At 40.9% G+C, this 119474-nt stretch overlaps 1 protein-coding gene across 1 annotated transcript; it reads right to left on the bottom strand.

The window, feature by feature from the left end:
• Nucleotides 1-23646: 23646 nt before the first annotated feature.
• On the bottom strand, nucleotides 23647-109143 carry PAH (phenylalanine hydroxylase). Its single transcript, XM_073620315.1, has 13 exons — nucleotides 108886-109143; nucleotides 100427-100531; nucleotides 75270-75453; nucleotides 52823-52911; nucleotides 43406-43473; nucleotides 38348-38544; nucleotides 32548-32683; nucleotides 30502-30571; nucleotides 30337-30393; nucleotides 29400-29495; nucleotides 26685-26818; nucleotides 26285-26400; nucleotides 23647-23704 (listed from the first exon to the last, which is right to left on the bottom strand). Exons 1-13 carry the CDS (start codon nucleotides 109126-109128, stop codon nucleotides 23661-23663), a joined length of 1539 nt encoding a protein of 512 aa, XP_073476416.1. The 5' UTR covers nucleotides 109129-109143; the 3' UTR covers nucleotides 23647-23660.
• Between the last annotated feature and the right edge of the window lie 10331 nt (nucleotides 109144-119474).

The raw sequence follows: 119474 nt of genomic DNA, 5'->3' as shown, positions 1-119474 counted from the left end.
CATATTTTGGGGATGCTTTTCTTCAGCAGGGACAGGGAAGCTAGTCAGAGTTAATAGGAAAATGGATGGAGCCGAAATACAGAGCAATCTTACAAGAAAACCTGTTAAAGTCTGCAAAAGCTGGGGTAGAGGTTCACCTTCCAGCAGGACAAAAGCTGGGGGTGAGGTTCACCTTCCAGCAGGACAACGACCCTAAACATACAGCCAGAGCTACAATGGAATGGTTTAGATCAAAGCATATTCGTGTGTTAGAATGAAACAGTCAAAGTCCAGAACTAAATCCAATTGAGAATCTGTGGCAAGACTTGAAAATTGCTGTTCACGGACGCTCTCCATCCAATCTGACAGAGCTTGAGCTATCCTGCAAAGAAGAATGGGAAAAAGTGTCACTCTCTAGATGTGCAAAGCTGGTAGAGACACCCCCAAAAAAACTTGCAGCTCTAATTGCAGCAAAAGGTGGTTCTACAAAGTATTGACTCAGGGGGGCTGAATACAAATGCAAGCCACACTTTTCACATATTTATTTGTAACCAATTTTGAAAACCATTTATCATTTTCCTTCCACTTCAAAATTATGTGCCACTTTGTGTTGGTCGATCACATAAAATACATTTACGTTTTTAGTTGAAACATGACAAAATGTGGAAAATTTCAAAGGGTATTAAAACTTTTTCAAGGCACTGTATACCTAAAAATGGAAAAGGAGATTTATCTTATTGGGTATTTTGAATGTGCCACTGTATATATACTGAGCAAAATTATAAACGCAACACTTTTGTGTTTGCCCCTATTTATTATGAGCTGAACTCAAAGATCTATGACTTTTTTTGTACACAAAAGGCCTATTTCTCTCAAATATTGTTCACAAATCTGTCTAAATCTGTGTTAGTGAGCACTTCTCCTTTGCCAAGATAATCCATCCACCTCACAGGTGTGGCATATCAAGATGCTGATTAGACAGCATGATTATTACACAGGTGTGCCTTAGGCTGGCCACAATAAAAAGCACTCTAAAATGTGCAGTTGACTGCAGATATGTCCACCAGAACTGTTGCCCTTGAATTGAATTTTCATTTCTCTACCATAAGCTGTCACGAAAGGTTTTTCAGAGAATTTGGCAGTACATCCAACCGGCCTCACAACCGCAGACCACGTGTAACCACACCAGCCCAGGACCTCCACATCCAGTATCTACACCTCCAAGATCATCTGAGACCAGCCACCTGGACAGCTGCTGCAATAATTGGTTTGCATAACCAAAGAATTTCTGCACAAACTATCAGAAACCGTCTCAGGGAAGCTCATCTGCATGCTTGTCATCCTCATCGGGGTCTCGACCTGACTCCAGTTCATCATCGTAACCGACTTGAGTGGGCAAATGCTCACATTCGATGGCGTCTGGCACTTTGGAGAGGTGTTCTCTTCACAGATGAATCCCAGTTTTCATTGTACAGGGCAGATTGCAGACAGCGTGCAAGGTGTCGTGTGGGTGAGTGGTTTGCTGATGTCAAAGTTGTGTATCGAGTGGCCCATGGTAGCAGTGGGGTTATGGTATGGGCAGGCGTATGCTATGGACAACGAACACAGGTGCATTTTACTGATGGCATTTTGAATGCACAGAGATACTGTGATGAGATCCTGAGGCCCATTGTTGTGCCATTCATCCACAACCATCACCTCATGTTGCAGCATGATAATGCATGACCCCATGTTGCAAGGATCTGTACACAATTCCTGGAAGCTGAAAACATCCCAGTTATTGCATGGCCAGCATACTCACCAGGAATGTCACCCATTGAGCATGTTTGGGATGCTCTGGATTGGCGTATACGACAGCGTGTTCCAGTTCCTGCCAGTATCCTGCAACTTTGCACAGCCATTGAAGAGGAATGGACCAACATTCCACAGGCCACAATCAACAACCTGATCAACTCTATGTGAAGGAGATGTGCTGCACTGCGTGAGGCAAATGATGGTCACACCAGATACTGACTGGTTTTCAGACCCCCTCCAACCCCCCCAATACAGTAAAACTGCACATTTTAGAGTGGTCAGCCTAAGGCACACCTGAGCAATAATCATGCTGTCTAATCAGCATTTTGATATGCCACGCCTATGAGGTGGATGGATTATCTTGGCAAAGGAGAAGTGCTCACTCACACAGATTTAGACAGATTTGTGAACAATACACGAGAGAAATAGGCCTTTTGTGTACATAGAAAAAGTTGTAGATCTTTGAGTTCAGCTTATGATAAATAGGGGCAAACACAAAAGTGTTGCGTTTATAATTTTGCTCAGTATATATATATATATATATATATATATATATATATATACAGTGGGGACGGAAAGTATTCAGACCCCCTTAAATTTTTCACTCTTTGTAATATTGCAGCCATTTGCTAAAATCATTTAAGCTCATTTTTTTTTCTCATTAATGTACACACAGCACCCCATGTTGACAGAAAAACACAGAATTGTTGACATTTTTGCAGATTTATTAAAAAAGAAAGGGTGAAATATCACATGGTCCTAAGTATTCAGACCCTTTGCTGTGACACTCATATATTTAACTCACGTGCTGTCCATTTCTTCTGATCATCCTTGAGATGGTTCTACACCTTCATTTGAGTCCAGCTGTGTTTGATTATACTGATTGGACTTGATTAGGAAAGCCACACGCCTGTCTATATAAGACCTTACAGCTCACAGTGCATGTCAGAGCAAATGAGAATCATGAGGTCAAAGGAACTGCCTGAAGAGCTCAGAGACAGAATTGTGGCAAGGCACAGATCTGGGCAAGGTTACAAAAACATTTCTGCTGCACTTAAGGTTCCTAAGAGCACAGTGGCCTCCATAATCCTTAAATGGAAGATGTTTGGGACGACCAGAACCCTTCCTAGACCTTATATAAAACACATGCAGCGCTAAAAAATGTGCTTATACATCTTAAACGTGTATATGTGACAGGGTGCTGAAATACAAAACTTATGCCAAATGAGAAAAAAGTATGGTGAAATTAGACACATAAAGAAAAAAGTCCATAAAGGTGTAGTGAGTCTTATATAAGTCCACAGGAACTGGGGGTTCGTGGGCATATGTGGTGTCACACCTACGCATGAGGTAGGAACTGGAGCAAGCTCTGTGTATATGGGGAGATACTTTACACCCAAATCTTCCAAGGATCCAAATCAACACAGCAAACAATAGAAATAAGTACCCTTACCAGAGAGGATGGACACAGTCACCGTACGGTGGAGTGTCATACGGGCTTGAGGGATCCTCCGATCCTGGGGGTGTCTGCTTGAAGGGGTCCTGGCAGGAAGTCTCATCCGGGGCAACAATCGCTGTTCGGTGGCGTGTGGGTCCACAGCCAATCAAGATATCTCCCTCAGATGGAATATCAGTATATGAAAAGAGACTGAGGCTCAGCGAGGTCCCATAGGTGGAAGGAGGGAAGAACAAAAAAATCTGAATGGCACACTACAATGGATAAAATGTGATCACAGAAAGGAATAAAATAAAATCGCGTGGTATCAGGGCATCTCTAGGCTTTAGCAACCCGACATGTTTCGGACCATCGTCCTTCTACTGAGGCATTGGCCAAACTGAGCTATCAGGGAAGAAAAGCCTTGGTGAAAGAGGTAAAGAAGGACCCAAAGATCACTGTGGCTGAGCTCTAGAGATGCAGTCGGGAAATGGGAGAAAGTTGTAGAAAATCAACCATCACTGCAGCCCTCCTCCAGTCGGGGCTTTATGGCAGAGTGGCCCAACGGAAGCCTCTCCTCATTGCAAGACACATGAAACCCCTAATGGAGTTTGCTAAAAAAAACCTGAAGGACTCCAAGATGGTGAGAAATAAGATTCTTTGGTCTGATGAGAAAAAGATAGAACTTTTTGGCCTTAATTCTAAGCGGTATGTGTGGAGAAAACCAGGCACTGCTCATCACCTGTCCAATATAGTCCCAACAGTGAAGCATGGTGGTGGCAACATCATGCTGTGGGGGTGTTTTTCATATCCTGGATGAAAACCTTCTCCAGAGTGCTCAGGACCTCAGATTGGGCCGAAGGTTTACTTTCCAACAAGACAATGACCCTAAAAACACAGATAAAATAACATAGGAGTGGCTTCACAACAACTCAGTGACTGTTCTTGAATGGCCCAGCCAGAGCCCTGACTTAAACCCAATTGAGCATCTCTGGAGAGACCTAAAAATGGCTGTCCACCAACATTTACCATCCAACCTGACAGAACTGGAGAGGATCTGCAAGGAGGAATGGCAGAGGATCCCCAAATCCAGGTGTGAAAAACTTGTTGCATCTTTACCAAAAAGACTCATGGCTGTATTAGATCATAAGGGTGTTTCTACTAAATACTGAGCAAAGGGTCTGAATACTTAGGACCATGTAATATTTCAGTTTTTCTTTTTTAATAAATCTGCAAAAATGTCAATTCCGTGTTTTTCTGTCAATATTGGGTGCTGTGTGTACATTAATGAGGAAAAAAAATGAACTTAAATGATTTTAGCAAATGGCTGCAATATAACAAAGAGTGAAAAATTTAAGGGGGTTTGAATTTAAGGGGATCTGAATACTTTCCGTCCCCAGTGACCCCCGCCAGGCCACATCCCAACGCGTTTCATTCTGCAAGGAGTGAAATGCTTCGGGGCATGGCCTGGCGGGGGCTCAGGCTGAGATTGCCACTTGTCTACACACAACAGGTCTTGTTCTGATGTGCGGCTCCTGGGATCTTCTGCTCTTATCTGTCATATATTATATACTGCTCAGATGAAAAAGTTTGCTACACTAATCCCATCACACCTTCACTTCCTGGTATCTGAAATACTAAATACGTATGAAACAAAAATGATCTTAAAATATATGTATACCCTGACAATGAGTATCTTTTATTTCCTCGGTTTCTGTCTGTTAAATAAACCATGGAAAGCATTTTGTTATACCTGTTTGACAAGTGCCAAAAAAAAAAAATCTGTCAGAAATCTATTGAGCTGATAATTTACTGTGCTATCTGCCTTTTCTGCACTGTTATCATATAGTATTGTTCAAAGGTCTCACTGTCGACTACAGAACACCTCCTACTAGAGCTGCATGATTAATTGTTAAAGAATCAAGATCGCAAATAAAACCCCCTCACAATCTTAAAACAGCATTTCCCCCGATTCAGTGTAGAGAGTTCTCTGCTCACTGCTGACAGCTGTCAAAAAAAACAAAACAAAAAAACAAGCAGCCTGCCAAGTTTATCACAACATAAGATAAGGAGAAACATTGTAATGTTTAGTTGTTTTGTTGCTTACAAGTTAAAATCTGTATTTTTTGTTAGAAAATTACTTAGAACCCCCAAACATATTTTTTTTTTAGTAGAGACCCTAGAGAATAAAATGCTGGTCATTGCAATATTTTATGTCACACTGTATTTGTGCAGTAGTCTTTCATACACAATTTTTTTTGGAAAAAATACACTTTAATGAATTAAAAAAAAAAAAACTAAACAATAAAGTTAGCCCAATTTTTTATAATGTGAAAGATGTTACGCCGTGAGAATCATGATCTTTATTCCACGCAAAAAAAAATTGTGATTCTCATTTTAGCCAGAATCGTGCAGCTCTACCTTCTACTAAACAAACTATAACAAGAAGGAGGCACAAAGTCCCAGGGTATTACCTTTATTATTTTTTAATTTAGTAGAAAGATTTTCCCAATCGGAAAAGGGCTGCATTTGCAAAGCATACCTGTTATCAAAGTGGATGGGAAGGAATATGATGATTCCCCTGCACTGACACAAATCTCGGTCTAAGCATTACCTCAGTGCTGTGGTGTCAACAGCTTGGATTCAACTGTTCATTTGATACTGAACACCTCCTCCTATTCTATAGATATGAGGAGAGGGGGCATTCTGTAGTTGTGGGGTAACAATGTTGTTTCTCTACTACAGCACAGTGAGTTAGCATTATTACCCCATGACAAAAAGTATGTTACTGGCATTATTACCAATAATAAAGAGAAAAAATGCTGAAGAGAAAGCTAATGTAGCCACCATGTATCAGGACTGCACTATAAAGTAAGATTTATGTTTTCTATCCCACTGTGTATTTCTTTGGGAAAACTAGGCTCATTTCCAAATTGTATATGCAGATAACAAACTGCAGCTTGTTGGTCTTCTTTTTGTTTGGAGGAAATTAATTGCCATCACACCTCCAAAAACAGTTGCAATAATAAATATTTAAATCCTTTTTTAAAATATTGTTAAAATAAAGGTGTGTGGCAGTATTAGCCACCTAGGCTAAAACAATATTTTAATATTTTGTTAAAATGTTAGAATTTGCATTTTTGACTAAAAAATTGCTTAAAACCCCAAACAATGATATATTTTCTGAAAGCAGGGCCATGTAGAGACCCTGCAGAGTAACTATTTATATTTTCGGAAACAATTACACAAAAAAAAAAAATTAGCGTACATAAAAACAACAGAAATCTCAGTCTTTGTAAAAAATAATAAATTAGGTTGTAGCAAGTAAATAGATACCAAATACGTCAAGCATCAAAACTGGGTGCCCTCACAAAATGGCTAAAAATGACAGTGCCAGAAATGGTCAGTAAGCGATGCAGTAAGCGATACACATTCAGTAAAAAAAGTGTCAAAATGGTAAAAATGACAGTTTGGGACAAGTCCTTTATTAAAAAGTGAAAAAAAAGTGTCCCACGATGTAACTCCATCTTTGATCACAGAGTCTGACGACCTAAAAAAAACAAAAACGGAAAAAACTCTGCCTCAATGGGAGGCTCCCACTGACTGCAGGCTTTTTCCAATGACACCTGTTTTATAACTGAGGGCGAGGCCACCCGTTGACCTAAACAGGTGACCCTACCCCCTTCTGACGTCATGTGACATCATGTCACGTTTTTTCTGGTTCTTTTTTTTCTCGGGTTATCGGACGCTGTGATCGAAGATGGAGTTACATTGTGGGACACTTTTTTTTTTTTAATAAAGGACTTGTCCCAAACTGTCTCCTGTCATTTTTACCATTTTGTCACTTTTTTGGTGAATGTGTAGGGGTACAATGTACCCGATACCCATTCACATAGGGGGCAGGATCTGGGGGTCCCCTTGTTAAAGGGGGCTTTCAGATTCCGATAAGCCCCCCACCCGAAGACCCCACAACCATTGTGGGGATGAGGCCCTTGTCCCCATCAACATGGGGACAAGGTGCTTTGGAGGGACCCCAAAGTATCCTCCCCATGTTGAGGGCATGTGGCCTGGTACGGTTCAGGGGGGGCGCTCTTTCGTCCCCCCTTTTCCTGCGGCCTGCCAGGTTGCATGCTCAGATAAGGGTCTGGTATAGATTTTGGAGGGGGCCCTACGCCATTTTTTAAAAAAAAATTTGGCTTGGCGTCTCCCTTAAAATACACCCTACGACATTCTTTTTTAATTTTGGCGCAGGGTTCCCCTTAATATCAATACCAGACCCTTCAGGTCTGGTAATGGACTGGGGGGTGGAACCCGTGCCATTTTTTTCAATGACTTTTATCTATATTGCCGGGATCCGACAATACATTACAGCTGCGAGCAGTTTTAAATGACGTTTTATCCTTTAGAAATGTCATTTTGCTGTGGTACTCTTCTAAACACGGGTAAGAAATGCTACTTTACAGCCATACTAAGAACGATATTTAAAGGTATATTTCATTTTTATTGCTTCACTTTAAGCATTATTAAAATTACTGCTCCCGAAAAAACATCAGTTTTTCAAACTTTTTTTTTGCATTGATACATGTCCCTTGGGGCAGGACCCGGGTCCCCAAACACTTTTTATGACAATAACTTGCATATAAGCCTTTAAAATTAGCACTTTTGATTTTCCATGTTCGCCATTGAAAAAGATAACCAATCCATTGTAATTCTCACGACCAGTTAGTATTCCAGACTCCGAATCATTTACTTTTATAAGAAGACTCCCTAAACTAACAGATATATTTATTATCAGTTGAAAAATATTTAAAAAATATAAATAAACTGGTAAATCCAATGGGTGTTATGAAATAACTCCCCCTGGTGGACAATAATTATATTACCATTAAAAAACTGGCCACCACATGCCATCTAGTGGGGAAATAATATATTACAAACCAATGTATATATATATATATCTATCTATATATATAGATATATATCTATATATCTATATCTATAGATATATATATCTATATATCTATAGATATAGATATATATAGATATATATATATATATATAGATATATATATGTAGCAAACAGATACTCTCCATATTGCAGCAGTTCAGGAATAGCACGACAGCCAGATGAGTGGTATGTATATATCAGGAATAAAACTCCTCATGGTGTAGTATCATTAAAGCATTTAATGTTAAAACGACAGAATTACACTTACAAGACAGAAGATAAGATCGTGCTCATGAAAATAGCAGGGACGCTATCCGCGCTCCACCTGCATTCCAAACAGGGGCGGAAGTGACGTGGCACATATCACGGGATCCTACGCGTTTCGCCAGCAGCCTCTGACATCATCAGGGATCATATAATATGTCACCTCCTCCTTATATACACTACCGTTAAAAAGCATAACCAATCCGTTGTAATCCTCATGACCGGTTAGTATTCTGGACTCAGAGTCATTTACATTTCTAAGAAGACTCCCTAAACTAACAGATATCTTTATTATTAGTTGAAAAGTATTTAAATATAAATAAAATGGTAATTCCAATGGGTGTTATGAAATAACGCCCCCTGGTGGACAATAATTATATTACCATTAAAAAACTGGCCACTACATGCCATCTACTGGGGAAATAATATATTACAAACCAATGTATATATACAGTTGCAATAAAAAGTATGTGAACCCTTTTGGAATGATATGGATTTCTGCACAAATTGGTCATAAAATGTGATCTGATCTTCATCTATGTCACAACAATAGACAATCACAGTCTGCTTAAATTAATAACGCACAAAGAATTAAATGTTACCATGTTTTTATTGAACACACTATGTAAACATTCACAGTGCAGGTGGAAAAAGTATGTGAACCCTTGGATTTAATAACTGGTTGAACCTCCTTTGGCAGCAATAACTTCAACCAAACGTTTCCTGTAGTTGCAGATCAGACGTACACAACAGTCAGGAGTAATTCTTGACCATTCCTCTTTACAGAACTGTTTCAGTTCAGCAATATTCTTGGGATGTCTGGTGTGAATCGCTTTCTTGAGGTCATGCCACAGCATCTCAATCGGGTTGAGGTCAGCACTCTGACTGGGCCACTCCAGAAGGCGTATTTTCTTCTGTTTAAGCCATTCCGTTGTTGAGTTACTTCTATGCTTTGGGTCATTGTCCTGTTGCAACACCCATCTTCTGTTGAGCTTAAACTGGTGGACAGATGGCCTTAAGTTCTCCTACAAAATGTCTTGATAAACTTGGGAATTCATTTTTCCTTCGATGATAGCAATCCCTCCAGGCCCTGATGCAGCAAAGTAGCCCTAAACCACGATGCCCCCACCACCATACTTCACAGTTGGGATGAGGTTTTGATGTTGGGGTGCTGTGCCTCTTTTTCTCCACACATAGTGTTGTGTGTTTCTTCCAAACAACTCAACTTTGGTTTCATCTGTCCCCAGAATATTTTGCCAGTGCTGCTGTGGAACATCCAGGTGCTCTTGTGCAAACTGTAAACGTGCAGCAATGTTTTTTTGGACAGCAGTGGCTTCCTCTGTGGTATCCTCCCATGAAATCCATTCTTGTTTAGTGTTTTACGTATCGTAGATTCGCTAACAGGGATGTTAGCATATGCCAGAGACCTTTGTAAGTCTTTAGCTGACACTCTAGGATTCTTCTTCACCTCATTGAGCAGTCTGCGCTGTGCTCTTGCAGTCATCTTTACAGGACGCCCACTCTTAGGGAGAGTAGCAGCAGTGCTAAACTTTCTCCATTTATAGACAATTTGTCTTACCATGGACTGATAAACAGCAAGGCTTTTGGAGATACTTTTATAACCCTTTCCAGCTTTATGCAAGTCAACAATTCTTAATCGTAGGTCTTCTGAGAGCTCTTTTGTGCGAGGTATCATTTACATCAGGCAATGCTTCTTGATAAAAGCAAACCCAGAACTGGTGTGTGTTTTTTATAGGGCAGGGCAGCTGTAACCAACACCTCCAATCTCATCTCATTGATTGGACTCCAGTTGGCTGACACCTCACTCCAATTAGCTCTTGGAGATCTCGTTAGTCTAGGGGTTCACATTCTTTTTCCACCTGCACTGTGAATGTTTACATGGTGTGTTCAATAAAAACATGGTAACAATTAATTCTTTGTGTATTATTAGTTTAAGCAGACTATGATTGTCTATTGTGACTTAGATGAAGATCAGATCACATTTTATGACCAATTTGTGCGGAAATCCACATCATTCCAAAAGGGTTCACATACTTTTTATTGCAACTGTACATATATGTTTGTAAAAAGTGTATAAACATAATATTAATAAAGAGTTAATCTATACTAACAATAATGCCACTAATTACAAAACCACTAAAATAATAGGATAAAAAAGGATTGTAACACCATCACAATCTACATTCAATAATTCGAAATAAAACAATTTAAATCAATATCAATATTCATATCTAAAGGATTAAGAGTATTCAATGTATATATCCACTCAGTTTCGTTCTTGGAGATCTTTTGTTTCATATTGCTTCCTCTTCAATGGGGCTCAACCCTATCAATGCTACAAAAAGAGGCCAAACTAGTATCCCTATTATAGTAAATTCTAAAATGGATTGACAAGCTGTGCTTTGGGAACCCCTTTTCTATATTATTGAAGTGTTCATTAATTCTAATCCCTAGTTTTCTCTTAGTGCACCCCATGTACTGGAGCCCACATGGACAGGAAGTAAGGTATGTAACAAAGCTAGAGTCACAGGAAATTAATTTGTCAATTTTATATTCTTTCCCAGTACTGTGGGACTTAAAGGTTGCTACCTTCCTAGTACTAGTATTAGTAGTCCAGCAGGCCTTACAGCTTTTGCAATGGTAAAAACCCATCATGTCTAAGAAGGTGCAAAACTTCTTTGGTGAATTAAAGATATTTGGAGAAATCTTATTCCTTAAACTTGGGGCTCTCCAATAAATAAATGTTGGATATTTAGAAAGGAAACCAGCCAGCGTTTTATCTCTCAATAAAATTGGCCAGTGTTTTTTGATGATATGTTCTATCGTTTTATAATCAATGTTAAAATCAGTCAAAAAAGCCACATTGTCCTTAAATCTGTTAGGCCTCTTGGGTTTATCGACCAACAAACTGTGACGATCAATATTACCAACTTGTGCTTGAAGGGGAAGTAAAACATTATCATTAGCTGTCCTTTTGGGTAGCTCCCAGCCATTTAGGGTGGTGACAGCTGGCCGTGTGGATATAGCCATTTCAATCTGTCTCCTTAAAAAAGGTCTTGGTGACAATACTTCCCTCATGTTTGATGAGAACCAAGTCCAAAAAACTAAGTTGGTATATATCAAAGTTGCCCGTAAAACGCAATCCATAGGGGTTGACATTCAAACTATCCAGAAAACTGGAAAGTTTTTCTCTAGTGCCATCCCAAAGAATGGCGATGTCATCAGTATAGCGTTTGTATAAAGTAAACTCTGGCAACTGGTCAGTGAAAACGGTGGTCTTTTCCCACTGACTCAAAAGGAGGTTGGCTACACTGGGTGCATACGTTGCCCCCATAGCCACTCCTTTTATCTGATTATAATAAGAACCCTTATGCAAAAAATAATTATTAGACATCGCTAAATCCAAAATGTCAACCAAAAATTTATTTTTGTGCTGTTTTTAAGGTAGTATGAGCATCAAGTGCTCTCTTAGTAGAAGAAATGACATCCATGTGCTTCAAGCTTGTTTATAAAGATTTAACGTCGGTTGTCACTAAAATTGTGTCATCACCAATGGGAATATTATCCAACAGATTCATCAAATGTTTACTATCCCTCAAATAAGGGGGGCTTTTTTGAACAATGGGTTGTAGAAAACAGTCCAGATATTCCCCTACTCCGGAAAATATGGAGTCTATCCCACACAGTATAGGTCTTCCTGGGGGACATTGTCTGTTTTTGTATATTTTAGGGAGCTGGTATATAACCCGCAATCTGGGGGCTTCAGGGGCAAGGCACCTGGCTTCCTTCTTGTATTTCAGTATTTCCCTATACCTAGCTTTGTGGACAAGTCTGGTTAGTTTGGCCTTAATTTTTCCAATGGGATTACCACTTAATTTCCTATAGGTCTGCGTGTCTCCCACCAGCCAATTAAGTCCTAAATTATTATCCTCTTTCTTTAAAACCACAATACCACCCCCCTTATCTGCCATATGGTATGACTATGTTTTTCTTTTTCTCTAGGGCTTCCAAGCCTTTCTGGATGTTGCCCTTTCTACGTCTGGTTTTTGTTTTTGCTAATCTTATATCTTGTTCTACCATGGACTTAAAAACCTCTAGGAACTGATTCAAAGACTTTTTGGGATTAAAAGTTGAGCAATTTTTTTAAACAACTATTAATAAATTAATTGGAATTGTCAATGTTGTTATCTATTGGGGGCTTTTCAGAAAAATGTTTTTTTATATTGAGATTCCTAACAGTATCAATAAAGGCATTGAAACAGTCTAAACCTTTGTCGGGGGCATATTTTAAAACCCTAAGTTCATTGGTAGTGAATACCTCATCACTTATTTGAAATATATCCTGGCCTAATGATCTCTCTTTTTTTTATTTTTTCGCCCTCCCCTACATCCTCTGGGGCATCTCTTGGTGTCCCATTCAGTTGCCAACTTGGGGCTTCCCATTGTTGCCAATCCGGGGGGCCTTGATGGTACCATGGTGGAGGGGGGCCACCAAACTCGTGTCCCCAAGCCTAGTTCTACTGGTGACCCCCTCTCCCACCCCTCGAGCCCGAAGGTCTTCGATTGGGAATCCAACCCCCCTCCTGGGGGAAAACCCAAACTTAAAGGTTAGTCCAGCAGGCCTTACATCTTTTGCAATGGTAAAAACCCATCATGTCTAAGAAGGTGCATACCTTCATTGGTGGATTAAGGATATTGTTGGATATTTAGAAAGGAAACCAGCCAGTGGTTTATCTCTCAAATTGGCCAATTGGGACAGAAAGTAAGGTGAAATCATATGAACAGGGGCACAGACAGCAAAACAAATGTTACAGGGGTGATAACCCTTCCCTATGCTATCCAAAAATCTTAAAAATAGATTTTTTGGCTGGAGCTACACTTAAAAAATGGACCTGTTCCGACTTACAAACAGATTCAACTTAAGAACAAACCTACAGTCCCTATCTTGTTTGTAACCCGGGGACTGCCTGTATATATATATATATATATACATATATATATATATACAGTGGGGATGGAAAGTATTCAGACCCCCTTAAATGTTAAATCATTTAAGTTCATTTTTTTTCCTCATTAATGTACACACAGCACCCCATATTAACAGAAAAACACAGAATTGCTGACATTTTTGCAGATTTATTGAAAAAGAAAAACTGAAATATCACATGGTCCTAAGTATTCAGACCCTTTGCTGTGACACTCATATATTTAACTCAGGTGCTGTCCATTTCTTCTGATCATCCTTGAGATGGTTCTACACCTTCATTTGAGTCCAGCTGTGTTTGATTATAATGATTGGACTTGATTAGGAAAGCCACACACCTGTCCATATAAGACCTTACAGCTCACAGTGCATGTCAGAGCAAATGAGAATCATGAGGTCAAAGGAACTGCCTGAAGAGCTCAGAGACAGAATTGTGGCAAAGCACAGACCTATAAAAAAAATTCTGCTGCACTTAAGGTTCCTAAGAGCACAGTGGCCTCCACAATCCTTAAATGGAACATGTTTGGGACAACCAGAACCCTTCCTAGAGCTGGCTGTCCAGCCAAACTGAGCTATCGGGGGAGAAGAGCCTTGGTGAGAGAGGTAAAGAAGAACCCAAAGATCACTGTGGCTGAGCTCCAGAGATGTAGTCAGGAGAGGGGAGAAAGTTGTAGAAAGTCAACCATCACTGCAGCCCTCCACCATTTGGGGCTTTATGGCAGAGTGGCCTGACGGAAGCCTCTCCTCAGTGCAAGACACATGAAAGCCCACATGGAGTTTGCTAAAAAACACCTGAAGAACTCCTAGATGGTGAGAAATAAGATTCTCTGGTCTGATGAGACCAAAATAGAACTTTTTGGCCGTAATTCTAAGTGGTATGTGTGGAGGAAACCAGGCACTGGTGGTGGCAGCATCATGCTGTGGGGATGTTTTTCAGCTGCAGGGACAGGACGACTGGTTGCAATCAAGGGAAAAATGAATGCGGCCAAGTACAGGGATATCCTGGATGAAAACCTTCTCCAGAGTGCTCAGGACCTCAGACTGGGCCAAAGGTTTACCTTTCAACAAGACAATGAACCTAAGCACACAGCTAAAATAATGAAGGAGTGGCTTCACAACAACTCGGTGACTGTTCTTGAATGGCCCAGCCAGAGCCCTGACTTAAACCCAATTGAGCATCTCTGGAGAGACCTAAAAATGGCTGTCCACCAACGTTTACCATCCAACCTGACAGAACTGGAGAGAATCTGCAAGGAGGAATGGAAGAGGATCCCCAAATCCAGGTGTGAAAAATTTGTTGCATCTTTCCCATAAAGACTCATGGCTGTATTAGATCAAAAAGGGTGCTTCTACTAAATACTGAGCAAAGGGTCTGAATACTTAGGACCATGTGATATTTCAGTTTTTCTTTTTTTATAAATCTGCAAAAATGTCAACAATTCTGTGTTTTTCTGTCAATATGGGGTGCTGTGTGTATATTAATGAGGAAAAAAATGAACTTAAATGATTTTATCAAATGGCTGCAATATAACAAAGAGTGAAAAATTTAAGGGGGTCTGAATACTTTCCGTCCCCACTGTATATATAAGAAATTACACTTTGCTACAATGTAAAGTAGTAAGTGTACAGCTTGTATAACAGTGTAAATTTGCTGTCCCTTCAAATTAACTCAACATACAGCCAATAATGTCTAAACCGCTGGCAACAAAAGTGAGTACACCCCTAAGTGAAAATGTCCAAATTGGGCCCAAAGTGTCAATATTTTGTGTTCCCACCATTATTATCCAGCACTGTCTTAACCCTTTTGGGCATGGAGTTTACCAGAGCTTCACAGGTTGCCACTGGAGTCCTTTTCCACTCCTCCATGATGACATTACGGAGTTGGTGGATGTTGGAGAGCTTGTGCTCCTCCACCTTCTGTTTGAGGGTCCCCCCAGATGCTCAATTGGGTTTAGGTCTGGAGACATGCTTAGGTAGTCCATCACCTTTACCCTCAGCTTCTTTAGGAAGGCAGTGGTCACGGACAGAAAAGCAGGGGGGGGGCAGAACAGTGGGGCAGATGTAAAAGGAGGTGCATTGGTGGGGCAGATGAGCAGGGAGAACAGAGGTGGGGAAGAAGAGCAGGGGGAACAAAGGTTGGGCAGAAGAGCAGGGGGTACAGAGGTGAGACAGATGTGCAGGAGGTAGATTGGTGGGGCAGATGAGAAAGTGGGTTACAGTGGTGGGGCAGATGAGCAGATGGGTTCAGTGTTAGGACAGATGAGAAGGTGATTCAGTAGTGAGACATGGTGATACATCGGTGTGCAGGGAGGTACAGTGGTGGGGCAGATGAGAAAAGGGGTACATTGATGGGGCAGATGAACAGCAGGGTTACAGTGGTGGGACAGAAGAGCAAGGGGGTACAGTGGTGGGGCAGATGTGCAGGAGATATAGTAGTGGGAGGGATCAGAAGGGGGTTCAGTGGTGGGACAGATGAGCATGGGGGGTTCAGTGGTTGGGCAGAAGAGCAGGGGGTACAGAGGTGGGGCAGATGTACAGGCTGGTACAGTGGCGGGGCAGAGGAGAAAGGAGGACCATTGGTGGGACAGATAAGCAGGGGGAACAGAGGTGGTACAGATGTGCAGGAGGTACAGTGGTGGGGCAGATGAGAAAGGGGGTTACAGTGGTGGGGCAGATGAGAAGATGGTTCAGTGGTGAGACAGAAGAGCATGGGGGTATGGCGGTGGGGCAGATGTGCAGGGAGATACAGTGGTGGGGCAGATGAGAAAGGGGGAAAATTGGTGGGGCAGATGAGCAGGGGGTTACAGTGATGGGAAAGAAGAGCAGGGTGGTACAGTGGTGGGGCAGATGAGCATGGGGTTACCGTGGTGGGACAGATGAGCAGGGGGTACAGAGGTGGGGCAGATGTGCAGGGGGTTACAGTGGTGGGACAGATGAGCAGGGGGGACAATGATCTGAGGCGTGAAGGTGCATGAATTGGGGCTGATCTGAAGTGTGGAGTTGCAGGAATTGGGGCTGATCTGAGGCACGAGTGCGGGATGTTAATTTTTCACTACTACTCAAGTAGTTCACAGCATTTACTTTATAAAAAATCCTTGCGAATTGTGTGAAGTTAACATTATTTTGTTATAAAATCGGCATGCTCAATTTCTTTGAAAATATTTTTCGGCACACTGTGCTCAAAAGGTTGCCTACCCCTGCCATAGACTGTATATAAATAGCCTATGGACATGAGCTTTGTATCATTTTTCAGCCAGTGACTGGCTTTCAAGAAAAGTGAACCAGGTGGCAGTAGGGCCATCTGAATACTTTTACTACATTGTAAATGTCCTGCTTTCCATCACTGCTACCTGTCATTGAATCTAGGTTTTTCCATTCCTCTGGGGAACCCAGAGCCACGGTAAATGCTTTCCGAGAGAGGGAGGAGCTCTGGGAACATCCATTCAAAATTCTCTTCTGGGTCTTATGAACCCGGAAACAACATGCATTTTGTCAGTTCCAAGTTTAAAGATAATTTCCAAGCTGCTGTGGCCGGGGACACAGCTAATCAAGCATGATCTGTGCTTGATTAGCTGCAGGACAGAGGTACCATTAGGGGTCTAATAGCCCCATGATGTCTCCATGGTGAGAACCTGTCACCTGCTCAATGCTATTACACAGGGGGCTTGTTAAAGAGATACTCAACCCTCCTCCCATGTTTGTTTCCCCTCTTACCTGTAGTGCTGTATCCTCTTAAAGAAAATACTCACCTGTATAGCAAATCCAGCATTGTCCCGCTGCAAACCGGCAAGTGGGTGACATATACTAGGTCCTTTATAGAAATCTGAGTAAGGTTTGAGACTTTTCATGTACTTCCTTGGGTCAATAACCACTGAGCCAACATGTTATATAAAATCATTTGTACATAACTTTATTTAGAGCATTCTACAATTCTTAAAAGGAAGGGGTTTGTTCCATAAACACAAGTTAACAAACTGCTTGTCCAGGGTGATGTAATCCTGGATTCAAGATCCCATTTTGTTTATCTTTTAGCCAACGCATTTCACAGGCTGACACGGTTCGTCAGGGCCTCAGATCCTGTCAAATACTGTAACAACATGTACAAGATATGAAAATCAATGTTTCATGTAGCAAAATCACAAATTCATTTCTTTACACACAGCATCATCTTTTGTTATCAGAAAAAATGTAGATATGTTTTCTAAATTCTTTGCAACATTCCACATAGTGGGGCAAATTATATTTTCATTATATGTATCATTATAAAAAGGTATATACTTTTTATAATGATAAAACCCCTTGCTTTTAAGAATTGTAGAATGTTCTAAATAAAGTTATGTACAAATGATTTCATATGATTGTAAGCTCTAACGGGCAGGGCCCTCTGATCCCTCCTGTATTGAATTGTATTGTAACTGTACTGTCTTCCCCGATGTTGTAGAGCGCTGCGCAAACTGTTGGCGCTATATAAATCCTGTATAATAATAATAAAAATATAATGTGTTGGCTCAGTGACTATTAACACAAGGAAGTACATGAAAAGTCCCAACTCTTACTCGGATTTCTATAATTGTCTCTCAAGGGATGGTACTTCCTTAGGGTGCGTACTGATTCACACTCTACCCCCTCACACAAGACATTATATACCAGGTCCTGTGCGGCCATCTTTATCCTTTTCCACTGGCTGTGTCTTCTGGGTGCAGGCAGCCAGATACCAATGGCACACCAGGCCCACCCCTAGGCCATGCTGTGTGCCTGATCATGCAGCCTCCTGATGATGCAGTATTCCAGGTGGCTATAGGATAGGGTACATGTGATTCTGTCCGCGGTCAGAATGGTGGCAGGGGGCTGGGACCAAAGAAAAAAAAATAAACACAGAAAAAACTCCCTGCAATTCTGCCTTGGGAGGTGAGGATGTTTAAATGTAACTAACTCCCTTTATGGAGTTAAGTTCCACTGTAACCCTCTTGTGATAAAGTTAAAAGTTAAAAGAAAAATAAAAAAATGTAAAAGCAACCCCACCCCTCTCACATGCAAATGCAAATGCACGTAGGGCATGCATATGTATGTAAACAGCAACCACACAACACATATGATAAATCACTGCTAGTGTCAGAGTGAGGGCAAAAATCCTAGGGCTATCAACTTTAAATTGATAACCTCTAAAGGCTTTAAAAGGTGCAATTTTAAGGCTTGACATGTTTGGTTTTGGTCTCTACCTACTCGACACAACCCCATCTTCTATATTTTATTAAAAAAAAAAGGGTACTATATTGCGTTTATGTGCACTAAATTTAATTTTAATATATTTTTTTTCTGAAACTATGGATATGATAAACATTCGTGCAAATATCATACAATATAAAAATTTTGCAACTGCCACCATCTAATTCTACATGGCCCTGCTTTAAGAAAAAAGATAATTGTTTGGGGGTTTTAAGCAATTTTGTGTGAAAATTTTGCCCTGAAATAGTTAGTTAATCTAGGCACACAGCTGGTGATGATGACAGGAACATTAAAGATTAAAAGAACTGTGAGCTGAAACTCACATTGCCTGACTGACTGACTTCATACAATTACCCCATAGAATTCTTATAGTGTATTGGTAATTTACATAGTAGGTTCATGTGAATGGATATTACACAATTTGAGTAGCAGAAAAAAAGTATGCCAACATAAATAATGTATTTCTATATTACTGTCGCCTACAAACTAAGTTTGAGCTAAAGCAAATAGACCTGCTTATACTTGTAGTGCCAGTCTAAGCAAAAAAGGAAGGTATATATTGTCCCACTGGTGCTCAGGAATGGTGTGCCAATATAAGATATCACCATCCAGTAGTGTGTAGTATGCTTAGAAAAATGACCGCTCCCCCAGTCCAGTCTATGTTGCTAAAATGTGTAAGATGGTCTCATTCTTACATCACTTCACAAGCCACTCCTCCTGACATATTTCACTCCAACCACCAGGGCTTAGTCATAGAGGTCCTCTAAGACTAAGCCCTTGTGGACTGAGGCCATCTCATACATGTTAGCAGACTGAACTGGGAGGTGGGATTTTTCAGATTTTTCAAAGCAAAGACTCCTGTTACTATGGGCAACTGCTTATATGTTTGCTCTATTTATTTATCAACTCTTTTGTTTTTTGTTTTTTTTCGGGTTTTTTTTTTTTTTTTTTTTTTTTACCTCTTAACAGAAGGAACAGAAGTTAACAAATACAGCAACCAATGAGAATGTTTTTTACGGCTTTGACTCCAATAAAACAAAATCTGATAAGTCTAGGTTACTATACAATACTTTTAGCAATGCTTAATTAAACTGATTTCAAAATTCACTCCAGAATACAGATGTAACCATCTATATTATTTATATTTTTATATCATTTTCATGCCTTCAGTAGGTGAGGCTTTATGTACTTCAGTAGGAGAATGTACATTGTCCTGCTTAAAAATTCAGTTTGTTGAATTGCAAATTGCTAACCTGTAAGGTCATGTTTATTGCTAACTGAAGTATAAGAGTATGGCACCAATAAAAATATAAAATATTACACATTTCTCTGATTTTTTTAATCATTCTTTAATAATATCTGTTACATACATAATTAAAAAACATTTTACATAAATGTAACTTATTGCTAAATTCCATAGTTATACATTGAAGCACTTTGAGAATGTTACCAAGATATATGTATGAATAGGATATTCACATAGAATTTATATATAGGTTTTAACCTGAGATGAAAGAAAATAGCTTAAGTGTGGCATAAGTCATTAAAGATGCATTCAAGAACTGTAGTTCAAATTTAAAACTGACACATATCATGTCACTTCCATAATGCTTTGGTTTCTGAACTTACAACACTATTTTGTGTAAGTTTTAAAGTTGCATATGATTATAGAGGCATAGGGGATTATTCCCTGAAGGCAAATAGCCTTTTCACCTAGCAAGGGATGTTGAACATTGCAAGGGAGTTGTGCTCAGAATTTAGTGAATGTACAGTAGTTAAATTTCACTATGCATAGAATCACATGCAGTGAAAATTAAAAAAATAGCTTGCACATAATTGAATGATGAAAGTCAATAGAGCTTCTCCTCATTGATTAAACTCTAGGCAAAATTCCTTTACAAAGTCCAACTTCCTTTGCAAAGTGAAAAGGCTATTTACCTTAGTAAATCGAACCACACATTATATTTGCTCCATAATCTTGATAAACATCCAGAGAAGATGGTTGTCAGTTGTTTGAAAAGAATTTGGGGTGTTTTGCTAAAGGAATAATGTTTACAGAGGTCTGTGTTCATTTTGAATGCCTAAGTGAACTTAAACCGTATAAAGTATGGGGAAGGCAGCTGGAAATGTTTTACAGATTCGAACAGTATGACAGTTCTGTTTTAATGACTGTACCCTGTAACCCTTCATTCACAAGGCATTCAATACTTAAACATCCCCCCCCTTTCTCTGATAGGTAGCTTCGTGTTATACTGGCTCATCTTTGCTAATTCAGCACAGGAGATTCCTCCTGATGGTGCTAGATTTGTAGTCCAGGCCATTCTGTAGTTGATGTTTGACAAGTCAACAATGCCTGCTACATTCAAGCTCCTTTACACTGAATGTCCAAACAGTTTTATTAAAAAAAATAAATTGTGTACTTTGCCCATGTAAGGTGAAGCAACAAGAACTAAAGTATTAAACTGCTACCCTGCCCAGCCACATGTTTTGACCTTCCTCTCGCTCCTGGCCACCAGGAAATGTTCAGACACCCAGCATTGTCACATGGGTCTAGGTAACATAATCAGCATTGTGTCTTAATGTGTAATTTACATGGTTTTCTCCCTTTGCTCCCGGATGAAGATCTGAGTCAAGGGAGACATATTTGCAACACCTATGATTATGATACATATGATACATATTGATCTCTAGATTGAACACAACAAAATGTCTTGGTGATTTTCAAATATATGAAATATGTTTGTGTTATGTTTTATTATCTTCTGTATATTGATACCAAAATTGAGGTCATTAGGTACCTAAGAGGGTCAATCTGGAGACCTATCATGAGTAAAGGGAGGAAAAATATCTTTGACCAACTTAAAGCGTAACTCCACTTTTGTTGTGAAAAAAACATTCCCCTCTGGGTGATCAATGTACATTGCAAGGATTATAACAAACTTTGTTACAGATTCCTACCTTTTGTTATTCAGAAGGAATCCCTGTGTGTTTCTCTGTGCCTCTGTTCTGAGTAGGTCTAATGGGAGTGGTTTCAAAATTAACTGTCAGGTATAGAGCTACAGGGCTCTAATGAGGAAATCGGCTGGGTGCTGGGCCTGCATCCCTTTAGACGGGTTCCTATTGAAAGTATCTCTCAAAAAATGACATTTTTGTTGCAAGGGATGCCTGAAATCTGACTTGTATCTTAGGCAGACTTCTGAGAAAATTGGTGAATCAATCACACAAGCAGGAAATGATGTTACTGGGGAGTGTTCAGTACATACTCTGTGTACAGAAAACTCCAGGTAGCTATATTGCAATGTATTCTCAGAAAATTACATTGGCTGTAGATTAAAAAGGAGAGGTAATTTTTAATAACATTCAATTACAAAATGATTAGTGTCACAATCATATGCACTATATTATTTTTTCTTTATTTGCTATTTTTTTCCCCATGAAAGTTGAGTTACCCTTTAAATGATTGCCTTTTTAGTTGCCCTGGTGTAATAGGCGTGTGTGTGTGTGTGTGGTCAAACATGTATGGCTGTCTCATAGACATTTCAAATTTGATGTAATTCAGGTTACATACATTACCTATATTAAGCACCCCTTATAATTGAGTAATAAATTCTGAGGTTAATTAATGTTTATGTGTCACTTAGATGGGTCATAAGATGTCTTATTGAAGGATTTAAAGTTACTTCTGTTTTTGAATAATGCAGAATACACTATAGTAAAATTACTTATGATAGCATAGATCATTGTGTATAAATAGGCATACTAAATATATATTCAGCATATGTAATATGTTTAAGGAACATACACTATTTAAAATACTTAACTGAGAATCCTAACTGAGAAAAGTATTCAATTATACTGTGATAATATAAGGAGTTGAAATGTACAGCAATGTTCATATACATTGGGGAATTTTCTTCTGAGTCCCTTGGTTTCTTCCACAGTCCATGGTTGAGGTGATTGTAGCTGTATTGTAACTGTCCTCCCAACAAACACAATTGAGCACTGTCCATGGTACTTTGTTTTATTTGTACATCAAAATTTTCATGATAAGCTTTCAGGGTGTACCCCTTCTTCATTTCCCAACTTCAAAAATACTCAGGAAAGGAAAACTGTTGAACTAAGAATAATAATTCTATATTACACAAAGGATAATGGACTAAATGTGGACCTCAGTTTTCTAAATCACTATTTAACAGTTTTATGTGCACTCTCACCTGTGACTCCCCCCCCCCACCCAGTCCATAGCCCTCTCCTTTCCTTATCTCTCCAACAATCTAAGTTTTTTCCTCAGAGATTGTTTACCATTCTGCTAAAACTGCATGTATTAGTACTGCTTGGACCTTAAAGAAGGGGGTACACCCCGAAAGTTTGTTCTGAAAATGTGGATGTTTGTGCAAACATACTAAAAAAGTATCACAAATAGTACTCAATTGTTTTAGCTACAGTCTAAGAACAGAATAGAATCAGAGCTTGTGTAATGCTCACCTACTATATGTGCATGTTGATTTGCACAAGGTTAAGGGAAGCTTTCATATAGCTGCATTCCCTGTGTAAGCACTGATGATTTATAGCAATCAAAGTCAAGCCTACCTCTAATGATTATTATTTTTGGGACTGGGGTATGATATGGCCCTCCCTATGTATTGTTTAAGATGTCAAGAAGGTTTATAGAGTAAATATTCATAGTAAGTATTCATAGAGGTAAAACGTCTCACAATCTAATATACATATATATTCTGCAGGATATTTATTGGATGGTGTTGAACCCAAATAAAAAGGCACATTGCATTATATTGTTTATGACATTATACAATGTGGTGTAATATTCAGAAGGACATTGGTAAACTCTACTTCGATTCCTATATAGTATCAGTAAATGTTCTGACTTACTGCTTTAACTCTAAATTCTTTCTAAACTGAACTCCATGAACTAATCATATTTGAACACCTCAAACTTGGTAACAATTTTCATCCGTAATGGGATCACTGCTGTGCTTTTATTAATATTTTTACTCCAGCTTCCTGAGAGCGCTGCACAGGATACCAATTTCACCTGCAGGAAAGAAATAGTTATGAAGTTAAAAATCCTGTTTTTTCACATGCTGGTCCCTGCATACAGAAATTTTATAGGAATTTTATATATCCAGCATAATTTCCCATCAGTTTCATGTGCTCAGGGGGCCGCAGGTACCACATATAGCCTGCCATTTCAACGAACGCATGCTCATTGTATTTCCCAAATAAGGAAGTTTCCTGTTAAGAAGCACTTGCACAGGTAGATAAATATAACACAGAAAGAGGGATTTCTGTTGATTATCCCAAACACATCTCCAAAAAAGGAAAATGTCAGGGCCGCCATTGTGTCTGGTCAGAGATCGTGCATCTGGAAATTTCTCAAACTGCAGACCGGAAATACACCACCGGAAACCGGTGGTCCACCATTTGCTCTCCAGCCTAAACCGCAAAATGGAAACATCAACAAGCACAAAGGAAGGGGGTGTTCAGAGGCAATGGGGACATGTCCAGTACATACTTGTAGGTGTGTGTTATTACATGTTATTTTTTCTTTCCTAGCGGACAGCCCGTTTCTCTTTTTTGTTGTACTCCCTTGTGGAGTTTGTGTGCATATTGGACTGAGACAAATAATATATTGATCAGTTTTTCTGTTTATGTGTACTACATACTGTATAACTTTAACTTTGTTCATTTTTGTAGATGTATTGATGTTGTGTCAAGCAATGCTCAGTCCTGAAGAAGTCCACGAAACGCATTGACTTATGGTTGAATATGGACATAATGTTGTTATGAGAAACTTTCAGCCATTTTTTTTTGGAACAAGTGAATTTTAAAAGATTATTTGCAATAAAGCAGTGTTATGCTTTTTATACACATGTAAGTGAGATGTGCTTACTTGAGATGTGTCTGGGGTAATCAACAGAAATCCCTCTGTCCATGTTATGCACAGGAAAAGCACTGGGAAATTATTCTAGGCATATAAAATGCCTATAAAATCTCTGTGTGCGTGAATCCCTAAACCTAAGGATTTAGACATGTAATGTAGGTTTAAAAAAAGGCAAAAAAGATAATATCACACCTTTAACAGTTAAAACAGAACTAAACCCAACAAGGCATGTTGTGAATGATAACTGTCACAGATGCTTGTGCCCTCAACTGAGCTGTCAAACCATCAAATGGATGTTGTTGTAACTGATCACATTTAAAGAACCATACAATCTGCAGATCAAACAGAGGCTAAGATTCAGCTTGCTTGGCTTGTAAAGGATAGGAGGGTTTAATTACACTTTAAGGTCTGCTTCTTATCATTAATTATTACAATTGTTCAATAAGATGATGATGGAAAGGGAATTTGGATATGGTTATTTAGGCCTTATAGGCCTTCCAGGACCAAGAGTCAAGTTGCAACTGGATCTCCTATTATCTCTGTTGCTAAGCCACTGGGGGGCCAGTCCTTCTTAGAAGGGACATGGAGTTCACACAGTTTTTTTTCCGCTCCTGGTATTTATTAACTATTACTGTCCCACAACATTTACCGTACTTCCTATTTCTATTCTATATGAACATTTTAGCCCCCGGTCACACCTCTACGACTTCAGGTACGACATGCGATTTACAATTTGTACTTGAAGTAGCGCCTAATGTGTTTTTATGGCAGTGTCTTAATAGATATGATTTCAAGTAGTACGATTTGAGAAGTAATTCATGTATTTCTTTTTCAGGACATTACAATTTCACTATAGACTATAATGCAAATCGTGCTGCAAATCGTACCGGTGTCTATAGCTGGTCTACAGCACTACTTGAGCCTGAAAGAAGTTTAATATTAACTCTTTGCTACTTAAACATTTGTTCATAACATCACTGTTCCTCCCTGTGACATGGATAGCCCCTCTCACTGAAGTAGCATTGAAGTCATACCAAATCTTTACAAATCTCACATAAGTAGTGCTGAAGTAGTGGTTAAAGTCAGGCTTTAAATCGCACTACTTTAAATTGTACCTGGTGTGACCGCAGGCCTTTTTTAAATTTTATTCTGTATAGTAGGAAAGAGTTACAACTTCTGTTAGGATTTATTGCTGTCTGTGTCCACACTAAGGAGAATTACCCTCTATATTTTTGCTGGTGACCATTGCCACTGGGGCTAAAAGTGAGGGAACATCCAAAATCTGGATTTGCTACTGGATCAGGAATAGAGAAAAATTATCCAGTTTAGAGAACTGTTTGGGTTTGTGTTCAGTAGAACACAAACCTCCTCCTTTCTGTAATAACATATAACTACAAGCTGCTGAAATTATATTACTGTTATTTAAACTTTATGAAACAGTGATCAACTTAGAGTATTGTACAAAGTTCAGTAAAACATAAAACCTATCCCAGGATCAGCAATCATCCTTTACTGTTCTGACTACACTAAACAGAAAAAAGCAGAATAATAATAAAAATATTGATAACTTTTTTTACAGAATCAAAAAATAATGATAATTATTGAGTACCACATGTAGCCAGTGGTCTATTAATGTGCTAAATAAGTACATATAATACAAAGCAGTACTGGGACATTTCTATATAATATACACAAATATAACAAATAGCACAGGTATTATTAATAACTTACTGTTAATGCAGTCAGCCAGATTCTTCAGCTGTTGTACATTATCCAGTACCTCAATACTTTGTGTATATGAATTGTAGCGAACCGAGAAAGGACGAGGTATTGTGGCAGCAAATTTCCTGTCAAAATGATATAACATTGCAAGTTCATTCAAATGAATACACTTTATTTGCTGTTTATAAATCACTCATGAAAAATACAATAGGAATGTATACTCTTTTTAGGATGACATTTATCCTTCAATTTTCAGTCTTAAAAAGTCTCAGCAGGCAAAAAGCCTTATCAAAATTGGTTGGAAATATGACATCCTGAAAACTGTGTACATTCTGATAAATGATGAAACCGCTGAGATTGAAAGGGTCAAAGTAAAAGCTGGTGCCTACATAAACACAAGAGTTCTCACCTCACTTTCTCTTTGGCATCTTCAAAACTTTCAGCAACAAAATAAACTGGTTGGAACTCTGTTATTGGGTATTTCTGTTTAGATGTCTTCACTGGTTCAAAGGGTTTCACTTCTGGCTTATCTGTTAAACAGTACTGCAAAAAGAAAAAGACAACATAAAAGGGTAAATGCACAGGTGGGAATGTATAAAGTAATAAAAGTGTTTCTATGATCTAAATGTTTTTTTCTTTGTTTTGGATAATGTGGGGAAGGGTTAGAACCCTTACCAGGTTCTACTTTTATTGGAGACTCTGTTGGCAAGAATTTCCCTTACTCATACCTCCCAACATTTTGAGATGGGAATGAGGGACACCTACAAACAAACGTATGTAGGCATAGGACACGCCCCCTGCCACACACCCTTAAAGGAGAATTAACCAAAAAAAGGTAAATTAAATCCACAAGTGCTTTTTTTTACCACTACTATTTCTTTATATTGGCTTTTAAAATGTACAAATGCAGCAATTTAGAAACTGGATGAAAGGTTTAGCACTGGGAAACACTTTTTTAAAGTTAAAAAGTACATTTTATATACAACTATATAGATCAAACCAAAATGAGTGACAAATGAGGAGGAAAGAGGGACAATGCTCCAAATTAGGGACAGTCCCTCGAATTCAGGGACAGTTGGGAGCTATGCTTACTCCCTGCTTCGAGGATAAAGTTTTACTATACAGGAAGTGAGGAAAATCTGAAACAGGAAAACAAACAACAATAAAAATTGCAAAAGCATTCTAGCTATCCACTACTAATAAAGCAGACATTGCATTATGGGCGGTGGGTGATCAAAAGGCACAACATCCCTGCCCAATTTAAACCAAAAATAAATATGTATATGAGACCATTTAGGTGCCAAAATAAAACAAAAACCAATTCAAAAAGTACTGTATTATTAAAAATACTTTTTATGTACAATACATGAGTTATGAAAATCCTAGGATGGACCTCAGGATTAAGCCTCTACCTATGGTACATACATCACTGAATAACCCAGAAAAATGTGCACTTTTATTATTATGACATATACATATATATGGATTACATTACTGAGCAAAGATGGGCATTTTAAGGCAATTCACAGTCAGCTTCATCAGGAAGACAGGTGATATAATATGTATTTAGGCCAGGTGCACAATGAATGCAGCAAACCTATAACCAAAGCCCCCCTAAGTCTGGTATCCTAAAGATGTCACAAATGACTAGATCAACAACCTATCCCTGGAGTTGGTCATACATGATCAGTATGTCAAACCTAGTAATTCCTATTCAAGTATACTGTATACAGCAATTAACTCAAGACAGGCTTTCTAGATGTTCCCAGTGCTCCCCCCCAAGCTGTAACTTTCCTTAAATCCTCACCCAGTATGTGTCTCCACCATGCACTTTCACCAACGTCCACTACTTAACTTCAAGGAACATTTTTACTTCTGCCTGTGTTGCTTTTGGAGAAGAAATGTTGTCCCTGGGAGGAAGTGAGGGGAACTCTCTGACTGAGCCTTGGACAGCAGTAAAGCCCCAACAGGAGTTCTACTCCTTATCCAGGCTATCCAAAACTAACACAAATGCTCTGGCTTTTTAGATATGCTTTACTACAAGACAAATCTATTTTGGGACAGAAACTTAAATGCAATTTAGTTGTGGTTTCCATGCACTTCATGATAAAGTCATATTAAAAAGGGTTGTAACACAAGGACAGTACATTCTAAAGCAGGGATATGCAATTAGCAGACCTCCAGCTGTTGCAGAACTACAAGTCCCATGAGGCATAGCAAGACTCTTTCAGCCAAAGCATGATACCCAGAGGCAGAGGCATGATGGGAATTGAAGTTTTGCAACAGCTGGAGGACCGCTAATTGCATATCCCTGTTCTAAAAAGTATATATTCCCAATGGTAAACTAGATATGATTATCGCTCTGTCCTAATTTCACAACTAGTATTACTGCATGTAAGTAAATTAAACTTAGAAAAGCGTCTGTCTTTGCAGAAGACATACTGGTGAGGTACATCTTTATTCTGGAAGGCTTGAGTGAATTTTCTTTTATATTTGTGGGTAATCACATACCTTTCTGTTAGTCAAAACTTGGCTCTGGATTGATTAAACATTTTTAGGCCATTCATCTGTGATGGTGGTAGTGGATTTATTCTTCCTACCAAGTAGACCTACCGTCATGTGCAGCCCCCCGCCACCCCCCACATCCCATTACCCTAGCAGACTTGCTAGTCTTAATATCACACTAACAATATCAGATGTCAATGCCACACAAGACATATTGAGGTTGAAGAGAGGTTAAAAGAGACCCCTGTGCATAAGTAAACCAAGAACTGACAACTACAGCACAAACCTCTGATTGAGTTTTATTGAATAAAACAGCACTAAGAGTCAAGTAGATCCAGTAAATGCTGTAACCCATGCCAACAAATCTGCTTTCAGTTTACTGAAGTTAGATCATTGATGGATGAACTCTGACTGGCTGCTTCTTGGATTACAGAATAAGTCAAATGTGAATTGTTTTTCACATTTAACATTTCGCAGTGGTGTTACAATGCAAAAAACTGACCCTTAATATACATCCTGTTCTAATTCCTGGAGCGCAGACATTGCAACTAGTTAATGACCCTTACACTTTCTGCACTTTGATTGTAAATATATTAGAATGAGTATAGAAAAATCAAACCTGTAATTCTCCAAATGATGAAAGCAGGCCAGCTCCATAAGCCTTTACTTTATCTTCCTGTTTGCAAAGGCCAAATTCAGCAGTGAACCAGTACACCTTGTGGGGGAAAAATATAACCATCATTATTAGTACACGGTAAAGAAAGTAGATCCTAAATTTACTTACTTTGAAAGTAAATCTCATCTCTACGTTAGTGAAAAAACATTACTTGTGATTCTTAGGCCAGAGTCAGTATTTAACAGATGATATATAGACCATGAACATATTTTTGGGGGTCATTTAAAAAAAAAAAAAAAGGAAAAAAATTACACATTTATAAAGTGATGTGCCTCACAAATTATGTAGAATCAATTAAAAAATGAATGAGAAAAAAAATACAGACAAAGAGAATGCTGTGACATACCCAGGCAGCACCCTGCAGTTTGCTTTTTATGAATGGACCACACACTGCGGGACTATGTAGAACATTATAAATGAGCCTCATGTGTCATTTGGCTTCCCTAGCAACAATATAAAGGGGCCGTTTGACTCTCTTATGTTCATTTTAGAGGCGATTTCTCTAGTGGTACAGAATACTGTTTGGTTTCAAAGCAATTGTCCAGATGTATTTGCTAAAAGCTATTGCTGTCTACATAAGTTCTGCTACCTGCCTCTGTTCCCCATAGCAGTCACATGCTCTGCTACCGCTGTAGTTATGCCACTGATATAGATAATAAACATTGTACAGCCCAGTGTCTGGTAGAGAATTGTCAAGATGTGTGTTTTGAGTAAGGCTGATATAATGTTATTATATTCTATTTGTTCTGAAAGGATTCCAAATGTATATAGTTGAACAAATTGTTGTGATCCTTGTATAAAGGATGTCGTGGATGAGGACAAGAAACACCAAAAAATGATCTACTGTAATATTTTACACAGTATGACTTGTTATACTTACGGTAGCCAGCATCTCAATATATTCATCTGGAGCACCGAGTGATGCCAATCCAATCTCCTAATGAGATAGAGTAGTGAAAATTTTATTTTATTATTTGGACCCAGCCATAATACATAATACACAATATATAATACAAGTCTCTAAATGTGAGTGCAGAATACCTACTTGAGAAAATTGGGCAAAGCTTGGGTCAGCAAATAAAGGAGCATGCCCCAGAAGTTCATGACAAATATCACTGTAAACAGGGGAAAATAAATAAAAAATAAAAGTTGAGCAGCAGTTGGTTGAAAAAAGCTGCCATATTTAAATAAAATAAATCAAATATGTGGTTATTTTGTATTTTTCAATTGTTGTTCAGTGACATATTTTTTCTACAATTTAAATGGTTAAAAAAATAAATTGCAAAAGTCTTTTCCCTTTAACGTACACTATATTACCAAAAGTATTGTGACGCCTGCCTTTACATGCACATGAACTTTAATGGCATTCCATTCTTATCCAATAGGGTTCAGTATTGAGTTGGCCCACCCGTTGCAGCTATAACAGCTTCAGCTCTTCTGGGAAGGCTGTCCAAAAGATTCAGACGTGTGTCTATATGTTTGACCCTTCTTCCAGAAGCGCATTTGTGTAGTCAGGAACTGATGTTGCACGAGAAAGCCTGGCTCGCAGTCTCTAATTCATCCCAAAGGTGTTCTATCAGGTTGAGGCTATGACTCTGTGCAGGCCAGTCAAGTTCCTCCACCCCAAACTCACTCATCCATGTCTTTATGGACCTTGCTTTGTGCACTGGTCCAAATCATTTGGTGGAGGGGGGATTATGGTGTGGGTTTGTTTTTCAGGGGTTGGGCTTCACCCCTTAATTCCAGTGAAGGGAACTCCTAAAACTTCAGCATACCAAGACATTTTGAACAATTTCATGTTCTCAACTTTGTGGGAGCAGTTTGGGGATGGCCTCTTCCTGTTCCAACATGACTGCGTACCAGTGCACAAAGCAAGATCCATAAAGACATGGATGAGCTAGATTGGGGTGGAGGAACTTGACTGGCCTGCACAGAGTCATGACCTCAACCCTGGCCAAAACCCGATAGAACACCTTTGGGATTATTTAGAGTGGAGACTGCGAGCCAGGCATTTTCGTCTACATTAGTGACTGACCTCACAAATGCGCTTCTGGAAGAATGGTCAAACATTCCCATAGACACACTCCTAAACCTTGTGGACAGCCTTCCCAGAAGAGTTGAAGATGTTATAGCTGCAAAGGGCGGCCAGGGTTGTCGGGAAGAGGCCCTTGTCCTCATCATCATGGGGACAAGGTGCTTTGGGGTGGGGGGGCCCGCAGCGTGCCCCCCTCCCCCAGGGCACGAACCTCCCATGTTGAGGGCATGCGACCTAGTACGGTTCAGGAGGGGGGGGGCGCTCGCTCGTCCCCACCCCCGTTCCTGACCGGTCGGGCTGCGTGCTCGCATAAGGGTCTGGTATGCATTTGGGGGGGCCCCCACGCCGTTTTTTCAGCGTAGGGGGTTCCCCTCAAGGTCCATACCAGACCTAAGGGCCTGGTATGCTCTTGGAGAGGGAACCCATGCCGGTTTTTTATTTAAAATTTGGCGCAGAGTTCCCCCTCAAGATCATCTGAGCACAAGTCACGTGCCGAAGTCGGATCATGCGAGACTTTGATCCGACTTCAGTGATAGTCAATAGGCTGAAGTAGGATCAAAGTCGGACCAAAGTAGTACAGGGAGCATTTCTAAAGTCGGAACGACTTGTGTCGGACCAGTTAGGACGGCTCCCATAGGGAAACATTGGATTTCACACGTCATGCGACATGAGCTCCCAATGTCGGAGCGTTTGTCGGACCAGTGTGAACCCAGCCTTAGTCAGCATCTTGATATGCCACACCTGTGAGGTGGATGGATAATCCCGGCATAGGAGAAGTGCTCACTATCCCAGATTTAGACAGATTTGTGAACAATATTTGAGAGAAATATGCCTTTTGTGTACATAGAAAAAGTCATAGATCTTTGAGTTCAGCTCATGATAAATAGGGGCAAACACAAAAGTGTTGCGTTTATAATTTTGCTCAGTGTATTTACGTCTCATTTGACAAGCATCTGAGACCTCAGTAAAGAAAGCATTATTATACCTGTATAGATAACTACTATATATTTACATTTCATATTTATAGTACTTGTAAAATTAACAAAATGTACTCACGGTTCAGGAGTATACATGGGTTTTGACCAATGGCGGATATACTGGGTTGAGTGAAAAACTCTAAATGCTAGTCCTGCCAAAAAGTCACGAGAGGACAGCAAACCAGCAACAGGGCGTAAACGAAATCCAGTACAATCTTCACAAAAAAATAAAAAAGTAAAATATACAAAATGTTCATATTAAGCCTGCATCAGCAATCCACAAAAATCTAGTGCAGTCTTTTTCTATCAGGCTAGCCCCCTTCGTTTTAGCATACTGTTCAGTCAGGTCACATCGAAACCTTGGGATTTTCTTCTGTAAAATATGGTGCTACCAATGTTTTAATGTATTACTCGTTATTACTCACCCAGCTACCGAATCTAGCATTGTCCTGCTGACAGCCTTCTGTCAACAGACACCGCTGGGTCTCGCACTGCTATCTTACTTGTTACATCGTGAGGCCCGCTGGCTCTTCCAGGTTCAGCTGGCAGGGCCTTGCAACGATGTGCCACTAGGCCCGCCCCCCCCCTCCTACTTCTGAATGAATGACTAAAGGCCCCCTAGGATATGTGACCTGCATATTCTAGGAGGCACCATGCACGTCTCAAGGCAAATGACGTACCTTGATGGGAGGGGTGCTGCTTGTTAAAAAAAAACAAAAAACAAAAACACTGGCCAATTCTTGTACAGGAGGGGAGGAGGGGTGGACATGGGGGTAGTTGCTATAAAGGGTGAAGGTTCGCTTTAAATAAAGTTGTTTTAAAATCATTGATATATTTTTTTTTTTTTACAATATAGCTTTTCCATAAATAAAAAAAAACACATCTAGGTAAGATATTTAAAAGTAAGTTTCACACTAACACAGCCTAAATCTAAAATTTGCAAATGTGTAATTTATTAAGATTACAGAGTTAATCATAGAACAGTAGATATGATAAGGGGGATAACTACATAATATAGTAGCTCAAAGCAAGAATAAGTTTACTCAGGAACAATTGTTTTTACTGTCAGTAAAACAACTGTCAGTACTGGTACATATGGAAAATTTCTCAGATTTATGAGATTAGGTATAGGCTTAATGATTATGATAAAGTCATGGTTAAAAGACATGGTTTTAGATTAAGGATATAATTTTAAATGGTCTACAGTCAGGTCCATAAATATTGGGACGTCAACACAATTCTAATCTTTTTGGCTCTATACACCACCACAATGGATTTAAAAAGAAACAATATGTGCTTTAACTGCAGACTTTCAGCTTTAATTTGAGGGTATTTACATCCAAATCAGGTGAACGGTGTAGGAATTACAACAGTTTGTATATGTGCCTCCCACTTTTTAAGGGACCAAAAGTAATGGGACAATAGGCTGCTCAGCTGTTCCATTGCCAGGTGTGTGTTATTCCCTCATTATCCCATTTACAAGGAGCAGATAAAAGGTCCAGAGTTAATTTCAAGTGTGCAATTTGCATTTGGAATCTGTTGCTGTCAACTCTCAATATGAGCTGTCACTATCAGTGAAGCAAGCCATCATAAGGCTGAAAAAACAAAACAAACCCATCAGAGAGATAGCAAAAACATTAGGTGTGGCCAAATCAACTGTTTGGAACATCCTTAAAAAGAAAGAAGGCACCGGTGAGCTCAGCAACACCAAAAGACCCAGAAGACCACGGAAAACAACTGTGGTGGATGACTGAAGAATTCTTTCCCTGGTAAAGAAAACACCCTTCACAACAGTTGGCCAGATCAAGAACACTCTCCAGGAGGTAGGTGTATGTCAACAATCAAGAGAAGACTTCACCAGAGTGAATACAGAGGGTTCACCACAAGATGTAAACCATTGGTGAGCCTCAAAAACAGGAAGGCCAGATTAGAGTTTGCCAAACAACATCTAAAAAAGCCTTCACAGTTCTGGAACAACATCCTATGGACAGATGAGACCAAGATCAACTTGTACCAAAGTGATGGGAAGAGAAGTGTAATGAGAAGGAAAGGAACTGCTCATGATCCAAAGCATACCACCTCATCAGTGAAGCATGGTGGTGGTAGTGTCATGGCGTGGGCATGTATGGCTGCCAATGGAACTGGTTCTCTTGTATTTATTGATGATGTGACTGCTGACAAAAGCAGCAGGATGAATTCTGAAGTGTTGCGGGCAATATTATCTGCTCATATTCAGCCAAATGCTTCAGAACTCATTAGATGGCGCTTCACAGTACAGATGGACAATGACCAGAAGCATAGTGCGAAAGCAACCAAAGAGTTTTTTAAGGGAAAGAAGTGGAATGTTATGCAATGGCCAAGTCAATCACCTGACCTGAATCTGATTGAGCATGCATTTCACTTGCTGAAGACAAAACTGAAGGGAAAATGCCCCAAGAACAAGCAGGAACTGAAGACAGTTGCAGTAGAGGCCTTGCAGAGCATCACCAGGGATGAAACCCAGCGTCTGGTGATGTCTATGCGTTCCAGACTTCAGGCTGCAATTGACTGCAAAGGATTTGCAACCAAGTATTAAAAAGTGAAAGTTTGATGGATGATTGTTAATCTGTCCCAATACTTTTGGTCCCTTAAAAAGTGGGAGGCACATATACAAACTGTTGTAATTCCTACACCGTTCACCTGATTTGGATGTAAATACCCTCAAATTAAAGCTGAAAGTCTGCAGTTAAAGTACATCTTGTTCGTTTCATTTCAAATCCACTGTGGTGGTGTATAGAGCCAAAAAGATTAGAATTGTTTTGATGTTCCAATATTTATGGACCTGACTGTATGTATGAAATGATAGCTGCACAGACACAATAAATATCTGTACAGAAAGAATAAAAAATTGCTGTATTTTCTTTAATATGATTAATTCCTATATTGTCTGCACGATCTAGTGGCCATAATGCATTTATTTCCTGATTGAAATATTTGTGAAAAAAAAATCCATTATGGCCAATAAATGGTGCTAATGATATAGGAACTAATCATAGTAAAGAAAATACAGCAAATATTCATTCTTGCTGTACCGATGTTTATCGTGTCTTTGCAGCTATAATTTTAGGTCAGACAAGCTGTATAATTTCTGCACTTTGAACAGCTGTGCGGAAGACTGCAGATAAACAAGTACAACTTAAGTAGGAGGATTTTTTTTTCTCTGTGTATCATCTGAGGGCTGAGGCTAGTCACTTTACTGGGTTCGTTAAGGGTTTACAACGACTTTAAGCCCTTCCGACCACTCACCAAAGTGGACTTTTTTCCGTGGGGCCGCATATATGCGTATTTCCCTTTGTACTGGGAGCGTGCCACAAAGTGTGTTTCCAGCACAGAGACTGGGCTCTGACTCGTACTAACGATTGAACCCAGGACTCTCAGTTCTGGGTCACCTGATCGCTGTGATAGCCTCTAACTGGCTTTAACAGTGATCAGTCACTGTGAGCCCACCCCTGTGTTTACTTCCTCTTCTGAATGAAGAGAAAGATGCATTGTATCTTTCTCTTCTTGTAGGAAAAGTAAATGTAAACAAACCAAAGTGTGTAAAAAAAAAAAAATAAAAAATAAAGAATAAAAAAAAAAAGAAAGAAAAAAAAATAACAAGACCAAGGTTTGCCGGGGTTAGTGTTAGGGTCAAGGTCAGGGTTAAAGGTCAAGGTTGGGGTCAAAGGTCATATTATGGGTAGAATAAAAATAAAATTAAGTTTGTATCGGTGCCAGCTAGTGTTAGTGTCAGCGTGGTTTAGGCAGGATAAAAAGAATGCAAAATGTGCACCATTGTTTCCGCGCTGTATTACGGGTACAAACAACAACTAACATATACATATGTGGTATTGCTACAATCGCCAGGAGCAGAAAAATTATTTTGGTTTGTTCCTTGGTGGTAGAATAGCAAGAAATATACAGCTAAATTAACCACTTACGGACCGCCCACCATCATTATACGGTGGCTCTTTGAAGTGGAATATTTTGTTATTATGGCAGCAGCTAGCTGCCATAACCCCAGTATCCAATTCTTTAGTGGGCGGTCCGCTTTCAGATAAAAGTGGTCTCAGTTGCAGATTCGCCACAAGATCACTTTTATGGGTGGCGGGAGAGGCCCCCCCTCCCGCTGTGCTCCAATGCCCTCCACCTCTTACCAGAGCTGCTGGCAGCGGCGGAGGCGATAAGATCCTGTCCCCTGCTTGGCTGGCTGCCGAGTGAGGGGAAGATAGCCCCCACCCGGCTCCATACCATTGCAGGGTGGAAGCAACGTTAAAACTTCACTTCCGCCCATAGCTCTTAAAGGGACAATTTTTTAATTTTTTTTTTCAAATGACATTTTCTTTTTGCATTGTAGTGTAAATATGAGATCTGAGGTCTTTTTGACCCCAGATCTCATATTTAAGAGGTCTGGTCATGCTTTTTTTTTATTACAAGGGATGTTTACATTCCTTGTAATAGGAATAAAAGTGACACTTTAAAAAAAAAAAAAAAGAACAGTGTAAAACAATAAAATAAATAGTAAAAAAAAAAAAAAATTTAACACGGCCCGTCCTGCCGAGCTCGCGTGCAGAAGCGAACGCATACGTAAGTTGCGCCCGCATATGAAAATGGTGTTCAAACCACACATGTGAGGTATCACTGGGATCGTTAGAGCAAGAGCAATAATTCTAGTCCTAGACCTCCTCTGTAACTCAAAACATGGAACCTATAAAATGTTTTAAACGTCGCCTATGGAGATTTTTAAGGATAAAAATGTGTTACCACTCCACCAGCGGGTGCAATTTTGAAGCGTGACATTTTGGGTATCAATATACTCGGCATAGCATCATCTTTCACAATATAAAAAAAATTAGGCTAACTTTACTGTTGTCTTATTTTTTTAATTCAAAAAAGTGTATTTTTTTTTTTTTAAAAGTGCACTTGGAAGACCGCTGCGCAAATACAGTGTGACAGAAAGTATTGCCCACCATTTTATTCTCTAGGGTGTTAGGAAAAAAATCTATAATGTTTGGGGGTTCTAAGTCATTTTCTGGCAAAAAAAAAAAAGATTTTAACTTGTAAACAACTAGTTTGAAAAATAGGCCCGGTCCTTAAGTGGTTAAAAAAAAAGTTTTTTTTACTATATTGGGCCAGTTTTCCTTTGATAATAAAAAAAAATCAGGAGATATCAGTTACCATTCACCAACAAAATAAAAGCCAAATTTTTCCTCAAAAAAACAAGGTATAATTTACCTGGATACACAAAGTAGTTGTCCTGATATGTACAGTTTTACTAATACATGCCAACGTTGCAAAATTGTGCTTAAGCATTAACATTTGTTTTACCCTGAGACCCCATTCACTCAGGGGCAACACGACTTGCAGGTCGCCTCAGCGAGGCGACCTGTAAATGACTGCCCGGGCGACTTGCAAAACGACTTCTGTATAGAAGTCTATGCAAGTCGCCCCAAGTCGCCCCCGAAGTCGTACAGGAACCTTTTTCTAAGTCGGAGCGACTTGCTTCGCTCCCCTTAGAACGGTTCCATAGCACAGAACGGGAGGCGACTTGTCAGGCGACTAGGTCGCCTGACAAGTCGTCCCTGTGTGAATGGGCTCTTAGGCGTGAAGGGGTTAAGCTAAGTTACGTTTCAAGATGTGGAAGAGGGAGGGTATTGGGGAGTAAGTGCTAGACTCACTGCCCTGGGTTCTTTCTGGTCAGATCAGACATTTCTGCTGATTGCGTTGCTGATTACTATACATCATTTTTATTTGCTAAGCATTAGGGAAAAAAATTCCAAGTGAATACAGTATTTATAATACACATTTACAAATATGCTTATTCATTGATCAGCTAGCTATACATTTATTTATCCACATACTTTGCAAGAAGTTAGACACGTCTTCAAGCTGAGGAATGTTATTTTCATTATATCCACAATATTCTTCCAACAAAGGAAAGACATGGTTATGTTCATAGCAAGCATGGGTGGGATATAGGGATTTAAGCTCTTTGAAAACTGTCCCCCATGTGTTCTTCTCCTGTTCTGTGTAGCTAACACGAGGAATAGGCTGACCACTAAAAGAAAAAAAAAAATATATAGACTTTCATTTAGTTCACATAAGTTTTAGAAGGCAAAGCATTACCCCGTGTTGTAGAATTTACTTACTTCCTTACCCACCCAACACCTGAATTACTGGACAAAACCATTGAAGGATAGATGGGTCATGTGGCTTACAATGTTAAAACAGCATATCATGATTCCAGTCCACAGGGACCTTTAGCACGTTGTGTTATTCACAGGTCCATTCACAGGTCCATGTTTTAATTCATAAAATTCCAAAACAGTTTTACAATGTACAGTACATTCTGGTTCTTGAAGAGTGGCCCCTAAGTTTTTTCAAGGGCTGCATATTTTATTATTTCTAATTACGCAAAAGAATTAGGGAATAATTTGGGTTCAATGTATTATTAAGTAACTTTCAATTTACGTAGAACCTTTTCTGAAGTGCAATAGAAAACATGCAAAGTTAAAAGAATGTCTTTGAAGGTTGACCTTCAAGACTCTTAGATATACATCTTAAAGGACACAACATACAGGGATATGGGAAATCATTATAGACACTGATACATGCACCTACACAGGTTTAGCTGAATGGACTATTGTCTTTTTTCAGCCTTACCGGCTATGTAACTACTAGCAATAGTTAATCACATTCTACCGGACTTGTTCTGTAAAGTTAACATTTAATGAACATGTCCAGTTCAATGTGACTAAATACTACTTGCTAAAGCTAGCAGTAGTCGCTTTCTTTTAGACTTGCCTCTGCAACATTGAAGATGTTTTGCCATTCATCAGAGTAGCTTTATTCATTTCTAAAAGTGTCAGGACTATACCCCATCAACAATAGCCGCATGGGCAACTCAAGTCACCCTAATCCAGTCACAATGGAAGGTGTCAAGGGAGATGATGATAGTCCAAAATGAAGCATAAAAGTTTGTGAAAACAACAGTGCCTTGAAAAAGTATTCATACCCCTTGAAATTTTCCACATTTGGTGGAACATGATGATGGCAGCATCATATCGTGGGGATGCTTTTCTTCAGCAGGGACAGGGAAGCTGGTCAGAGTTGATGGGAAGATGGAATGAGCCAAATACAGGGCAATCTTAGAAGAAAAACCTGTTAGAGTCTGCAAAAGACTTGGGACTGGGGCGGTTGTTCACGTTCCAGGAGGACAACGACCCTAAACATACAGCCAGAGCTACAATGGAATGGTTTAGATCAAAGCATATTCATGTGTTAGAATGGCCCAGTCAAAGTCCAGACCTAAATCCAACTGAGAATCTGCTGTTCACAGACGCTCTTCATCCAATCTGACAGAGCTCAAGCTATTTTTGCAAAGGAGAATGGGCAAAATGTCACTCTCTGGATGTGCAAAGCTGGTAGAAACATACCCAAAAAGACTTGCAGCTGTAATTGCAGCGAAAGCTGGTTCTACAAAGTATTAACTCAGTGGGGCTGAATACAAATGCACGCCACACTTTTCAGATATTTATTTGCAAAAAAATTTGAAAACCATTTATCAATTTCCTTCCACTTCCCAATTATGTGCCATTTTGTGTTGGTCTATCACATAAAATCCCAATAAAATACATTTACGTTTTTGATTGTAACATGACAAAATGTGGAAAATTTAAAGGGGTATGAATACCTTTTCAAGGCACTGTAAATGCAAAATCCAATCGCTATGATGATTATGTACCTAGAACAAGGTATATACTCTCCCACCTGACACTCACGAGAAGAAGCTACTTGGATAAATGGTAAAATGTGTTTAACACTACAAAGCAAGTCTAGTTGTATGTGACTAATCACTACTAGCTATACCATGATCTGGATAAATGAAAAACTTCCAAGAAAAAGATGCATTTAAACCACCACCAAAACCAACAGTACCAAGTAGGCCATTCAATATTAATGTCCAGAAATGTATAATGAACAGCTGGTGAAAGTTCTAATCAATAATGCATGTTTTCACCATCACAAAGAAATTATGGGTAAAGGGGCATAAAAAAATATTTATAGTAAAATATATTTACCATGACCAAGGAGAATTTGAGAGACACCGGGTAAACATACCCATAGTCAAACTTTTTATTTTATTTTTTGGATAGAATGGTGAAGGATTAGAACCCTTGTCCTGTTTTACTGATATCCGGGGTTCTGTTAAAGAGATTTTCTCTTATTTTCTGTTTTGGGGACAATGTTTTAACAGACGGGAAGTGAGAGAAAATCTGCAAAAGGTATACAGACAACCATAAATAGCTAACACGGGTTCTAGCCTTCCCCTATGTAACTTAAAAATGTGTATTTACTTTTGTCTGTGCTGCTATCAGAGCCTTTCCTTCAGTGGCGTAACTAGAACTTTCAGGGCCCCGATGCAAGAAACCATGAAGGGCCTCCCTGACCCCCGGACAGGGCTCTTTTCTCCGAGCCCGATGGCGGAACACCAGGGCCCGGTCACAAGTGGGTGGCTGCATATAAAGGAACTGCCCCCCCCCGCTTCTCCTCCTCTCCCTCCCACAGGCATTCAGCGGCTGCAGGAGGAAAATGGAGAGATGGGTTCCTCTATGTCGGTGTTTCTCAATCTTTTTCCAGTCAGGGCACCCTTGAAGTATACCCCTAGGTGAATGGGGCTGCACTGCAACCACTCCGCAACTGTGTGCATTACATGCAGTTGCAGGATAGTGATGATGCATTTAAGGGGTTAAAACAGGCGGTCAGTAGGCAACATATTGCCTCTTTACTGGCTGTCAAATGCCTCTGAAAAGCGAACCGAGCATGGATTGCTTTTCGGAGGATAAGCATTTTTTTGCTGGTACTATGAACAAGCAAAAAAAATAAAAAAATCGGTTCTGATTGTACACATATAGGGGGTCAGGATTAAAAGGGTATACCTAAAATGTGCATACATACATGTAAACACACACACATATATAAACACACACACACACATATATAAAAACACACACACACATACATATATATATATATATATATATATATATATATATATATATATATATATATATATATATATATATATATATATATATATATATATATATATATATATATATATGCACATATGAACGCACATATAAACCAGTGGCGGCTGGTGCTCAAAATTTTTAGGGAGGCGCAAGCAAACTGAGAAATTTAGAAAAAGAAACATCAATTGCAGCCACTGTGCCCATCAAACGCCGCCACTGTGCCACCAAACGCCGCCACTGTGCCATCAAACGCCGCCACTGTGCCATCAAATGCCACCACTGTGCCCATCAAATGCCGCCACTGTGCCATCAAATGTAGCCACTGTGCTTATCAAACTCTGCCGCTGTGCCATCAAATGCCGCCAGTGTGCCCATCAAACTCTGCCAGCGTGCCCATAAAATGCTGCCACTGTGCCCATCAAAGTCTGCCACTGTGCCCATTGAAGTCTGCCACTGTGCCATCAAATGCCACCACTGTACCCATCAAATGCCGCCACTGTGCCCATTAAATGCTGCCAGTGTGCCCATCAAATGCTGCCAGTGTGCCCATCAAATGCTGCCACTGTGCCCATTAAATGCTGCCAGTGTGCCCATTAAATACTGCCAGTGTGCCATCAAATGCTGCAACTGTGCCATCGAATGCTGCCACTGTGAATCCCCCTCGCCTGCTCGCCATCTGCCCAGCACTTACCCTGTCTCGGTGGGGCAGCAGGTGACGGCCACGAGTGGGGTCCTCCATGCGTCTCCTGCTGTCCTCATCTCCCGTCCTCTCCTCCTGATAGGCGTCCAATAGCCGCGCCTATCGTTTTAGCCAATCAGGTGACGGGTAACAGACCCGCACACCTGATTGGCGGAAAGGCGGTTCAGTGTTAGGAAAGTGAATATTAATTTGCTTTTCTAACACACCTGGGTGGACTGTGAGCTCCAAAAATAGCACTCGCAGTTCACCTATTTTGAAGCCTATTAGAGCCTATGGCTCCAATCAGGTGCTTAAAAAACATCCCCCGCCGCTGTAATTCAGGTGCCCGGCGCCCGAAAAGGGGCCGGACACATAAATATGGGGGTGGCAGCGGTGGCCATGGATAGATTCATGCTATGCGTGAATCTATCCATTGGTCATGGGGGGGGCTGGAGAGAGGGGGCAGCGCCTGTGCGCCCTTATGGACGCACCGTCACTGATAAACACATGCACATACATGCACACTCACATGTACACACATACATACATGCACACTCACATGTACACACACACACATACACGCACACTCACATACATACACACTCACATACATACATGCACTCACATACATATGGATACATACATGCACACACACATACATATGCACACACATATACACACATATAAACACACATACAGTAGATACATAGATATTCTTATTAAAAAAGTCAGACCTTTACCTTAGCTCTTCCTACCGGGTACTGCACTGTAGGGGGAGACAAAGAGCACAGCACTGTGCTTTCACTTTGATGAGCTCCCTGCACAGTCAGTGCCGCTTACAGTTCGGCTGACGAGCTTGTCTCAGCCGTCCCTGCCATTCCTCCTATCGAAGAGTACAGGGGGCCCTCAAGGTCTTTTTTGGCTATACTTCTATAGATCACAGGAGTGTGTAATTCTGCACTCCTGCGACCTGTTTTCACCCAACAGATGCATTTTAAATTACACTCTGTTTTAAAGGTATATTTTTTATTTCCAGAAACATATTAATTTTTTTGATACACCGTGTCCTTGATTTTATTTGCTATAAAAAGAATAGTAATAATATTGCACATTAATTTTATTTAAAAGAAAAAGGATAAAGCTTCCACATACTGATAAATCTGATAAATGATTTGTGATTTTTTTTTATCAATAACTGTACTTACTGCTTGTAATTGAATGCAATGTCTGCAAATTCTTTGCGTCTAGCCCGATACACAGGATCAGTGAATCCCTAAGAGCAAATAAAAGAAATCATGCTTATACTTTCTCATGTTCCATATATAATGCCAAATTCTTAATAGCAATAACCTCTTAGCGTACTACAACAACAAAACTCATGCTCAATTTAAATTGTAGCACAGAGGTGTTTGTGTGTCCTGTAAAGCCTCTTTTAGTTGATTAAATGTGAGTTTTAAAAGTTTGTTGCCCTTGAAAGCGGAGCTACACCCAATAGGGGAAGCTCCGGCGTTTGCTCCCCCCCTCCTGCTGCCACATTTGGCGCCTTTGGGGGGGGGGGGAGTCGGTACCTGTTTTTGACAGGTACCCATCCCCACTTCCAGGGGACCTCATCGCGGTGAGGTCCCCCAGAAGTTCAGCCCCCCTCCTCCTTCCCCCGCCATCGGGCCATTCACAAAGCGCAGCACGCTTCGCACATGCACAGTAGGGAACCGGCTACTGACTTTACATCTTTTGATGGGGAGGCAGGAGCTCTGCTTTAACATTGAGAGACTTGACAAGTTTTTAAAGAATTCCTTCAAGTGAAATTATAGGCACCTGTCTGGTGGCTCATGTCTACCTTCCCTTCATTTCAGTGCTGCAGCATCGGCCAGACCCTAACACTAGGAAATAATATTAGGGCAATGATCGAATCTTTATTTACACAGTGATCATGATTTGGTTGGAGACACAATTTGGAGATTTAGTACCAGTTAGGTTAATATAAATGTACACTTTGGGAAGCAAATCTTTTCTTTTTTCCTATGTGGCAAATAGAAAGTTTTTAAGTGTATTACAATTACTCATGCTAATATTGGTCAATGATACTACAAGGAAAGTCCAACTGAGTCACATTCAGGGATATATGTGCACTGTGGTTCAGCTTAATTTTTATAGTGCAAATGTTTTGTTACACACAGGAAATGACACTTATTTGTAATAAAGATAGCCTGATTCCTTTTATTTTTCTTTTGAACATATCCCTCCAAAGCCCATGAATCACAGCAAACAATGATGCCTATTGCATACTGAATTAAGTGAGCAATTATCTATAATTACACAAGATCAATTAAAGTAATAGAAACATTTTCAGCTGCACCTATGCCTCTGTGTTGGTCACAAATGAATATTTTGTGTGTTTGTTCCCATTTTTCAAAGCGACCAGTGTTATGGATGAAACGCACCTGAGCACTAATTGTAACATAAAAAAAAAACAGTTGACAATCTTTTCATACATATAAAATATAAATGTGTAATGAGTCAAGGTATACATGAGTCTTGCTTTGGCCATTACATTTGACCATTGAGATCACTATTTAAATGACTTAGTAGACTAAAACTGAATGTTGTTGTTCCAAATAACCTTAGAGGAGTTTTACCTTTGTTGGTCATCAGGTAGTTTTGTTTATAGTATGATAAGGCAAAGAAAGACTAATTGGCATTTGACCAGAGTTGTTCTAGGATTGGATATATAAAGCTCACCAATCTGTAGAGCTCAATTCACATAGCTAAAAAGCCAGGATAAGGAGCTTATTTGTTTTTTGTTTTTTTTAAGTGATTTGTTTGTTTTTTCCTGTGCCCCATTATATTGCAAAACAACAGTCACGTGACTAAAAATTAAGATCTTTAGAGTTGTAAATATAACCTGTATTAATGTATAGCTCTAAAGCAGGGTTCTCCAAACTTTTCCCCTTGAGGGGCACATTGTAGATTTTACAAATATTTGCGGGACAAAAAAATTAATTATTTATAAAAGAATGAATAGAATTGAAATAATCCCACCACAGACTTTCCGCACATCTGTGTCCCCATCAGAGACTCCTTGCTCATATGGGTCCAATTCAGAGCTTTCCACACATTTCTGTCCCCATCAGAGACTCCTTGCTCATCTGTGTCCCCATTAGCCCTTTCTTCACATCTGTGTCCCCATCAGAGTCTCCTTGCACATCTGTTTCCCCATCAGAGTTTCCTTGCACATCTGTGTCCCCATCAGAGTCTCCTTGCACATCTGTTTCCCCATCAGAGTTTCCTTGCACATCTGTGACCTCATCAGAGACTCCTTGCACATTTGTGTCCCTATCGGGATCTCCTTGCAAATCTGTTTCCTCATCAGAGTCTCCTTGCGCATCTGTTTCCCCATCAGAGCCTTTCCACACATTTGTGTCCCCATAAGAGCCTTTCCTCACATCTGTGTCCCCATCAGAGCCTTTTGTCAGGGCTGGGCTCAGCCCTTCCTTCTCTGAGCTGGTCGCTCAGCTGTCGGTTAATTGCCAGCTCCTATTTCTCCACAGTGACTCACCTGTTGATGATATCCTGCTTACTTAAGCCGTCCAGCCCAGATCTTCTCTGCCTTCGCCTGGTCAACATCACAGAGACTCTCTCCTGCGTGCCTGTTAAAGACTTGCTTGGCTGACGTCCCTTCTGGTTCCAGATCCTGCTTGCTGTTCCACTATGCTGAATCTCTGGTTTCCTAATATCCTGGCCTGTTCTGAAGTACGCTGATCCCTGGCTTCCTGACTTCCTGGCTTGTCTGACTATCCATTCCGGTTACTGAACTTTGGCTATGTTTTAACTACGTTTGTTCTTTTTATTTTTATTATTATTAACCTCCCTGGCGGTATGATTATTTCAGATTTTTGATGCTCAAAGCGGTACAATGTTTTGCATGGAAATTTGGCACTTTATATTGTAGGCCTGTAATTCTCAGGAATAACACACTTAAATCTGTCCAAACAAGAGTCTAGTAGACAGCCCAGAGATGATAATGTTTGAAACACTAAATCATAAATTATAATATGATAAATAACTATAAATAGTTATAACAAATAATAATATAATAATAATAATAATAATAATAATAATAATAATAATTATTATTATTCAATAATGTAATCAAATCAAAAACACAGAAATTTGCTCAGTTGCAGAATTGTCGCTGTCGTTACTTTCAGTGTCTGATGATGAATTTCCCCACAAATCACTATCGCTCAATTCTGCAAGTGATTCTTATTTATTATCGCTGTTTTCTAGCTGGTCCAAAACTGCTTTTGATGTAAAGGGACAGTTTTGGTTGCTGTGGACAATCCAGTTTCCAGGCAGAAAGAACAGTTTTTATAATATAAAACTACATGCAGGGCAGTGGACAAACCATTAGGGACAAAAGGGATGTGAAATTATTTGATACAGTAATGTAATCTGTAAGATTACAGTGTACTGTATGTATAGTGTGTGTTTCACTTTTTGAATTTGGTGCCATGCTCCGTCCCCGTGCATCACAACGCTCGCAGGGACCGGAGCTCAGCGCTGTGATGAATCGAGCAGAGGGCGGCTAGCACACACAGTGGGGAGACATCGCAGGATCCTGGGGACAAGGTAAGTAAGCTGTACCTGGATCCTGAAAATAAAAAATATATGGTGCGCTAATATCACAAATGTTGATATTAATAAGTGCTATGTGCTATAGTGATTCCTATAGGTGGCTAAACCACTATATAAAGTGCAAAGTGCCTAAGGACAAACCTGGAAAACCTATAATTGACAAATGAAAACAAATATGCTAAATGTTGGGTGTGCACAATGAACTAACTCCCACTATAATGGTGAATTGCAACAAAGGTATGTACATGCTTAAAACCAATCACATCCAATGTTATTCCTGCTAGTAATATAAAGCTAGGTATATGAAATATTAGGTTTATACAATAGACTGAATATCACTGATGATGACAAATTATAAACAGAAAGTGCGTATTTAAAAGGTCCCATCCATTATTATTTCTGCTGGTAAAGCCAGGTAAAGAAGCATGAGAAATTAATAGCAAGAAGTAAAAATGAAGGATCTTCCAAAAGATAGCTACCACATGATATGGCTAGCAGTTCTAATTCAAACCGCTGATTCAATCACCCCTTTCTGTTCATAATCTCCATATCCAACAGAGCTCAAACATATAACACAAGAGAAAACAATAGTGTAATACAGCAAAACTAGTGTCAGCTAGCTACAGCCGATGCACTCACATACGCCCAATGGAAAAACAGCGTGTATGACAGTCAGGCTCACTCCTCCTCACAGCCTGTTCGTGTAGCTGGACACTCGTGGCTGACGTCACTGGCTCCTCCTCCCAATGCGTTGCGTCACAGGTCACGTGACATTCTCAAGGGAATGAAGCCTTGTGATGAACATGTGGGTTTATAGCCGCACTTTGTTTGTGGGTTGCCATAGTGACTTTGGATTCATTGTAACATCATGCTGTATCATTTAAACTGCCAATGCAGTATGTTAGTGACAGATGTTAATACATAAGAATGTAAGGATACATTACTATTGGTTACAATATATACTTTATCCTGGACTGTTAAACAAACTTAAAGGGTATTTTGGTACATTTTAATACATTTAAAAACAATACAATAGTTAAAAACTAAATGCATGTGCCCTGCATCTAGTGGTGAAAAACTAACCTAACAAATTTAAAAAATCTAAAAAATCTAAAAAATTGCAGGATAATTTTAATAACATATGGGATAAAAGATGGGTGTGCAGATGGGAAATATTACTTAATCAAAGAGGTTTAAAAATCGGATATGAAACAATTTAAATCAAAATCAATGTTTAATCCTAATGGTGCAAAACAATTGTTTTAATATATCTTGATGACTTGATGTTCTGTACATGCTCACATAATCTTTTCCATAGGGGGCATTTAGTTCTTCCTATATATTGTAAAGAACAAGAACATTCCAGCTTGTAAACAACCCCTTAGGTACGACATGAGATAAAGTCTTTTATTCCATATTCTTTTTTGGTGGTATTAGATATAAATTTATTGCACTTTTGTCCCTTCTGATTTGTATTCCGACACGCAAAACATTTTTTGCATGGATAAAAACCCTTTCCTTGAAAAAAAGTAAAATCATGGTTTCTTTTTGGGGGGTCTGGAACATTTTTCACAATCAAATCTCTGAGTGTAGGAGCTCTTTTGTATATAAAACGTCCGGTAAGATTTTATTCAGTTGTACATCAGCTTTTAATAGTGACCAGTGCTTACTAATTATCTGCTCAATTTTTTTATGTTGGACATTATAATTAAATATCATAGGAATATCTTGCTGATTCTTTTTGTTTTTCTCTTTATGCACTACGAGGGACTCTCTTGGTATTTCCAGAACCTCCTGAATTTTACCTTTTATGAAATCTTCACTGTACCCCTTTCTATAAATGTATTCCCAATTGTGTTTGTCTGTTCCACAAATGTATTATTATTGCTGCAATTTCTTCTAATTCTTATCATTTGTCCTTTGGGTATGTTAATGAGCCAGGGATCATAATGACAGCTGTCTGTTGGAATATAGCTATTACATTCAACTGGTTTGAAGAATGTCTTTGTTGATAGACCATTCGTTTCAAGAGTTATTTCTAGATCAAGAAATGTTATGTTGTTTTTACTAATCTCATACGATAGCCTAATGTTTTTTCAATTATCATTCAATTTTTCAAGATACTGGGTTAGACTATTTTTATCTACTTTCCAGATGATTATACAGTCATCTATGAATCTCTTGAACAGAACCAGCCCCTTTTGGGGATTGGAGTACATCACTTCTTCTTCCCATTTAGCCATAAAAATGTTGGCAACACTGGGGGCATTTTTTCGCCCCCATTCCAATCCCATTCAACTGTCGATACTACTCCATATTGTGCCAAAAATAGTTATTTTGTAGTCCATATGCTAAACATCTCAATATGAACCTTTTTTGTTTCGATACAAGATTGCTGTATGTATCCATAGCCCATTTAGTAGCATCCATGGCATCCGTATGTGCAATACTCGTATACAAAGTTGTGATTACATGTGACTCAATTTCCACAGTATCCAGGATTTGAATTAAGTGTTTAGTATCCGTTAGGTATGATTGAGTATTTGGAACTAATGACTGAATAAAATTATCCACATACTCCCCTTTCTGTTTATAATTGGTGATCATCAGTGATATTCAGTCTGTTGTATAAACCTAATATTTTATATACCTGGCTTTATATTACTAGCAGGAATAACATCGGATGTGATTGGTTTTAAGCATGTACATACCTTTGTTGCAATTCACCATTATAGTGGGAATTAGTTCATTGTGCACGCCCAACATTTAGCATATTTGTTTTCATTTGTCAATTATAGATTTTCCAGGTTTGTCCTTAGGCACTTTGCACTTTATATAGTGGTTTAGCCACCTATAGGAATCACTATAGCACAAAGCACTTAATATCAGCATTTGTGATATTAGCGCACCATATATTTTTTATTTTCATATTATTTTTATTAGTGAGAGATCACCTTTTTGGTTGCAGCTTTTATCACTTCATATATATATAAATCATTGTTTTAATATTTTTTACCACACCAGCGCTTGAGTACTAATATCATTACTCATAATGTACCTGGATCCTGCAATGCAATGCGATCCCGAGTGTGGCTCAGGGTTACCGCTTTTGGCACTGAAAATCCACCCCGAGTCACACTCGGGAATACCGCCAGGGAGGTTAAACAAGTGTGATTTAACTGTACTTCTGTCTCAGTCTGATTCTGACACCTTTTCACACATCTGTGTCTCCATCAAAGCCATTTTGCACAGCAGTGTCTACATCAGAGCCTTCCCTCACATCTGTGTTTCCATCAGAGCCGTTCCTCACATCTGTGTCCCCATCAGAGTCTTTCTACACATCTGTTTCCCCATCAAAGTTTCCTTGCACATCTGTTTCCCCATCAGAGTCTCCTTGCACATATGTGTCCCCATCAGAGCCTTCCATACATCTGTGTCCCCATCAGAGCATTTCCTTACATCTGTGTCCCCATCAGAGCCTTTCCTCACATCTGTGTCCCCATCAGGGCCTTTCTTCACATATGTGTACCCATCAGAGCCTTTCTGCACATCTGTATCTCCTTCGGAGCCTTTCCGCACATCTGTGTTCACATCAGAACCTTTCTGCTTATCTGTGTCCCCATCAGAACCTTTCTGCACATATGTGTCCCCATCAGGGCCTTTCCACAGATTGGTGTCCCCTCAGAGCCTTTCCACAGATTGGTGTCTCCTCAGAGCCTTTCTGCACATTTGTGTCCCTATCAGAGCCTTTCTGCACACCTATGTCCTCATCAGAACCTTTCCAGACACCTGTGTCCCCATCAGTGCCTTTCCACACACCTGTGTCCACATCAGAGCCTTTCTGCACATTTGTGTTCCCATTAGAGCCTTTCCACACATCTGTGTCCCCATCAGAGTCTTTATGCACATCTGTTTCCCCATCAAAGTTTCCTTGCATATCTGTTTCCCCATCAGAGTCTCCTTGCACATCTGTGTCCCCATCAGAGCCTTCCGTACACCTGTGTCCCCATCAGAGCCTTTTTCTCACATGTGTGTCCCCTTCAGAGCCTTTCTGCACATCTGTGTCTCCTTCAGAGCCTTTCTACACATCTGTGTGCCCATCAGAGCCTTTCCGCTTATCTGTGTCCCCATCAGAACCTTTCTGCACATATGTGTCCCCATCAGAGCCTTTCCGTAGATCGGTGTCCCCTCAGAGCCTTTCTGCACATTTGTGTCCCTATCAGAGCCTTTCTGCACACCTGTGTCCCCATCAGAGCCTTTCCACACACCTGTGTCCCCATTAGAGCCTTTCCACACACCTGTGTCCCCATCAGAGCCTTTCTGCACATCCGTGTTCCCATCAGAGCCTTTCCTCACATCTGTGTCCCCATCAGAGCCTTTCTGCACATCTGTGTCCCCTTCAGAGCCTTTCCGCACATCTGTGTCCCCTTGAGAGACTTTATGCACATCTGTGTCCTCATCAGAACCTTTCTGCACATATGTGTCCCCATCAGAGCCTTTCTGCACATTTGTGTCCCTATCAGAGCCTTTAAGTACACCTGTGTCCCCAGCAGAGCCTATCCACACACCTGTGTCCCAATCAGAGCCTTTCCTCGCACCTGTGTCCCCATCAGAGCCTTTCCACACACCTGTGTCCCTATCAAAGCCTTTCTGCAAATTTGTGTCCCTATCAGAGACTTTCTGCACATCTGTGTCCCCATCAGGGCCTTCCACACATCTGTGTCCACATCAGAGTCTTCCCTACATCTGTGTCCCCCTCAGAGTCTTCCCTACATCTGTGTCCGCATCAGAATCTTCCCTACATCTGTGTCCCCATCACAGTCTTCCCCATATCTGTGCCCACTATATCTGTGTCCCCATCAGAATCTTCTGAATATCTGTACTCTCAGTGTTAGCACAATTATGTCCAGCACAATGCTATTTACATTGCCCCATTTGCCTCTTACATTGATGTCACAGGCACAGTACAGCTCTCTTGCACCTCCCCGCTCCCGTCCACTACTACACAAGCAGGCTGAATGCAGATTGATCGCTAATATAAACAGTGGGCGGGAGCCAGAAGGTGGTTCGCTGATGATGTCATTGGTTGCTAGGATGCCAGCGGTCCTAACAACCAAACCACAGCACAGCGTGGCATAGCAGGAACTGTTGGGGCAGCAGCTTTGTCTGCTGTTTTCCGGGCCTTGCTGTTGAGAACAGCGGGGGGACTTGAAAAACAAACAGATCGGCAATGCTGTGTCCGCAGTGTCAACAGCATCTGAGTAAGCAGTGGGCCAGATAAAACATACAAACAGGCCAGATGTGGGTTTGAAAACTCCTGCACTAAAGACTTATGGTATATAGCAGAGATATGCAATCAGCGGACCTCCAGCTGTTGCAAAACTACAAGTCCCATCATGCCTCTGCCTCATGCTTGTGGCTGTCAGAGCAGAGTCTTGCTATGCCTCATGGGATTTGTAGTTCTGCAACAGCTGGAGGTCCACTAATTGCATATCCCTGGTATATAGGGTAACATAGCTATGCACCTTTCCCACTGCGGCCCCCGCCCCCCCCCCCCCCCCCCCCTGCAGATCTCCCAAATGGAGGCATTAAAAATGTCTTTGCTGGAGCTGGACTTTCATGCTTCATTGCGACTGAAATGGGGATCTGCTCTTTTATTTTTAACAATTTGCATCTTTATAAACCTTTTTTTTTCCATGAATGGGGGAATTTTCCCTGTGACTTGAGTCACTGTCAAGGAAAACTTTGATAAGTGTGTGCCCTACATATATTTAAAAAAAAATATATAAGAACACATGTTCAATATACTGTTACATATGTAGTATTATAATCATTAAATGCATTTACTTTGATAAATGTGTCTCCAGATATAGTTATCACAAAATATAAGAAAACATTTTTCGATATACTGTTATAATGTATATAGTTTAGGAATATATAGTATTATAATTGTGAAACTTATTTACAAAATAAACAATTGCACTCACAGGATGATCTGCATCGAGCTCCTCTCCATAGCTCAGAATCTGATTTGCAAACTTGTCCAGATCCTTAATGGTCCTTGGAAACCATGGGACTAAAATGGATGACATAACAGATTATAACAAAATGACACAGCACAAGACAGTTGGACATTTTTTCACATTTGTTTTATAAGAAACTCTCAAAATGTCAACTCATAAGTACAGTCATTTGAACTGGGGAGGGCTGAGAGTCAGAATAGGTGCCTGGTAGACATGCCTTCTGAAGTCTTCATTTCATGAATATGAATATTGGTATGCAATATAAAATAAATATTCTATTCTTTCAGTATGAAAATGTATGACTTTACATACCCCTAAAAATCTATCATACAAAATGAATAAACGGATAACTAAAGCTGAACTCCAGTAAATAGTAAAATACACAGATTAAATATATACATATGAGCCATCTTACCTGCCAAAAGAGTTATATTTATGTCCATCCAGTCCTGAGATTTACACAGCTCTGCTTTACAGAACAGACCTGTCTGGCTTGGCAGGAGACCTGATTTTTCTCTTTTGCAGTAAAGCTGGGTATACACTAGTGGAAGTTTGAACAAACATTTCATCGTCCTCGACCGACAGGTCGGTGACCTCACAAGGCGGCGGTGCTACTTTGTGACATCACTGGGTGGCCCTGCCCCTTAGTTATTTAGGAGCTGTCACACAGCAGAGCTGGCAGATGGCAGGAGCCTTCGTCGGGGCTGGATGGTTTTTTATTCCTTTCTATTTTCAGGTCGGCGGCAGCTGCAGGCCTCGTAAAAGATGATAGATCTTTACAGGTGGACATATTTTTTATTTTTTAAATAAAGGAATTTGTCAAAAACTGCCTACTGTCATTTTTTTACACTATACTTTTTTTTGGTAATTAGTAGGGGACTATGTACCCCATACTCATTCACCTGGGGGGGGGGGGGACGGTATTTGGGGGCTTCCAGGCATCAGTCCAGGCACCTGGTGGATACAGACTTTATTGACACGATGATGCGGTGCCAAGGCTGATTGCAGTGATGTCAGCAGAGAGAGGACTTACGGGTCACAGGAGTGCAAAACGAATTGCACTCCTGTGACCCATAGGAGAAGCCCAGCCAAATGAGCTCAGGCTGGACTTCTCCTTTAAAGACTTGGGCACTCTCCCACTACACACCACTCAAGACTTGCAGGGCAGTGGGAATTTTATGGGTTTTCAATAAATTAATTAGGGCTGGTCATGACTACCCTGCACATCTTTTTATTAAATAGATATTCTAAAGACAAAAAGAGGCCCTGTTTTTTTTATTGGTCCATGAGAGTAATATATTAATAGATGGTGGCTTTTTTTGTGCAGTTGCTGTGCTTATTGTAAAAAAAAAAAAAAAAAAAAAAAATCTGCCTTGCCTCAATGATAAAAAATAAATAAATCAATATGTCCTTTTGATAATACAGTATGCATACCCTTTTGCAATCGATTGCCTTCATTAGTGTGTAGCGGTCTCCCCAACTTCCAAGGGCCTGATGGGTGCAGGTTACTAGGCATAGTGGGTGTGGTGCAAGGTGGAAAGATTGGGCGCCGGTCACTTTTATAAAAATGAACAAAGAGATTTTATTTCTCTTAACAGGAACAGTGGGACAGAGAGTTAGGGCACACAACTTAACTCACAGTATCCCACTGTAGATCCTGAAACTCAGCTCGCCGTCTTTTACAAGACTTCTTGGACTCTCAGCTACCTGCTGTATTCCTCAAGCTCAACTCGCGGCTATCTGCTGTATTTATCTTCAAGCTTTACTTACAGCTACCCACTGAACTCCTTCAAGCATTACTCGCTGCATTCTTGGATGAGTCTCCACTAAAGCTTTCCCACTTACTTCACCGTCCCCACTAGTGAAGAGTCTGCTCTGGTACTCCTTCAGAACTTCATCCCTTCTACACTTGCCTCCGGCAACAGGAGAGGTCGTCCCTTTGGCAACTGCTTCTCCTTTACCTCCGGCAACGAAAAGGCTCCCCTCGGGCTGAGCCTCTAACACACATGGTTCTGCCCCAGGCTTTGGGCCTAACCTCTGCTGCTCCTCCTTTGCGGAATCTTGAATTACTGGATAGGCCTCACATAGACCTAGCAGCCAGTAGGACTCCTGGATAGGCCTCAAGCTTCAGGCCTAGCAACCAGGAGCTGTTTGACACACATCCACCAAGGCCGCAGCCCCAGGCAGGAAGAACCCAGATCACCTGACTCCTTTTGAATAAATAGCTTATCCCAGCATGCAAAGTGGCCAAACTCCTGCTAGTTGTCTAAGACAACATATTTACTCATCACCTGAATTCACAGTAACCATCATCCTAATGCCAAAGGCAGCAGTACCACCTATTAACAGAAGAGAGAGACTATGAATTAAATTCAGGCTTAGGACAGAAATCAGTGGATCAAAGACTACCAATTAGCCAGGGTAGTTACCACCTAGCACAACTAGATTTATTAGCAGCCCTCTTTAGGTCCAGGGTGCTACATGTGTAATAACCTTATTTAATTTTACAGTAAAACTCTCAGAACAGAGTCTCTGACAGTTTTGTGGGATTCATTGAAGCAATCAGCATTTGCTTTAAGCTTTATTTATAGTGAATGCTAATCTCTCAGGTTGAGGAGGACAAGGAGCACTTTACACAAATTCACATGTCATTGGGCTATGAGTATTGAACTTGTGTGTAGATGGTTAATCATACCTGAGTCTCTTTAAATATTACTAATAAGATGTTTTCAGTCATGCCAGGATGGATAATGAAAGTGTAACAGAAGAGGTGAAATACTTAACTTTCAGGAAAAAATGCTACCCCAGACTCCCTTTAGTTTTGCTGACATATTTGAATGTCTAGGTATCATGAGCACATGGTCTCATGAATATCATGCATGCATAACCTAATGAATAGACAACAATTCTTATGACACAAATATTGAGTGTATAGTGGGAATCGGCCCCTACATAGTCCAATATGAATCAACGGTCACTCATAAGATGGCTGTAGCTCCCCTCAGACAGAGTTCAGGTAGATCCTCCAGGCTTCGGTAATAAAAGCACATGACCAAATGCCAAGGCCTTCACATGTGTGACAAGCACTGAAGCAAATCAGGATCAGTATTTTCAAAGGTGATGGCAAGCATTTAATCCCTTTTTTGATTTATCCATCCTAGCAAGACTGTTGCCTGACTGACTAGCTTTAAAATAATTAGTATTTGAGCATTTTGAAATTATCTTTAAATCTCATGACAGCATGCAAAATATCCATTCAAAAAGGAAGCAGCATCAATTAAGCTTACTCACTTGAAATCATATTACTCTGATGTAACATGGGTGCTGAGGAGCCAAATACATCATGAAGCAAAAAAGCAGAGGTGGTACCTGGAATCAAGTACATGAAAGGGAAGGGAAAGGACCAAAAATACATATAGACAATGCAAAGTATGAAGAAAGCACACGAATTACGAAACGAAAAAGCAGACAAATTAACATTCAATTATACAGCCCTAGTTGGCATTCATAAGAATATACATTTTAAACAAAATGCATACATATATAACAGATATTGATATATAGTATGTACATTTGTATATACACATATATATAACTATATATATTATACACAGACACATAACGAAGCTGGGCAATAGCACAATTAATATCAAAGTTATCATTTTCATAGAATTTGTTGGATTCTACCATATATTTTCTTAGTAAATATATACAAGATAAATCATGTTTATGCACCAGCTGGAAATAAAAAAGTTTTTCTGAGTACTGCATAATAGTCATCATGAAAGGTACATATACTGTAGGATAAACCCTGTACAGTTAAACAATATACTGTATATTACTGAAAATGTTGGCTTGTATTCTATTATACGTAGCTCTCCCATGCTTTCCAAAGTCAGTTTCCACAAGCTTCATTTATGATTGTCCAATCTGATCTATAGCATGTGCTTCAATCGGATTGCTCTGAGAAACCCACATCTCATTACTACTCTCATTTTGTTTCTGTTTCCTTGCCTGTTATGGAGGGGCTCTGAGCCCAATGGCTGCAGGATATACCAGATCTAGACAATGAGGATTGAGACACTATTTGGGATTTCCCAGCTCATACAATTTAAAATTGTACATAGGGCCTATGATTGCCCCAAGAAATGTGATAGGGTATGGTCCAAATGGCTAGCAGGGCCCTCGCTAGCTTCAGTAATGCCTATGGATTAAAGTCTGTTCAGTTGTACGAGTAGTCTATATTAGTTTTTTTTTTTGCTGTGGGGACATCCCTCCCTGTTGGGCTATTATATCCTTTGCACTTTTGTTATGCTTGCTTAAGATTTTATTTGTTGTTGTGAGCCACACCTCAATGTTAATGGATGGGGCCCTTGCTATTCTTTGTTTTTTTTATTCTTGCAATGTCATTCTGATAGCCCATGCAAGGGTTCTCACCTTTGTGTATTGTTAATGTTTTTGTTTGTGTCCTCTGTAAAACTTTAAAAAACAGATTTACGAAAAGAAATACTGGCTTGCAGCAGAATATTTTACTTAAGGCCTGGTTCACACTAGTGCGATTTCGCATAGAATGGCATGACAATGAAAATCAAATTGATTACAATTGTGCCCATTCACATCAATGCAGTGTAACTGCAATGTAACTTTGGGGAAGGTACAGATTCTACTTTGGTGCGATGCAGTGTGCGATTTTGTGCTCCATAGATTTAATAAATGCATGTAAAACGAATGTACATGCCTTTTTAGTGCATCTTTGGCACAGTTTTGTATAGTCTCCTTCCCCCACAAAAAAATACATCAGCATAAAAAACACATCAAAAATGCATCAAAAATGCACTGAAAATTGGATCAAGTCGCAGCTGCACTAATGTGAAGCTAGCCTAAAAGACAACAGCAAGAACAGTCTACTTTTTCACCACCTTCATACACTTGAGAGAAAAAAATGCTGCTTCACAAAAAAGCCACAAGATGGCAGCATTTAGCAATGCATGTTCTGGACGTAAAAACTAGAGTCACCAGCCTGCCTAAGTTATACGCATTTTAAGCCTCCTCTCCCAATGAAAAAATTACAACTATTAGTTTTCAATAGTGTGCTAGCAGAAGCTGGGATGTTGTGCTAAACTGATATATATCTATAAATCTATCTATATAGATAGATATATCTATCTATATAGAGATAGATATATATATCTATATATATATATATATATTCAGTTCTTCACCCCATGTGATGCAACTGTTAGATCAATTCACTAAGCCAAGAATAATTATTTTAACTATATTGATATTTTATTACATGATCCTTTTCCCATCAAATATTTCAACACACATACTAAAATATTGCATAGATGTGCAATCCCATTGATATGAAATACTTATAATTTAGTTATGATTTGGTTCTTTGTGTCATAAAGCAATTGTTTTTTCTACACCTAAAATGGTTCAGTCCTCTGCTTTTCTCAAAAGCCATCTCAAATGACAATCTTATAAGTAATGTGATTAAGAATACAGTGATCATTTTTTAAATTAAATTATATCATAAAAATGAATACTATTATGTGTTTAGTATGCAGCAAATTCAGATGATGTGTGCAATGAAAAATGTAACAATTTGAAAATGCCATTTCCTATCATAAAAAATAAAAGCGCATCGTGGATTAAAAAAAAAACTTTTGCACTTGTGCTTTAGTAAACGGACTCTTTAGAGAACTTAACAGTAGTTACTGTAGCCAGGTGCTGGACTACAACAACATCTAGCAGGAGACATTGCTCTTTATTTGACTCTTTTCCTCTACTGTGAGAATAATGTTATGCTGCACCATCCTCCTCCAGCCAGCAGGAGGAGAGCTAAAGCCAAGCAAGCCCATAATCTGTATTGCAGAGCGCTGAGAATGCTGGGAGTTGTAGTTTGAGACAGCAGCCATATAACGATTACACTATAATGGTTATATAATTACACTATAATGGCCTATGCTGGGCACACCCTAATAACCCTGTGCGGCGCAGATTCCCCCTGCTGCCCGGGCCCTGTGTCCTCTGTATCCTCAGCCCATTCCCCCTGGCAGTGCTACCACCTTCCCTTTTCTCCTCTCCTGTTGGCTGCTGCTACAGGCACAGAAGAAGCTGTGGATTTCAGGATGGAGTGCAGTGTAAAGGGCCAGTAAACATGCCATTTAACCGCCATTTCTTTTTTCTGAATGAATACACTCTCTATGTTCATTCAAAACCCAAGCATAGTAAACAGTTTTTTACTATGCTTCAGTTTGTGAATGAACAGGAAACCACTCAGAACAGAGCACTTTCCATATATTCCCTGTTCAGTGCAGCTTAGCCTGCAGAGAAAGAGACTGGGCAATCTCTGTAATTTTTTTCAGCCTTTACCGGGCTCTCCTGTGCGATTGGAGAGCCCGGTAAGGATGCATTCAGTGGCATCCTGTTCCTAAGACACAGTGGAAGGAACGCATGCCATTCCTCCCACTGTGTGATGTCAGAAACCTGAAGCAATGAGGATTTCGTAATTTCCGGTTTCTGGCTCAGTAAACCATCCATTATCGGCTTCAATAAGCATCAGATCACAGCGATCTTGGTGTGATCTGATACTTTGGAGGCCAGAGGAGAGCTATGGGGACTAATAGAAACAGGGAAATATTCCATTGCATTTCTGCATGCGCATTGATCCGCTTTCAACCTGCAGTTTTTTGCATGTTTGCATGCATTTCCAGTGCATCTTTCCTAAGTGTTTTAGGGACTTGTCTGCTTTATTTTCCTTTGAGGTCACTTCCTTCTCCTTTGTGCTTGCAATAACTTTCATTCAACCAGGTGAGTCAGAGGGGCTGAGATTGTGTTGGTTATGTGTGTATTTACACACATTTACAAACATTTTCAGGCTTTTACACGTGGCATGCGTTGCAAAAAATGCATCTTGCTTTACTGTTTGCACTGCACGGCACTGCATTGCAATGGTGTGAAATATGCCCATTAGATAACATGGATTTTGGACTGTGTGTATATGCAGTAGGAGTGTGCTCAAAAACACATCCCACTGCACCTGGTGTGAATGGGCCCTTAAAGAGGCTGTAAACCTCTGAAAAAAATTCAAGAAAAAAAAAAACCTGCAAGACAAAGGCATAATGAGCTACTTTGCATCGCATAGTAGCTCATTATGAAATACTTACCTTAAAACGAAGCTGTTGCAGCGGTCCTCGCACACCGCTGTCATGGCCGACATCTTTCCCGGAGCTTCTTCCGGGTTCGCGGGCTCCGGCGCTGTGATTGGCTGGTTTTGCGATGGGGTCACTCCCGTGCATTTTGTGCGGGAGCCGCTGTTCACGGCGTGGGCTCGGAAGGAACGGCGCAAGTGGGCCATTCTTTCAGAGCGAATGCACCAGTGATGTCATTTGCTGCATGCACTGGAAATATCTCCTAAACTGTACAGGTTTAGGAGATAAATTCAATACCTATAGATAAGCCTTATTATAGGCTTACCTCCAGGTAAACGTTTGCAGAGGAAGTTTACTTCCTCTTCAATTGTTTCCTGACATGTTTATGTAAGTGAAATAGTTTAGCTTTACAAATATAAATTAGAATTACACTTGCGGATATTGTATTGTTTGTCGGGGTGGTTTTTGGATATTACTGTATGTCTCGAATTTGTACAAATGGGGGAGACACAGCATGGAGGCTAAGCAACTGATTACAGTACATCTAAAAGGAGGGAAGCATGTGACACAAACTGTTAATGCTGATGTTTAGGAAATGGCAATTTTTACATTGGTGCAGCTTGGACATATCTACCATACCTATAGGATCCCTGTGGAAGCTGGAAATCACATTTGCAGGCACCGCTATTACTGTAATTGCCACTAGCTTCTGCATTCTGTGGCAAGCAGCAGCCCTGGTGCTTAGTTACCAGGGGCACCATTCAGAGAACACTTTGCATTTTCACAATAATTGTAAAGTGTTTTCTGATGGGGCCAGGTAAAAGCAAGCAAAGGACCGCATCTAGCCCCTGGGCCATAGTTTGGGGGCAACTGGTCTAGCTACTCAGAACAGGACCCGGAAGCTAGTGGAGATCACTGGCGTACCAGTGCCTACAAAGTGATTTCCAGCTTCCACAGGGATCCCACATATATGGCATATACATATTTACAAGTCCAAGCTGGACCAATGTAACTATGAAAAAATTGCCATACCTAAACTTCAGCTTTAAAGTGTTACTAAACCCATAACAGTAAAATCTGTCTGTATATGCAGAATAGCATGCTTGTTATACTCACTGTGGAACTTAAGGGGTTAATCTTCTGTATTGTGTAAAAAGGCTCTTTGATCCTGTATGCACAGATCCTCCCCCTCCTGCAGGGTCTCCCTTGGCAAGGCCAGATAAGACACAGTCAAAGTATTAAAGCTGTACATGCTCAGTTTGGTCTCTATTGCTAGAGAGAACAGTCATTTGTTGAGCTGAACTTTTCAGGTCACATTGAATTGACATCACACATGTGGGCGTGTATACAGATCCTAAATGACAGCCCAGTCCCTCCCTCCTCCTCCATGCCCAGTAACTAAAAAAGAACACAGTGGGTGGGATGTCACATCTTGATTGATGGATGATCCGCCACCCATAACAGATGAGGACACAGGCTGTTGTGGAAATCTCCTCCTACCTGAACACTCAGCACTCGGGCAGACCCTGCAGTTTATCATGTGACCGTGGTATACAGATCAGCCAAAAGGATATACAGTGACAGTATTTTAATGTAAAAAGAAGATTTATAAGCTGTGGGTAATGCGGGGCAGCGGATGAACGATTTTTATATTATTGGGTTTAGTAACACTTTAAAACTGGAAAGTCAGTGTGACAGCCAGGTAAATACCACTTTTAGGAGATCAGTAGGGGTAGCCTGCATATTCCCCATTTCAGCTTCTCTTTCAATGTTGTCATTAACAGGGTCAATGAGCTTTTCAGTAGCTTTAGTTGTGTTGGTTTAGTTTGAGAATATATGATTGCTGAAATACATTCATCGATTTCAATCCCTAAAAAGGACTTGTTTGCTAGCACTATGTAATATTTATCCAAATGCTGCTGAGAGAGTGTTTGAGTTTAAAGGGCATCTGCCACCAAAAATCAATAGATAGCTACTTAGATAACATGCCACGTTCCCAATAATCCTATCAGTGTTTGGATTAACTGTACAAAGTAATACAAAGGTAAAAAAAAAATAGTTTTGAATAGAGTGGAAAGGGATTAGAACACCTGTCAGGTCTTCGTTGCTGTCTGTGCCCCTATTAGGAAGATTCATCCTCTCTATTTACCCTGTTGATTCTAATCACAAAAAGTGAAAGTGGAAGTAAATCCCACATTTTGGGTGGTCACTATAACAGAAATAGAGGGGGGATCTTTCAATGGAGACACTAGGTCTGGGGACATTGGTGACAACCAACGTTTCCCTTACTTTGGAGGGATTGCCTCTTACTTCTTGTTTTCGTTTTGTGACAGGAAGTGTCTATTTCCAAAGAGACACAGATGGAAACATAAAAACTGACAAAGGTTATAACCCTCCCTTAAGCTGGTCATACACTGATCAAAATTCATCCGGCTCTGCAGAAAGTGCCCGAATTTCAGTCAGTTTATGGACATTCCTGCTAGACAAAAGAAAATCCTTTTGTTGACTTCTATCAAAGGGACAAGCTGAAAAACTTTGCTCCACCAGCAGAGGGTGAGGAAGGGAGAGGTGTAGTCATTGAGGGGATTCCTTCATTCACCTTGTTTGTGCCTCCTCTCCCTATTTAGCACCTACCTTTCAGGTTGGAAGACCCCACATATAGCATCAGGGACTGTGTTATGACAGGCAATGGTCAAATACAGGCCACAGCATTAATAGCCCAAGCAGTCATATGCTCCTGGCTGCTCCCCGGCAGAGCTATGAATACACGGTGGCAGCCATTTAATGAATAACCACTATAAAGAAAGATGGCCACCTGATTCATCACCTGATATAACCTGACAGGAGCACCATGCATAGAAGCTGCTATCCACTGCCACTTGTGCACAGAAAATACACTGGTGACTGAAATTAGGAAAGGTGATTATCTCAGTAAAAGGCACCTTGTGTGTTCCACCACACTGTGACCAGAAACTGAATCTGAATAGGCTAAAGAAGTTCGCTGACTAGATTTACTTCTTTAGATTTTGCTGTCCTACTCCACAGGGCATCCTCACCCAAACCACTGGCCATATAGAGAACTTTGCTCAGGGGAGAAAACCCAACAAAAGCTGCCAAAGATTTACCATGGCACAGGTATGCTTTGCTTGTTTGTAATCATGTAAAGCGAAGACAGTGTAGTTTCAATTTGTTAATATGGGGTTGTACAAGGGCCCAACTCATATGTATGCTGCCATAAGAAAGTCAGGATAAAAAGTTTTGACTATACATACACCTTGAACTTTAACTGGTCACCACTATGATTGCAGGCTGAAAATAGAGCAATTTATGTGCAAATTATTGCCAATGATCTTTTATTCTCTTAAGTGTCTGTTATATCATAATGAGGATTGCTCAGTTTTCATTCTTGGATGGTTTAACAAATGTCAGCAAGGACATTTTACTATTATTATACTGGACTTCATAAAATATATGTTTATATAATTGGTTATTTGTGTCCATTTTTCAGGAAGCAGGATCCAACTATGAAACATTTTCTCAGCGGAGACAATGAAGCCTTTCTTATCTGTTTCTAAAAACAGACTTGCTTGTGGCTACTATATTCTGTTCAGAATGCCCCGCCAGCATCTCACTTGCTAAATCTAAAATAATCCAATTAGGCATTAAGGGATTTCTGAAAACATTCTCTCGCTGTCATGCTTGTCACTGCAGTGTCTGTCTGGGCAGGCGGGTTGTCTTCTTGCCGAGTTATAAATCAATGGCAGGAGCTAGTTTAACACTGACCCCCAGAGAAAACTGAGGACATTCTGTGTCCTGACCAATAAATACTGGTTTGTTTTTAGGAAGAAAAGATGCATTCTATGCATTTATGCTGAACACCCAAGTTGCAGCCAAATAAATACAGGGGTCAAAAATTAGATACTTGATTAGTGAGCTATTTATATATAGCTCTGTGTCATTTAATTAAACAGATTGTATCATTTAGGTATTTTTTTTTAATAAGTCAATTTTAGCCTTGTATATTATAGGGTTGTAATTGTATGAAGTTAATTATAAGATCTGGACTGTCTACACAAAGAATTAAATACAGTCATAATTATTTAAAGGGCAGCTCTGAACAAACTTGATAAAAAAAAGCATCAGTGGATTGAGTGTTGCAATGTGCTTGAAACATTTATGTTGCCTCCAGGATGTCAGGTCTGTGCAGTAAAAGAAACCTGTGTTGACAGTGAAAAAGGAAAGCTGGGATTACTCGTCTCTCCCTCTAAATGTAGCGCTCACCCTTGAAGGAGCTGCTGGATATCGGGTTCCCCACTCCTGCACAGCCAGGTATTCTCCACACTTTCTCCAAACACAAGGAACAGTATTTGAGCTTGGTTTTTATGTTTTGTTAGGGGTAATAACTTGGATGGGAAATAGGATGCCTTTCTCCCTATGTACAACTCTGATTGATCTCACACCCAACAGTCTCTGATAGAAAAGCAAAAGCCCCTTAAGGACTAGGAACTTTTTGTTCCTTTTGTAAGTAGCAAAAAAGTTATAGATTGCATACAGGAATGACTCCAACTACACTGTAGACACTGATCCCAGTTCCACTGACTGCAGGAACTATCAACCCGCCTGGCTGCTTCTTCATTACCCCACCTGGCTGCTACTGAAGATTTCCCAGGCTAAGGTAAAGGAAAGATTTAAGTCCAGCGCTTAAAGTTCCTGACCGTGCTGCTGTACTCACACTGTCCTCTTTGCTCTCGCTGCTTCCTAGGCAAGATTCCTCCCGGACAGTGATGCTGCCAGAATCCTCCCATGCCAGCCCCAGCCTGAGGCAGAACTCCACCCCGACAGGGGTTCTCCTCAAGGGCCACTCCTCAGCACTCCACCTGACTCCCCACCAGCATGACTCATCCATATTAAAGAGCTGGCTCAGCTGCCATACTAGACCCAATGCCTGGGGTTTGGCTGAGCTCCTCTGCGTATGCAGATCAACCCTCCTAGCCTACACCTTCTAGTTTCCAGAACGTTTTCCAACTTTCCAGAACTAGAGGGAGGCACCAAAGACCTGCCTGTATGAGTCACCCAGCCCTGAACTGTAGTAAACTTTTGACACAGATTCAGAGATTCATTTTACCATGAGCAAAAACATAAATTTGGCTGCACTGCCACTAATAGCACACTAGAGGGTGCTACATAAAAATGATAGTTGTCTAGCTGTTCGTACTTTCTGAATCACTGACCCAAAATAAGCATGCAGATCAGCTTTTCTGACTTCAGTTGCTGCATGCTTGTTCCAGGACAGTAAATTAGATACCACTGAAGCCATTTGATTAAAGTAAGAGTTGGGCAAATAGCATTTTCATATGGAGGTCAATATTGGCAGTCTCTCTATTTGTCTTAGTAAAGGCTTCGTTTAATTTCCCTATATGACTACTGTTGGAGAGGGTAATGTACAGGTCCAACAGTCATTCAGAGAAGGATTTCAAAGAAGTAAATCAGAGAATCATGAAGATGGAAGTGAGTGTACTCTACAAAAGGCACCTTTGCTACAACATTTTTTATCTGATCAGTGTGAGTGGAGTTGCCCTTTCAAGGAGCATGTCTTTCCATTCGCAGTCACCATCTTCTCCCGGTTTCAGCACCTTTATTCTTCAGGCATCGGGTCACTAATGAAGTAGCTTGTACACATGCATGCTGGAGTTGCGCTGTTCTGCTACCTGGCTCCATTCTCAGCTTCTTACACATGACAGGAATGGTCTGGCAATGTACACTGCGATGCAAGTGCACCACAGACAGTATGCGCTAAAAAAATTGCTAATAGGAAAAGGAAAGTTTTTCTGACAGAAGAAAAGCTGGGTTCACATATGTGCGGCCGCGGATTCCAGCCTGTCACAGAGCCGGTCATACTTGCATGTCATACGAATTGGATGCGGTTTTCACCCGGCCAAGCACACAAGACTTACTAAGACTTCAGGTTGGCTTTAAGGTATGTAGCCGAGAAACGGTTGTGCTACTAGGAAAGTTGACTTTAAAAATTGTCCTACACTGAACACCTTCAAATGTTACTGTAAGCCCAAGTGTCTCTAAAAATAGCAATTTTTTTTAGCAATTAAGAACAAAATTAAGAAAAGAACAAAAACTGATAAAGAGGTCTTGTCAACACTTTGACATTATGACTAGTTGGTTTTCTCTTAGCCAGTGGTCTCCAAACTGTTGCCCTAGGCCGGATATTGCCCTCTGCTTGGCTCTTTCCACCAACTGACACAATTGATAGGGCACCATTGCCCTAATGTGACCATCAATAGGGCACTATTCCTTCCATTAGAAACAATGATGGGGCACTTATGCCAGGGCATTTTCTACTCCTATTGACCACAGTCCAGCCCCCTAAAACCTGAAGGACAGTAAACCGACTCCTTGCTTAGAAAGTTTGGAGACCCCTGCTCCAAGCAATAGCAAGTTCCACAAGCCATTATATTTCAGCAGATGAATAAAGAGTTAAATGATAACTGCATTACTACAGCACTGTGATAGGTTATATATGTATTGCATTAGGGTTAACATAAGACACCATCTACAGCAGTAGACCCAGCAAGCTCAGGGCATCCTTAGCACTTGGAAATCAGCCACCATACTTAGCTTGTCAGCCTCTAGCGAGTGCTTGGGTTGTAAATCAGCTTTTTACTATTGACTTATGTTCAGATTTTTGCAATACTTCAGTCTATTGGATTTCTTCAATATAAGCCCATAAGTAATCATTTAGGCATACACATATTAAGGCACATTACGTGTGTTGGTTTCACTAGGGTGCCGTTCCCCAATGCACCAGTGCTTCAGCACACACGCTGCATGCAGTAACACCCTATGTGTTGCAGTGCGCTGAATGGTTCGTAAAATGCATTGTTTCATTTCTGGTCTGTTGTGATGCATTAGGCAGCTCATTTAAATGAATGGGCTGCCTTAATAGAGCATATCTTAATGCGTGATCTAATGCACATTAAATACACTACAAAGTACTGTCCTGGTCTAAATGAGCCCTAAGAAGATCTCTCATACCTGAAGCAATATCAGTGTAGCACAGAAGAGTGAAACATTTTAGAAACTGCTGCCGCTTTTTAAAACCATGTTGAAATTAGTAATTACCAGTCAGTGGTTTTGGTACCTTAGATGTAAATACAGCATCCAATACTGTATTAAAGTGCCTCTAACTAGGAGAATAGAAACTGCCAGATTTGCTGGTTGGAAGCTGAAGAGTGGGAACTTTGAGTGGAGAGTGAACACCAGTTTTACTGGTGATTGCTGTGTTTGCATTTTTAGGTTCTTTTTGGTGTCTTTTTTGCAGCTTTTTAACACCTTTTCTGTCACTTTTAAAAAACATCATCTTTTTCTATTTTCTTTCCTTCCTTCAGACTACTAATTAAGGGGAGTGGTTAATTGGTCACAGGTGCTTCAAGTCGTATATAGCTTTCTGTAGAACTCATTTCTGAGCCTGCTCATCCTTGAGCTTGCCACCTTTTTGCTTGCTGGAACTCCGACCAAGTGGAACTGGACTAAGTGGTGAGTTGAAAACCAGATTTGAAAACGGGAGGTTATAACAGAAGTCATCTAACCTGTAAGTAACATCTGAAATTTCCTGTTAGTAATATTATTATTGTAACTGGGAAAATGGGGGTTAGCAAGATTGAAGGTTTTGTGCAGTGCACAGTGTGCCACATGTATACAACAATGGTGCAACAGCTCCAGGATGGATACTGCTGCAACAGATATGAGCAGGTTACCCTTCTGGAATCTCGCATTAGAGATCTGGAGGAGCAAATTGCAACACTGGGCAGAACTGACAACCTAGAAAGGGGTCCTCTGCTCACTGAACAGGTGGCTAGTGGGGTTAATGGGGAGGGTGGAGGGGTAAGTCAGAATTATCAGGTAGGAAGATGGGTAATTACAGTTAGAGGGAGTGGTAGGGGCTCACAGAAAAGGAAGGCCAGCCCTGGGTTTGAGCACCCAAAGTTGGGTGAAGATGTGGGGTATCAAGCTCAGAGGGGGCAGCCCTAGATGTCACTGCTCCCCCTAACTGCTGGGAGAGCAGCCCATCTAGTAGGGGTGGTGAGGGGAGTGCAAGTAGGCCTAGATAGTTGGTGGTAATAGGGGATTCTATAATCAGAAGGACTGATAGAATAATTTGTCACCAGGATTGCCTCAACCGAATGGTTTGCTGTCTCCCTGGTGCCAAGGTTCAGCATGTGGTGAAGCAGGTTAATAAATTACTGGGAGGGGCTGGGCATGACCCAACTGTCTTGGTCCACGTTGGAACCAATGACAGAATATATGGAAGGTGGAGGCTCCTTAAAGGTTGAAGGGAAGGACCTCCAAGGTGATATTCTCTGAAATATTGCCTGTGCCATGCGCAACACAGGAAAGGCAGGGGGTGATTAGAGAGCTGAATGCATGGCTAAAGACTTGGTGTAAGGAGGAGGGATTTGGGTTTTTAGAGCACTGGGCTGACTTTTCATTGGGGAGCAAACTACATTATATGCTAAAGATGGTTTGCACTTGGGAAACATCCTGAGGAATTCCTACTATCCCGGTTCAAACAAACCTTTGGAGCTGAATCCTTCTCCCACCTGTTTGCTATTGAGAGGGCACATCATGTGCCTCTGAGGGCCCCAACACCAGGTCAGTTTCCCAGACCCATGCTGGCCCGTTTCCTATACTTCAGGGATAAAGAAACTATTCTTCACAAAGCTCGCAATATTCCAGAATTACTCTACAACAATAATCGCATAACTATTTTCCCATATTTTTCAGTGGCTACGCAGAAACAGAGAGAAGCGTTCCAGAGTGTGAAGCAATGCCTGTGTGAGCGTATCATACCATATAGCATGCTCTATCCAGCAAAGCTTAGAGTGGACCATAAAGGAAAAGTGCAATTCTTTACCTCTCCTAAGGAAGCTAACAGATGCCTGAAATCATTAAGTAGTGCCTGACCTGGGAGACAGTGTGCTGAGGGAACAATCCCTGGTCTCTTGGTTTGAATTTCCAAAGCCCTACAATGTGCCTTACTCTTGGTAATAAGCTCTTGTTTGCATCTGATGCACTGTTGACTGGCTGCAATGAATAATCCTTCTATCAAGCTGCTCACCAAATTATCAATCTTCCCTTTCTATCTGGCTGGATAAGTAAGGACTCCCTCACTAGGGTGACTTTGCTGGTTATTGTTTGGGGAAGAGGCCTGTAGTATGTTGGGGACTGCGGGCAGGGTTGGGGTAGGGGGGTATGTGTTCCTCTGTTGTGGATCACTACTTTTATGGTTGGGGGTTCGTTATGTTTTTTTAAGTTGCTGATAATCCACTTTGTATTTCTGAAGTTACCTATCCTCTGTTGACACTGTCTGATACTGCATGTTACCCTCTTAGAGGGCTAATAAATGTATTGCTTTCTGTGCTCCAGAGGAGCCCTCTGCCATCATCCCGGTATGGGGGGGCCCACATTATAAACATCTCTTCTTATGACACCATCACGCCACACACTTAAACTCTTGTCCTGGAATGTAAGAGGCCTCAACTCTAGGATTAAAAGGGCACTAGTATTTAATTATATTCAGAAACGCAAACCTCGTGTAGTTTTCCTACAGGAAACTCATCTGGTAGGCTCTAAAACTATGCCCCTTAAGAGGGCATTTGTAAAATATGCATTTCACTCAACTTGCAAGGAGAGTTTCCGTCTTGGTTACAAAATCTCTGATATGTACCCTGGAGGAGGTTGTAACGGACCCCTTTGGAAGGTTTATAATAGTGATCCTCATTATAGATATTACCCCCTATACATTTGTGGCGATTTATGTGCCACCACTGTTCACAGTTGCGTTATGGGATACTGTGATGGCAAAGGTGCTCCAGGTGGCAAAAGGCCCAATTATTATGGCAAGGGATCTAAACACAGTACTGTCCCCGGAAATGGATAGATTCCAGGCAGTCTCTAAATGTGCCTCCTCCCTAGCCACGTGTGCAGAACAATATAATTTGGTGGAGGTGTGAGAATGCTGATGCTCAAGAGTATTTGTGTTTTTCTTCCTTTTACAACACTTTATCCAGACTAGATATGTGTTTTTTGAATAGGGAGGTGTTGCCCAGAGTGACTGATGTACAATATCTTTCGAGAGCCATTTCGAATGACTCCCCCCTGTTACTCTCCATGTCTATGGGTCTGTCCCAAGATTATACGTTGTGGAGTCCCTTGTGGTTAAAGGAGGAGTGTTTTGAGAGGTCAACAGCCACTGATATAGCAAATTATGGTCAGAAAATAGAGGGGAGTTTTCTCTGGGAATTACCTGGGATGATTTTAAAGTCACTCTCCGAGGATCCATTTCGGGGATAATTGAAAAACTTAGATCTGACAGGGAATGGAAGGTTAGGAACTGTGAGCAGGTTGCCACAGAAGCGGAAGTTGCCTTCCTCTGGATAAACTGTGGGTGAAGGATTGTGTATATGGGATTGTATTTTTTTTTGGTTGCACTAGATGGACTTGTGTCTATTTTCAACCTGACTAACTATGAAATTATGTACAGTATCTCACAAAAGTGAGTACACCCCTCACATTTTTGTAAATATTTTATTATAACTTTTCATGTGACAACACTGAAGAAATGACACTTTGCTACAATGTAAAGTAGTGAGTGTACAGCTTGTATAACAGTGTAAATTTGCTGTCCCCTCAAAATAACTCAACACGCAGCCATTAATGTGAGATACTGTAACTATACATAGAGCACATGTGTCAAACACAAAGCCCGCAGGCCGAATCCGGCCTACCAGGCAATTTCATGTGGCCTTCGCACCCAGGGCTTTTTTTTTATCCTGAACCCTGCACACATACCCCCAAACCCTGCACTCTGTACACATTGCGCTCCTGAGCTCTGCATGTAGCACACACCTGAACTCTACGCTCTGTACATAGTGCATCACTAAACTGCACACAGAACAAACTCATGGTATTTATTGCCCCTTTAAGATACTCCCACATAGAGGGTGTTTCAACTTTGCAGAGAATTCCACAACATGGCTGGGCAACTTTGTAACATTTTGACCCTAATTTGGATATTTATAGAATCCCAAAAGGCAAACTTAGTGGATTTCTGTACCTGCAAGCAGTTTACTGTAGGTGACAGTTTGTATCTAAGTTCTTAGTTAGCACTTACAAAGTAACTCTAGTCCGCAATAGACATATTCGCTAACTTCCATGACTGCTACTGTATAGGGGAACCTATTCACATTCTAACTGGTACTGGCTGCAGACCTCAGCTTTGCCTAACTGTCTAAAAATTTTAGTAAGAGGGAAACCATGTCCATGCAGTGGATTCTAGACAGCTTTATCAAAACATTGGCATATGACAGCACTAATCTTTGTTAAAGTGTATAACCAGAATCTTTTCAGTTTTGGATAGAGCAGGTTTATTTTTCGCTCTATATGTACCATTAAGGAATGTTCTCTTTAATGGCCACCCTCTGAAGCGTTTCGTCATACCACTGTGACTTTCTCATAGGGAAGATGACATCATTGTGCATGAGCTGACCAGAAACGAGGAATACATTACATGTAACTAATGCTAATGTATCTCTTAAATGGGCAATATAACCAAGGGGGCGATTGTACTGTGTGCACCGGATTACATTGCACTTAATTGTGAGTGAGATTTAACTTTGTTTTAATAAGTTACAGCTGATTTTATTACATATTGAGCAATCGGAAATATTTTTATGTCATTAAGCTGCTATCATTGGGAACCAGTGGTGATATATGGTATGGAGAAGTGTTATATCTGATAGTGGAGGAGTAAATTGGTGACATAAGAAGTGGAGAAAAAAGCTATACCTGGTGCAACAGGGAGCAGTGGCCCTATTTAAAGGGAAGGGCGTGTCCTGACCATTATTAAAGGTTATATATATATATATATATATATATATATATATATATATATATATATATATATATATGCGACGAGGCGTATAAGACGAACCCCTAATTTTCCAGTTAAAGCGCTGGTTTTGGGCTATACTCGCCGTATAAGATGACCCCCTTCTGACTAGTCTGTCTGCCTGCTGGATGTGCGGTAATACCGTATGTACAGTAGCTTTGGCAACATACAGTATAGAGTATACATACAGAGCTGAGCCAATCACAGTGAGCAATGTATTCTATTAATGAATACAAAGCCTGCTGGGATTGGCAAAGGTTGTAACATCATCTGCCCGTGCCTCTCTGACTCTCCAAGCCAATCCGCGCAGACTATGTATTCATTAATAGAATACATCGCTCACCGTGATTGGCTCAGCACGGTGTATTGTATATAGCTGAAGCTACATACAGTATTACTTCACATCCAGTGGGCTGACAGACTAGGGACGTTCGTTTTGGGCCAGCTTGGCCCAAACGAACTAAAAGTGCACATTTTATTTATATATATATATATATATATATATATATATATATACAGTGGGGACGGAAAGTATTCAGACCCCCTTAAATTTTTCACTCTTTGTTATATTGCAGCCATTTGCTAAAATCATTTTTTTCCTCATTAATGTACACACAGCACCGCACATTGACAGAAAAACACAGAATTGTTGACACTTTTGCAGATTTATTAAAAAAGAAAAACTGAAATATCACATGGTCCTAAGTATTCAGACCCTTTGCTCAGTATTTAGTAGAAGCACCCTTTTGATCTAATACAGCCATAAGTCTTTTTGGGAAAGATGCAACAAGTTTTTCACACCTGGATTTGGGGATCCTCTGCCATTTCTCCTTGCAGATCCTCTCCAGTTCTGTCTGGTTGGATGGTAAACGTTGATGGACAGCCATTTTTAGGTCTCTCCAGAGATGCTCAATTGGGTTTAAGTCAGGGCTCTGGCTGAGCCATTCAAGAACAGTCACGGAGTTGTTGTGAAGCCACTCCTTCGTTATTTTAGCTGTGTGCTTAGGGTCATTGTCTTGTTGGAAGGTAAACCTTCGGCCCAGTCTGAGGTCCTGAGCACTCTGGAGAAGGTTTTCGTCCAGGATATCCCTGTGTACTTGGCCGCATTCAGCTTTCCCTCGATTGCAACCAGTCGTCCTGTCCCTGCAACTGAAAAACACCCCCACAGCATGATGCTGCCACCACCATGCTTCACTGTTGGGACTGTATTGGACAGGTGATGAGCAGTGCCTGGTTTTCTCCACACATACCGCTTAGAATTAAGGCCAAAAATTTCTATCCTGGCCTCATCAGACCAGAGAATCTTATTTCTCACCATCTTGGAGTCCTTCAGGTGTTTTTTTAGCAAACTCCATGCGAGCTTTCATGTGTCTTGCACTGAGGATAGGCTTCCGTCGGGCCACTCTGCCATAAAGCCCCGAGTGGTGGAAGACTGCAGTGATGGTTGACCTTCTACAACTCTCTCCCATCTCCCGACTGCATCTCTAGAGCTCAGCCACAGTGATCTTTGGGTTCTTCTTTACCTCTCTCACCAAGGCGAGCTTTCATGAGTCTTGCACTGAGGATAGGCTTCCGTCGGGCCACTCTGCCATAAAGCCCCGACTGGTGGAGGGCTGCAGTGATGGTTCACCTTCTACAACTTTCTCCCATCACCCGACTGCATCTCTGGAGCTCAGCCACAGTGATCTTTGGGTTCTTCTTTTCTGTCTCTGAGCTCTTCAGGCAGTTCCTTTGACCTCATGATTCTCATTTGCTCTGACATGCACTGTGAGCTGTAAGGTCTTATATAGACAGGTGTGTGGCTTTCCTAATCAAGTCCAATCAGTATAATCAAACACAGGTGGACTCAAATGAAGGTGTAGAACCATCTCAAGGATGATCAGAAGAAATGGACAGCACCTGAGTTAAATATATGAGTGTCACCGCAAAGGGTCTGAATACTTAGGACCATGTGATATTTCAGTTTTTCTTTTTTAATAAATCTGCAAAAATGTCAACAATTCTGTGTTTTTCTGTCAATGTGGGGTGCTGTGTGTACATTAATGAGGAAAAAAAATGAACTTAAATGATTTTAGCAAATGGCTGCAATATAACAAAGAGTGAAAAATTTAAGAGGGTCTGAATACTTTCCATCCCCACTGTATATATATGTGAGGAAGAAGTGATTTTAGCCCGGATCAACCTCCAGATTAAATTAGTTAATTGGGTATAGGCAGATATTCATCCAAAAAAAAAAAAAATTGTAATAATGGGTGCAGTTTGGGTCGCCTTATAAGGCATACAAAAAATAACAAGGAAAAAGAGATTCCCCAAAGAAAGGCAGAAACCCAAACACAATCTGTCAAAAAACAATATATTTATTAAGCTATAAACACCACATTGGTGGTGTTTATAGCTTAATAAATATATTGTTTTTTGACAGATTGTGTTTGGGTTTCTGCCTTTCTTTGGGGAATCTCTTTTTCCTTGTTATTTTTTTTTCCCACTGTATATATAAACATAGGCACTCCGAAGACACAAGGGGGTACTAAAACTGGTGCACTCAGAATCTGGTGCAGCTGTGCATGGTAGCCAATCAGCTTCTTACTTTAGCCTGTTCAAATAAATTTTGGCAATTAAACCTGGAAGCTGATTGGCTTCTATGCAAAGCTGCACCAGATTTAGCACTCTCCGGTTTTAGTAATTAAACTAAATTAAATTAAAAGGATATTTTTACCTGGACTTTTATTGATTACATTTATTAATATGGACACTAGAGTTTTTCATGTGGTTAACATTGTTGCATGTATATAATAAATGTATATCAAATAATTAGGTGGTGAACAGTGGTTGCTCTGCACTATATTCATTGTTAAGTTCCCCAATCTTGTTATTTAAAACAATTGTGTATATTTTATTGTTGCCCTTCCAGCCTTATTAAAAAAAAAACATTTCCCACAAACTATATTTGTTTAAAAAAAAGTATTTTGCATTGGTAGTGCCCAGCTTTTTCACCAGAAGCTTGCAAATTGGCCCTAAAAAAAGCCAGAAACAAATTATACTTGGCTCCCATAGATTTCTATGGAGTAAGTTTTAGGATTGCATATCTTTGGTTCACTGGTTACTAATAGTTAAATACTTAAGTTAAAAAACACATGTCCATCGAGTTCATCCAACAAATAAATCCTGCATAGATAAACAAAAAAGTAGACTGGCAAGGTGCAGTCATGTACAGCTGATAGGTTACTGCTCAATGGACAATATCCACACTGAGATCCATAGCATAAATAAAAAAGAGAAAAAAAATTACCAGCATCCTTTTTCTTGTCTCGGGACAGTTCATGCACAGTGGCCCCAATATCTTGCCTCAGACATCGGGCAATCTCATCCAGTGCTGTGGTACTTTTGTTGTCCAAATTGATGAAAAACTGGTACTCATCTTTGTTGAGACGAGATGGTCTGGACTCTATGTGGGTAAGACTAACTCCCCGTTCCTGTAAGGAAAGAAATAGTTATTTAAAAGTGGGTCATTCAAAAACATTTGCTTAGATAGTGTTATTTCACAGCAATGTTTTAATGTGATATTTAAGGAGGAGGTGCAAGTTTTGACTTTGGGTTCAATGCAGATGTTACAGTTTTCCAGTTCAGCAAAACTCTGAATTTGTAGCTGAAAATTTGCTTCTGATTCCATAATATACTGCATAACCCTTGTCCCTGAGAACCAAAAATCTTTAAGAATAAGCAATACACCCCCCTCATTTCAGAAGAGCGGGAGCCCAGCACCCATATTGTCATTGTGTCTTGCTGAAGGTTAGGGAAAGCTGTGTGGAGGAAGATGCTTTGCTATACAGTGGTGTACAGTTCTATGCTATACTATACAATCTATAGAGTACTATATTGTAGATTGCAGTGTGATGAGCTACGTATCCTTGTGTAACCCCGTGATCACAGTTCCATAAACATATACATTATATTACCAACAATATTGGGACGCACATGAACTTTAATGGCACATTAACTTTAATTGCACAAAGCAAGGTCCATAAAGACATGGATGAGCGAGTTTTGGGTGGAGGAACTTGACTGGCCTGCACAGAGTCCTAACCTCAACCCGATAGAACACCTTTGGGATGAATTAGAGCAGAGACTGTGAACCAGACCCTCTAGTCCACATCAGTGCCTGACCTAAAAAATGTGCTTCAGGAAGAATGGTTAAACATTCCCATAGCCACACACCTAAATCTTGTGGACAGCCTTCCAAGAAGAGTTGAAACTGTTATAGCTGCAAGAAGTGAGCAAACTCAATATTGAACCCTACAGGCTAAGACTGGGATGCCATTAAAGTTCATATGTGTGTAAAGGCAGGCGTCCCAATACTTTTGGTAATACAGTGTACACACATATATATATTATATATATATATATATATATATATATATATATATATTAGTTGTGCTCATAAGTTTACATACCCTGGCAGAATTTATGATTTCTTGGCCATTTTTCAGAGAATATGAATGGTAACACAACATTTTTTCTTTCACTCATGGTTAGTGTTTGGCTGAAGCCATTTATTATCAGACAATCAACTGTGTTTACTCTTTTTAACCACTTCAGCCCCGGAAGGATTGACCCCCTTCCTGACCAGAGCACTTTTTACAATTTGGCACTGCGTCGCTTTAGCTGCTAATTGCGTGGTCATGCAATGCTGTACCCAAACGAAATTTGCGTCCTTTTTTTCCCACAAATTGAGTTTCTTTTGATGGTATTTGATCACCTCTGCGGTATTTATTTTTTGCGCTATAAACGGAAAAAGACCGAAAATTTTGAAAAAAAATGATATTCTCTACTTTTTGTTATAAAAAAAATCCAATAAACTCAATTTTAGTGATACATTTAGGCCAAAATGTATTCGGCCACATGTCTTTGGTAAAAAAAATGTCAATAAGCGTATATTTATTGGTTTGCGCAAAAGTTATAGCGTCTACAAACTAGGGTACATTTTCTGGAATTTACACAGCTTTTAGTTTATGACTGCCTATGTCATTTCTTGAGGTGCTAAAATGGCAGGGCAGTACAAACCCCCCCAAATGACCCCATTTTGGAAACTAGACACCCCAAGGAAATTGCTGAGAGGCATGTTGAGCCCATTAAATATTAATTTGTTTTGTCCCAAGTGATTGAATAATGATAACAAAAAAAAATTACAAAAAGTTGTAACTAAATGATATATTGTGCACACATGCCATGGGTTATATGTGAAATTGCACCCCAAAATACATTTAGCTGCTTCTCCTGAGTATGAGGATACCACATATGTGGGACTTTTTTGGAGCCTAGCCGCGTACGGGGCCCCCGGAAAACCAAGCAACGCCTTCAGGATTTCTAAGGGCGTAAATTTTTGATTTCACTCCTCACTACCTATCACAGTTTGGAAGGCCATAAAATACCAAGATGGCACAACCCCCCCCCCCAAATATCCCCATTTTGGAAAGTAGACACCCCACGCTATTTGCTGAGAGGCATGTTGAGTCCATGGAATATTTTATATTTTGCCACAAGTTGCAGGAAAATGACAAACTTTTTTTTTTTTTTTCCAGAAAGTTGTCACTAAATGATATATTGCTCACACAGGCCATGGGCATATGTGGAATTGTACCCCAAAACACATTCTGCTGATTCTCCTGAGTACGGGGATATCACATGTGTGGGACTTTTTGGGAGTCTAGCCGCGTACGGGGCCCCGAAATCCAAGCACCGCCTTCAGGATTTCTAAGGGCATACATTTTTGATATCACTCCTCACTACCTATCACAGTTTTGAAGGCCATAAAATGCCCAGATGGCACAAACCCCCCCAAATGACCCCATTTTGGAAAGTAGACACCCCAAGCTATTTGCTGAGAGGCATGGTGAGTATTTTGCAGCTCTCATTTGTTTTTGAAAATGAAGAAAGACAAGAAAAATGTATTTTTTTTTTCAATTTTCAAAACTTTGTGACAAAAAGTGAGGTCTGCAAAATGCCCACCATTAGAATACCTCCGTTCATCCACCCACTTCTAATGATGGGCATACATGCACCATTTATATATGCCGAAGCATGGGGGCATCCTCCCCAAAAGGTAGGAGCAAATCGCTCCTCCGCCCCTGCTGCCCCCATGCTTCGGCATATATGCTCTTTTTTTTAACAGTGGTGGTGAAATCACCTCCTACAGCGCTGGAGTCACGGCTTTATATATCGTGGGAGCAAACGCTGTTGCTGTCAAGATAAATAAATGCACGCTGCAACTGAATGGCGTACCTGCTAAGCAAATGATGGTTAACAATAAAACAAAGTAACATTACAGTATAACAGATATGCCCTGTACACACGGTCGGACTTTGTTCGGACATTCCGACAACAAAATCCTAGGATTTTTTCCGACGGATGTTGGCTCAAACTTGTTTTGACTACACACGGTCGCACAAAGTTGTCGGAATTTCTGATCGACAACCACGCGGTCACGTACACCACGTACGACGAGACTAGAAAAGGCCGGTTCAGAACCAAGCGCGGCACCCTTTGGGCTCCTTTTGCTAATCTCGTGTTAGTAAAAGTTTGGTGAGAGACGATTCGCGCTTTTTCAGACTCGTGGCTTTCAGATCATTTTCTGCCGTTCAGTTTGTGCTTGTGGGTTTGTATTTGCTCTTCAGTGCGTGCAGTCAGTTCGTATCGGAGTTTTCTGTGTGATCTTGTCCGCTCGTTGCTGTTTTTCAGGTCGCTCTTCACAGGCCTTGCTGTTCTTCAGTGCGTTCTGTTACTTCGTTCTGAGCAGCCGACCGTTTTCTAGCCATGTTTCGTATGCGTACTCCTCGTACAGTTCGTGCTGTGCGGGGGCTTGGTGTTGGGGTCCTGACCTTGACACAAGTCCAGTCCATGAACAGGGCGAGGAGGAGTTCATGGACCAAGAATTGGTTGCTTCAGCGTCACCAGTTCTGTCATATGCCTTTGCTCCGTGAGATCCGTGAGAATAATCCTGATGATTTCAGGAACTTTCTCAGGATGACGGACCCCGTATTTCACCGTTTGTTGGCTTCGCTGACCCCCTATATCAGCAGGCAGGATACCTGCATGAGGCAAGCCATCACTCCGGAGCAGAGGTTGGTCGCTACCTTGTGGTATTTGGCCACAGGGAGAAGTCTGCAGGACCTCAAGTTCTCGACAGGCATCTCCCCCCAGGCTCTTCTTTGTGGACATTTACTGCTTGTGTTTGTTTTAGCTGACCCTGACAGAAATATGTGGAGTGCAGAAAATGTCGTGATTGTGTAACCTTATACAAAGCACTGTTGGCTGTTATTTACTAAATGCAAAGACACTTTTCACTACAAGTGCACTTGCAACTGCACTGAAACTGCACTTGTAGTGCAAAGTGGATTTCCCCTTAGGAAATAACCCCCATTTTCTCATAAAACAACAATTACATCACCCCAAAAGTGTTGTAGCGTTGAGACAATAATCCACACATTCTTGATGAGCAATCTTTTTAATACCTGCACAATCACATGTGCATTTACCAAAGGTTTTTCTGACAAACCAACATGTTTGTTGTATAACTATTTTTGTGGTGTCATTATCCAAAATTAAAATGTGCATTTTATACAAAACAGGCCTGTGTAAAACCCACAAGAAAGACACAAATCTTGATCTTACAAAGTTCACATTTGGTAGAACTGGAAGGCAATATCAGACATGAGTATTTAGGAACTGTGTTTGATATAGCGTTCAGATGGGGTGAAATCACCCCTGGAAAAGCCAAATTTGGAAGATGCACACAAATTTCCCAATGTCAACATGTGCTATCTGCCACCACGGGGGATCAAGGGACGTGTTTTGGGGGAGAAAGCCCTTCCTCACCGCTACTTTATTATTGAGGAAGGGGTTGCACCCCCAAAACGCGTCCATTGATCTCCCGTGAGGGCAGATAGCACATGTTGACACACTGTGTGCATCCTCCAAATTTGGCTTTGGGAAAAATCACAAAAACATTTCGCACATTGTAGCAGACAAAAGAAGAAAGTGATTTGGAGGGGCTTTAAACTCGCCCCAAAACATCAATGATGTTTTTATATTTTGGAATAACATCATTGATGTTTTGCTGGATGTTTTCCAATTGTAAATTACACCCCATGATCTCCCCGATCAGGATCTGGGCACTTTCTGATGTGAAAGGATCTTCATCCACAACCTCACGATCACCTAAAAAGAGAGGAAACCCAAAATAAATTAGGTCTAAAAAAAATGCCGCCATCCATCTCTTATCTGAGCCTGTGGTTGCAGACACTCACCTGTTGTGGTGACTACTTCCACCACGTCTTCTTCCTCCTGCTCATCTTGTGTTGGGGGGATTTCCCCTTCTTCCAGGGGGGGGGGGTCTCTGGTCTCCTCGGATGAGGGGTGTCCTCCGAGTCTTTTCTCCCCTATGTAAAACAAAAATGGTATAATTAGCACACAGATATTTGATGGCAGAACTCTAAAGATGAAACATTGCTTGGAAGTGGGGTACAATGATCTATTTTAGCAGAGTTCCAACATGTAGCTTTTTTAGTGCCCTTTGTCAAGCTGCAATACTTTACCTGTTTGGTACAAGCTTCACAGATGGAGACCCCCCTATAGTATACACTGGAGCACCTGTGTGGCCCCCCTAATAAAAATGGTGTTCTGGGGTCCCACACTAGTGCTCCAGTGTCCAGATGTGAAAACAGCTGCTGAGTGTCCTCTCCTTACACACAATCTAGTTTGCATTTCATTCTAGTAACAAAGCCATCTACACAACCCAATTCTTTGAAGACAAGTATAGGGCCTCAAAATGGTGGCCAAATGCATATGGGCTAAACAATGGTATTTTATAGTCCGAAAAAAAAATGTGTGATCCGAACGAATAATGTGCCCATGAACATGAAAGTTGCCATTTTAAACTGTACAACAGTTCCTAAAAGCACATGGAGCAGCACGAACGTAATAAACACAAGAACAATAGGAACACAGCACAACTACTTACTTTTTTGCAGCACTCTCCGGATCTTTCTGTACTGCTCGTGTTCTCGTAATTTCAGGTCCGACCACCGCTTCCTGAGCTGATCTTTCGATCGTCGTACCCCGAATTTCCGGTGCAGACTCCTGACCACTTTCGCCATGATCTTGGCCTTTCGGACATTGGGGTTGGGGTAAGGCCCATACTTTCCATCATAGTCGGCCTTCTTCAGGATGTCCACCATTTCCAACATCTCCCCAAAGGACATATTTGAGTCCTTTAATCTCTTTCTGGATCGGGACGTTTCAGGCTCCGGCCTTTCCTCCCCCTCCTCCTCATTGCTGTACTTAGCACGATCCTGCTGTCTATCCGCCATGTGCTCTTCCTCCACTGCGCCGAACAAAAAGGGGCGGGGAATAGAATAGAAAGAACGTCAGGGGCGGGCGGAGTTATACGCATGCGCAGTGTGTATAAATCGTAACGCGCGCGTCTTACGTACGATCTGTGAGCGGAGGAAGGAGCATCGGAGACGCCGATCGTGCTAACGAAGGTAGGATCTAAACTTGGGCCTATACTGCTTCGAAATTGAAGCCTATATTGTAACAAGATTAGGGGAGTTTGGCCTGACATTAGGGTTTGTCTTGTGTTGTGTCTTGCAGAGAAAATGGATGGGTTCAACAACCACAATTTCCTGCCCCTGTTTATTGACAAGTACAGAGAGCTGCCCTGTCTGTGGCAGGTCAGACACCCCCACTATAATCACAAACAGAAGAGGCAGGCAGCGCTGGAGAAACTGCTGGAGTTGGTGAAGCCGGTGGTCCCCACAGCAACCATCCCTTATTTGAAAGCTAAAATTGGTGGCCTGAGGAGCACTTATCTGAGGGAGCGCAAGAAGGTCACAGATTCCCAGAGGTCCGGAGCTGCAGCAGATGACATTTATGTCCCCAGACTGTGGTACTATGAGAGACTGCGATTTCTGTCAGACCACACTGAAGTCAGGGAATCCCTCTCTACTCTTCCTTCCACGCTTCCTTCCATCCCAGCTGAGGCTTCCGATGTCCAACCTGGGCCTTCCAGCCAGGAAGAAGTGGAGGAGCCCAGCTTGAGTCAGGTATAGCATTCTTCTACAGATTTCTGGTCAATAAATAAATGATGTTTACTAGATGTTATTATTGATCACTAATTGCTGATTTCATAAAGTGTTTTACATATCAATAGACAGTAGTGGGCACCCAAAATTGGGACAAGAATGCAAAATGCTGGGCTCAGAAGGATAGTCTGTTATATTTGTTAACATTAAATTTGCAGCAGTCAGGAGGTGAAAATTGTGTGTGATTGATGAAAACAATACTAAAACTATGTCCCTTTTTCATACACAGGAAGACCTCAGCCAGGAGGAGGCTGTGGAATGTGGCAGTCAGGAGGAGGCGGGGATTAGTGGCAGCCAGGAGGAGGCGGGGCTAAGTGTCAGCCAAGAGAAGCCAGGGACAAGTCGCAGCCTGACTGAGTCTCAGGTCCCTCCCCTCCGCCTGCCATATAAAAGGGCCAGGAAGGCCACTCCCAGTCCTGTGCAGGATTCAGCGTACAGGCTGATCCAGGAGGCTTCGGCGTCCCTCAGAGCCTTCCCCAGTCCTGAAGAGGCCTTTGCCTGCATGGCTGCCACCAAATTGCAGGGCATGCAGGAGGGCCAACGCAAGATTTCTGAGGACCTGATTTATAAAGTCCTTCGTAAGGGGGAGAGTGGGGAACTGACACACAAGACGGATGTCATTGAGATGGACCATCATCCTCCTCCTCCTCCTCCTCCTCCTGCTGCCACAACTCCACCACCACAGCCAAAGGCTGGAAGGAAACGTGGAAGGAAGACCAAAGAGTGATGACCCTGGGTTCAGTCTGGTCTGACAGAAGATGCAGTCTCTCGTATGACCACAGCCTGGGGACACAGATGTCATCTGCTGCTTTCCAGATCTCTGGGACTTCTGGACCAGACTGCACTCCCTTAGATATGGACTCCTCAGGCCACCAATTTTGCTTTTAAATAATTGATGTCTGCCCTGGGAGTCCAAGGCTTCGCCCACTTCTGCAGTTTCTCCAGCGTTGCCTCCCTCTTTGTTTATAGTTGTGACCCCTTAATAAAATATTTTTAGGTAAATTCTACTCTCCTGTGTGTGTTTTCATCCAAAAAGGACAGTTTGTTGGTGACGATTCAGGTACATTTCTAAAGTACAATGTGAAATTAACAAGGGACAACAACACCAAACAATCTCCTACAGATTAAATAGAACAACATATCAATGGTGTTGTGAGAACTTGTCACAAAAAACACACAAACATTTTCGGGAGTACAAATCAAAATCACCAAAAAATAAAAAATAAAAAGAGAAACACAAAAAAAGATTCTACATTAAAGTAAAAAAAAAAAAAAAAAATCTGTTGTCAGATGTGAGAAATCAAAATATATTGAGGGAATCCCGATAAATAGTAACGAAAAAACTTTGTGAGAAGTGTGTGTGAATATGAGCATCAAAACGACTTAATTCTTGTCACATTATAAAGAAGAAGAGAGTACGCTGTATTTAACCATTTTGAACATTGCAGCGTGACGAAAGTGCTTTATCCATTACGAACGCTAAGTTTACCAGAATGAGCTGTCCCGTGTCGGAATTTCTTCTGAGCATGCGTGGCACTTTGTGCGTCGGAACAGGCCACACACGGTCGGAATTGACGCGATCGGATTTTGTTGTCGGAAAATTTTATCTCCTGCTGTCCAACTTTGTGTGTCGGAAAATCCGATGGAAAATGTCCGATGGCGCCCACACACGGTCGGAATTTCCGACAACACGCTCCGATCGGACATTGTCCATCGGAAAATCCGACCGTGTGTACGGGGCATTAGACTTACCATACCTGCAAAGCAAATACAAAAAAAAATTGTAAAAAATAAACATTTTTTAACGCAACCTGTGCCTAAAATATATATATATATATATATATATATATATATATATATATGCTGAAGCATTGGGGCATCCACCCGCAAAAGGAGATAATTGCTCCTCCGCCCCTGCTGCCCCCATGCTTCGGCATATATGTTCTTTTTTTTAACTGTGGCGGTGAAATCACCTCCGACAGCGCTAGAGTCACAGCTTTATGTATTGTGGGAACAAACGCTGTTGCTTTCAAGATAAATAAATCCACTCTGCAGCTGAATGGCATACCTGAAAACAAAAAATGGTTAACAATAAAACACAGTAAACAGTAAAGTATAAAAAAATGCATACCTATAAAGCAAACATGATAAAACATAATAACAATAAAACATTGCAGACTAGAATACAGTAAAAAAGAGCAGAACAATAGAGAGAGAATGGAGAGAGAACAATAAAACGACAACTATTTTTGTTTTTTTATTTTATATATTTTTTTGTGTTTTTTTTTTTTTACACTTTTTTTTGTAACTGTAACTTTTGTTACTGTAACCAGTTCCAGGTTCGGGTCTCTCAAAATGCCATGGCATTTGGGAGACTCTGTGAAAGTGTGCCTAGTCTGTGCAGTGCTGTACCCTACGCTAATACTCAACTAGTGTATGGTAGCGTTCAAAACTTTCACCAATATAAAAGACCAGGATTGTCAGGACAGGAGGGACAATAATAGCGGGTGTCACGCCTATATCCACGCTTGGGGAGTTCGTTGGGTAGGGGTACTCGGGAGGACATAAAGAAAATGCCTCTCACGCAGCCGGCTTACTGCATTTGGTTGGAGAAGGTGAGGTGGAGCACCGTCTGAAAACAGAAGGGCTCTGACGATCTCTTCCTGGAATTTAGGAAAGATCCAGTCCGTCCTGAAGCTCTGTATAGCACATGAGCGTTCAGCAAAGCCAATTGAAATAAATAAACAGACACTTTCTTGTACCAGCGTCTGGCCTTACGGGCAATTAGGTACGGCGCCAAAAACTGGTCGCTGAGGTCCACCCCTCCCATATTTTGGTTATATTCGTGGACACAGAGGGGTTTCTCCACAACACCAGTTGCCGTAGTAATTTGGACCGTCGTGTCTGCATGAAGGGAGGTAAGAACGAAAACATTCTTATTATCCCTCCACTTCATAACGAGCAAGTTATTACACTTGAAGCTGGCTCTCTCCCCCAGCCTAAGACGAGAATCTACAAGCCGCTCAGATCGGATCGCTCCCCTAACGAAGCCGACCTCCTCGGGCACCGGGGGGGGGGAGGGCAAATCACGTATCAGATACGTGATTTTTGCCTGCCCGTGCCATTTTGCCGCAGTATATCTGCGTTAGGCGGTCGGCAAGTGGTTAAATCATAATAACAAAAGAAACTACCCAAATTAGTCTTTTGTGGTATTTGCGGATGAGGCTCTTTATCTTCTCAGATGGTAAAGCTGCCCATTCCTCTTGGTAAAAAGCCTCCAGTTCCTGTAAATTCTTGGGCTGTCTTGCATGAACTGCACATTTGAGATCTCCCCAGGGTTGCTCAATGATATTGAGGTCAGGAGACTGAGATGGCCACTCCAGAACCTTCACTTTATTCTGCTGTAGCCAATGACATTGTCATGTTGGAATGTCCAAGTACATCCCATGAGCAGCTTACTGGCTGATGAATGCAAATGTTCCTCCAGTATTTTTTTCTAACATACAGTACTGCATTCATCTTGCCATCAATTTTGACCAAATTTCCTGTGCCTTTGTAGCTCACACATCCCCAAAAAATCAGTGATCCGCCTTCGTGTTTCACAGTAGGAATGGTGTACAGTATCTCACAAGTGAGTACACCCCTCACATTTTTGTAAATATTTTATTATAGCTTTTCGTGTGACAACACTGAAGAAATGGCACTTTGCTACAATGTAAAGTAGTGAGTGTACAGCTTGTAAAACAGTGTAAATTTGCTGTCCCCTCAAAGTAACTCAATATACAGCCATTAATGTCTAAACCGCTGGCAACAAAAGTGAGTACACCTCTAAGTGAAAATGTCCAAATTGGGCCCAAAGTGTCAATATTTTGTGTGGCCACCATTATTTTCCAGCACTGCCTTTACCCTGCTTGGGCATGGAGTTCACCAGAGCTTCACAGGTTGCCACTCCTCCATGATGACATTACGGAGCTGATGGATGTTAGAGACATTGTGCCCATCCACCTACCATTTGAGGATGCCCCACAGATGCGCAATAGGGTTTAGGTCTGAAGACATGCTTGGCCAGTCCATCACCTTTACCCTCAGCTTCTTTAGCAAGGCAGTGGTCGTCTTGGAGGTGTGGTTGGGGTCATTATGTTGGAATACTGCCCTGCAGCCCAGTGTCCGAAGGGAGGGGATCATGCTCTGCTTCAGTATGTCACAGTACATGTTGACATTCATGGTTCCCTCAATGAACTGTAGCTCCCCAGTGCTGGCAGCACCAATGCAGCCCCAAACCATGACACTCCCACCACCATGCTTGACTTTAGGCAAGACACACTTGTCTTTGTAGTCCTCACCTGGTTGCCTGCACAAACGCTTGACACCATCTGAACCAAATATGTTTATCTTGGTCTCATCAGACCACAGGACATGGTTCCAGTAATCCATATCCTTAGTCTGCTTGTCTTCAGCAAACTGTTTGCAGGCTTTCTTGTGCATCATCTTTAGAAGAGGCTTCCTTCTGGGACGACAGCCATGCAGACCAATTTGATATAGTGTGCGGCGTATGGTCTGAGCACTGACAGGCTGACCCCCACCCCTTCAACCTCTGCAGCAATGCTGGCAGCACTCAAATGTCTATTTCCCAAAGACAGCCTCTGGATATGAGGCTGAGCACGTGCACTCAACCTCTTTGGTCAACCATGGCGAGGCCTGTTCTGAGTGGAACCTGTCCTGTTAAATCGCTGTGTGGTCTTGGCCACCATGCTGCAGCTCAGTTTCAGGGTCTTGGCAATCTTCTTATAGCCCAGGCCATCTTTATGTAGAACAACAGTTCTTTTTTCAGATCCTCAGAGAGTTCTTTACCATGAGGTGCCATGTTGAACATCCAGTGACCAGTATGAGAGAGTGAGAGCGATAACACCAAATTTAACACACCTGCTTCCCATTCATACCTGAGACCTTGTAACACTAAAGAGTCACATGACATTGGGGAGGGAAAATGGCTAACTGGCCCCAGTAAAATATTTACAAAAATGTGAGGGGTGTACTCACTTTTGTGAGATACTGTACATAGTTTCATAGTTAGTCAGGTTGAAAATAGACACAAGTCCATCTAGTGCAACCAAAAAAAAAATACAATCCCATATACACAATCCTTCACCCACAGTTTATCCAGAGGAAGGTGACTTCCGCGTCTGTGGCAACCTGCTCACAGTCCCTAACCTTCCATTCCCTGTCAGATATAAGTTTTTCAATTATCCCCGAAATGGATCCCCGGAGAGTGACTCTAAAATCATCCCAGGTAATTTCCAGAGAAACCTCCCCTCTATTTTCTGATCATAAGTATGCTTTATCAGTACTCACTTTTGTGAGATACTGTACCTTTAATCATAGGCCTTGTTGACTCCTCTCCAAATGAAGCGTTTATGGTTGGGTCCAAAAAGCTCAATTTTGGTCTCATCAATCCAAATGACTTTGTGCCAGAAGGTTTGAGGCTTGTCTCTGTGCTGTTTGGAGTTTGTGGCATTTGCATAGTAATGGCTTTCTTCTGGTGACTTGACCCGTCTTTCTTCAAGTGCCTCCTTATTGTACATCTTAAAACAGCCACACCACATGTTTTCAGAGAGTCCTGTATTTCACTTGAAGTTATTTGTGGGTTTTTCTTTGCATCCTGAACAATTTTCCTGGCAGTTGTGGCTGAAATGTTAGTTGGACTACCTGACCGTGGTTTGGTTTCAAAAGAACCCCTCATTTTCCACTTCTTGATTAGAGTTCGAACACTGCTGATTGGCATTCTCAATTCCTTGGATCTCATTTTATATCCCTTTCCTGTTTTATACAGTTCAACTACCCTTTCCCGCAGATCATTTCACAATTCTTTTGCTTTCTCCATGACAAAGAATCCAGAAAGGTCAGTGCAGCACTGGATGAAAGATGCAAGGGTCTGTCAGAAGTCCAGAAACTGATTGACCTTTTATACACACTAATTACAAGCAAACAGATCACAGGTGAGGATGGTTACCTTTAATAGCCTTTCAAAACCCTTTCTGTCACCTTGTGTGCATGTTATCAGGCCAAAATCACCAGGGTATGTAAACTTTTGATCAGGGTAATTTGGGTAGTTTCTGTTGTCATTATGTTTTAAAAAGAGTAAACACAGTTGATTGATAATAAAATGCTTCAGGCAAACACTAACCATACGTGAAAGAAATGTTTTTGTGTTATCATTTATATTCTCTGAAAAATGGCCAAGAAATCATAAATTCAGCCAGAGTATGTAAACTTATGAGCACAACTACTTACTTAAATTGCCCCAGTAACAATCGCTCTCAGATAGAAATAAAAGGTTTGCCGCTCCAAGTGAGTTTAGTATGCCTGAACTCCGATCGAGTGCTAGCTCCGACCCACCTCCATGGGTATATTAGAATGAAGAAGAAATGGCTGCACATCAGTAGATTCCAAATGCCATTTATTAGTCACCAAAGTGACACCAGGGGACACCAACACACAGCCTTGTAGAGGCGTTTTCCACAATACAATTGTGCTTAATCAATTGTGCTTAATCATTACCAGGCTTAATCAGTACCAGGTAATGATTAAGCACAATTGTACTGTGTGAAACGCGTCTACAAGACTGTGTGTTGGTGTCCCCTGGTGTCACTTTGGTGATTAATAAACGGCATTTGGAATCTACCCATGTGTAGCCATTTCTTCTTCATTCTAAACTTTCACTCTCAGACTGCTGGTGTTAAGACTGTTGTACCTGAGCATGAAAATCTCTGCACAGTGTTGAGTGTATAATGCAACACATTCTGGTCACAGCGGTGGAGTTCTGAGAGTTTATCACAATGTGACACCTTTTGTTTCTCAAAGCATACCCAGAAGAAAGTTGACTTGGTTGACAAAACCCTCTACACCTTCTTTCTCTTAAGTGCAGAACAGCTTGTTGACTGCCAGCATTACTAATAGGTACTCTTCCCACTCCTTCTCTCTGGGGCTGTTCTGTAAGACCACGTAGCACCATCCTAGCATAGGATGCTAGGTAAATTTCGTTTTGGTTTGCTCTGTAATCAGAGGAGCAGTGATCATTTGCCTTGACCTGCTCATGGTTTCATAGGCTAGGAATTTTGATTGTTTCCCCCTGCCTATCAAAGAAGCTTCCAGAGCTTATAGCAGGAAAATTAAATGGCTGGCCTGAATATTTACTATGCCCTGGCCAATACTTGGGGAGATGTGCCTAGAAGGTGGTCTGGGAGGTGGTAAATAACCTGAGGCTTTGACGAGATTGTAATTTTGGATCTGTGAGCTTCTGGGGGCTGCTTGTCCCTGAAGCACCTATGGACTGAATACTAGACCTCACTATTAAGGGACTGAGTCTGAGGAGCTGGCTGCTTTAGGAGTAGAGAACCTGGCTGACTCTTCTAGAGATACATATTTCATGGTCCCCAGCTATGAGACCTTAACTATTATGGAGCTATCTCAAGGTCCCCAGCCATGAGACTTTAACTATTCTGGATCTATTTCATGGTTCACAGCTATGAGACGTTAACAAATTTGGAGTTACCTCATGGTCCCCAGTTATGAGAAAATAGACTGCTCTGTAAACTTCCTCATGGTTCCTAGCTGTGAGAGCTAGACTGTGCTACTTTTACCAAGAGAAGAGTGTCCTCTGCCAATTGTTCGTAGGCATTTTGGAGTATCCCATACCCCCTCATCCCTCTTTTATTAAATTTCTTTAGCAATAAACGTAAAAAGACATCCCCCTAGACCAGTGATGGTAAACCTTGATGTTTTGTAACTACATTTCCCATGATGCTCATGCATTTTGCAGTGTAGTTGAGCATCATGAGATTCAAAACATGTTCCGAAACATCTGGGATGCCAAGGTTCGCCATCACTGCCCTAGACTGTTTAATGGAGCTGCAGTGAAAGGACTGTTGCTTGTGTTAGCCACTGTACTACATAGGGAGAACCCACTAAATTCTCAGCGGCCCCTTCAAGGGTAGTGCCACATTCATGCACAGCTTTAACAAATCCCCTGTAAACTTATAACTTAAAGGATTTAGGTATTTTCAACAGACCCCAAAAGCACCATGAAAATGGCCTCTCTCTGCTATATATTTTTTTTTTTTCATTTTGCCTTTGTTAAATGTCCACCATGGCAGTGCATTGTTTACTATGCCTCTTCATTGACAATAGTTTGTTTATTAGCCCCACAAGAAGAACACATTTATTTTCAAGATTCGACCCCTGTAGACTTCAGTGGGATGGAGGGAAAAGTTTTTCTAATTTAGAGGACGTTTTGCAAAATTGAACCTAGGCAGATTTGATCATCCCTATTGATACCGTATTTATTCAAAAAATATTACATCATTTTCCAGCCCTGCTGCTTGCAGCCTGTCAAAGTCTATGTGACAGGCTGAAATATGCTGTGGCTTAATGGCGCTAAATGCTGTACCGATTGGTACTCACATTTAGGGTCCTTTGCAGTCAGGGCATTTGTCCATGAATGTACAGGACTCATAACACATGGTTTGGCACATGTTCTCCTGGCCCACAGGTGTGAATGGGGGCCTAATCACTTACCACTAAGAGTATTAATAAAAATTTCACACAGATTTCACACAGTTACAAATGATAGTATACTGAAAAGTTACAATGTACGCCGGTATAGCAATGTTTTAATGCATCACTTCACTATCTGAATGTAGCCTTCTGATCTAATACTTCAGTCTACATTTATTTGTAATGCCCCTATCAAACGTCAAATGTGTTTTAGTATGTTGGCCAATGTTAGGCAGGGAGGAGAAAAGCAAATGAAGTTCAGTGATTTGCAATACCCAAATAAACAAAGAGGGTGGATATTCTTTCTTAAAGCTTATAGGCTGGGGAAACTGTGGTTATCTGACAAGCCCCAAATCAGTGTGTTTGATAAATATGGAAAACGCCCCTAACAAATTGCTTAAGCTATGGATAGTATTCAAGAGCATCTGAAGTGTATTAGCTAAACACACATGTTTTTCTGTCGTGTCCATTTATTTAGCATAACATCAGAGAGACGGAGGAATTACCAGTAATGATGCAACTTCCAGAAAAAACAATAATTGTTGCCAGAAAATGAAAAAGGTTGGTCTGCAATGTTAACATGCATTTGAAAAGTACAAAAAAATGCAAGCTCCCTGGTTATTTCATTGGCCTTAACACTTCTTTATTAAACATTGCAGAACAAATATCCTTATACTTGTCAGGTCATGTGTTAAAGCATTTTCAGAAGGGAAGGTAAAACCACGGCAGCCCCATGTTTCTCTCATGACAAATGTTCTTTAAATATAAGCTTTAAACTCTTTAACTGCAGAGAGAAGATTTGAAATCAGAAGCGTGTCTTAATAAAAGGGATAGTATGGATGTGATCATAGTAGTTATTTTTCTTTCCTTGAATGGCACATGGTGTTACTGCTGACATTTTGGCTTTGCATGGTCCCTAGAACATAATTTGACAAGCAATGTTCAGTTGATTTCCTAAAGTAGTAGATACTGTGCACTTTGCAAAAGTAAAGTTAGTACATAAGGTTAAGCTATGTTCATTTTGAACACCCATTCATATGCAAGGGAAGTAGGATTTTGTTTCTTGCACTCTATTGAATTTTTGATGTGTACACAGCCTTGTTTACTAAGCTCAGTGAACATTCATCCAATGTCCAAAAACCATACAGTTCACAAAGGGCTGCATCTTCTATGACTCACAAGACCTGCATTTCTCTACCAAAGGTGTGCATATTAAAATTATTTCTGCAGACAGTGCAGAATTGTGATTGACATGTAGAATGAAAGGGAGATAAAATGAAGGTTTTCTTAGTTTTTGTTATAAAATTTTGCAAACAAATAATCTTTCTTCATAAAGTTAGGCCAAATACCAGTCTGCTACGGTTCTTTGGTAAAAAAAAAAAAAAAAAAAACATAACCCAAATCAGTGCATATTATTTAGTCTACAAACTATGGTATATACTGTATATTTGAAAATTCATCAATCCTGACTGCCTATCTCGTTTCCTGAGGCCCTAAAATGCAAGGACAGTACAAATACCCCACAAATGACCCCTTTTTGGAAAGTAGATGGTCCAAGGTATTTAGTAAGTGGCATGGCAAATTTTTTGAAGTTGTAATTTTTTGTTACAATTTTTTTTGGAAAATTAAATATATTTGATTTTTCAAAAATATTTTTTCCTTTTACATACTGTCACAAGTGCAGTACAGCATCATCATATGACTGGTTTTGCGGTGATCAGGGATGCTGACTGGTGACAGTATGTAAAATAAAATGTATTCCATTTTTTAAATAGTTTTTCCTATTTTTAACTTTTTTTATTCTTTTTTTTACAATGTTTTGTACATACTGTCATCAGAGTAGTTAATTGCCACCATAGTGACACTGTACTACTCTGGGGGGTAATCAGGGATTTTTTTTACACTGTGATTGCTTGTTACAGTGATAATCACTGTAACAGCAATCATTTGAACTGTCATGAATGGCATTCATTCACGACTCAATGGTTACTATTGTGATGCTGGGATTGGCCCACAGCTATCACATGGTACAGGGCGCTGTGATTTGCCCAGGTACCATGTGATTACAGGTGATCAATCACAGATCACACACAGTATTAAACAATGATGTCATCAATGGATTCCATTTATGACTAATGTTTACTATGTGCCATGTAATCGCACTGTGATCACATGGTATCTGGGCCACTTACAGTGGCCTGATGCTGAGCATCAAAATCCGCTGTGTCTGGTGGACAGGCAGTTGTGGATCATGAGTGTTTGATGTAAATGCCCAAGTGCTTACCCATAAAGAAATCCATACAAATCCAAAACAGGTATCGAGACACTCATGGGTCTTGCAGAGGAGATAGATCAAAAAAGCAGCGTTTTTATTGTCGAAGTTTCGATGACGCTCAGCCCATCTTTCTCAAAACATTTTGTGAAAGTCTTGAGAAAGATGGACTGAGCTTCATCGAAACGTCCACAATAAAAAACATTGCTGTTTTGGTATATCTCCTCTGCAAGACTCATGCATGTCTCTTTTTCTTGTTTTGGATATACTGTATATAAATTATATACTGTATATGTTCAGCAAAACCTTTTGATCTGTGCTTTTATTACACTGCACTGCTGGCAGATTCACTGGCAAAGTAATGAAGTGTAACGGACTGATCATTCATGTCAGCATTCTTGCCCAGTTTTGCTAAGGAAACTTTTGGCCTGCGTAGTAAAGCTAGTTCCCGAACATAAATTAAATGTCAAAAACCCAGTCCTCTTCTAAACTATTTACTGGCCCTTTTCTCTGCTCTGTCATGGCTAGTGGAACAAGACTCCAGATACACATGTGGGAAAAATAAACCGTCATTACTGCCTACAGAAGATAGGATCACAGATCCTACATGTTGTACATGCATTAGTTATATGTGTTCGAGCCCCAGCAGTACAATCCACAGGGAAATCTAACGCATCTAACGCGCATAGATTTCTATGGGTGTTAGTTTTTTTGTTTTTATTTTTTTAAGCACATGAGAGCCAGGGGCCCTAATTGGCTTCAAAATGGGTGGGCTCGGGGCGTAGTACTCTGCGCCCCGAGCCCACCCACTTGTGTGACATTAGCGAATGAATTTTCACTTTTGTCTTCCTTCTTCTTCTCCAATCAGGAAGCAGGTCTTAAGACCCGATTGGCCAGGAGAAGAAGCGACCGGATTGGCCAGTAGAAGAAGCAGTGGGGAAGACATCACTTTAAGAGGACAAGCAAGTCAATCTCATGATCAGCATGGGTGAAGAACCTTTTATTTACAGTTTAATTTTCACTTTAGCCATATGGTTTTGGGAGAGCTTACTCTGTAGGCTGTTTATTAATCTTTTAGTAACCCATTCTATTCAAATCATCAAGATCACTTGTACCCAAACAGAATACATTATATAATGTGTTTACTAGGGATGCACCAATACCGATATCAGTATTGGTGCCGATACCAGGCATTTGAGTGAGTATCGGTACTTGCCCAGATGCTTCCAATACCGCAGCCGATACTTTGTGGCGCTGAGGACTAAACAGACTGGTGACATTGAGTGGGTGGATCGGGGGCCTGTGCGTGGAATTGGTGGTGTGCCAGTGGGGCGATGTGGCCGCAGGTTTCATGGTTTGCTCTGCTGGGCCTGGTGGGGTGGGCGGGTGCCTCTGGCCAAGGGGCTCCTGGGGGCAGGTGGTGAGCTGACAAATCACGGATCATTTGGCTCTTCCTCGTTGGTTGCCCACACAGCACTGTCTCCATAGTGGAGCACTTCCGCCTGCTCCTGGCGTTTCCCCTGGCCGGCGGTGAGGAGCTGTCAATTCCGGGTGCGCCGCCCATTGCCAGCTCCATCCATCAATCTGCCATCCATTGGGCTCCAGGGTTGGGGGCGTCCGTTCACTCTGCCGGGATCACCGGAGTCGGCTGTGGAGCCTGTGGGTTGCAGTGCCTCCCTGGCACGCTGCCGCCTCCCTGCATGGGCTTGTGGTCTCCCTGTATGAGCTTGTGGTCTGTTTGCAACACACACACACACTTATTTTTAGTGCTATTTGCACTTTTTTTTGTATTGGTGAAAATTGCACTGCAAAGTATCGGTACTCAGTATAAGCGAGTACTGGACCGAAAGTATTGGTACTCGTACTCGCTGATTAAAAAAATGGTATCGGTGCAACCCTAGTGTTTACTCTAATTTTTGCAACAGAAATCAATAGTTATAGAAAGAGTATTAGGAGAATATGATTGCATTTTGTTTTATCTGATTGTTTCTTTGACAAGGTTCACTTTGAAGTTATACTTTTCCATGTGCAGCCTAAACAAAACAGACGGTGAAACATTGTGACCCTTCCTAGTGCCCTTGAGGACTATTTGAAGAGTCAGAACACAAACATTTACTACAAAATGTGCAAACTCTTCTAAAGAGGAGCACAAGCTCCCTTCATTTCACATGAAAAGCAAACAAAAAGCCGATTACAAACTCAAAGCAGTATTAGGATAATTTCAACAACATAAACTGTCATGAATTGCCAAAGTAAATCAAAACCCAAACACTAAAACCCCATATACACGTTAATACATTTATTTCAATTTTTTTCAATATTTTGAAACCTACAGCTTTTATTAAAATAATACCTGGTGATCTTTCCATCAAAGTCTTTGTTCAGGCACTCACCGTTTTCAGGGTATAGTCAGGTGCTTGGCTAAGAATGGAGAATGAGAGAAACACTGGCTGCATCTGCTCTCTGTTGATGCTGCTCTGCAGTGCTGAACTGGTTTTCAGCTAGAGGAGCTAGAGCTAAAGCTTCTGAGCAGAAAGAGATTAATAGACTGAGTCAGGCAGCACTGCACTGTTGGAACTGTAGTCCAGATGAGAGAGACTCTATTGTAATCAAGAGATTTCAAACTGCATTTCTCAGAGGGAAATTGCCAGGAGGAGGGGAAAGAGCTGCATTTTCTCATGCTGCATAGGACACAACTTTCTCTTGCCGTGAAGAGATTGTGAGTGCACATCTCTGAGATTAGTTAGCTTCTTCTGTGGAAATTTACTATCTGCTGCTAAAGAAAGAGACTGAGCCTTTAGGAACTGACCATACAGTCATCTGGTACCTCACTACTCCCTTTAGACTTGACTGGGACTATTCCTATGTGCACCATCGGTACAACTGGGCCCCAATGCTAGCTGGATGAGCTAGGACAAAAGACTGTCACTTTACAGCTGCTACACAGAGACCTTTACCTATTGCTTATGCTAAGAGGTACCTCTCAGGGTACATTGTACCATATCCCAGCCATCCTCCCAGAGTGCACTCTAAACTAGTTAAAGTATTATTATTCACATTGCAGTTAATGCTGATATTCACTGTGATGACTTTGCTTATTCATGAGTTAATTCCAGTCTTGTGGTATCGAACTCTATTCTAGGTTACCTTGGCATAGTGATTATACTGTCTAAAGGACTGTGTCTGAATCTTCCATGTGTTCATTTATGCTCAAACCACCATTGATTCTAACCTGTACCAATACATTGAGGTAAAGTGGTTGTAAAGGCACAAGGTAAAAAAACCTTCTGTGTGCAGCAGCCCCCCTAATACTTACCTGAGCCCCCTCTTGATCCAGCAATGTCCACCAGAGCCTTGGCTCTCTGGGGACTCACACTTCTGATTGACATTGTGATTAACTGCCAAAAGGCAATCACAGCCAGTGACCCAATCAGGAGACAGAGGGGGCATGGCTGAGCCGCAGCTCCATGTGTCAATAGAGAGCAAGCTGCTTGCTGTGGGGGAACTCGGAAGGAGCAAGGAGCCAGGAGCGTCGGTGTGGGACCTGAGAAGGGGAGGAATGTGGCTGCTCTGTGCAAAATGACTGACAGAGCAGATAAGTATAACATGTTTGATATTTTAAAAAAAACAAGACATTAATACCACTTTAATTTACCACTAAATGGTCTTGTGTCTATTTTCTGCTGCTAATTCACAGCCGAGTTAAAGGTACCTATGCTAGTGTTATAAGTGCTTGCAATAACTTTCACTCAACCAGGTATGTCAGAAGGGCAAAGGTTATTTTTGGAATTGAGGAGCAGAACAAATAACCCAAATCACCCAGCGGCTCTAAGGGGGTAACGCTACAAGGGTGACAACTTGTAACGGAGTGTTAGTCTCACATTGTTACCCTCTAGTGAGATTTTGTGGTGTTTCGACTTTCTAGTACAGGATGCCAACAATGGCAATTTACCAATGTAGGACTTTTTTGGTACCAATGCAAAACACTAATAAAAAAAAATTATTAGTTTATTAACCACTTGCCTACAGGTCTCTTACACCCCCTTCCTGCCCAGGCCATTATTCAGCTTTCAGCGCTGTCGCACTTTGAATGACAATTGTGCTGTCATGCTACACTGTACCCAAATAGAGCTTTATTTTGGTGGTATTTAATCACTGCTGAGTTTTTTATTTTTTACAAAAAAAAAAAACTAAAAATTGTTAAAAATATTTTTTTTACTTAGTTTCTGTCAGTAAATTTTGTAACTAAGTAATTTTTCTCCTTCACTGATGTGTGCTGATGAGGCGGCACTGATAGGCTGAACTGGTGGGCATTGATGAGGTGGCACTTATGGGCACTGATTAGGTGGCACTGATGAGGAGGCACTAATATGCCGCACTTATGGGCACTGATAGGTGGCACTGAAATGTGGCACTTATGAGCACTGATAGGTGGCACTGATGGGCACTGATAGGCGGCACTGGTGGGCACTGATAGGTGGCACGGATAGGCGTACAGATGGGCATTGATGGGTGGCACTGATGGGCGACACTGATGGGCACTGATGGACAGCAGTGATGGGCATTGATGGGCAGCACTGATAGGCAGCACTGTGTGGCATCACTAATGGGCACTGATTGGTGGCACTTGTGGGCAGTGGTGGGCACTGACTGCTGGCACTGGTGGGCACTGATTGGTGATACTGTTGGTGCTATATTGTAATCAGGGCACTGATGATCAGTGCCCTGATTACATGTGTAGATGTCACCCTATGAGGAGATGCCGCTGATCGGCTCTCCTCGCCACACACTCTGTCAGTGTGAGGTGAGGAGTGCCGATTACCGGCATCTCCGTGTTTACATGTGACCGGCTGTGATTGGAAACAGCTAATCACATGGTTAAAGAGCCGCGGACGTGGCTCTTTACAGACATCTGGGTCGTGCCGTGACCTACATGGCTCGCCCGCGATCGTCGCGATGCACGCCCCCGCGGGCGTGCGAGAGCAGCCATTCTGGGACACTGTCATATGACAGCATCCCAGAACAAGAGCCACACCGCCCCGCCGTCATTTGACGGTGGGCAGATGGCAACTAGTTAAACAAGCACAGAAATTTCAGTCACAGAACCTAGATTTGTGCACCCCCTCTATATGGTTTTTCCCTCACATAAGCAGTGGATGAAAAAGATTTTTTTCTTGACATGTTTTGGGGACTTCATTTGCCACTTCCTCAGGAAATTAGCAGGTTATGTATAATTTGCAATGTAACATTAAAGTATATGTAAACCTTAACCCTGTAAAATAAGACATTAAGTTTAACATAGAAATGAAAGTCAAAACATTTGTGTGTGCATATATATATATATATATATATATATATATATATATATATATATATATATATATATATATTCTCATCTTTTCTGTGTTTTTTAGGTGATCACATAATCTTTGTTCTTAGCTGCATAAGGGGCTTGGCGAAGTGGGGGTGGAGAAACAGCGACATACTCATCTTCCTAGTGAATGGCTGTGCAAAGCCAGAAAACTGACCACGCTGGAATGGATGAGCTTCTTTGTCTAGCTTGGTCAGTTTGAAATAGGAAAGCAGTGAGACTGGTAGCAGTTTTGCCAACCAAAAGTATTTTACTGGCAGCCAGTAAAAAATGGGCAGTTTTCTCCTGCCAGTAAATGTCAGTGACAGGAAAACATGCCAGTAAAAAAAGATGGCTGTGACACTGTTCAGAACTGCGTATCCGAGTGCCTGCTACCATGTGTTTGGATGGTGCTGACAGGAGGTAGCGCCTGAGTGCGTCATGTGATGTTGTGTGCGGGTCTGCGGGACAGGAGCAAGGCAAGCCGGGAGCGGGACTGTCAGTGCTGTGTGGACTGGAGTGGACTGAAGGGACCACCTGGCATGGAGAGAGACTGTCATTGTGACTCAGAAGGGGATGTGTCATGTTAGTGAGGTGTCATCATCATCTGTGCTGCTGCACACTGCTGTCAGTGTCACTGTGAGAGTCAGTTTCATGTGTGAGTGTGCGCCCATTCTAATTTCTTGCCCTCCTGAGTCCTGTCCCTGAGCTACTTACTTACTATATTAAAAATAAAATAGGATATATGTTTTTTGCCATAGTATCTACCTTAAATCAAATTGCTAACTGTATATTGTACTTAGTAAATAAGTGATCTTGCGCTAAGTGCATATAGAGTAAATTAAGTTATGCAAGTGACATGGATGATCCGTGACCGACAGCAGCTCTCACAACAATGTACACATCATAACAAAAATTGAAATCAAAATGTGTAGTGCTGTCAAACAATTACCTTAATGATTAAAGTGCAAAAAAACATCGAATATAATGCAATAAAGATGAAAACATGAAAAGGGGGAAAAAGAAAAATTATTAGTGAGCTTTGACCCCTCACTATGAGCTCAACTGCATGTCAGTAGCATGCCTGGGACTCTGAACTCTGACAAATGTTGCGCAATGAGTTTATATTCCTCTTTCATATGATGAATGTGTGACCGTCATTTGGATGAAGAATGTTTGGTGACAGTAAAAAAAACAGCATGCTTGTTGTAAAATTTTTTAAGAGAGAACTATGATCCAGGGGCGGCCCGTCCAATAAGGGTGGGTGGGCGCCGCCCCCCCATCCATGCCACCACCGCCCCCCTATCCATGCCACCACCGCCCCCCTATCCATGCGTCCAGCCCCTTGCAGGGTGCTGGGCCCGTGAATTACAGTGGCGGGGGTTTTTTTTTTTTAAGCACCTGATTAGGCTTCAAAAGAGGGTGGGCTCTGGACGCAGAGCATTGTGTATGGAGCCCACCCAGGTGGGTTGCAATAGCGAATGAATATTCGCTGTTGTAACACTGATCCTCCTCCCAGCCAATCAGGAAGCGGGTCTGAAACCCGTCACCTGATTGGCTGAAAGGACAGGCAAACCCATCACCCTATTGGCTATTGGACGCCTAGGAGGAGGGGAGGAGACACACGGTGGAAGCAAGGAGGAGGAGAAAACACAGGAGCCCGGTGCCCACCACTGCCTGATACCAGCCGGTGCCTGCCGCTGCCTAATGATGCCCGCTGCTGCCTGATGCCGGATGCCCGCCGATGCCCACTACTACCCGATGTCCGCCACCTAGATGGGGTAAGTTCCGGAGGACCGACCAGCGGACAGCGAGCGCGCGGGGGGGTAATGGTTGTTGTTCGCACCACCCCCACCAAAAGAAAACACCATCCGCCACTGGAGCTATCTATTTAAACCTGGAATATCATTGCTATAGACATGAGCTGCCTACACAACTCATAAAATGTTGCTAAATGGTAATTGTAAATCTGTGTAGATTCCTCTAACTGTCACCTATACTCGCAGAGAATTACTACACTGTACTATATTGTACTACATTGGTACATCACCCTGTAGAAAGTGGTGGTGTACCACAATTAAAACAATGTGGCAAGGATAAAAAGCATATGTAGAAAACTCATGGATCCTTACCTCAAATATGCGCAGGACCTTGGCCAGAGCTCCAACTTGTTCTTTGAGTGAAAAGATCAAAGAGATCCTGTTGTCTTTAGTGCTCTCTTCAATATAGTTAGAATTCTGCATACCAAGGAAAATTTTGAGTTACTGAAAAGCTTTTCCAGAACAACCAATATTCCTAGAACACCAACAAACTGTAATACTCAAATTCAAACGTAAAAAAAAAACAAAATAAAAAAAAAAAAAATTCAAATTATAAAATATAAAGTTGAACCTCAAAAGGATTTCAATAACATCTATTTATTACAGTCATTTATATAGGGCCAACAATGTATGCAGAGCTGTACATATAGTGTACAGTTATATCAGCCTCTGCCCTCAAAGAGCTTACAATCTAGTGTCCCTGTTTCACATGCATACATACACTACAAGGCCAATTTAGACAAGAGCCAGTTAACCGCAACGCAAGCAAAGGGAGAACATGCAGATTCTATGCAGATAGTGCCCTGATCAGGATTTGTAGCCAGGGACCCCGTGCTGCAAGCCAGAAGTATTAACAACTAAATCACTGTGCTGTCCCATGTTCTATTAAAGAGGAAGTATGCATGCGATGCATACTAGCTCATTATGTCCTTGTGTTGCAGGTTTTTTTATTTTTTATTTTTTATTCATGGGGGTTTACAACCTCCTTAACTATCGTATAAAAGTAGCAATATTTACCTGAATTCTATTCTGGACTTTCTGTATGTTTTCTGTTTTCAAGTTTTCTGATAAAAATGCGTTTGAAAATAAAACTGATATATCAGAATTGTTTAAAACTGATTACACTAAAACTAACTGTCATCCTGTACAAGTGCATCCTTACTGCCACTCTGATTCCCACTGTCGATCATAAAAAATCTCTAGCAATACCGACAGACCCTGTAATATTAGAGATGGCACAACTACGCTCCCTAGCCTGTTATCTGACAGCATTGGACCCTAGCAACTGGCCATTTAGACAAATAGTGCATTGTGATGAGGCAAAGGGTATGTCACACATTCTTCTATACCTGTAAATACCAAGATTTTACTGAAAAGCCAAGTTGGGGATCAGAGTGGCATTATGCATTTGTAAAGGCACCTAAGGGTGCCTAGGACAAAGCACAGGTGGGTTTGGATTCAATGTGCATTTAAATCCAAGAACGAAAATATAATATATTGCAGCTTTGCAGTTCTTGGATGTGGTGGCTGCATTTGTTTTCTTTTATTCAGGTTTATTCCCTCTATTTATATTGTGTAATCTCGTGCCACCAACATGCTTCCTGTCCGAGCGTGACTCTATGGACTTGAATCTATAAAAGAATAGTGTTGTCACCATTGGACAGAAATTGTTTACCCCATAACATTGGGTTAGTTCACAGACATAAGTAGGAGCAAATAAACTGATAAGACTGCAGTACAAACAGAAAGAACTAATTCAAGGAAGTTATCAGCTCAGGTTTTTTTACTTACAGATATAATAAGACCCTTTCAATGGTATATTTACCAGCCCAAAAGGGAGAAAACAAGGGAAGTGAATTGTTAAGGTTTATATACTCTAAAAATATTGGGCATTGTCTAATTCCGGTAAGTTAAAGTGATTGTGAGCGGTCACCTTGTCAAACAATCCACTCAGTTTAAAATAGAAATATTAGAAAATAGAAAATAGAAAGGCAAAACATGTGTGTATAGATATATTAAAACATAAAAAATACCTCTTTTCCCTTTTTTTAAAAGTGATCACATTCCCTCTGTTCTCAGCTGCATAAGAGCTGGGGGAGGAGAAAAAGCAGCACACTGATCTTCCTAGTGAAAGGCTGTGCAAGGAGGGGGGGTGGGGTTGTTGGGACAAGTCTGGTCATTGGAGGAAAGTACACTGAGTTCCCAGCATAACTAGGAAACTGACCACAGTGTGTTTTCCTGCTTAGTGTGGTCAGTTTTTCATAGGAAAGCAGAGGGACCGGTAGGAACACCAGGGATTTCACACAAAGGATGCAATGCAAAGAGAATAGATTACTTTTTCATACGTGCACATTGTACAGCAGGCACAATTTAGGAATATGAAATGTTGGGTTTACTTTCTCTTTAACCACTGCAGTTACTATTGCTTTAGACCCGGTTTACACATGGGCAACCTGTCAGGCGACTTAGCCGATTGGCAAGTCGCGCTCCATTCTGTACAATAAAACCATTCTAATAGGAGCGACTTAGAAAAAGGTTCCTGTACTACTTTGAGGCAACTACAGAAGTCGTTTTGCAAGCTGAAGTCGCGCTGTACGGGACGGCTTCAGAGTCGAGCAACTTAGAAGCTGCCCCTGTGTGAACTGTGTGAACTGGCATTTAATCAAATCCATATCTAACTTGTATCACAGGTCTACTCTTGGCCGTTTTACAGACGTTTTTCTTGTAAAATAACTAGAGACCCAGTAAAATTAACATATTCTTATTTATTTGCTCTCTATTAACAATGACCCCCTAGGTGAACAGTCTCTACTCATTTAGGAAATCAACCACACTGTCTATTTGCTAGTTGGGTGAGTACAAGGAGACCTTCAAATTAGAAGGCAAAAATTTGTTTATAGTTACATACACTATACATCTACCTGTATATATGCATATGAGGATTTATTCTGGGAGGAGGGATTGGGAAGAAAAGATCACTTGTCCTGGGGGGTGGGATTATTTGGAAGGTAATAGAACTTGTGCTGGGTAGAGAAGAGGATTTTTGTTGGGAGAAGGAATTGGGGGGGGGGGGGGGTGCTGGAAGGGGGAATTTGGAGAGTTGGGAGAATTTGTGCTGAGGAGGAGATTTGTTCTGAGAGGGGGTCAGAGGATTTATGTTTGGGGGGCAAAGATTTGTTCTGGGAGGTGTAGGATATTACTGGATTTATTTTGTAGGGAGGGGTGGGTAGTGAGGATTTTTGCTGAAAAGGTATTTTGGGGTATAGTAAGGTATAGTATTGCATGCAGTGTGAATTTAGTACTCTCCTGACCCCCTACACTGTGCATTATATACCCTGACTTTTTTGTTTTGTACTTCAGACTCCTACTGTGCATTAAACATTCATGCATTAAACATTCATTTCACCTGCATTCTGTACATTATGTACTCCTAGACCTTGCTTTGTGCACTGGTCCAAACCATTTGGTGGAGGGGGGATTATGGTGTGGGGCTGTTTTTCAGGGCTTGGGCTTGGCCCCTTAGTTCCAGTGAAGGGAAATCTTAAGGTGTCAGCGTACCAACACATTTTGGACAATTTCATGCTCCCAACTTCGTGGGAACAGTTTGCAGATGGCCCCTTCCTGTACCAACATGACTGCGCACCAGCGCACAAAGCAAGGTCCATAAAGACATGGATGACTCCTGAACTGAATTGGAGCGGAGACTGCAAGCCAGGCCTTCTTGTCCCAACATCAGCGCCTGACCTCGCAAATGCGTTATGGAAGAATGGTCAAACATTCCCATAGACACACTCCTAAACCTTGTGGACAGCCTTCCCAGAAGAGTTGAAGCTGTTATAGCTGTTATAGCTGCAAAGGGTGGGCTAACGATTGAACCTTACAGACTAATGCCACGTACACGCGATCGCACATTCCGACAACAAAATCCATGTTTTTTTTTCCGACGGTTGTTGGCTCAAACTTGTCTTGCATACACATGGTCACACAAATCTTGTCGGAAATTCCGAACGTCAAGAACGTGGAGACGTACAACACGTATGACGAGCCGAGAAAAATGAAGTTCAATAGCCAGTGCGGCTCTTCTGCTTGATTCCGAGCATGCGTGGAATTTTGTGCATCGGAATTGTGTACACACGATCGGAATTTATGACAACGGATTTTGTTGTCGAAAAATTTGAGATCCAGATCTCAAATTTTGTTTGTCGGAACTTCCGACAGAAAATGTCCTATGGAGCCTACACACGGTCAGAATTTCCGACAACAGGCTCCCATGGAACATTTACCGTCGGAAAATCCGACCGTGTGTACGCGCCATAAGACTGGGATGTCATTAAAGTTCATGTGCATGTAAAAGCAGGTGTCCCATTACTTTTGGCAATATAGTGTATGCGTGTGCTTGTGTAAGCACATGCACGTCTCTGGATGCAGTCTGTCTGCATCCAGGGTCATGCATCCATGTGGGTGCGCATGCTTGTGCAAGTACCTGCATATACCCATGTACAGTCACAACCTTATAACTGGCTCCTGGGCATTGAAATGTGCCCACATTTTAGGTCCTAGGGCCCCAGGCAACTGTGATTAGTTCACAATGCTGTATGCAAAATTACATGTAATTATGTGTAAGGGCATATAACTTTTAAAGGCATTTCATGGTGTTTTTTTTTTTCTTTTGACTGGAGCTCAACCTTAAAATACTTATGCAATAAACACCTATTTCTGCACCACAGTTCTTCATATGCCCTGCTGTAAAGGACCTGATGCTAATCTGAGATATTTTATCTATGTATTTGCAGCAAATTTAAGAAACGATTCACTATTAGAGCCCTTTCACACTGGGGTGGTTTGCAGGCGCTATTGCGCTAAAAATAGCGCCTGCAAACCGACCCGAAAGTGCCGCTGCTTTGTCTCCAGTGTGAAAGCCCCAAAGGCTTTCACACTGGAGCGGTACGCTAGAATGATGGGAAAAAAAGTCCTGCTAGCATCATCTTCGGAGTGGTGAAGGAGCGGAGTATATACCACTCCGTCACCGCTCCTGCCCATTGAAAACAACGGGACAGCGCGGCTATACCGCCGGCAAAGCGCCTCTGCAGAGGAGCATTGCGGTGGTTTTTAACCCTTTTTTCGGCCGCTAGCGGGGGGTAAAACCGCCCCGCTATCAGCCAAATACCGACGGTAAAACGCTGCTTACAATAGCGGCACTTTACCGCCGATGCCGCCCCCACCCCAGTGTGAAAGGGCCCTTACTTCAAAACAAAATGTATCCAGTTACTACCCTACTTGGATAGGATTTCAGAGTAGAAATAAGTTCTAACTGAGCCTGCTAATTCTTATCATTTTTAGCATGAGGTCCTCATCCAGTGCCTTTACATTTGTGGTATTAAGATAAAATTATTATACAAAATTCCAAAGCTTACATGAGCACGGGGCCTGCTGATGTGAGAGGATGGCTTAGAACAATTCAGTGAAGTAAAGCAGAACAAAGCAAAGTCCTGCTTTAAACATCACCAGTATCCGTGTAACACATAATAAACTTACTTGTGTTTGATGGGCTTTAAGTTGTACCAGCTGTAAAGACATCGTTAAATAGAAAGAAATGCCTTTGCGAGCCCAACTATTATGTTGTGAAAGTGGCAGTGACAACATCATTGTGCTGCACATATCCTGTGCAGAGGGCAGAGCTGTGTCAGGGGCCTGGAGAAAACTAGAGGAGGGGGCGGATACAAGACCAGTCACCCTGCACAAGGAAAGAGAGCAGCAGTGACTGGTCTTTATTACTAGAAGCTCCTGCACAGAGACAAAGTTTTACCCTGAATTATTGGGGAGATTTCTTTAAAGCCTGACTCAAGCCAAAAGTGGAACTTCCACTTTAAGCACTCCTCGCCCTCTTACATGCCACATTTGGCATGTAATTTTTTTTTTTTGGGGGGGGGGGGGGGAGAGGGTACCTTGTTTTAAGAGGGACATCTTGTGCCACTTCCTGCTTCCATGTGTTGTCCGCCTAGGCAGCGACTCCTCTCCCCCTTGGCGGCCCCTCCCACTCTGCAATCTTCTGGGACACGTCACAGGTCCCAGAAGATTGCCTGGCCACTAGCAGAGTTGCCTGCGCAGTGCCCACCCAGCTGGGAAGCCGCAAGCGGTCACGACCAGATGCCCACAGTTGCTATGATGGCGCCGTGGAGAGGAGGGGGTGAGGAGCGAGGCTCCGTGTGGCCACATCGCTGGACCATAGGACAGATGAGTGTCTGTTTATTAAAAGTCAGCTGCTACACTTTTTGTAGCGGCTGACTTTTAATAAACTAAAAAACAAGAACCCTTGCAGTGGAGTTGTGAAAGCATTGCAAGGGTTAATAGCTTGTTTAGTTTGAGGAAGAGGGAAAGCACTTTTATTTACCTGACCCTATACCTTCCCCAACCCACTGTAGAGAAGAAGAAGCTGCAGGGAACCTGTCTAGCAGCGTGGAGCCGCAGAGGATTGGGCAAGCACATATTGTATAGGCATAATAACATAACCCTAGCCCTAAACAAGCAATTACCCTTGCAGTGCAGGTATATTAGAATAATTACCCTCCCTTCTTCTTGTTCTGGTGACGGCTTTAAAATTTTTAAATTCCCATCACTCTGTGTCCCAGTTAAAATGGCCGCCAGGATAAATAGAGAGGGTGAATCTACCTAGCTAGGACACAGACAACAATACATTTTCCCAACTCTAACCAAAACTAGGCTATTGTATTTTAAGATGTACTAGGTGATGCTGTATGTCAGAAAACCTTAGCAATCTTCAAGTGTAATCTTTAAAGCGGAGTCAAATACTGCAGCTGCTGACTTTTAATAATCGGACACTTACCTGTCCCAGTGTCCAGTGATGCGGGGGATCGAAGCCCCGCTCGTCTCCATGTCTGCTCAGCGGCACTGGCATTGTAACTGTGGGCGCCTGGCTGTGGCATCACAGCCGGGCACCCACTGCGCATGCCCGAGCGGTGCAATCATCTGGGACCTGTGATGTGTCCCAGATGATTGACAAGAGGGAGGGGACAGAGCTGATCTCCCTTTCTGCACCGAGGGAAGTGACGTCAAGAGCCCAGGCGCTTAAGGAGGCAGACTACGAGGGACCCCCTAGCAACAGGCATTTAGAGGTGAGTAAAAAAAAAATGTTCTCCAAATGTTTTTTTTTTAATTTGTTTTATGCACATAAATGATTTTTTTTTTAATGGGTGGAACTCCACTTTAAATGTGAAGTATGATGAATACTAACCTTTTTCCATTTTTTTTTTTCATACATGGTGCAAATTAAGAGTAGTAAGGGCTCATTTACACTTGTTTTGCTCTGCGAAGAGCAATCCACAGCTGGATCACTTGTCAGAGATCATTTGACAGGCGCTAAAGAGGAGTTGTATCGTCTGCCTCAACTGTGTGCGTTGTGTGTGGTTGCAGGATGGTTGCAGCGTAACAACATTCACTTGACAGGGAGTATAATTTCTGTTGCAACATGTGTACAACCCACACACAGCATTCCCAGGTAAGGGAATGATTCTCCTGGACTTAAAGTGGTTCTAAAGGGATTTTTTTTTTACCTAAAATAATAAACATGCTATACTTACCTGCTCTGTGAAATGGTATTGCACAGAGCGCCCCCAAACCTCATCTTTTGGAGTCCCCTGACGGCACTCTCCGCTCCTCCTCTTCTAAACAAGCTGTGTGTTATAGGGGCACGCACGAAGATGAGCTCCTGTGCCGGGTTGTGTGCCTCCATAGACAAATACAGCCCAGCCTGGCCCCACACCCCACTCTCTGCTCACAGGATTTAACTGACAGCAGCAGGAGCCAATGGCTTCTACTGCTGCCTTTATATCCTGTGAGAGCAAGGAGAGAGGAGAGCGCCACTGCAGATGCGCACAGTGCTGGATCGAGTGAGGACTCCAGTAAGTGTTAGGGAGTGGGAAGGGGGGGGTGGCGATACAGCTACTGGGATATTTATTATTTTAATGCAAGGAATGCATTAAAGTAAAGATGATTTGACTTTAGAACCACTTTAATAACTTAATTTAATAACATAGTGCATATAACAATGTATTAATGTAACACATTTCAACCAATCTGAGTTTAGCTTTTGGTGCTGCTGAGTGAGCAGAAAAATTTCTGATTGGCTGTTACAGCAAGAAAATATGTTGGCACATGATTCTCTTATTTAATTATAAAGTGCATATTGGGTGAGCAGCAACATTTCTGATTGTTAATACGGTACTAACTAATATGATTAAATCATTTATTTTATATATCCACAACGGTTCTTAAAAACGTTTTGGCACTTTTTCAAAGTCTATTATATATTTAATAGACTTTGAAAAAGTGCAGAAACTTTTTTAAGAACCTTTTTTTATATTTAAAAGTTTCTGTACTTTTTCAAAGTCTATTAAATATAATATAATATATATATATATATATTTTTTATATTTAATAGACTTTGAAAAAGTGCAGAAACTTTTTTATATTTAATAGACTTTGAAAAAGTGCAGAAACTTTTTTAAGAACCGTCGTAGATATAAAAAATAAACTTTGTTAATATGTATTTTGCATGGACACTAGTCCATGCAAAAATACATTGCAAAAAAAAACCACATTCTGCAATTATTACATGCAGTACAGAGGTTACATTTTAAATGTGTACAAATAGTTTTGCGTTATTTTGCAATACCTGTTTTAGAATAAAACATAAACCTTGTGACATAAGCACAAAAACTGAATAAATACACTGACAAAGTTTTTCAACTTACATAGGTATGTCCTCCATTCATCTTGCTTGTATCTACATTCATTTTGCTAGTGGTGGTCTCAGAAGAGCAAAGGTCAGCCAATGAACCTGTGCGAGATCTGTGACACAATGCAGCAGCAGAGTATTTAAAGCCCTTCTCTTTCCTCAATAATCCAGCCTGTTTAATGTTCTTCATCAAAGCTTCTCCAATCACCGTTCTGCCTAAGGAGGCGCTGCCATCATGTGACTGGTTGCATGTGGACATCGCCTCCTCACTTATCTGTGTTCATGAAATGATACAAGTGGCTTTCATAAACACAACCAACAAATTGCAAAAATTGCTGCCTGTTTTTCATCCAAAACATATGTCATGTATCTGTGTTTCAGTAAAATGCTGTTAACCGTTAACTCGTGTAACAGAAGAATTATGGTCTGCTACGCTTTACCATATAATATAGTGGTGTAGCATCTGCTATCTTTATCTATTACCAGTAATCTATATTATTAAGAAGATAGTTAAACCATTTAGTAGATATGCCTCTTAAATAACAATTTACCTGCAGTGGCTGACCACCCAGCAGCTACACAACTGAAGATGAATGTGTCAAATACAGACTTCATGGATTGCACAAATGTACAGTACCTTGCAAAATAATTCACCCCCCTTGGCATTTTTCGTGTTTTGTTGCCTCACAACCTGGAATTAACATGGATTGATGAGGATTTGCATCATTTAATTTACAGAACATGCCCACAACTTTGAAGATGTTTTTTTTTTATTGTAAAGCAAACAAGAAATAGGACAAAATAACAGAAAAAGTCACCTTTTGCGGCTATCACAGCTCCAAGTCGCTTTGGATAAGTCTCTATGAGCTTGCCACAGCTTACCACTGGGATTTTTTCCCATTCCTCCTTGCAAAACTGCTCCAGCTCCTTCAAGTTGGATGGTCTGCGCTTGTGAACAGTAATCTTTATATCTGACCACAGATTTTCTATTGGATTGAGGTCTGCGGCCTTTCAAAAAGGTGTGTATATGTAACGACAGATCATGTGACAATTAGATTGCACACAGGTGGACATTATATCACTAATTATGTGACTTCTGAAGGTAATTGGTTGCACCAGAGCTTTTTATGGGCTTCATAACAAAGGGGGTGAATACACACGCACAAGCCAATTATCAGTTGTTTTATTTCTGAAAAATTGTTTTATGTATATATTTTTACTAATTTTACTTCACCAACTTAGACTATTGTGCTCTGATCCATCACATATAATTCAGATTAAAAAAAACATTGAACTAAAGGCTGTAATGTAACAAAATAGGTAAAAAGCCAAGGGGTGAATACTTTTGCAAGGCACTGAATTTAACAGCCTTTCTCAACAAGGATTCTCTCAAAGGTTGCTAGTGGGTTTGTGAGCAGTGAGCACTAGCATATTGATCTACCACTTGATAGTTCCAGTGCCAACATCATATGACAGAGCCAGTGCTGTGGAATCAGTGAAACATATCCTCTAATTTCTTAGGTAAATAACTACTGCTGCCAATTATTAGGTCTTTGTCCCCACTGACCATAATGCTGGCCATACACTATATGAAAAATCGGCCAATATTCAGTCATTTAGACAGTTTGTTCGTTGTAAGAGGGGTATTCCACACTGACTACTCCAGGAAATATGCACTAGATGAGACCAACAAGTAGCAATTATATCATGGGGAAAAGCTACTCCATCCCTAATAAACTATTGGAAAGATATCTCCCATGGGACTTTGTTGCAACAATAGAAGTCACACAATTTTGAATATATATACAAATAGAAAATCTTTATTGGACAACAGGTTTAAAATGTGGTTGGTCTAGACAATTTGCATCCTAATCTTGAGGACATTCCTACTAAGCACATATGAAGCAGGGATACATAAAATTAAAATATATTGCATATCCATCAAATCAACCCAACGTGTTTCAACTTATGCAATGTCAGGGGATAAAGAAGTGGAAGCAATCCTACATACATCGAGAAAGCAAAAAAAAATGCACAGTAAAATTTGTATTGACTTTACCACGTTATGCATGATTTTATTATTTCATACCATATTTGTAAAGAATATATTACACTTACAAAGATATGGACGTGTCCAGACCAACAGGATATGACTCAGTGGTGTAGACCGCACAGGACTCGGCCCAAACCAGGCTCCAAGCGCCACAGAGGATCAATGGTCACCAAAAAGGGGCAACAGAGGCAGCTTGTTCGCATTCACTAAATTAAATCAAAGTATAGGGACACTCTATCACTAATCAATTACATGTTTGGAAACGTTTTATCTATATGTTTTTATAATGATATCTAATAGTTTTAGAGATCAGGATGAAGGTAACATTGTATATGTTTAAAAACAAACATCCAATTTAAGTATATTAGACATGGCATTACAGGAATTAAACATACCTGTTTGAAAAGTGAGAGATCACAAAAGGTATAAGCTGGATAGTGTGCTACAGCAACAAGGAGAAAGCAACCTCCTGAAAAGCCCTATAATCAGACAAAAAAGGGGAAGCTATATAAAGGCATTCCAAGGTTTATGTCTATTAAAAAGAAGGGCTTTTCACACTCTTATCCAGCATGGACTGACGGTATGGACTCCACTGGCTAAATGTGGGCAGGAAGGGAGCTCTATATATCTGTGTGGAAATGCAGGCCTGCATAATCATCCCCAACTGATGCCATTCAAAATTGATCCCCCTTGGCGCCCAATCCCCTCCCCACCGTCTCCAGGGGGCGTGAATGGCTGCTGCTGCTGACATCATGCGCTCCAGGCAGCGCAGCCAATGCAGATGGCAACCGGCAAAGATGAGATGGGGACACCAACAGCGCGGACGTGTGCCCAAATCTGCCTGCGAGAGCATTCAAGCAGGCAGAAAGGCAAGAAGGGGGAAAGCTGGGGGACCTAGAGACCCATATGGGCCATCACCGAACAGCCGCACCGACTGAGCCATTAGCCCGAGGTCACATCAATGCTAGCAAAATCAAATCTTGCAACTTTTATTCAATATTATTCAAAAAGTTAATAGAAATTCATAGAGCTGGGACAATAGATATTAAAAATAACATCAACCACAAAAAATAAAATTATTGGATAGTCAATCAGTTTTTTCTGACGCAAATCCCTTCAAAAAAGGTTTCAAGGTGATGGCGTCATTTAACCCTGGAGGAGAAGTGGCCTTTAATTTATATATCCATCTCTGTTCTGTTTGTAAAAGTATCTTTTACCTGGGGGGTGGGAGTGATACTTTCTCTCAGATGAGGAACTGCCCATGTACAAGGTACATAGGCGACATATTCCTTGTCTGGGAGGGTCCAGAGGACATTTTATGTAAATGTCTTGAAGCTATGAACAATAATTCATTCAATTTAAAATTCACGAAGACTTATGACTTAACCACTGTGACCTTTTTGGACATGAAGTTCACTAAAATGCCAGACGTCTTACCAGCAGCCTCTATCTGGCAGTACTATACTCCATGCCCAGAGATTCCATCCAACCAATCTTGTCATTTCAATACCTTTCAGGTCAGTATCTGCGGTTGAGAAGGAATTGTTCCATGGATTCCACTTTCAAATTAGAAGCTGACAAATTTAAGAATAAATTCTTAAAGGGGTTATAGCAAAACTTGTCTTCAAAAAGCTTTTAACAAAGTGAATAGACTCCCTCGTGAGGCGTTACCCTTTAAACACAAAAAAGCCCCTAGTGATCTTCCATTCACATGTGTAATTCTAAGACACACCAATCAACAATCAGAAATCAAAAGAATTCTGAATAGGCATTGGCCTATTTTAGCTGAAGACATGTAATTAAGCAGTTCATGAATGAAAGGCCAGCCATTACTTTCAGAAGGACTGCCTCATTGAAGGACAAACTTGTGAGCAGTGAATTCCAGAATGGAAAGGGTGAACTATGTCGACAGGGTGGCACGTTTGCCTGCGGTCGATGCTCTTATTGCACATACATGTTAGGGAAAAGTCATCTAACTCTTCCCAGTGGTGAATTTTGTGATTTAACCACTTCAGCCACGGAAGGTTTTACCCCCATAATGACCAGAGCACTTTTAACAATTTGGCACTGCGCTGCTTTAACTGGTAATTTGCACGGTCATGCAATGCTATACACAAACGAAATATTAAGAGGACTAGTGCGCAAAAAACCACACTGGTAAAGAGAATGCAAAACTGAAAGGAGGAGCCAGGTGCCGACGCTTCCAGGGGACGGCCGAACCCGGAAGCACACTACATCCATTGTTCGTTCGCATTTTAGATGTAAGTTACTACGTTTTCAATAAAATTTTATGCTAAACTACTACACTATGAGACCTTTCCTTTGTCCCTAATCACTACTACTGGGATCACTGGGAACGGCGGGAGGAGATCCAGAGAACCAGACCCACTCCAGGGAATCCATCCATTCTGGGATCATACATCTGCTCTATCTGGCCCACGGGGGGCCGCTGTTGGAGTGAGCGGCGGGAGGAGACCCAAAGAGCCAGACCCACTGATAAACACTCCAGGGAATCCATCCCCTCCAGGATCACCTATCAGTTCTACTAGGCCCGCTGGGGGCCGCTGTTGGAGGTGAGAGGCTGGGGGAAACGCTTGATGGGTGCACTAGAATTTATATGAAGATTATCACCAGCTACTGCACATTTGGCACCTTATGCACAGCTCATTCCCTGTGGACATTACCCATCACTGTTGCACAGTTATACACTTTTTGGACTGTTTTGCACTATCAGCACTTGGGGACAGCATCTCTGTTGTGGGATCGTTTGTCCATATATTATTACAGTTTGAGCTATCCACTTTAGTACATCAGTGCATGCACTATTAGTTTTGACTGCACTGCTATCACTATTATTACAATTTTTGATTTTGCTTTAATAACATTTATGTGGAATTTCTATGCACGGTATAGTTTATTTTAATCACTTTAGTGCACATCCATTTGTGGGATACAAATAGTATATATGGTATACTTTATAAGTATTAGCACTAGGGATTTATTTGAATTCATTTGCGATTTGATGCGTTTTTATGGCATGTAATATTGTTATTTTGGTGTGCACTAGGGATTAGGTGCTTTTAGATTAGCATCATTATTTTTAGTTTGAAATATTGTCACGTTCCTTTTAAACAGAGTGGCTTTTTATACTATTCACTTCACTTTGGCGATTTTGATTTGTATTCCATTTTATTTATGTCCTGTTGTGGCACTTATGTTGGGATGCATTCCTACATGGAGATATGAAGATTAGAGTATTTGGCAGTCTGATCGTTGTTCTTATTGACCCTGGTCAGTTTATTTTTATGCTAGTTTGGTGCTGTTTGTTAGAGTAGCGCTACATATTTTATAGTTATTTATACACAAATGACATTTACGTCCTTTTTTCCCCACAAATAGAGCTTTCTTTTGGTGGTATTTGATCACCTCTGGGATTTAAAATGTTTGCGATATAAATGAAAAAATACAGAAAAAAAAATCCAATAAACTCAATATTAGTCATACATTTTGGCCAAAATGTATTCAGCCACATGTCTTGGGTAAAAAAAGTTTCAATAAGCGTATATTTATTGGTTTGCGCAAAAGTTATAGTGTCAATAAACTATGGTACATTTTTGGAATTTACGCAGCTTTTAGTTTATGACTGTCTCATTTCTTGAGGTGCTAAAATGGCAGGGCAGTACAACTACTCCCCCCTCCAATTTACCCCTTTTTGGAAAGTAGACACCCCGAGGAATTTGCTGAGAGGCATGTTGAGCCCATTGAATATTTTATATTATGTTTTATATATATATTTTGTTTGTATATTTTATTTTTTTCAAGTGATTGGACCCAGAAAACCAATCACCGCATTCAGGATTTCTAAGGGCGTAAATTTTTGATTTCACTCCTCCCTACCCATCAGTTTCGGAGGCCATGAAATGCCAAGATAGCACAACCCCCCCCCCCCAAATGCCCCCTGTTTTGGAAAGTAGACACCCCAAGCTATTTGCTGAGAGGCATGTTGAGTCCATGGAATATTTTATACTTTGGCACAAGTTTGGGGAAAATTACAATTTATTTATTTATTTTTTACACAAAGTTGTCACTAAATGATATATTGCTCAAACATGCCATGGGTATATGTGGAATTACACCCCAAAATATATTCTGCTGCTTCTCCTGAGTGCAGGGATACCACATGTGCTTGGGAGTCTAGCTGCATACAGAACTCTGAAAACCCATCCCCGCCTTCAGGATTTCTAAGGGTGTAAATTTTTGATTTCACTCCTCACTACCTATTACAGTTTCAGAGGCCCTGAAATGCCAAGATAGCACAAACCCCCCAAATGACCCTGTTTTGGAAAGTAGACACCCCAAGCTATTTGCTGAGAGACATGTTGAGTATTTTGCAGATCTCGCTTTTTGTCACAAAGTTTTGAAAATTGAAAAAAGAAAATTTTCCTTTTCTTTCTTCATTTTCCAAAACAAATGAGAGCTGCAAAATACTCACCATGCCTCTTAGCAAATACCTACATTTGTAATTTTCCCAAAACTTGTGGCAAAATAAAAAATACTCCATGGACTCTCAGAAAGTAGCTTGGGTGTCTACTTTCCAAAATGGGGTAATTTGGGGGGGGGGGGGGGTTGTGCTATCTTAACATTTCAGGGCCTCCGAAACTGTGATAGGCAGTGAGGAGTAAAATCACCATTTTACGCCCTTAGAAAGCCTGAAGGCGGTGATTGGTTTTCAGGATCCTGTACGCAGCTAGACTCCCAAAAAGTCTCACACATGTAGTATTCCCGTGCTCAGGAGAAGCAGCAGAATGTATTATGGGGTGTAATTTCACATATACCCATGCCATGTTTGAGCAATATATCATTAAGTGACGACTTTGTGTAAAAAAAAAAATTGGAATTTTCCCGAAACTTTTGGCAAAATATAAAATATTTCATGGACTCAACATGCCTCTCAGCAAATAGCTTGGGGTATCTACATTCCAAAAAGGGGTCATGGGGGGGTTTGAACTGTCTTGCCATTTTGCCCAACATTAGAAGTTTATGCCACACATCACCCACTCTTCTAACCACTTGAACCACCAAGTCCTTTCTGACACTTTTTGTTTACATGAACAAATACATTTTTTTGCTAGAAAATTACTTTGAACCCCAAACATTATATATATTTTTTTTAAAGCAGAAGCCCTACAGATTAAAATGGTGGGTGTTGCATTTTTTTTTCACAAAGTATTTGCACAGCGATTCTTCAAACACAATTTTTTGGAAAAAAAAACACTTTTTTGAATTTAAATGCACAAAAACACACTATATTGCCCAAATATTTGATGAAATATAAAAGATGATCTTATGCCGAGTACATAGATACCAAACACGACATGCTTTAAAATTACGCACACCAGTGCAGCGGCGACAAACTATATACATGTTTAAAAGCCTTTAGATTTACAGAGGAGGTCTACTGCTAAAATGACTGCCCTCGATCTGACCTTCGCCGTGATACCTCACATGTATGGTGCAACTGCTGTTTACATATTATTATTATTATTCAGGATTTATATAGCGCCAACAGTTTACGCAGCGCTTTACAATATAAAAGGGAGACAATACAGTTATAATACAATACAGTACAGGTGGTACAAAAGGTTGTAACTGTGGGGAATGAGCTGGTGGAAGTGGTAGGAGATTAGTTGGAGACGTGATAGGCTTTCCTGAAGAGATGAGTTTTCAGGGATTGCCTGAAGGTAGCAAGAGTAGGGGATAGCTGGATAGATGGAGGTAGCGAGTTCCAGAGGATGGGAGCGGCTCTGGAGAAATCCTGGAGACGAGCATGGGAGGAGGAGATGAGAGAGCTTGAAAGCAGGAGGTCTTGAGAAGAGCAAGACCAATGCTTGCAATCACCTTTGCGCACATGCACAGGGGGGGTGCTTTAATTTAATTATATTTTTTTAAATTATTCATTTTGCTTTTTTATTTTATTTTTACACTGTCCCTTAATTTTTTATTTTTTTTTTATCATTTTTTATTGTTATCACAGGGAATGTAAATACCCTTTATGATAGCAATATGTAGTGACAGGTACTCTTTTTTGAAAATGTGGGGTCTATTCAACTCTAGATCTCTCCATAGCCCCTAAAGCATCTGACCACACCAAGATGTGTGATAAGATGCTTTCCCAATTTCCCAATGGCGCTGTTTATATCCTGGCGAAACCGAAGTAATGAAATGCTCGTAGCTTCCGGTTTCTTAGGCCATAGAGATGATTGGAGCCATTCTGGTCTCCGATCAGCTCTATGGTCAGCTGGCAGAACCACTGGCTACATTCTCGGGTTCCCCGGTGGGACAGGAGAGCCCGAGAAAACCATGGAAGATGGCGAGAGGGGGGGAGGACGGAAGCTAATTAGCCGCTAGGATTGCTTTTACATGAAAGCCGGCCGCCGGCTGAAAAAAACAATACCAAGATACCTAAACCTGCAGGCATCATTCTGGTAAAACCACTCAAAGTCCAGCAACATACCAGTACGTCGCTGGTACTTGTTGGGCATATATTGTAATGTTCTTTTTTTTCATGCAGTCTGTGGGTTAAATGAAATATGATAACCTAACAGATTCCTCCATTCACATTGATTGATTGGTGGTATGCCCACCATTAGAATACTGCTCTGCGTCCACCCACTTCTAATGATGGGCATACATGCACCATTCTTTTTTTTTTGTTCAGCCCATGAGCTGAACGAAAAAAAAAGAACCTAACAGATTCCTCCATTCACATTGAACGATATGGATTAAGAAATCTCTGCCAAGAAAAGTAAATAAAAAAGATAAGATATGTCCACCCCTGCCCCCATGCTTCAGCATATATGCTCTTTTTTTACCTGTAGTGGTGAAATTACCTCCTACAGCACTGGAGTCGCTGATTTACGTATCATGAGAGCAAACCCTGTTGTTGTCAAAATAAATCAGTGCTGCAGCTGAATGGCGTACCTTCAAAGCAAACTATGGTTAACAATAAAACACAGTAACAGTACAGTATAACAGTAGAATGACATACCTGCAAAGCAAACACGATAAAAGACAGTAACTATAAAACATTACAGTTAAGCATAAAATACAGTAAAACAGAGCAGAACCATAGAGAGAGAAGAACAACAAAACAACTATTTTTGGCTTTTTTTATTATATATATATTATTTTTTTTTTTTTTTACACTTTTATTTGTAACTGTAAAGGTTCCAGGTTCGGGTCTCTCAAAATGTGATGGCCATCTCATCTTTTGAGACCATGTTTGAAAGTGTGCCCTAGGACTGTGCCCTGCTGTACCCTATGCTAATAATCCTCTAGTGTGTGGAAGCAACGAAAACAGTCCCCAATGCAGAGACCAGGTTGGTCAGGACAGGAGGGACAATAATAACGGGTGTGACGCCTATGCCATGTTTTATACAGACACGGCATCTTCTTTGGGTTGATCTTTTGGCAGGGGTACCAGGAAGGACATCCGGAAAATGCCTCTCATGCAGCTGGCTCTCTGCATTTGGATTGGGGAGTTGGGCACCTTCTGGAAACAGATAGGCTGTGATGATCTCTTCCTGGAATTTTAGGAAGGATCCAGTTCATCCAGACACTTTGTATAGCACATAAGCATTGAACAGAGACAATTGGAATAGGTATACAGACACTTTTTCATACCAGTGTCTGGCCTTACGGGCAATTAAGTACGGCGCCATCATCTGGTCTTCAAAGTCCACCCTTCCCATTTTAAGGTTGTATTGGTGGACACAGAGCGGCTTTTCAACAAAACCAGTCGCCGTAGGAATTTGGACTGCCATGTCTGCGTGAATGGAAGACAGAACGAAAATGTTCCGTTTGTCCTTCCATCTCACAGCAAGCAATTCATTGGACCTCAAGCAGGCTCTCTCCCCAGTCTAAGTTGGGCATCTACAAACCGTTGGGGGAAGCCCCGGCGATTAGATCGCACGGTGCCACATGCGCCAATTCCTAATTGAAAGAGGTGTCCAAAAAGTGGCACGCTTGTATAAAAATGGTCCACGTATAAATGGTACCCCTTTTGGAATAAGGGTGACACCAAGTCCCAAACAATCTTGCCGCTGTTTCACAGCAAATTGGAACCGATGAAAGAAAATTCTTATGAAAATTCTTACGAATATTCTCCTACGACAACGTTTTTTTTGTTGTTTATTGTTTCTGATCATGCGCAGTCTTGCTTTTCCAAATTTTTCTTGTACCAAAATCGCATGAAAACTGTACACATTAAACAAAAATTGTTCGTTCTGTTCCCGCACAAGAAAAATTTCGGAGCTTGTCCCTTCGGGAATTTTCGTACGAACATTCGGAATGAGGCTGACGAAAGTTGTGTACACACTATACAAAAATCGTACGAAAATACTTTGGACGAAAATGTTCACCCAATTTTCTTGTAGTGTGTACGAGTCTTTAGTGATATGGATCTATTTTACATATTTTACCTGCTGAAACTCTCTTAAACTCCACGTATATGGAATGAAGGAACTGTGACTATAACGACATCTTTTCATAAT

This window comes from Aquarana catesbeiana, linkage group LG03, assembly GCF_042186555.1.
Source record: "Aquarana catesbeiana isolate 2022-GZ linkage group LG03, ASM4218655v1, whole genome shotgun sequence".
Lineage (NCBI taxonomy): Eukaryota > Metazoa > Chordata > Amphibia > Anura > Ranidae > Aquarana > Aquarana catesbeiana.
The sequence above is the reverse complement of the archived record's forward strand: the minus strand, read 5'-3'. Positions and strand labels throughout refer to the sequence as shown.

Coding starts and splice junctions, on each gene's coding strand:
- PAH (XM_073620315.1), bottom strand. CDS start 109,128: ATGTCCACATGCAACCAGTCACATGATGGCAGCGCCTCCTTAGGCAGA. Junction 100,532..108,885: donor TGAATGGAGGACATACCTAT/GTAAGTTGAAAA, acceptor CTTGGTATGCAG/AATTCTAACTATATTGAAGA. Junction 52,912..75,269: donor AGACAAGAAAAAGGATGCTG/GTAATTTTTTTT, acceptor CATCCATTTTAG/TCCCATGGTTTCCAAGGACC.